The 144,179-nt window shown below is 43.9% G+C and overlaps 1 protein-coding gene across 1 annotated transcript; it reads left to right on the top strand.

Annotated features, from left to right (window-relative positions):
* Positions 1–33,207: 33,207 nt before the first annotated feature.
* Positions 33,208–116,163, top strand: MBOAT1 (membrane bound O-acyltransferase domain containing 1). The gene is made up of 13 exons (XM_030552522.1): positions 33,208–33,389; positions 70,476–70,621; positions 71,345–71,422; positions 76,873–76,968; positions 86,167–86,222; positions 89,169–89,223; positions 90,447–90,630; positions 92,314–92,506; positions 100,984–101,087; positions 108,051–108,115; positions 109,812–109,944; positions 111,400–111,551; positions 114,004–116,163. The coding sequence occupies exons 1-13, from the start codon at positions 33,300–33,302 to the stop codon at positions 114,137–114,139; spliced, it is 1,488 nt and encodes a 495-aa protein (XP_030408382.1). The 5' UTR covers positions 33,208–33,299; the 3' UTR covers positions 114,140–116,163.
* The last annotated feature ends 28,016 nt before the right edge of the window (positions 116,164–144,179 follow it).

The raw sequence follows: 144,179 nt of genomic DNA, 5'->3' as shown, positions 1-144,179 counted from the left end.
TCTGGTGTTGCAAGCTTCCACAGGGCTATTGCCACTCATTTTTCAACGGTTAGAGCAGGTCTCATTTTGGTATTTCTGCACTTCAGGGCTGGAGAAAGAAGTTCACAAAGGTCCATGAAAGTGGCCTTACGCATTTGAAAGTTCTGCAGCCACTGCTCCTCATCCCAAACCTGTATCACAATGTGGTCCCACCAGTCTGTGCTTGTTTCCCGGGCCCAGAAGTGGTGTTCCACCATGTCAACAAGCCTGACTGCTGCTGCCAGCATGTGCAAATTGCTCCATTCCATGGCTTCCAGCACAGCTATTTGCATGGCATCACATTCTTCCGCACGGCAGCTCCTCGCTAGGCTCTGCAAATACCGCAGGACAATGCGTGAGGTGTTTGTGATGCTCACAAGTGTACAGCTGAGTGGGGTCCATGCTTGCCATGCTATGGCATCTGCATGGGTAACCCAGGCTTGGGGTGTGTGTGTGTGGGGAAATCACAAAAATAATTGTTTGCTGTTGCTTTCAGGGATGGAGGGAGGAGGCAAATGCATCATGGGAGGCTGATATATACCCAAAATAACCCGCAAAAATGTTTTTGTCTCATCAGGCATTGGGAGCCTAATCCAGAATTCCAACCGACAGCATGAACTGTGGATAGCTGCCCACAATGCATCGCTCCGTGAGTTGATGCTACCCATGGTAGTGAGGATGTGCTCTGCCAACAGACTGTGCATAGTGGGGACATGCAGCATCGACTTTGTAAAACTGGAGGCTAAATGTCAATTTAAACAAATTTGACCTAATTTCGTAGTGTAGACATGCCTTCAGCTACAGACCTGTAGTAGCATAACTATGTTGCTCCAGGGTGTGAAAAATCCACACTCCCTGAGCGACAGTTATATTGACCTAGCCTCCTGTATAGACAGCGCTATGTTGGCGGAAGAGCTTACCCCACTGACATAGCTACTGCCTCTTGGAAGGTGGATTAACTACGCTGATGAGAGAGCACTCTCCCATAGGCTTAGAGCATCTTTATTTAAGCATTACAGTGGTGCAACTGCACTGATGCAGCATTTTAAATATAGACTTGCCCACAGAGGTCTCATACCAAAGTAAGCACTAGTGTGTAAAACTTAAGTTGCTTGGGGTGTGAAAAAGCCACCCCCCAAGTGACATAAGTTACGCCTACCTAAGCGCCAGTGTGGACAGCTCTCCCGTCAGCATACAGTGTCTGCACTAGCAGCACTACAGTGGTGCAGCTACATCAGTACAGCTGGCTGTTGCGCTGTAGCGATTCTAGCGTTGACTAGTCCAGAGAGACGAGCTAAATTGACAGAAGCAGAGTCTATACCAGGGCTTAGGTAGGCTTAATTACATCACACAAGGTGTGAAAAGTTCCACAGCCTTGAGTGATGTAGTTAAATTGACCTAATTTTGTAGTGGAAACCAACCCTTAGCTTTAAATAAAGGAAATGGTAGGAATAAGCCTGATGGTAGTAAGCAGTGAAGAGGCTGTATAATAGGTAACAAACTCTTGATTTGGATTTTCTGAGGCGTGCTGTTTCCTTGTCTTCTGCTTATATAAGAACCATTTTACATACCTTTGAAGTATATTGGAACCATCATCAACAGACAGGGAATTTCAAGAGGCTCAGGAACTTTGGTGTACAAATGGAAAACTGGGGCTTGGAGGGAACTGGGGATAGAAGCAATTTTGTCTGGAGAGAGATGAATGTCTCTGGTTAGAGGCAATACTAGGAAGGGTGGGATGGGGAGCAGGATCTGTGGGTGGGATAATCATATGTGCTGCACTCATCCATTTACACCTGTGTAATCTTCTTTGATTCTCATGTATTTAATAGGGCCACTGGGGAAGGCATCCTCATACTCTTTATTTTAATCTGTTTGATGTTACTGTACTCCATTTCTTTTGGAATTGAATTCCAAAAATGGATCAGCTCATGCCACGTCCCCCTTTCCCCCCCAAAAAAGTCTTTCAAGGGTGAATGTCTCCCAAAGCTATTTTTACTCTGTTCATGTGATAAAGTTTATACAGCAAAACTTATCCTTAAGTGATTATACAAGGGGCCAGTGCTTAGTCATACAAGTGGAGCTGAATTGTACACCATAGGCCAGATCCTCAACTTTGGTAAATTGGCATAGCTCCACTAATGTTGATTTACAGTAGCTGAGGTTCTGGCCCCTTTATGGTTGAAGCAGTTTCTTAACACAGGAAGTTTCTTAATAAAAGTGGCTTTCTGAACAGGTTTCACTGTAAATTAAACTGGGCTTTAAGAGGGGGCAGTGTGAACAGCCTGCTTTTGCTTTGCCTTACCTGTCCATTATCTGATATCTTTTTTTAAATGATGCCCCTGTCTCATACCCATAAACAATGTGATATAAAATAAAAGTGCTTTAGACCATATATCAGTAGGTAAATGACTAGCTGGAAAGGCACTACAATCTGCAGAAATAAAACTCTGCATTCATTCACTCTGATATATGGAATCATAACATGTAATAGACTCAGGCTGATCACACTATATATAGAGGCTGATTTATACTGAGTTTATAGAGGCTTAATACATAATCAACAGTCATTGGTTATTATAGAATCCAAGTTGCTTACAATTTGTTCTGTTAATCATCTATAATACCTTCTACTGATGAGCTCATAACCATTTATTACTTATGCTACTTGTATGTAACAAAGTTACATCTATTAATCATTTATTTACCTTTTATGAGGGAGTCTCATGTATGAAGATGCAGAGAAAACATACGTGAAGTCAGACCAATGTGAAAATCACAAACATGGTGAGATATGGGACAGATAAGATTGTTTATGACCATTGCAGGCTTGTTTTGCACTGTTCATGTTTTTCATATAAGGTATTAATGTGCCTTGCTTCCAGTTGGTTAACCGCAACAAATCCAAATCTATCGTGGACTGTACAGTCGTGGACTGTAGCTTCCCAGTTGCTAGGGTCAACCTGACAGGCTTTGAAGTTTGATTTCAGTGCATCTTTATACTGTTTTCATGGTGGCCAGTACCTCACATCTGACAATAATTAAAGATTTTGATATTGGGAATCTTGTCCCACTATTCGACCCTGCAAACAGACCAAAGCTAGCACATATAGAACTGATCAAGTTTCCTAATGTGGCAGCAATACGTTGTCCATGTCTCACAATCACACAGAAGAGTTACAAGGATTACTGACCAACAGATATGTAGCTTAGCGCTGGTTTTGATGCTGCTATCATTCCATCAGCAGTGTGACAGCATTCCAAATGCAGAGTTGGCCTTGGCTATGTGAGGGGTGATCTTCTAATCCAGTGTGGCATTTTGTGACAGCATAATCTCTAACTAGAAAAACTTCTCCACAACCTTGAAGAGTATTGTTGATTTTAATAATTGGGCAGACTTGTCCAGTTTGGTATAGAACTTCAGTTTTCTTTAAGCTGATTGTTAAACCAAAATGATTACGTTGCTCATGCAGTCAATCAGTTGTACTGAATGTCAGTAATAGAGTGAGCAACCAGTGTGCAGTCCTCAGCAAATAAAAGCTTGAGTAAATATGTCTATGATCACAGAACCAATGCAGATTGAACAACTTCCCATCAGTGCAGAACTGGATAAATATCCCTGTCAATGTCATGAAATGTTGTGAGTACAGCTGGAGAAAGGGCAGAAAAGAGCATGGGAGCCAGCACACAACTGTGGGCTGGTCTACACTGGGGGGGGGGGGAGGGGAAATCGATCAAAGATACGCAACTTCAGCTACGTGAATAGCGTAGCTGAAGTCGAAGTATCTTAGATCGAGTTACCTACCATCCTCACGGCGCAGGATCGACGTCCACGGCTCCCCCTGTCGACTCTGCTAGCGCCATTAGCGTTGGTGGAGTTCCAGAGTCGACAGGAGCTCGTTTGGGGATCGATATATTGCGTCTAGATGAGACGCGATATATCGATCCCCTAGAAATCGATTGCTACCCGCCGATACGGGTAACTGAAAAGTGAGTGTGATACCTTGCTATTTTCCACCACTTGGGCCATCATCGATGACCCAAATGACAAAAATACACTTTTCAGGGCACCCAAAGCCTAACAAGTTTCAGAATCCCTTACTATTTACAGAGTCAAAAGCTTCAGCTGAGTTCAACACCACATAAAGACCATGGTTTTGCTGCTCCTGAAGCTCATAGACTATAAGGATCATGTCTGTAGTGCCCTGTCCAGATGAAAATCCACACTGATCCTCTGAGATGTTGGCTTCCACAAGACAGATGTCAAGTCCATTCAATATGATCATTACAAGCATTTGCCCAGCAACAGAAAGTAGGGAAATGCTCCAGTGTCTATCACAGTTTGCCCTGTGACCCTTATATTGATGGAGGTGGACAATATTAGCATACTTAAAATTCTGTGACATCAACTCTTGTTCCCAGATAATGCAGAAGAGCCACGTGAGGTGCCTTGCAATGTGGTAGCCAGCCTGCTTATTGATCTCTGCTGGAATGCAGTCCAGTCCAGGTACCTTCTCTGGTGACATCTGCTTGATTGCTGTTATGGTCTCTCATAAGATGGTGGCTAGTGTAAATTCTTCTTTTGAAGGGCGGGGTGAAAATAACTTAAAGGATTTACTGGTATGCCTGAGTCCTGAGCAGGGGTGTGGCCTCAACCAGAAGAGGCGTGGCCTTTCAAGATTTAAAAGCCCCAGGGCACTGGCTAAGAGCCCCACGGCCTTTAAATCATCCTAGAGCTACCAGCTGTAGAGGCAGTTGGGAGCCCAGTGGCTCAGGGGCAAAGTAATGGGCCTGGGGCTCTGGCTGCCAGGGGGACCCCTGCCACCGCTACCCTGGGGCTCCAGCAGCGGGCTCCGGCAGCACTTTAAAGGGCCTGGGGCTCCCCACAGTGGCATCACCTCACCATAAGATTTGGATTAAGAGGTTGCAGAGTCAGTGTTATGTTGCTGAAGCACCTGCACTGTGCTGGTTCATAGTGGGAAAGGTGTGTGCAATCCAGTCCACTCTCTCATCCGCACAAGCCATGTACCATGCTGTTGTAGAACCTGCACGGGCAACAAACACGGATGCAGGCTCAGGTTCAGAGTCCCTTCTTCTAGTAGATGCCATTGACCATTCATAGTTCCTCTTTCTTTACGGAGTTACTTCTGGAAGGGCAATTGCATGCCCCTATACTCTGCAGGCTTATTTGATGGCAGCCTACCCTGGGGTTCTGGGTCACCTTCCCAGGAGCAGCACCATGTGCCTTTGAGCGCATCCCCAGGTTGCGAATAGTAGAATGCTTTCTATATCTGGACGGCAGCTGTGCTATAAACAGGGAAACCTGTGAAGTAAGCAGTCACAGACAATCTCATGGTAGCTCTTCATAGTAATTACATCCCTCTCCTGTGTGGCAAGTCATACAGAGGCTCACAATACAACCACTCAACTATTACATTACAGTATGGAACACAGCTATTATAAGTAAGATTAATACATGCAACAACTCAGAAGCATTCAATTAAGTCTAAACATTAAACACTTTCTTATAAGTCAAATGCCTTTTATCAATATTAACCTGAAAGTGAGCCAGACTGATTGCAGCTACATATCCGTCAGTGTCCAGACATGGGGACTTTTGCACGCCTGCCAGTGTTAGAGGCACTGTGCTGAAGATGCAGATTTAAATGTTATGCACAAGTCAAAATAAGGGAGTAAATAATTCTGCGAGATCCCATTCTTTTTTCTTAACTTGTTTGGCATCTGTATGTCTTTGGATAAACAGTCTTTGTGTTGTTCTGCATGTGACAGAGCCTGTGTGAGAGCATGACCTTTTATGTGGGTGAAGGAGTTTTTTCTGTAGAGCCAGGATCTACTGAGCACACTAATTATGTCATTGTCAAGAAAGGGATTGCAGCTGAACATTCTCAGCAATGTAAGCGTGGCAGAGAGACCTCATCCAAGCTATAGAACACTGCACTGTGTAAAACAAGTTAAACAAATTGTGAGCTCAGCATTTGTCAACCCCTGATGTTTAAAAAGCATGAGTCAGCCCCCCCCCCACCCCCCCCCAAAATCATGAGATAAAAAAATGGTGGCTTTTGGCCTGTCTTTTCTGCTTTTAACTCTCCATGCCCATTCTTGTGTGTGAGAGAGAGACAATTAGTGCTGCTTGTGCTCCCAAATATATTGGGTAAGGTGATTTTGGCCCCTGCTGCAGGAGCTCTTACCTCCCATCTCCTGTCCTGTCCACCAATTAATTCTGTCCCCCAGCCTCCTAATCAATCCTATCTCCCCAGGCTCCCATCAGTTCAGCTGGCTAAACTCACCTCTGTTCCTCCTGGGGCCCTTCACCCTCCTTTCCCAGGCCTGGGGTGAGAGGCCACAGAGGGGTTCTGTTCTCCTCCCTTTTTGGCTGAGGGGGAGCTCCAGGGGATCTTCACCCCCTTCCCACCTGCCCCTTTCACAGGCTGGGTGCTGCAGGAAGAAGCAGAGGAGCTATTCCAGTCCTCATATTGGGAGGAGAGGGAATGGAGATGCCTTGAGTTGCTGGGCTCTTTCTGGTCCCTCCTCCCCATACACTTCTTGTGAGAATGGCTTCCAATTGCTGGAAAAAGTGGACAAGACCATTGACAGGGGAAGAGCCAGGGCTGCTAAGTAGGAAAACTCAGAGTTAGTGTACCTTGCGCAGCACTAATTTTTCACTGCACGCTTTGTTACAGCCCTCCTAGGAGTCAGAGTACGCAAGGGGGCAGTAAAGCAATGGCAACACGGTCATAGATCCTGTTGTGCAGTGGCTAGGGAGAGGACTGTGGACTGCATGTTGCATAGTTGCCTGGAGTTTCTGTGATTAGGGTCTGGAATCCATGGCCATTGTTTTTCACGTCATGCCCCCACCTGTTCCCTATTCTCCCAATCCTCTGCAGACTGGGTGGGAGAGAAGAATGTACTGAGTCAGTAGCTAGATTGGCACTGTAGAGTTTGCACCTGTGACACATGGCCAGAAAGGGTTAAACATCCTGCAAAATAAATGACTCAAGTTCAACCCTTAAAGACATGTGGGAAGATAAGGTTTGTGTTTTTGTGTATTTACACATGTATGTGCAGTTGTCAACAAGGTAATCAACAGTCCCTGTCTATGCTGTATTCTGATAATTCAAAGATCAAAAGGACATGCGAACATTTAAATGAATTGCAAGCTTGGAATATCTCTGTATTCATCTCTCTTTGAAATGTACAGAAAATCATCAGTGAATGGTAGAGGAACAGACTATTGTCATATGTTAATTTGTAAAGCTAAGTACCAGTGATAGACTGCCTTATGTTAATCTGTGTGAATAATTAACAATGATGTTTAGGAAATAAGGGCCTATTGTTCCCTGAGGGACTTCAACTTTTTGAAGAAGACCTGAAATTGTGTAAAAAATCCTTGGGTCCTGATCCTTTTTATCTCAGATCTGCTTAAGCTTTAACAGCGGAAGTTTGAGTTGCAAGATGAGATCCCAGTTAAACTGAGACACCCTGGATATGATATTGGACATTGGACTGTAACCTATGAACTAAATTCTAAAGGAACTCTGCAACTACAAAGCACACCATCTCTGTTATGTATCTGAACCTCAAGAATTGAACTAATGTCTGCATGTATTTTTAACCATACTCTCTCCCTTTTCTTTTTTTAATAAATGTTAGTTTAGTTAATAAGAATTGACTGTGGTGTGTATTTGGGTAAGATCTGGAATATTTATTAGCTTGGGAGGTAATATCTCTGATCCTTTTCTTCTATATGATGAAATAAGATTGTCAGAAATCTTCATCATATTTGACTTGGGTACCTGGATGGAGGCCTGAGGCTGGGTTACTTTAAGGGACTGTGTTGTTAGTTTCTGGACAACCAGTTAGTTAATAAAGAAGCTGTTCTATCCTGGTTTGGTAAATCTAAGTATTGAAAATATCCACCAGTTTTGGGGATTATCTGCAGCTCATGCTAATCGAGTGACCTCAGCTGGCCCACACTGTGACCCTGGTCACAGCACCCCTCTACATGTTTCCACACAAGAGGCAGAACATGTCTGACCTTGTCGATGTGGAAAAGTTGCACTGTTATAACCTAATGTGTCCATTTATATTGATATAGTTAAACTGGGGTAAACCCTTTGGGAACTGTTTAGCTTAACACAACTGGGAACAGGGTATTTAGCATGTTCTGAAAACCTTTGTGGTGCCTCAGAGTGGACATCCAAAATCACTAGTCAGTTTGAAAATATACATAGCCAGGGGGAATTTTGCCCACAGTAGCACCCACAACAGTGAGCCAGAGTTGTGGTCTTAAGGCATGGCCACAGTCTAAACTATGAGCCACATTGTAAATTAAAGCAAAACCCTCTCTGCTCTCCCAAAAGATTGTCTCATAATAATCAGCTGGCAAGTGTACTGTGCAATGTTCATCTGTTACGGTGAAATGGGATCATCTACTTCAGAAGAAGCAGTTTTGCCTCTGGAGTGATAAAAGCAATGATCTTATATGAAGACAGCCTATTTCTGACAAGAGATTTTTTAAGAGTGAAATTTATTTTTGTTACCATTACATTAACTAAAATTGACAGAATTATGTCAGCCATTTGGGCAGCTTTATCATGGACAGATTTTGATCATGGAGCAGATATTATGATGAAGGAAAGCTCTGGGACACTAGTTCTCAAGTTCTTTCATGTCATGGACCACATCTTACTAGGAAGTCAGTCTCATGGGCCACCTCCCTTCTATTCACAACTGTTCGGACTACTTCTCCTTATATGTAGCTGCATACTATTCCTGTGCCAACTCCAGCAATTGCTTACATGGAAAAGTTATATTGGGATAGCATTTGTGTATTTTTTGACAGCTTTACGGTGGTAAGGATCCTGTCCTTTGTGAAAAAAGTTAAACACAGAGGGTCTGATTCTCTTCTCACATTTTACATAGATAAAACTCAATTGGCATCAGTAGAACAGCTCCTCATTTACACCTACATGGGAGGAGAATCAAGCTACCTGTTGTCTACTTCTGGTGTTAATTTCCTCTTCAAACTGTTCTGACTGTCTCAGCTGGAAACAAAAAGGGCCATCATTGTGTAAACAGAATGTGCTCCTCAGAACTTCTTGGGAACTTCTGCTGTAGAAAGCTCTCACTAAGATGTCCTTTGTGACTTGGCCATCTTTGCAAAAATAAAATGGTTGGGGGCTTTTTTTGGGTGCTGAAACTCCACAGCTTGTCTGTGATAGATGTAAAATTATAATGTCTGTGCATATATGTATGCAGGGTTTTTTTTTCCAAATAATGTGTACGGTAGACTGAAAAGCTTTGTAAAACTTCTTCGTCTTCTGCAACGGTAGCATCATCTAGCTCAGCTGAAGATCATGCACTGAAAAGGAACATTCATTCTCAGAATCTACCTTAATTACAAAGGTGGTTTAGTGAAAAATGCTAACACAGGAAGACAGAGTGGTGGAATGATTCTAGAACAAAGGTTTTTTTGCTATAACTGTATTACAGCTTTGCCAGTATTTTAACAGTTCCATCCCCTTTTCTCATGCACTGGATTTCTCTAATCCCCAAAGTATGTGATAGCATCATGGCTTTAATAACCACGATTTGAAGACTTCAGTAACTCAGACATAGGTTAGGGGTTTGTTACAGGAGTGGGTGGGTGAGATTCTGTGGCCTGCATTGTGCAGGAGATCAGACTAGATGACCGTAATGGTCCCTTCTGACCTTAAGTCTATGAATCTATAAGACAATAGTTGCTGAAACGTGTTAAGTTGGAGTTAATCAGAAGGCTGCATCACTGCTCAACAACCCTTTCTCCAGTGGTCCTATAAAATAAAGAGCAGAGACAAGCTCACCACATTCCTATTGGCTTGGGCAGAGGGATTGTCCCTTTTGGCTAAGGTTGAACGAACTAGTTTTTGATAAAATAAGAGCTAGTTGTGAGTGGACAGACTGCTATTCAGATGTCATTCCTATGTTAGGGTCATATTACTCAGATGATAGTGAGCCTGGTAATACAAATACAATCCAATTCCCACAATCAACCTGTCCCTATTCCCAGGAGCCCTTGGACCTCCTCTGTGATTCCTGCTCCCTGGTGCTGTTTCTAGGGAAGTCTCAGTAACATTAATGCCTCCTTCCTGGTGTTTTCAAGGGGTAGTCAGCTGGCTCCCTAACAACTTCAAGGAACAGCTGACTAGCCCACTTCCCCACACTCCATTCTGTTTTTTGTGAGGACCAGCAGGATAGACTAGTCACTCCTCAAATCTGATGGGGCTCCCTGATACCCTCTTAGTCAAATAATTGTTAAATAGAATATCAGGGTTGGAAGGGATCTCAGGAGGTCATCTAGTCCAACCTCCTGCTCAAAGGAGGACCAATACCCAGAAAGATTTTTTGCCCCAGATTCCTAAATGGCCCCCTCAAGGATTGAATTCACAATCCTGGGTTTAGCAGGCCAATGCTCAAGGCACTGAGCTATCCCTCCTCCCCAGTGCAATTAGGATATGTTTTGCACAAAGTATGCCTTGTGAGGTATCATTCTAAAAGTCTTGATCTGCTAGACATTAATATCTCTTTGGATTGTATGTGCTATCATTGTATGTGAAGTTATGAACTTTGGCCATGTATGTGTTACTGAAACATGTTGTGAGGTAGAAAACACCCACAAGCAGCCTTTCAGATACAACAGTAAAAAGGCCAAACAATGTTAATGGCTTATTGAGGAAATGCACACAAGCACAAGGATTACCCCAGGAACTGTGTATAGAAAACTCTCAGAGCTAGCACTACACAATGGGAACTGTTTGACCCAGGTCCAGCAAGTCAGAAGATATAAAAGGGGGAAAATGACATCATGGGGGAACTTCACTCTCCCTACAAAAGCACATCTGGAAATACCTGAGGAATAAAGACTGAACAGGGGGGAAATGATGGTCCCAGGCTAAAGGGATTTCTAGCCTGTTTATGAAAACCCAAGCTGCAAAGCCAATGCACTTTGTCCCTTAAGAATCTGCCAGCCTGTTATCACTCAGGTAGGATATGAGTTAGCAAATTCTCAACCTATCTAGTATGTTAAGCTCAGTTTGTGTTTTTGTTTATTTGCTAGGTAATCTGTTTTGATCTGTTTGCTATCACTTAAAATCTGTACTTTTTTAGTTAATAAATTTATTTTATGTTTTAGTCCAAACCAGTGTGCGTTTGACTAAGGTGTCTGGGGAAAATCTCAGCTTGGCTACACAAGTGTGCATGGTCCTCTTCACATTGCGGGAGAGGTGGACCGGGTATTAAACCCATATACTAGCCAGATTTGACCAGGGCAGGACGGTACTGCTCTGGGGTCCTAGGCTGGGAGGCTGGTGGTTAGAGAGCCTGCATGTGACTGCAGCTGGATGTGTGAGTGCTAGAGAAAGTGAAAGGTTGGAGGACTTTACAACTTGTCACAGCAGCACAGTGTGAGAGGGAGCCCAGGCCAGTGGGTCATTGGGCTCAGTGGTATCCCATTTCCAGGTGGCACCCCAGGGGGAACTTGTCACACCCCCAAACAGGAATTCTAGCCAAACTCTGCTCTAGAGGCAGGAAGAGATGTTGGCTTTGAGCTACATTTTCACTTGCCCATAATCTGAGACTTACTGGCCCCACAGTATAAGTTAGGGCAGTGGCTTTCAAACTTTTGTACTGGTGACCCCTTTCACACAGCAAACCTTTGAGTGCAACACCCCCATATAAGTCAAACACTTTTTATATATTTAACACCATTATAAATGCTGGAGGAAAAATGGGCTTTGAGGTGGAGGCTGACAGCTTGCAACGCCCCCCCCAAATAATACCCCTGTGACCCCCTGAGGGGTCCCAAACCCCAGTTTGAGAATCCCTGAGTTTGGGCAATTTGGTGATTTCCCATGACCCCAAGGGCCCTTGCAGCAGCCAAGAATAACCAGCATGTAGTGGTAGTCTGACCACACCCATTCCCATGGACAGGGTCCCTTTGAAAAATATTGCAGGGCAGGGCGAAGTTGTCTTACACTGGCTCTACCCATGTAAGGAGAATTCCCTGGTGGGGAATTTACAGCTAGCTCTTAGCTGTTTTTATAGCTATCACATAAATACATGGCTTGCCTCTTCTTTTTCTAGCAATATTTTTTTTTACCATCTGAAGTATCTTGGATGAGATCATAGATGACTGAAAAAATGAGATTATTCCTGCTACTGTACCACATCTCAAACTGTGATGCTTTCCTCTTAGATCAGTGAATTACTCTGCAATGTGTTCCAAGAGATAGATGTAAATAGTTAATAGGTAAGGGGCTGGTAGATGGCATGCGAGTATGTGTAGAGTAGTTCCTGGGTTTTGCAGGACCAATAAAACTTCTTGTGCACGGTAAATGGTTTCTTTTGTGCAGCTCTTTGCATCAGCTCTTAACACTTTGGTTTAAAGCATTTGCTGTTATCTGAATAACAGGCTGGTATAATGCAGGTTTAATGAATGGTGTAGCAGCTTCTAGGCTTGGAACAAAGAGGCTCAGTCCCCAGAAAAATTAAACCAAAGAATGACATGTCTTCTCTGCTAGAAGAGAGGACACAGGCAGCTCACCTAGTGCTGCAGGTAGTGCTGATAACTTTTGCATTTTTTCTCAGAGCAGCAGTAGAACATACACAATGTCTCACTGTGATGGGCTTTACAGACTCTACACTAAACTAAAGCAAGGCATGGAGCCATACTGGGCTGGAGAGGCCCTGCCCACCCCAGCTGCAGGGCATGCTCCAGGTGCAGGGACAGTTTAAAAAGGACACTGGTAGTCCAGTGGGAGGGGAAAAGAGTTACAGGCTGCACCAGGAAGTGAGGTTGATGCCTGGAGCTGTGGGCAAAACACCTGTAGTCGTGGTGCGATTGCTCCAAGAGCAGTAATCTGTGTTCTCCCCATCCTCCTTTGGAGCCAAGAACCCATGAGAGGCCCCAAAGAATGGTACATTGTTCCCTGGCAGACAAAGCAGATACTACTAAGGCTGTGACCATGCCCAAAATGGAGCAGTCACAGCCTGGTAGGAAGTGACCTAGCAAGGGAATGTAACTTTCTTGGCATGGACCAACAAGTGATCCAGAGAGATTGCAACACGCCTTTAGGTCCCTGGTAGGGTAACTAAGTGTCTCGATTTTATTGGGACAGTCCTGATATATGGGGCTTTTTCTTACATAGGCACCTATTACTCCCCACCTCCATCCTGATTTTGCTATCTGGTCACCCTAGGTCCTGGGTTGGAAGCTGGTAGAATGGGAGGGCCTTCATGTCCCTCCCCGCTCCCTGTCCTCTCTGTCATGATAGAATCCTGAATGGGAGAATGATGGGGGACACAGGAGAGACTAAGACCCACTATATACAACCTGGCAGGGCCCCCTCCAGGAAAGGCAGCCTGAAAAGAACTGTAAAGCTACTTCTTGACTACTAGGCCAGCTGGCTATCAGACTGACTTGCTACGCTGATTTTCTTTCAAACTTACTTTCTGAGCCAGGTGCCCACTTGTTTGAAAATTTAACAAGCAGGTGATGGAGGCTGGAAATCAATATCTTAATAGTGAATGAGACATCGGGATAGGCCATGAAACGCCTTCAAAGAGAAGAGAAGTTAACTTATGTGTGATGTGATTTTTAAAAAGGGGGAGCCAGTGGAGGGATGCAAAGAGAGAGATGACATTGCCCAAGCGACAAGCTAGGAAAATGATCTTTGCATCAGCATTCTGAATGGATATGAGTGGGGCAAGGCTGCATTTATCAAGGCCGGAGAAAAGAATGCTACAGTAATCGAGATGAGATACGATGAGAGCCTGAAGAAGAGTTTTGGTTGTGTAGATAGATAGTAAAGGCTATATTCCAGAGAGGAGATGCAGAAAGAATCTGCAAAATGTATCCATAACTTGAATGTGACTACCTATACAAGAGAAGTCTGAGCTGAAGATGCCAGGTTAAGGGTCTGAGTGAGGGACAGGATGGTGATATTGTCTACAGTGATCAAGAAAGAAGGTACCAGTGAGGGCTTTTGGGGAAAAATAAGACTCATAGACTTTAAAGTCAGAAGAGATCATTGTGATCATCTATATTCTGAATTCCTGCACATTGCAGGCCACAGAATCTCACCCCCCCCCCCACTCCTTTAATAGACCCCTAACCTCTGGCTGAGTTACTTCACGGGTTAAAGACTTCAAGTTACAAAGAATCCACCATTTACACCAGTTTAAACCTAAAAGTGACCCATGCTGCAGAGGAAGGAGAATCTGCCAATTTGACCTGCAGGAAAATTCCCTCCTGACCCCAGATGTGGCGATCGGTTAGACACCGTTCTTATTTGATTTTCCAAAGTTTCAGTTACTTTCTACAGTTATACTATAACTCACATGACCACATATTTTAAAACACCACCAGGATATATTTCTGCTTTATATAAACTCTATAAACTTAGACTCATTTCAATATCCTGTAGCCACTGCTATTGGTTTCGGTGCAAAAGGAATCAATGGAAAATAATATTGCAGAAAAACAAGTAAAAATGCAACCCTACTACTGAATAGCCACTAGAAATACACAAACACACGTACAAACGCTATAAATGCAGTTCTCTCTTTTCATTAATTTTGAGAACAATCTTAATAAACAACATTACAAAGAATGAGAGTTATTTCTCTACCTGACGATGAAAACTTGTCCTGCAAAGCTCAAATTTATTTCCTGCACATTTTACAGTTTCACCTCTAGGTGGTAGAAGACAACAAACTCTACGGTGCCTGTTTGTGAAGGATAGCATAGTGGCTGGAGGAAAAATAACTTCACCTATGAAAATACAATTCAGAGAGGTTGAAAGTTCTGTTACGTCAATGGGGATGCAGTAAGAATACATTCCACCTTTCACAGAATTCATTTTTTCAGGGTAAAGGTACCAGCATCAGTTTAGTGCACAAGAGAGTAAATTAGAAATAAAAAATAACAATCAAAGTTTCTCTGCATTTTGCTGTCCCTCAAAGCGTTTCCCTGACCAGTTCTGAATAGCCTGGTCTGAGCAGCCTTTACCTGCCCTTGAGCCGCTTGTGGACATCCTCTCATACTTTCACTGTTACTGATATGTAACCTGACCATCCCCGATGATGACTTTGTTGGCTCTATTGCTCCTGTATCCTTTCCTTCTGAGGAACATTCAGTTAATAGGATATGTTGCTAAAACCCTGGCTCCTTCTCCAAAAAGTCTGTTTTACGAGCTTCAGCTCCTCATCGCTGTAGTTTGGCTTTAATCTTCAAATCACTTCCCCTTGTGCTGCTTTCTTCACTACCACCATCACCTCAGGCTATCTTGTCAGATTTTTTTTATCTGCTCCACTTGACATACACAGTAGTGTCTATGGGTAAAAACACATAGGAAGAGACTGTCCCTGCCCTGAAGAGATCACAATCTAAGCAGACAAGACAGACAAAAAAAGAAGAAAGGAAGTACTACTATCCCCATTTTGCAGATGTGAAACTGAGGCACACAGAAATTCAGTGACTTGCCAAGGTCACACAGTAAATCTTTGACAAAGTGGGGCATTGGACCCTGAATCTCAGACCATCATTCCTTTCTTGCAAGTTTGGGAACAATTTGCATATGTAAATAATCATTAGCATAGGATAATGATATCTAGGGGCGTGATCATATAGGGCAATGTGGGCACATGCTGTAAAAATGACCATGTGCCCTGAGCAGGACAGCTGCAGACCACTGCCACCAGAGAGTGATTCTCACTTGCAGGCAGGCTAGTGAGGATCTGACTACCTAATTAACACTGTACATAGGCTTCTTTAAAGGAAAATGTTCAGATCTGTTGATAAATGCAAAATAGCCACATTAACCAGTGGATCTAATTTCCTGGAAACCTCAAAATAGCATGTGGTTCGAGGAACAGTTGCCCAGGGGATATATATTTTATTTTTAGGGAAAAAGTGGGAGAGTATGATGAGGAGGAGGAAAAGTAATAACTGATGTGTTTGGCTTGTAAGTTTGGCTTATACCCAACAGAGTATACTGCTACCAAGATCATCGGCTACTGCCACAAGAAGTGTTTACACTGTAACTAGCCAATGCAGTACTGTGTTGAAAGAGGAACTTGCTGTTTTTTTTTGTTCTGCTGACACATTTTCAGAACCTCACATACCCCGAAGGTTCCTGGCTGACTCAGGTTCTGTGATGGGCTATCATTTTCTCCACTTGAATAATTACCCAGTTGTGGTAGCTGAAACTGCAGCAATGGCCTAAAAATGGTGGTATGCAAGGTTCAAAATCCTGTTTTATAATGTGAGGCTGCTACCACTGACAAGTCCTGGCAAAGGATTGTGCCCTTTTTTCTTCATTATGATGCATGAAGCAGGCTGTGTTTTTATTTGGTTTCTAAATTTTGCTTCTTTTATAATATTAGAAGTTCTGGCCCTGAAGCCCTATGGATGATTTCAGAACTTGTGATTGTGACATCACAGGAACCTGAAAGTTGAGCAACTGAGAGAAGTGATTGTTAGGTCTTGCTATACCAATGTAAAAAGTGAATTGCACCCTGCAGTTTATCCTGGTTAAAGAATAATCTTTAATGTTCTCAAATAATACAGAGTTGGAATCAGGATTTAATAATACCAAATTAAAGAAATCCAAAATCACTGAGCAGAGCATAGGCTTCCTAGCATGTAACTTACTCTAAAAGCATTAGGCCTTTTGTCTTCTAGGAGACTGAGTTAATTTTGTAGAGTCTTTTCTTTCCCTCCCACTGAGAAAGTCATCTCCTGATCTGTAATGAAATTATGATAGTCACAAACAATACACATACAAACTATGGAAGGATTCCTTCCATGCTTACAGAATTAATTGAAATTAAGATGGTGCATGTAGTAAACATCAATTTATGAGCTTTAATACTCTTGAAATGTATCATAGTCTGTATTACATATGTTACGCTTCTGCCAGGCCGAATTGATAGCAGCAGGGTCAGGTTCAATACATAGGGGTAATGCAAAACCAGCTCGAGACCCTACCCAGTGACCTGGGAAAATCTTAAATACACCCCTGGGCGCCTCAAAGAGGCAATACTTCCCCTCTCTGTCAAAGTCAGACTCAGGACTCACAGTTTGTCAGACCACTCTGTTTTATTAGCACAGCGCTCTGCTAATAACATCCAGATAATGTGAGCTCCATGCAAGACACAAACTATCTTATTTATACAGATAAAAGAGCGGGAATTAGACAAAGGGACAAAGAAAGCAAAACAGTAAAATTCACCTGGGGCACAGCATGCATATCCTACTTCCTTACTAACTCTTATCGATCTAAGGCTAATACTTTACTTCACCAGTTGCCCTTAAACGGTGCAATTGTTCTGTGTTAATGTCTGTATTCCTGACACCCGGATTGCAGCATTCCAACAATTTTGCTTTAATCCTTTCTATTTTCACAATATAATTCATTCTACTTTCACAATCCCTCCTTTTGGTCAAGGCACGCCATGACCAACAATTACTGGGTTCCACAAATTAACCGTTCCTTATCTTTTTGTTCATCAGCGATATTCAAAATCATCATATTAGCACTCTGTTTTGGGGCAGTCAACTGAGTGACACAATTCTGGATACAACAGGAGCTTAACTGAAAGCATACAAAAATCACTAAGATTCCAAACAGGATAGTTAGGGCTCCCTGAAAAAAACAGTTTCCTATGCCAGAGAAATTGAACAGGTTACTTAGCCACTTCCATAAAGAACTCAGCTCTACTTGGGGAAGATATGTGATTTGTTCTAAGTGGCTAGTGCAATCTATTACCTCATTGGTATCGTCAGGTATAAACAGACAACATTGTTTTCCAATGAGAGCACAGGTCCCTCCTTTGGCCGCCAGCACTATGTCCAATGCCTGATCACCCCTGTTTCTTTGGCCAGGGCTCTTAAATTTTCTCCGGTTTTATTTGCCATTATTTTAACTACTGCTTGTAACCTCAGGAGCCTTTTTGCCTGGTGTATTACTCCCCAAAGTGGGATAAAGGAACTGCTAATAGCCTCTTCCCAAATGTCATTACTGTTCCATATTGTGTTAAATGGACAAGGTCCTCCAGTGAGATCTGGGGAATTGAGTGGGATAGCCAGGACAGGAACATCAGTTTGAGAGTGGGCTGGGATGTGGCTGCAGACCCAGCATTTAGAAATAATAAGGGTCTGAGCTATCCACACTTGCTGCTGGATAAAAGAATTGTCATTGTGGACTCCGCAGACCTGAAGACACCAGCAGTCGAGGAACAGGCACCACCAGAGGCGCATGTTGGAGGCAGGGCCCTTCTGGTTCTGACAACCTCAACTGAGGAAACCGCAGTCACAGTTTTATGTTCACCAGGCAGCAGGCGCTAGGTTCACTACTGCTTCTTCTTGGGCCTTGCTTTAGGTTGTCATCTGCTTCTGGCAACCCTTATGAGAATGTAGATTGTAAGGTATTGCAGGCTGTTCCTCTACATCTTCTTCTGGAGTCACAATTGACTCTGCGTGGTCCTGAGGTGATGATTGGTTCACTGGGGGTGGTGCATTTTTACACGGCAAAGCATGTATCCATTCTGAGATGCCAGACAGTTTAACAGCCGTCGGGGTAGTAAGCAGTGCCTGGTGATTCTTTGATGTTCTTTAAGTCTCTTTACTACTTCTTCCTTGACTCTGGCTATAACAATGGCCTTCACACCTTTATCTTTTCCTGATGCATACATTTCTCATTCACACAAATAGATTGAGAATACAAACAGTAGTATTTTATATCGAGCAAAAAAGCATTGCAAATTAAACCTTGCTAAGTTTTACAATTAATAACCAAGACAATTTACATTGAGACCCAGGCCTTCAATGTTTCTCTAATTTACTTAACATAGACACAATAGAGAATCCTGTCTCTTACTACCTAAATCTTAAAACAAAGAGTTAGAGAGGGCCCAATTTGTAATGCATATGGGAAAACAGAATCTTATAGTCCCGGGGGGCATTTCTTTCTGCTAATTAAAAAAGGTGGCTAGCAGGATGAAATCAAATTATACTTTAATTCTTATCGGACATTATAAAATCCTGCTCCTACATATCCCCCTTTTGACACTAAGATTATTAATAGTCAGTGTCACTTCTTATTTAGTCCACGTAATAGAAAATACTGGGAGGTGATTTGGGCCTGTGGCTTTAGCTTTGCATACATTTGTTTTATCCACCAGCACATTTTAAACATTTCAATTAAACACATACAATTTCAAACCAAAAACAATTAGGGGTAGTAACATTAGTATGCCAGTAGTTGTGGGAGACCATCCAGAAAATATGTTATACCAATGGTAAGCTGTTATGTTTTTCTTCAGTGGCAATTCTTAACATGTCCCCATTTGCGTGTATAATATGAATGGTCCACTTTTCACATTTTTTTTTCTAGGAACTATGTTACCTTTTTACCTTTTAACAGATGGTTGGTAACTGTTTGCCATTCAATGCCAAGATTGATAGAGAACTCAACTAAATCAGTGCTTACAGTAAGCTGAGACTCTTTTGTTGTTGTTGTTGTTGTGGCAAATAGTAAATGTGATTATTGGTAAACACGGTACTTACAGTACATTTACATTTGTCTTCTGGTAAGTTGCTAACACTTTTTAAACACTTTTCCCCAAGAATTAACACATACACATAGCCCATTATACAGTACTTTGGATTATCTGAAAGACAAAAATAACATTTTTCTACCCCTTTTGGGGTGGCATTGATTATTACTTAAAAGATTCCTTTCTTTTACAAATACCCTTGCTGATTGCAGGCAAAACAGAGGAATTACCCCCATATTTTCTTGTGTTTTTTGTTCTATAGGCAGGCCAGGTTTTAATGGGTTCTACTTTTTAAGGGTTATGTGGAAATTATTCCACTGTTCAGTTATTAAATTCATGAGGTGGTGTACCTCAAGTTTTTCCTCTTATATAGCAGACCAAGTTCGTAATGTTTTTCCTGCTGTGTTAAGCTTTAAGTTTATTCACAGGTAATAGCTGGGAAGCATCATTACCATATTACTTTAAAGGGTTTTTCCAAAAATCATACACCCTACAAGGGGTACTTACTAATATTAAAGTTATTTTAATGTTTAATATTAACAGTAACATTAGCATCAAATCTATTAAAGGTATCTTGTTATACCATGCCTTTTATGTAGGCAATTTGTTTGCTGACCAGGTATGTTCTTTATTTGCAGCTTCTTTTGTGCTGGCAGTTCTCACCTTTCTAATAGGCCATGGCTACACTTACAGTTCTGCAGCGCTGGTAGTTACAGCTGTGTTCGTACAGCTGTGTAGGGCCAGCGCTGCAATGTGGCCACACTGACAGCTACCAGCGCTGCAGTGTGGCCACATTTGCAGCATTTGCAGCGCTGTTGGGAGTGGTGCATTGTGGGCAGCTATCCCAGCATTCAAGTGGCTGCAACGTGCTTTTCAAAAGAGGGGGGTGGGGTGGAATGTGACAGGGAGCGTGGGGGAGACAGAGAGAGTGGATTTTTGGAGCTGACACTGTTCTCAGCTCCCTGCCTTGCAAGTTGTAAGGACTGGAAGATACACAGTGCCTATCTTCAATCGTTTTAAAAGTTTTGACCTTTCCCCCACCTCTCTCTTATTCACTAAATGCTAATTATGCACTCCTAAATAGCCGTCAGACCACATAAACAGTTGCTCAACATTACCCCTCCCCCCTCTCTCCTCAAGCAAACAGCTTTGAACATTCCAAAGCAATTCTCCTGCTTTCGCTGGCTCGCTCGCTGGAGCACAGAGCAGCTGTGTTTGTTTTTTAGCAAGTAGCTACGGGGAGATCGGAGTTCAGCCATTCTTCCGGTTTGTTGTGGACAGGAATTCTGGGATACCTCCTTATACCCCGGAGGCCAATAAAAGCGCTGGTGGTGTCCACGCTTGCTGACCAGCGCTGCATCACCAGCGCTGGAATCGCTACACCCGAGGCAGACCAGGTGTACAGCCAGCGCTGCAACCAGGGAGTTGCAGCGCTGGCTGTGCTTTGCAAGTGTGGCCACATCCTGAGTTGCAGCGCTGTAACCCCCTCACCAGCGCTACAACTCTCCAGTGTAGCCAAGTTAGGTAATTTGCATCAACACAGGCTTGGCTTTTGGATTCAAAGCCATCAGCAGAGCTCAGAGACTCTGTCTTAACACACAGGGATCTGAAAAAGAAAACACAGCCTATTGCGGCTCTTTTTGGAGCCCTAATAGGATTTTAATTCAGCAGCACGTTTCATTTGCATTTCTTTTACCCCTTTCTACAATATACACGGCACATGTCCTAGGGAAAATGTACATTCCTTCTATACTTTAACTTTTTAAAAACATTAGCCATATCAATTTTTACATAAAGTGTAACTGTTTCTTTTGTTCTTACAGAGTTTTCATGTACCTTTATCAAAGTGACAGTCTGATTACACAGAGCCATTTTAAGGCTCAGTGTTTTTAACATTGCTTCTTTTTGTTTTGTGCACCTCACCTCTGCTGTTGCTTCTGAGGGTCACTGTTAATTTCTTATTCTTTCATTACAGCTCTTATCTGCTATTGTTACAAAAAAAAACCCCAAACAAACACAAAGACTCCAGAATCTCTACCTATTCTCCTGATTTTGACTGCCCTATTGCAGCCATGACTTGGTCTTTATTTAAAAACATTTTAATTTTGTAAAGAATCAAGTTACCCCTTAAGGGTTAAATGCTAAATCCCAAAGCCAAACAACACTAATTACCTGTGTCTTGCAAAAAGGTCTGTCAGTTTTGCAACTTTGAATTAAAGAGTCAAATGAATTTGTAGTGGCATTAAAAACAAAAACAAAGTCAATTTATCTTACACCTACAAAACAGGAGTTTTACAAACCAGATGTGCTGGTTTAGATTCTTAGAACTTTACATATTTTCACAGACAAATAGATACATACACATTTTCTTTTCCTTAACATTCCTTTACACTGCTTTGTTTTTACATAGCTGTATATATATTTGGATTATTTACAGGCATTCTTCTGGAAAAGGGCCCATTTTCCCTTCAGAACGGCTGCAAAGAAACCAAGAATTCTCTCTCTTTAACATGGTCCTTTTTTAACATTGTCACAAAGTTTAACTGCTTAATTCTCTCCAGCCTCTGTAGAGTTAACTTTTCACTCTCTTTCCTTAAATCACTTGTTTATGTCCCAAAATGACACCTTTATCACCTCAGATTTCACCATTTTAAGTATTGTTCCAGGGGTTCATGCCTGCACTTACTGCTTTTCTTAGGGTATGGCTACACTTACATTTGTGCAGTGCTGGGAGTACAGCTGTGTTCGTACAGCTGTGTAGGGACAGCGCTGCAGTGTGGCCACACTGACAGCTACCAGCCATGCAGTGTGGCCACATCTGCAGCATTTGCAGCGCCGTTGGGAATGGTGCATTGTGGGCAGCTATCCCACAGAGTACCTCGTCCCATTTTGGCGCCGTGGGTTGTGGGAAGGGGACGGAAGGGTGCGGGTCCTTTCGCTTCCTGTCCCAATGCCCCGTGGTACATTGCTACACATCCCAGCAGTTTGGCACCATTGTGAGTCTGCAGCGCGATTTCTGTTAGAAATGGAGCCTGAGCTGCTGAGGACCTTGCTGATGAATGTTGCCAGCACATCAAGTTTGGCAGTTGAGCTATTCCTTCAGCTCCAAAGTGACAGTGAGGAGTCAGACGATGATATTGATTCGCCTGACGCGCAAGACACTAAATTGCTTGTGGCAGTAATGGACGTGCTCAGCACCGTGGAACACCGCCTTTGGGCTCGGGAAACAAGCACTGAGTGGTGGGATCACATCGTTCTGCAAGTCTGGGATGACGAGCAGTGGCTGCAGAACTTTCGGATGAGAAAAGCCACTTTCATGGGACTGTGTGAGGAGCTCACCCCCACCCTGCGGCGCAAGGACACGAGATTGAGAGCTGCCCTGCCAGTGGAGAAGCGGGTGGCTATTGCAGTCTGGAAGCTGGCAACTCCAGACAGCTACTGATCGGTCGCGAACCAGTTTGGATTGGGAAAGTTGACCATTGGAATAGTGTTGATGCAAGTTTGCAGGGCTGTTAATCGCACCCTGGTAAGAAGAACCGTGACTCTGGGGAACGTGCAGGACATTGTGGATGGCTTTGCACAAATGGGTTTCCCTAACTGTGGAGGGGCGATAGATGGGACGCATATTCCTATTCTGGCACCACCCCACCTGGCATCCGAGTACATTAATCGCAAGGGGTATTTCTCTGTGGTTCTCCAAGCGCTTGTGGATCACCGTGGGAGTTTCACTGACATTTACTCAGGATGGCCTGGAAAGGTGCATGATGCATGCATCTTTCGGAACAGTGCCCTGTTCAGGAAGCTGCAGGCCAGGACTTTTTTCCCAGACTGCAAGATCACAGTAGGGGACGTCGAAATGCCCATTGTGATCCTTGGAGACCCCGCTTACCCCTTAATGCCATGGCTCATGAAACCCTATACAGGGAAGCTTGACAGGAGCAAGGACTGGTTCAACTACAGGCTGAGCTGGTGCAGAATGACTGTGGAGTGTGCTTTCGGCCGTTTAAAGGGACGCTGGAGGTGTCTTTATGGGAAGCTAGACTTGGGGGAAAGCAGCATCCCTGCTGTTATATCCGCGTGCTGTACCCTCCATAATATTTGTGAAGGGAAGGGTGAAACATTCAGTGAGGAATGGACCTCCGAGGTTCGATGCCTAGAGGCTGAATTTGCACAGCCAGAGAGCAGGGCTACGAGAGAGGACCAGCACAGGGCTTCAGGGATTAGGGATGCCTTAAGGGAGCAATTTGAGGCTGAAAGCCAACAGTAATGTTTGGTGCCTTGCACGGGTGTGAAGTGCAGTGGTTACAATGATTTGCTGTGCCTGTTTTTCCCTTGGGGTACAGTATTTCTCACTTTCTGCAATAATAAAAAATGTTTTAAAAGCCAATAAATCATTTATTCAAAATACAGTACATAAAAGGGCAGGGGGTAGGGTGCTGGACTGTACATTCAGAGGTTTGAATGTGTCCTGCCTGGATTGCTGTGCAATGCCTGCTGCACTTCAGGATTACTATGCTGCATGGTGATGGGGGTTGAGTGCATAGGGTAAGGGTCGTAGTTCTCAGGGCTGGTAGGTGAACGTACAGGTGTTGGGGGCAGCTGATGGTGGTAAGAACCAGGCTGCTGGAGAAAGCTGTTTTGAGTAAACACTGGGGCACAAGGGAGAGAGCTTTGGGGCGGGGGGTTAGCACAGTACTGATCTGCCTGCATGGCTACGAGAGACTGCATACAGTCCGTTTGGCGTGCCAGGAGGCTTATCAGCTGCTTTGTGCTTTTCTTGGTAGCCAATTCCTTTCTCCTGCTTTGTGTTTCCCTCCACTCATGCATTTTCTCTCTCCAGTCCTGCAGCCTCTTACTCTCTCTGGCATACTGATTCATAACTGCTTTCACCAAATCTTCTTTGCTTTTCCTTGGTTTACGCCTCAAGTTCTGTAATTTTTCAGCAGGATGTGATAGGGCCGGAGGATTCAAGGACACTTAAAAAAACAGAAATAGAAACATTTAATACAGAGGCTGCATTGTTTATTATCACAGTGAAGAAGTTTGTAGACTATTTGTAGCATCATTTACACATAGCAAACATAGCACAGAGAGGCCACAGCAGCGAAGACATGGTGAGTAATGGGGTGAGTGTTTCTGCTGCGACTCACCTGGGAAGGGGAGCTGCTTGAGTCAGGGCTCACTGGGGTTTCTGTGCATTGGGGAAAGCAGAGAGCAGCTGGGGGGAAAGTGCACTGAACACCACCCCCACAATTGCCACAGCAGTTACTCCTCTGGGAAGGGGAGCTGCTTGAGTCAGGGCTCAGTGGGGTTTCTGTGCATTGGGGAAAGCAAAGAGCAGCTGTGGGGAACCTGCACTGAACAGTATCCTTACATTTTCAACAGGATTTTCTACTGCCAGATATATCACTTCTGCATGTTATCTGGGAAGAGCGGGAGGGTCTTCTACAGCAATGTGGATTCTGCCCTGGTCCCTATGCAGCTTGCTTGTGTGCAGGCATGGTCTCCCCACCCCTCGCGGCACAGTGGCGCGGATGAGTTAGCCTGACTGGGACAAGGACCACGGTGGCTCTCCCTATAAACTTGCGCAAGCGCATTGCCCACGCTCTGGCTGAAACTTTTGAAGAGATTACTGAGGCCGTTTACCGAGACGTGATAGACAAAATCAATGGGCTATTCCACATCTAGCCATGCATGCATGCAGTCATAAACGCCCCCCCCCAACATTTCCATCCTTAAAATAAAAGCTGTTTACCAGGAACCCGCTCCTCTGCTTCCTCTTCACCAACAAGTTCCAGCTGCTGCGACTGGCTAGCTTCCTCCTGGCTTAAGAAGAGCTCCTGGCTGCATGTGTACTGGGACTCCGGGGTGAGTCCCTCCACCCCAGTAGCCTCACTCTCGGCTTCCTCTACACCCTCCCCCACTTCTCCCTGCTCTGAACTCTCCATCGTGGTAGTCGGATTGGCAGTGGGGTCACATCCAAGTATGGCATCCAGCTCCTTGTAAAAACGGCATGTCGTGGGAGCAGCTCCTGAGCGGCAGTTTCCCTCACAGGCTTTGCAACAGGCACTCCGCAGCTCCTTTACTTTAACCCTGCACTGCAACGCGTCCCGTTCATGGCCCCTTTGCAGCAAGGATTTTGATATCTGCCCATAGGTATCATAATTTCTACGGCTGGAGCGCAGCTGTGATTGCACAGCTTCCTCTCCCCAAACACTGATGAGGTCCTGCAGCTCGGAAGTGTTCCATGCTGGGCTTGTTTGGGGTGTAGAGGCACGGTCAGTGATTGATTGATTGATTGATTGCACTCCACACCTGGCTGAGCAAACAGGAAGGGGATTTTAAAAATTCCCGGGGCATTTAAAGGGAGGGTCACCTGAGCCCAGGGCAGTGGAGTGCGAAACGATGAGCAGAGTGGCTGAAAAGGTATGCTGGGATACCTCCTAATACCCTGGAGGCCAATAAAAGCGCTTTTGGTGGCCACACTTGATGACCAGCGCTGCATCACCAGCGCTGGAATCGCTACACCCCAAGCAGACCAGGTGTACAGCCAGTGCTGCAGCCAGGGAGTTGCAGCGCTGGCTGTGCTTTGCAAGTGTGGACACAGAGTGAGTTGCAGCGCTGTAACTCCATCACCAGCACTGCAACTCTCCAGTGTAGCCAAGCCCTTACTCCTGACACTATTCCCTTAGGGCTTTCAACCTGTTTCTTTATCTGTTGCTTGCCTGCTTGTCTGGGCCCAATCCTGCTTTTTCCAATGAACCGTTTGTGAGTGATATTGTGGTAATTTCACAATTTTGAAAGAAATGTTCAAGGAAAGGGACCAGGAAGGGTGGGGGCTAGTTGAGGAGCCCATCCTCCTTGCTGAATTGGTAGTGGAACACTAAAGAATCAGTTTTTGAGGCAGACAACAAAGGGGAACAGAACAAGGGGCTTTTTGTCCTTTTTACAATGAGATGGAAGTATGAAGGGGATTGGATCGATCCGGGGTTTGGAAAACAGGGTAAAGGGGAGCGCTCGGTCTGGTGGTGGGAGAGGAGGCTTTTAATAAAGCTTTTAACTTATTATTTGAATAATTGAGAGAGGCAAGTTTTGATTTTGTCCACCTACAATTTGCCTCTTCCCACCACTGCATGAAACAGTTAACCTCTCCTTTAGCCAATTTAGTTTTAGATTGGCTGAGTTTGTCTTTTAAGACGTCGACTCAATCTTTGTTCCAAGATTTTAACAGTGGCCACTGAGTTTTGGGATCACCCTGAGTTAGCCCAGACCATTTTCCCAGAAATTTACAGGAGTCTGGACCCTTTTTACAGGAGTCCGGACCCATCCTAAATACATAAAATGAGCCGGCGTTCATTTAGGGAACTGTCCTGACTTAGACGTCTGGTTACCAATACAGGAGGACTTCACACACCAATCACACAAGAAGGAAATTCAGGTTCGTCAGAGTGATGCCCGCTGCAATACACAAAAGGAGTCCACAGGCCACTGCCTCAATTGCCCTTGCTTTCACACCAGGGGTTTTACCCAAGGTGCGATATGGCTGCGATTGTGCAGATTCCACTCACTCAGACCGCGGGGACAGGAACCCCTTGGTCGGCTGATCCCCAGAAAGAGACGGCACCCAGACTCAAACACTCCACAAGAGGACGGATAGACACAGAGACAGGACAGTCCTCACAAAACACAGAAATAATTACCTGACCAGATTCCTGATGTCAGATCCCGGGATCCCTACCAGAACAGAGTGGGAACCGACAGGTTCGATGGCATAGACTTCACTGTGGTCGTGCGCCTTTCCGCCCTATTGGAGGACCGCTCGGGCCAAATGCCCAGCTGCCGGCTGCCACGGTCATCCTACAAAAACAATCAGGAATCACACGGCCCCAGTGAAGACGGTTGCCATCTCGGTGGGACCTCCAAATTGTCAAAGTTAGACTCAGGACTCACAGTTTGTCAGACCACTCTGTTTTATTAGCACAGCACTCTGCTAATAACATCCAGATAATGTGAGCTCCATGCAAAACACAAACTATCTTATTTATACAGATAAAAGAGCGGGAATTAGACAAAGGGACAAAGAAAGCAAAACAGTAAAATTCACCTGGGGCACAGCATGCATATCCTACTTCCTTACTAACTCTTATTGATCTAAGGCTAATACTTTACTTCACCAATTGCCCTTAAACGGTGCAATTGTTCTATGTTAATGTCTGTATTCCTGACACCTGGATTGCAGCATTCCAACAATTTTGCTTTAATCCTTTCTATTTTCACAATATAATTCATTCTACTTTCAAATCTCGCAAGCACAGAGTCTTGGTGTAGCAGAAAAGGTTTAATTACATGAGATAAACAACAAGCATTAAATTGGGAAAACACCTTAACTAGAGTTCATAGATCAAACCATGAGTAAAGGCCCATGCCAGGAAATTGGGCCATGTCCTTTTCCCTGGGTTCTTGAGTCCAGCAACCCCCAAATCACCCCAAGACTTCAAAGTCCTATACCCCAAATGTCCCTACAGTCCAGCAATCCAAAGATCACCCACAGTCACAAAAGTCCCACAATCCAAAAGTCTGTCCCGGGTCAGTGCAGCCCCAGAGTTCGAGACTCTATCTGCAAAGGTCCACCACCCCCCCAGCCTGGGTAGAAAGGGGCACCTTATGTGGTCCAGGACCCAGGACCAGTGCAAACATTTAGACAACCTAGGCGGTCACCTAGGGCGCTAGGATTTGGGGGGTGCCATTTTCTTCAGCAGCGACTGCAGTGGCTGGATCTTCGGCCGTCCCGGTCGCCGCTGGTATCTAGGCGGAGGGAGCTGGGGCAGGGGAGCGTGGGCAGGGCCGCCTGCAGTAAGTAAGGGGGGGCGGCACGCAGGGGGAACTCCCCGCCCCAGCTCACCCCTGCCCCGCCTCCTCCCCAAGCATGTCATGGCCGCTTCACTTCTCCTGCCTCCCAGGCTTGCGGCCAGGGTGCTCAGGGAGGAGGCAGGGGTGAGCTGGGGGGGGCTTAGGGTGGTGGTGGGGGAGCTGCCGCAAGAGTGGTGCCTCGGGTGGAGTGGGGAGCGCCTCAGGGCAGAAGGGTGGAGCTGTCACGGGCGGGGCACCTCAGGGCAGGGGTGGGGCGCAAGGTGGAAGTTTTGCCTAGGGGGCAAAACATCCTTGCACCGGCCCTGCCAGGGCCAACTGTCCTACCTCTCCGTGGGGTTCTGCTTCTGCCTTCTCCACGAACTGCTCCACTCTACCAGCTACTCCACTCTGCTCCTCCAGCTGTCCTCACAAACTGCTCCGCTCCGCCAGCTGCTCTGCTCCACTAGCCGTCCTGTGATCTGCTCCAGCCGTCCCCGCAAACTGTTTGGCTCCACTTGCTCTGTAGGCTGCTCCACTCGTCCCACAGCTGCTCCACTCTGCCAGCTGCTCTGCTCCACCAGCTGTCCCGTGATCCACTCCAGCCATCCCCACAAACTGCACCATTAGCCCATAGTGAGTTCAGCTCAGTAACCTGTATCTAGATTCTTAAGGGAATCAAAAATCAACTCTGATATTCCACAGTGGGGAGAGGAGTAGGTGGAACTGGTGCTTCTGGCTCATACAAGGCACCTACACCACCAAGTACAGATTACCAACCGACCGACCGACCGACCGACCCACCCATCCATCCATCCATCCATGCCTACCTGCCTGCCTGCCTCTCAATTCACTGGCTTTTGGAACCCATGTCCCTTGTCTAGCAAGTGCTATTTAGTTGATAGTGAAACCCTTTATCATAAAACAGTTTCATAGTTCCTCATTTACTTAATCAGGGTGACAACACTTTATTCCTCCTGCCCCAATAACAAAGAAATTGGGGATCCCAGAGCTGTGAAAGTAACCTATGCTAGGTGGAGTGGGTGTGCCTATATAAACACGATCAGCCTCTGAAATTCTTTTCCACACTGGCCATAATTCACCACCAGATGTCAGGGTAGAGCTCATCCTGACTGTGCTTACACATACACTATGGAATTACATACTTTGATACATTAACAAAATACACAGTAAAGTGAGCAAATGCAAAACTGAATGTTCAGTACAAATGATTAATATTTGATTTTTAAAGTCCATGAAAATGGTTCTTATATTCCAAATACTAAATTCTCGGGTTTATTACAAAATGCTCGTCCCAGTTCAGCCATCGTAGAGGATATCTGAAAATTGTAGAAGATATACTAAAGAGGAAAAGTCAAGCTTGACTTGAAAGAACTTTTTATAACAAAAGACTAGTACAACAGATACATCTTTGTATTCTTAAGGAAGAGAATTTTCAGCACTTTCAGATAAAAAAGGATCATGATTAATATGTGAAAATTACAGAGAGGTAAATTCCTTTAAATATTTCCAGTTTTAACAAGGATAAGTTGTATTCAGCATTGAATCAGTTAATTGTGAGTAAATCGTACTGGGCCCAGTATCTGACTATCTATCTTAACTACTTATGAGGCCCTCAACACTGTAGTATCTGCTTTCCCTTTATTTTTTTCAGTAGTTTACGTTTAACACAATGTACCCTATTTTCTTTTTTTTATGTGTGTCTCTCCAGCTGCCTGATTGTATACTTCCGGTTCCAAATGAGGTGTGTGGTTGACTGGTCAGTTCGTAACTCTGGTGTTCGTAACACTGAGGTTCTACTGTATCCCCATTTTACAGATGGAGAACTGAGGCACAGAGATAGTAAATGACTTGCCCAAGGTCACACAGACTTTTTGAGAAGGGAATTTAACTTAAGCCCTCTATGTGCAATGCTAGCACCCTAATGACTGGATCATCTTGCCTGTCAGTTATGGTCACCTAACTTGAATGTTCCAATTGTGATTAAGTGATTAAATATCTGAATAAAGACAAGCTTTATATTTGAACGAGACAGTCTGGAAGAGTTCATTGGCCAGTCAAAGTCTGGCAAAACTATGCAGCCTTCAATTACTCTCCTCATATGCCTGTAATGTGCCTACCATACTTCTGACAACTATATACATAATCAAATAGTAATAACGTATTATTACAGTTAGTGTGCATTGCTGTTACTTCTTGTTTTAGAGAATCAGATGGAGTAACTGCATATTTAACATGTTAATAGGACTTGCCTCAAATATGTTGTTTGAGAATTCTAAAGTGTGGCTGATACAGATTCATTTGAAATTTAGCAAGCTAACAGAACTGGAGAGTAGGCAATACTTGAGGGGAAGAGCTATGCTGAGAACAGGCACTTAGAAGATATTATATCTATTTATCTAACTATATATAGAGATATGTCTGACCAAGTATACTAAAGCAGTGGTTCTCAAACTTTTTTTCCCGCAGACCATTTGAAAATTGCTGAGGGTCTTGGTAGACCACTTAATGATCTTTCCAAATGTTGTTTGTACCGTTAGCTAATTATTGTAAAGCACTTTGGATAAAAGCACTATATTAAAAAAGAAGCTTAATAATTAACCTTTTTTTATTCTACAAATAAAAGCACACAACTCATATTTTAATATCGGTAGTCTTACCTTTCTAATGTGATGGATGTGCCCTCTCTCCCCTGCCGCAGCAGTCCTTGAACTGGGGTGGGGAAGGAGGGGGATTTTCCCTTCTCCCTCACCGCAGCAACCCCCCCGAGCTGAGGCAGGGAAGGAGGGCCATCTCTCCCTGGCAGCCACAGCCCTGGAGCTGGGGAAAGTTGCCTTTTTGTCTAGCCGCTGCAGCCCTGCACTTCCCAAATTTGCCCCAACCCCTCTTTTCACCCCACTGCCCCCTCCCACATACCTTCTAGTCCCCCCAAGGTCACCACCTCACCTTACATGTGCATCTTCTCCAGGGTCCAGGAACCTAATTAGTGGAGCCATGCCTGCGCAGCTCCACTGTTTAGGTGGGTGGCCCTTCATTCGCTGGTGTGCGGCTGCCCATGCATGCACCTTAAAGGGAACTATCCACAGATCACCTGAATGGAGTTGGTAGACCTTTGGTGGTCCATGGACCACAGTTTGAGAACCTCTGCACTAACGCTTATCTTAAGCTGAACAAGAAACTATATTCCTTAGTAAAAACTTTCTAACTATAAGGATAGTTAAGTACTAGAAAAGTTTACTGAGGGATGCATGTGGAATCCCCATCAGTGGAGCTTTTTAAGAACAGGTTAGAAAAACACGTCAGAGGTGTGTGTGTGTGTGTGTGTGTGTGTGTGTGTGTGTGTGTGTGTTAGACCTTTTGAGGGCCTTTATAGCCCTACATTTCTATAGGTTACATGTGCTGAAAATTTTATTTTATTTATATTCTAGGTTGAATGTGTGGATCACATGATGTTTATCAGTACAAGCTTGGTGTAATTAATAAGGTCAGGGGTAACAAGAAAAATACATAATGTGTCAGCTGTTTCCAAAAAGTAGAAGTGTCATCTGACAGTAGGGATGAATAAACACCAACAATGACTAACTTTTGCAGAAGTGGGAGATAGCTCTTTCTGGTTATTGTCTCCATGCCATTTAAAAAAATTAGAATCCCTTGGCATTTTTTGTACAATTTCCAATCCGGAAAAATTACTCTTCAGCCGTATATACCTAAATTGTGTGACAGTTTCTCCAGGTCCCATATTCTCTAGGGATTTTTGCCAGACACAAATCATGACCCTAGGCAGCTGCAAGGTATGCATTTACTCTTCAAGAGAAGGAAAGATAACTTTATGAACAGCATGGGACAATTTTATATGGCAGGGACACCCTCTCCCCCATGTTTTATTTTGGATAAACTTGTGTCACAACATGTGATCCTTTGCATTAGTCCTAAATTTTTTTTTTATGACTCAGTGTTTCACGCTGGATACTGGGCAGGGGGCTTAACATGCCAGTTTCCTAGTGAAGGGCACCTCTCAGCCCCTGCTCCAGGATCACTTTGCCCAGGTGCAGACAAGCTGCCCAGAGATGCCTGCCAAGAAGCCCCAGTCTCAAAAGGCTTGTGCTGAGGGGGGGAAGAGGGTCTGTGCTTCCTAGGGTGACCAGATGTCCCCATTTTATAGAGACAGTCCCGATTTTTGGGTTTTTTTCTTATATAGGCTCCTGTTACCCCCCCACCCCTGTCCCGATTTTTCACACTTGCTCTCTGCTCGCCCTAGTGCTTCCCCAGAGGCGGGCGCAGCCGCCGCAGCAGTAAGCGGGGCGGTTTGGGTTACCAGCGGGAGGGAATGGGCAGGAGCCCGGCGTAGGTTCAGCGCCCAGGGAAGCCCGGGCTTTCTGCGAGCACCCAGCAGCACCCGCTGCCCTCTGCGCGCTCCCACTTACTCAGGCTCTCGGCGCCCGCCCTGCACCCAGCCCGGAGTGACTGGCGGCTCCGCCTATGGGCACGTCCCTGCCGGCTGTGGCTGTGCGGTCTGGACGGGAGCCAGCTCCCCATGTTCCCGCCCCTGGCTGTTGGCTTGAGGCTCCGCCTGGAGGATGCTGCTTGGGCCGCCGCCGCCCTCCCGAGTTCCCCCCGCCGAGTAGGAAGCGGGGAGCGGGCATCGCAACCAACCCGCAGCCGCCGGAGAGGCAGAGCCTAAGCTCCGCCGCCGCTGCATTGGCCGGGCGCACGTGTGTGTGTGTGCCAGGCTCCCGGCTGGTCCGAGCGCTGCGGTGGCTCGGAGCGGAGGGAGGCCCAGGCGGGAGGGATGCAGGATGGCAGAGACACCCAGCGTCCCCTACCGAACCACGGGCTCCACCTTGCTGCACCCGCTCAGCCAGCTCCTGGGCATCCCGCTGGACCAGGTAACATCGACACAGATGACAGGGATTGGGGGTGCCCCAGCAAGGGGCCAGTTGTACCTGGGGAACGAGAGGGAGAAGATGGGGGGGAGGAACTAATAAGCTGCAGTATGATGTGATTGAAAGTCTGGGCTATACAAGGCTTGTTGGGGGTTCACTTAAACGTTTTGCAAGATTGTATGTATATCAGCACGTGTGTGTCAGACCAAGGCTTACAAGAGTAATTTGCATGAGGTATTTTACATAGGGCACTGTATGTAAGAGAGGAGGTCAGTTTTCAGCAGATCAGTTATTTCGTATGACATTTGCAAAGGTGGGCTGTATCAGAACCTCAAGAAACAGACCTATGCAAGGTCAAAGTGCACAGATCAGCTATCTTGTAATGGACATATATGTTAAAAGACATTATAAGGTCAATTTGCAAGGGCAGCCATAGGGAATCAGAAAGTCAAGAATATTTGTGGTTTTTGTTTTTTTTAAGAAAAAAGGAAAATGAGCGCAACATGTGCACAGATTGCAGAGGAGACACTACTGTATAATAGAAAGTAAAGTGATCAAGCATTGAAGTTTAACAGGTGTTTGGTTAGTTCCACAATTTTTGTTTATACTTTAAAATAAATTCTATCTGCCTTGTTAACATGTATTTGAGCTATTATTTACTTAGGTAGCTGTACATGGCTCTTTCCACTATTCAGTCATAGTATTCTTTAAGGCTAATGCTGCCACAAGTAATGATATTGAACTAAATAAGGGAAAGTTTAAAACTTTTTTGGGGGATGGTGATGGTGGTATTTGCCTCATAGTCACTTAGCAGCTGACTAACCAAAGCAGCTATTTGAGTACATTTTGTGTCAGGGGACAGGAGTTGAGTGTTGTAGCTCACAAAATCCCAATTAATTCAGCTACCAGGGGTAGCCATGTTAGTCTGTATTCACAAAAACAACAAGGAGTCCAGTGGTACCTTAACCGGACTCCTTGTAATTAATTCATCTGTAATTCATTAGATTATACCTACTTGGAAGGGAGATTACGGAAAGAGACTTCTGTAATAACAAGGGACTGTTGTTCCCAAAACTACCTGTGCTGAGATGCGTAGTCAAGTCTCCAAATAAAAAATAGAAGACAGGCATTTTACAGGAATGCAAGGGTGTTCAGAGCACTCATGGCATGATATATGTGGTTGTGCTGTCACACGTTCATTTATAGGCTCATTGTGAAATTGACCCCTAACAAGTAGAGAAAACATTGGTTGGTCTTTTCACTTTATTATTTTTCAAGCATACACACACACCTATTGCCCTTTCTGCATTCTTTCAGCAATGAGAAAGTTCAGCCTGGAAGTTTGCTATATCAGCCTACTGATGTGTGCAGTAGTTGAGATTGTGCTATGAGATAAACCAGGGCAACAAAGATTTACTGTAGGTTTTGAAATCAACAAAAACTAGGATATTCTAGACATATTAAGATTGGCTTGTGCTCTTTTACTCATTCAGTAGTATGCACCATTTTGGCTATTGTTTTTATAGATTAATAATAAGAAAAGACATTTTCAGACCCTGCTCCCCTCCCCCTCAACTTAAAACATGCAACTTTAAATTTGTGCATGCTTACATGTCTTTTTTTTAACTACAAATAATGTTTTTAAAAGGTTGGTATTTCTAGTATTCAGTAACTACAGGAAAAAACAGGATTTATTGTAAATTCTACCTGTAAACCTATCTCTGAACATATCTGCTAGTCCAGTCTGCTTCAAGGCAGGAAAAAGAGTTTCTTTTTCTTCCTTTCTTGTTTTTAAAGTTATTATGGGCTGCAAACATTTTAAAACAGTGTTAAAGGAACCATAGACAGACCCTATATATTGGCCGGGACGACATATATCAATATACAATACAAAGAGTATTAGATAGACTGGCTGACTGAAAAGTAAATAGCTTTCAAAAATGTATGTCTCCCTTCAGTGAAGATGACATAAAGACTATATTCTCTATGGACAAAATTTACCACTTATCCCCCTCATTGCCTGAAGCCTGAATGGTCATTGTGTAGGGAACTTTATAGGGATTGTAGTGGGCATAATGAAACACACATACACACGAGGGAGTGGTGTAGCAGGTAGGGTGACCACATTTGTTGGATGGAAATAAGAGGAAAACACATGAAAAATAAGGGCCAACACTTTATTTCACACTATTTCCCTTAGCATATCATGTACTTGTCTCTCAAGTGTATACTTGAGGGCAACAGAAAATGCCCTCATAAAATGCAATTATCATAAGTTTCTAATGAATGTGTAAAATGGTCAATGTCCCTTTAAATAAGGAATTGGGTGGTCACCCTTTCAGCTGTGATGAGAGGGGCTCAAGGGCTCATGAAAGCCCCGTATTATAATTCCTCCAGAAATTTTCAGAAAGATTGAGGTGATGTGCCTTCCTCTCATGGAATCTGCTTAAATATTTCTGCAAGAAGACTGATCCATGGGACTTACAAGAATACTTCTAAGATCTGATTTCAGAGTGGTAGCTGTGTAAGTCTGTATCAGCAAAAAGAATGAGTACTTGTGGCACCTTAGAAACTTATTTGGGCATTTATTTATTTGGGCATAAGCTTTTGTGGGCTAAAACCCACTTCATCGGATGTATGCAGTGGAAAATATGGTAGGAAGATATATATATATACAAAGATGAAAAAATGGGTGGTGCCATACCAACTATAACGAGACTAATTTATTAGTTTTTTCATGTTCTCTGTGTATATGTATCTTCCTACTGTATTTTCCACTTCATGCATCCAATGAAGTGGGTTTTAGCCCACAAAAGCTTACTCCCAAATAAAGTTGTTAGCCTCTATGTTGCCCCAAGTCCTCCTCATTCTTTTTTCTAAGATCTGTTTGTTTTTTTTTGCCTTTGGAATGCATCAGCTTGTGCCAAGTGTCAAAGATTTTCAGATTTCCCTGAGGTAGGACAAGCCCAGAGCTCTCCACAAGAGCTTTACACACCTAACCTCACTTCAAATGACATAGATTGAGCTCTGTGCAATAGTGTCAATATAGATAGGAACAAAATGCAAACACTTCCAACCTTTGTGCTAAATGTAAGCTTGTTTGCCAGGTGGTGTTGCCTCCTTCCTTTGTTGGGGAAAGAGGGTTTTTGTTTAAATGAAAAAATAAATATGGATTGTTCAGTTTTTAACCCCTTCTTTATGCAGAACTTGCCTCTCTGGCTAAAAGAATATAGTGTTTATTATCAGAAGAGTAGCCGTGTTAGTCTGGATCTTTAAAAAGCAACATAGAGTCCTGTGGGACCTTATAGACTAACAGATGTATTGGAGCATGAGCTTTCGTGGGTGAATACCCACTTCGTCAGATGCACCTGACAAAGTGGGTATTCACCCACGAAAGCTTATGCTCCAATACCTCTATTAGTCTATAAGGTGCCACAGAACTCTTTAGTTTTTATTATGAATCCCACATATGAAGGGAAACATCTTATGGAAATCCTTTATTAAAATATTAATGGTCCTTCCATGGCTTCTAAATCAGGCTCTGGGCTGCTATAGGGGAAATTAACCTTGTGTGTCCTCATGCATCTGTGGCTATGGGTTCAGTGCAGATCTTGAAATCTGTCCACACCCATCAGGCTCTTCTAGTGCCTGTCTGGAGCTCTACATTGGTACTAAAAAGGGCTCTGGGAGTCCCCTGCATGCCTGCTGTGCATCCACCATGAGAGCACAATGGAATTGTGGTACTTTCTTTATACTGGGTCTCTTCCCTGGCCCATCTGCACCTGGGAGAATTTCACCCTGCAATAAATGCCAGCACCACAAGCTGAGCTGGGGATTTGAAAATCAGGCTATATGTTTTTGTTTTCTAACTTTCACATGACTAGTAATAAAGATTCTGCAGTCTGCCCTCAGCTGGCCGTTCTGTTGATGAAACCTGAGTTAGAGTAGAATCTGGCATGTTCTTTCATAGCTGTATTGACTCTGTTGTAACAACAATAGGGAAAAAATATATGTAGGTAAAATAATCAACTTGAACAAGTGAATGGAGCATATATGTAGAGTAAGAGAATGACATTTTTACATAGTTTTTTCCTCTTTTTTAAAAATGAAAATGCTGAATTATGTTTCAAAATAATGCAGAGTTCTAAAGAGCATCTAATTAGTCAACACATCTAGAAATTATACAGTACTAAAACTATTACTGACCAAACACTATATTAATGAGAGATGCCAGCAAGGTTTGCTGGTTTACATACATAATAAAGAGTTGCCATGTCTGCATATAAATGGTACATATTCTTTTTTTACTTATACGTTTTTCCATTAGATAACATATCTTTGTATTTAACAAACCTTTCATTAACTGGAGCATGATTCTGTGGCAGTACTTCTTTAGCTACAAGAGTACCAGATGCAAAAGGGGATAAAAATAATACAGTGTTTAGGATATCATTATATCCCAATAAAGCAAGCCTTGAAGTGTAGCTGATTTCTGTTTTAAAAATATTGGGCCACTACAGTATACACCTCCAGTAACATCAGGCAAAAGAACACTTCCACCTGATATGCTCAAAGTCACCAGTTCTAGCACAGCCCCTCGGCATAAATCTGAGTCAGATACAGCAAATTAAAGAGCAGATTTGGAGAAACAGAAACCTTGTAGACAATATTAAATTATAAAAGTAGATGTGCTTAACTGCACTGTACAGGTATGTTAAATGTATGTCTTCAAGGACTTCATTGTATATTTTTATCCATGTACAATGCCTAACCCATGTACAAATGTTGCAAATATAAACAAAAGATAAATATCTTAATTAGAAAAAACGTTACCACTCAAGGCTCCTTCATGGTATAGCCCGGGGTAGGCAACCTATGGCATGCATGCCGAAGGCGGCACGTGAACTGATTTTCAGTGGCACTCACATTGCCTGGGTCCTGGCCACTGGTCTGGGGAGCTCTGCGTTTTAATTTAATTTTAAATGAAGCTTCTTAAACATTTTAAAAACCTTATTTACTTTACATACAACAATAGTTTAATTATATATTATAGACTTATAGAAAGAGACCTTCTAAAAAAGTTTAAATGTATTACTGGTACACGAAACCTTAAATTAGAATGAATAAATGAAGACTCAGCACACCACTTCTGAAAGGTTGCTGATGCCTGGTATAGCCTATTTGATAACCCACATTCCTTTTTCAGCAGCCCCTTCCACCCCCCGTAAATGCCCATCTCAAAACCTCATCTCTCAAAAATCCTCCCTGATGAGCTTTTTAGTGTGCCCCCAACTTAGTCTGACAGTGTCTAGATTTATTGACTTTTAGCAAAGTGAGTTACAGAGTCAAGACCTCTTCACAGAAAATGCAGTGCTGCAGTTCCCCTCCCTTTTAAACCAGGGGGCTTTTAGTTTGAGTACCTCCATTGACTGCAGTTGCTGTCATATCACTAGGGAAGCAAGATAGGGTGACCAGATGTCCTGATTTTATAGGGACAGTCCCGATTTTTGGGTCTTTTTCTTATATAGGCTCCTATTACCCTCCACCCCCATCCCGATTTTTCACATTTGCTGTCTGGTCACCTAAAACAAGATAATCTTTCAGCCAGGGTTCAAACCATCTAGGATTTGACTGTGTTCCGTTATCTATGGAATTATTGTTGTTTTCTATGTGTGTCATACATTGTTATTCACACACCTATTTTTTACTTGAATTCATTCACTGCAGCTGGACTTAGTTTTTGTGTCTTGGCAGCAGTTTAAATTGAACATTCACACAAATGATTACAGGCCAAGCATATTTCCATCTAAGTCTCTGAACAAAATGTATCGGTGACATCTTCCTGATAGTGATTGGAATGGCTTTTCCACTAAAACTCTGTAGGCATCAGTTGTGAAGAGAATGTGTGTTAGAGATTTTCCATTTGGATAAAGTATAAATCATCCTAAACGTTGGTCTCAAATGTAAAGTGAGCCCCCAAACCAAATCTTTGTGGAAGCTTCAGTTAAATCTCAGAGGGGTAGCCATGTTAGTCTGGATCTGTAAAAGCAGCAAAGAGTCCTGTGGCACCTTATAGACTAACAGACTTTTTGGAGCATGAGCTTTCATGGGTGAATACCCACTTCGTCAGATGCATGTAGTGGAAATTTCCAGGGGCAGGTATATATATGCAGGCAAGCTAGAGATAATTAGGTAGTTCAATCAGGTAGGATGAGGCCCTGTTCTAGCAGTTGAGGTGTGAAAACCAAGGGAGGAGAAACTGGTTCTGTAATTGACAAGCCATTCACAGTCTTTGTTTAATCCTGAGCTGATGGTGTCAAATTTGCAGATGAACTGAAGCTCAGCAGTTTCTCTTTGAAGTCTGGTCCTGAAGTTTTTTTGCTGCAGGATGGCCACCTTAAGGTCTGCTATAGTGTGGCCAGGGAGGTTGAAGTGTTCTCCTACAGGTTTTTGTATATTGCCATTCCTAATATCTGATTTGTGTCCGTTTATCCTTTTCCATAGAGACTGTCCAGTTTGGCCAATGCACATAGCAGAGGGGCATTGCTGGCATATGATGGCGTATATTACATTGGTGGACATGCAGGTGAATGAACCAGTGATGGTGTGGCTAATCTGGTTAGGTCCTGTGATGGTGTCGCTGGTGTAGATATGTGGGCAGAGTCGGCATCGAGGTTTGTTGCATGGATTGGTTCCTGAGCTAGAGTTACTATGGTGCGGTGTGCAGTTACTGGTGAAAATATGTTTCAGGTTGGCAGGTTGCCTGTGGGCGAGGACTGGCCTGCCACCCAAGACCTGTGAAAGTGTGGGATCATTGTCCAGGATGGGTTGTAGGTCCCTGATGATGCGTTGGAGAGGTTTTAGCTGGGGACTGTATGTGATGGCCAGTGGAGTCCTGTTGGTTTCTTTCTTGGGTTTGTCTTGCAGTAGGAGGCTTCTGGGTACATGTCTGGCTCTGTTGATCTGTTTCCTTATTTCCTCATGTGGGTATTGTAGTTTTGAGAATGCTTGGTGGAGATTTTGTAGGTGTTGGTCTCTGTCTGAGGGGTTAGAGCAGATGCGGTTGTACCTCAGTGCTTGGCTGTAGACAATGGATCGTGTGATGTGCCCGGGATGGAAGCTGGAGGCATGAAGGTAGGCATAGCAGTCGGTAGGTTTTCGGTATAGGGTGGTGGTAATGTGACCATCACTTATTTGCACCGTGGTGTCTAGGGAGTGGACCTCCCATGTAGATTGGTTCAGGCTGAGGTTGATGGTGGGGTGGAAGCTGTTAAATCTGTAGCTATGTGTTTTCAGTTTTGCCTCTATTCTTCCTGGTTCTTGCCAGGACTAGAAGAGAGTGAGCTGAATGATCACCCACAAGCCTGTTTATGTGACTTTTGTAGCCCAGTTTTTGAGGTCTAAGAAACCAGGTAAGAATCTAGCCTTTTGTTGAAATTCAAGCTGAACTGCCCATATTTTGAGGTTCATCTGTCATTAATTTGTTTAGATTTTTTCTTCCAGGCAGTGTAGCGTAGAGCAGGATGAAATGAATCCTGCCTTAATACCATGGAATGGACTAGATGACCAACTAGAGATTCTTTTTGCCTAAATGAATCTAAAATAATCTTAATTGGGATGCTGTGTATCAAAACAAGGAGTAATTGGAGAAAAAATGCAACAATTTATTACTGATAAAATTAACTGATTTTAGGACTCTAGTCTTGTAGGAGGGCTGGTCCCAGGATATTAGATAAAGGTGGGTGAGGGAATATCTTTTATTGATCCAACTTCTGTTGGGGGAAAGAGACTAGCTGAAGAAGAGCTCTGTGTAGCTCGAAAGCTTCTCTCTTTTACCAACAGAAGTTGATCCAATAAAAATGATCTCACCCACCGTGTGTCTTTAGGATTCTAAACAGACAAGGATTTTTGACAGAGAAGTAAGTGAGTTAGTAGAGGACTTTAACCTGAAACATACAACTGCATTTTGTGGCTAGAAATTAAAATTTGTAATGGGTTCAAGTGGGACTGAGATATGACCCCCACACAAATCTTAGTACTTTTTTTTAAATATAGGAACAACTGTTAATGTCTATCCTGAACTGTTACATTTCATTTAATTCTTTAATGCGTTTCTCTCTGAAAATGAAAACTTGATTTGTTATTTTGAATAGCAATAGCACTGTTAGATTTCAGGGTGAATAAAAATTAATGGTTTTAAAAAAATCAGATTTTTTAATTTAAATTGGATTTTTTTGATAAAATGCTTTGAGGAAAAAACTTATCTAAAGATAGTTAATATTAATGATTAACCTGTTGAATTGGAGATAGTTCACCTCCCAATGACTTCATAAATATCTGCTTCAGTTATCTTTGGTAAATTAAATAACAAAACAATCATTCATTTCTGATATACCTGTAAAACTAATCTGAAAAGTTTTCAAAATAAATCACTCTTTAAAAATGTATAGTGTGTACCTTCTAAAAAGTAAAACCACATCTATCTATGAGTTGTGAAGAATATGTGTTAAGGTTATAACAACCAACAAGAATGCACTTTTATGTAGAAAACCATGGTTAAATCGAGTCTTCCTGACTAGTGATTTAAATCAATTTAATTTAAATCAGATTCACTCTGTTAGATTTATTGACTCATTGCAAGACTCACACTCAGCTGGCTATAGAAAAGTTGTCTGATATTCAGTTATTTGAGGAACAGTGTGTGCAAATGTAATCTAAAGATTGTATCCTGCATGTATATTCACAGAGAGCTACTGCTAAGCGTTCATGGGACAACTTTAAGTTTGCTAGCTTTTGAGTGCTCAGCTGTGTAGCACTGATGCTATTTTAATGTTGTTAAAATAGAAGTATTGTTTAATTTTTTATATAATGCTATAGAGGTATATAATATTTTACAGGAAGAATGAGGCTATGTTCCCTGCCAGGGACTGAGGTTATCCCCTGAGCATTATTCCCTATGCAGGCCAACATAATCCTCTGTAATATTATAAAATGTTATACAGAAGACTAGAAGCCTTTGAAAATAAATGCCTATGGAAGATTCTGGGCATTTGTTGGAAAGATTTAATCACCAGCAAAGAGATACAAAAAATCACCAACTAGAAGCTCATTTCCGCCAGAATCAGAAAGAAAAGGTGGACTTATCTGAGCTATGTATTCTGTATACCAACACACATGATATGTCTATGCAATTAAAAACCTGTGGCTGGCCTGTGCCTGCTGATGGGCTTGCAGGGCTGAGACTAAGGGGCTCTTTAATTGCAGTGTAAACATTCAGGCTTGAGCTGGAGCCTGGGCTCTGGGTCCCACTCTCCTCATAGGGTCCCAGAGCCTTGGCTCCAGCCCAAGCCCAGCTGTCTACACTGCAATTAACCTGCCCCTTAGTCTCAGCCTTGTGAGCCCATCAGCTTGCGGAGGCCAGCCGCAGGTGTGTAATTGTAGTGTAGACATATTAACAGACTCCTGCAATGAATCTGTCAAATGGAAATCCAACTGTTGTGAGGAACCAAAGGCATCTAAGAGAAACCTTAAGAAGAGCTCTTGTCAGGGAGGGCTTAGCAGTTAATATCAACACCGTATAGCTGATGAAAACAGCAGCAAATGACAGAGAGGAATGGAAGAGACTAACCTCCACTCTGTGCACCAATATCAGTTTGAGAAGGGTGTCATAATAATAATAAGGTAACAATATTACAAACCTCTCTTAGAAATATGTGCCCCATCTCTACATTATTCTCATTCAGATGGCAATTTCATCCTCAGAGTTCTTAGCCAGCATCTTGATATTATGTAAGTAAATATTTCCATGTCTCCTTATTCATCGAAAACAGTCTTTGTCCTGATAAATTTTCCATTTGGCAGGGGACAAAATTGCAACTGGGAAACAGCCTCTCATGAATTTTCCTACTTCGTGCACTTTCCTTTCCTTCTCATTTGTATTACATAAGATCTGGAAAAATAAATTTTAGGGATTTTGTATAGAATTTCCTGAAGCCCTCTCTCTATGTTAATCATAGTGGGACTGATTCACCCGTGCAAAGTGACCCCAAAGCCACTCTATGGCCTCCCCCAGTGTAGGGGCCTACATGGCAAGCACAGTGCTGCCCTGCTCCCCACTCCACTTCCACAGGAGATGCCAATACTGGGGACTTGTTGGGTCGCAGGAAGAGGCCTGGTTGTGGCTTTCCTGTGCTCCTAATTCCCAGGTTCTGCAAGACCCATATGTTTGGGCAGCTCTCAGGATAGCCAAACTGACTCCTAGCAGTCCCAGGATAAAGGAGAGGCAAGCCTGGTTCCTGCGCCAGGGTCTCTACCAGTGCAGAGATGAATCTAGCCCTCCATCCTTATCTAAAATGACAAAATCATCTGTAAGGTACAAACGATGTCAACAAACTAGATTTCCTTTTGGAACTGAAGGCCTATTCAATGTCTAATGTACCATATGACCTAATTGCTTTTAAAATTACTGGAAACTATTTACATGCCGAAGTTACTAGGTTCCCTCCTCCTTGCCCAGCTAGTCTAACAAGCATACTTAAATTGTAAGAGCATGCTTGACATTCTAGAAGTTCAATTACATTCTAGCATGAAAGCTGCCATTGTCCTTCAGTAACGCCTCTGACATTCATTTAGCTGTTTCTTCAGAATATTTCACTGGCTGATCTGTACTTTACTTCTGTCAACATGGTGGATTTCAGTCTCTCTCTAAGTTATTTCACTTGGTTCACGCATCTTGTGCAATTTACTGTCAATTTGCAGGGTCACTTTGAAAAATAACTATAGGGAAATCTCTTGATCAGATGTTTCCTGCCCTAGAGCAAGAGGGCATCCAGTCATGCTCTTCTCATCTATTGATGATCTTAGTTTGAAGAATTCCTTTTCTGTAATCCTTACTTTTGTGGTTTAGGACATTTTAAAACTGCTCTGCAATCTTACAGGTGAAGTGTGAAGCAAAAATGAAGGCACAATAAATTGAATTTGCCACTTCTGAGCTACAAGGACTTTAACTTTAAAAGGACTTTAACTCAAACTTTAAAAGAAAAGAAAGTTTTACTTTTTTCCCTCACTTGAAATGTGTCGGGCCCTTCCCAGAGTTAGGTGGGAAATGGTTTTCTTATCCTACAAGAATTTTCAAATGTTAAAATATTTTTTCCATCCTGAATTGGGATGAAAATTTGAAATCTCAAACATCTTCATGAAACAAAAATCCAAAACTTTGTTTTGTGTTGGGTCAATAGAAACATTTGTAAATATTTTGATTTTGACCTTTAAACATTGGTTTAAATTTTTTTTATTCTAAACTAACTTAAATTTCAAAATAAAGAATCATTTCAAATAGAAAACACATTGACATTATGAAAATGTCAGTAAAAGGTGTTTTGACAGTTTCAAAACTTTTTTAATAATTTTTTCTAACCAGGAAAGTTACCTTTTCCTTAAATAGTTTCAGTTTTCAATAATTGGCCTTTTCCAATGAAAAAACATTTAGCTCTAGTCCTTAGTTTGCTTGATTTGCTGGAGGAGCCCCAGTTGGTTGATCAGAATGTCTATATATAGCGTGACCATCACCACAGTATTTAGGCATCAAACACAGAAACTTTAAAAAGCATTGTTGCTGTTCAGAATCAGAATCACTCAGTTACATCATAGATCTGTGGATTGTTTTGGAGGATGACATTTTGGGGTGGGTGGAGAGAGAAACTCACTGGCCACATTATTTCTTTGTGCTTGAGGGAGATTGTGCGGTTATCTTTTGTTCGGCTTTGTCTCTTTTCGGGCTCATAGACATATCCTAGCTTCCAGGGGCAGGAAACTCCAGAGCAAGTGACCTCTGCTGAAAATGCACTGCCCCTGGTTCCCAAGTTTTACTAGGGGCTCTGAGACCCATGATGCCCTTGTGTATTATAGTTCTTACATGTGGTGTGAAAAGAGAGAGAGGGACCCTGAACCCGAGTGAGGGCTTTGACTATAGAGTTCCATTTTAAATGTAGCCCTGTCCTCCCTATCTGCATTTTTCACTGTAGCCCTGTCCTCCCTATCTGCATTTTTCACTGAATTCTTGTGTTTAGCCCATTTTTACATCTGGGTTGTCTGAGATCTTAAACAGCTTAAAATAATTCTTAGGGAGAGAATGAAACTTTTACAGTGAAAGCCATACGTGAAGGCTTGTAACGTTGTGACATCATAATGGATTTTTTTTTCTGGTGAGTCTGTTTTGTTCCCGAAAAACACACTCTCTTGTATTCTTTGTAATCCAGACTAGACATCCAGGCCATTCTCCCTTTTTCTGAGGAGGGTTGCTGATTGCCTTTTGGGCCAGTCACACCTGCTTTAATTGCTGGGGAAAGAGGGGTTCTGATGTGTGAAATAAAGTGCTCCTTGTCCCCTGGGAATGGGCCTCAGTAGCATTTCCAGCTCTCGGTGTAACTGAGCACTGTACTGCCTGCCAGTGTGGCAGGCTTCTTAGTGAAGGGGGTGTTTTTATATAAGCAGAAATACAATTGCTGAAATGGAAATTGAGGAATCTGGACTAGTGATTTCACAAAAATGTTTTGGAGTTGTTTCAGTGTTTTGCTTTAAACACAAAACATTAAAAGTAGCTAATTCAGGCCCAGAAAGGAACTTCAACCACTGGTTGTGTACATTTTCCCTCTGCTGCATGTCCGAGGCCCATGATGAAAGCTCTAATCGGACTTAAGCTCTTTTTTTCCATTAATGTTCTCTTGTCCAAGGCTGTGTTTGGCATTGGTGTGTACATAGGATAGGAATGTGGAGATGTAGGGAGATATGAAAGTGGACATTTTTAATAACCATTTTTATATAACTTCCATGAATTGACATTCGTATATACCTTTTCCACAGTACTTTAAAAAACTTTTTGTAGACAGATGTGCTTACTGATTAGTTTAAATCTTCTCAAATAACTGTACTTTTAAAGAGTACCGTAGTATTTTTCTCCTTGTTATCGACACAAGGAGTGTTAAAGAATAGTTCAGTGTTGACTTTATCTCTCACATACATACTATTTCTTATCACTAGCCTGTTGAGGCTGGTAGTAAGCATTCACACCAAGGCTGAGGAGCTGTGATTCATCGATCGGGATTATATATTACCACCACTATTTTCCCTCCCTGCAACTCCCATTGGTACTACAGCATCTTACTTTTATTAAATTATCTTACCTTTACAGAGCATTTTTCATTCTGAAGAGTCTTTCAGAATGCTCTGCAAACTACAATAAATGCAAAAACTGTACACTAACGTAGCACTAGGGATGAGGAAATTAAATGCAGAAAAGTCAGGTGATTTGGAAGTTGAAGTCTCCCAGTGAAGCCTCCATTTTTGATAGCAGAGTTTTTGAACTCAGATTGAATTGCAGGCACTATTTTCAGCCACAACTCATTCATGCTTTTTTCTTGTAATTCTCTGCTGGCTAAATTGGGACCACTGATTTGAAAATCGGACCTAATATTCCTACAACAACATTAACTTGGCCATACTATACTCAATGTTTACTTTGTACATTTAACAGTCTAAGCAATATATTAACATTTAGTCATATTCTCTACCTACACTGTTAAACTTTAATAGGCTTCCAAGACATTAAATAATTTGTGGGGTTTTTATTTAAGTATAACCTTTTTTCCCACTATGGTCCCTACTTCCTGCTTGCAGACCCATGATGTAGGAAAGGAAGTGGGGTTAGCAGTTCAGGAAAAAAAAGACACTTGAAAGGATCACTGATACAACAAGTAAACGCAAATAGCAGACGGACATAAGAAAAAGGGTAAGAAGAAGAGGTTCAACACAGAAGGAAAATGGTTGAGTTGAGGATTAGGCATGTCTCGATGATGATATTTTTCCATCTGTTTAGCCATGCATAGTGTGACAAAGTTCCTCCTCTATCTTGGTGGGTCCTGTGCTTATTGGCAGTTTTGTTCGCCTCAGAGATTCACCATGTGGGTCAGGGACCTTCCCCTCTGGTAGAACCCACAGTCCAGGTCAATTCCTTCTATGTCTGATCAGGAGTTAGGAGGTTTGGGGGGAACCTGGGCCCGCCCTCTACTCCGGGTTCCAGCCCAGGGCCCTGTGGACTGCATCTGTCTAGAGCAGGGGTCAGCAACCTTTCTGAAATGCTGTGCCGAGTCTTCATTTATTCACTCTAATTTAAGGTTTCGTGTGCCAGTAATACATTTTAAAATTTTTAGAAGGTCTCTTTCTATAAGTCTATAATATTTAATTAAAGTATTGTTGTATATAAAGTAAATAAGGTTTTTAAAATATTTAAGAAGCTTCATTTAAAATTAAATTAAAATGCAGAGCCCCTGGACCAGTGGCCAGGACCCAGGCAGTGTGAGTGCCATTGAAAATCAGCTCGCGTGCCGCCTTCGGCACGCATGCCATAGGTTGCCTACCCCTGGTCTAGAGTGCCTCCTGGAACAGCTGTGCGACAGCTACAACTCCCTGGGCTACTTTCCCATGGCCTCCTCCCAACACCTTCTTTATCCTCACCACAGGACCTTTCTCCTGGTGTCTGATAATGCTTGTACTTTTCAATCCTTCCACATGAAGGGCCAGGTAGGCAGGCAGAGCTTCAGTGTCTCAATGCGTGGATGAGACGATGGTGTAGAGAGGAGGGGTTTATGTTCATTAGGAACTGGGGAAACTTTTGGGATGGGAGGAGCCTGTACAGGAGAGATGGGCTCCACCTAAACCAAAGTGGAACCAGGCTGCTGGCACTAAACATTAAAAAGGTTGTAGAGCAGTTTTTAAACTAGGAGATGGGGGAAAACCGACTGCTGCAGAGGAGCATGTGGATCGGACACAGACTTCTCTTAGGGGAGAGTCTGATGATAGAGAATCTCCAGGTTACAGTCAGGAACAAAGGACAGAAGAGGATAATGTAAGGGCTGGATCAGATGATAAACAGTCACATAAAAAAGAATCTGGCACATCAGAAAAGGGCAGACAAATAAACAAGGGCAAGTTTTTAAAGTGTTTGTACTCAAATGCTAGAAGTCTAAATAATAAGATGGGTGAACTAGAGTGCCTTGTGATAAAGGAGGATATTGATATAATAGGCATCACAGAAACCTGGTGGACTGAGAGCAATCAATGGGACACAATCATTCCGGGGTACAAAATATATCGGAAGGACAGAACAGGTCGTGCAGGGGGAGGAGTGGCACTATATGTGAAAGAAAATGTAAATTCAAATGAAGTAAAAATCTTAAGCGAATCCACATGTTCCATAGAATTGCTATGGATAGAAATTTCATGCTCTAATAAAAATATAACATTAGGGATCTATTATCGACCACCTGACCAGGACAGTAATAGTAATAATGAAATGTTAAGGGAAATTAGAGAGGCTATCAAAATTAAGAACCCAATAATAGTGGGGGATTTCAATTATCCCCATATTGACTGGGAACATTTCACTTCAGGACGAAATGCAGAGATGAAATTTCTCGATACTTTAAATGACTGCTTTATGGAGTAGCTGGTATGGGAACCCACAAGGGGAGAGGCAACTCTAGATTTAATCCTGAGTGGAGCGCAGGAGCTAGTCCAAGAGGTATCTATAGCAGGACCGCTTGGAAATAGTGACCATAATACAATAACATTCAACATCCCTGTGGGAAGAACACCTCAACAGCCCAACACTGTGGCATTTAATTTCAAAAGGGGGAAACTATGCAAAAATGAGGGGGTTAGTTAAACAAAAGTTAAAAGGTACAATGACTAAAGTGAAATCCGTGCAAGTTGCATGGGCCCTTTTTAAAGACACCATAATAGAGGCCCAACTTCAGTGTATACCCCAAATTAAGAAACACAGTAAAAGAACTAAAAAAGAGCCACCGTGGCTTAACAACCATGTAAAAGAAGCAGTGAGAGATAAAAAGACTTCCTTTAAAAAGTGGAAGTCAGATCCTATGAGGCAAATAGAAAGGAGCACAAACACTGGCAGCTTAAGTGCAAGAGTGTAATAAGAAAAGCCAAAGAGGAGGTTGAAGAACGGCTAGTCAAAAACTCCAAAGGTAATAACAAAATGTTTTTTAAGTACATCAGAAGCAGGAAGCCTGCTAAACAACCAGTGGGGCCCCTTGACGATCAAAATACAAAAGGTGCGCTAAAAGACGATAAAGTCATTGTGGAGAAACTAAATGGATTCTTTGGTTCAGTGTTCACGGCTGAGGATGTTAGGGAGATTCCCAAAACTGAACTGGCTTTTGTAGGTGACAAATCTGAGGAAGTGTCACAGATTGAAGTGTCACTAGAGGAGGTTTTGGAATTAATTGATAAACTCAACATTAACAAGTCACCGGGACCAGATGGCATTCACCCAAGAGTTCTGAAAGAACTCAAATATGAAGTTGCTGAACTATTAAATACGGTTTGTAACCTGTCCTTTAAATCAGCTTCGGTACCCAATGACTTGAAGTTAGCTAATGTAACACCAATATTTAAAAATGGCTCTAGAGGTGATCCTGGCAATTACAGACCGGTAAGTCTAACGTCGGTACTGGGTAAATTAGTCGAAACAATAGTTAAAAATAAAATTGTCAGACACATAGAAAAACATAAACTGTTGAGCAATAGTCAACATGGTTTCTGTAAAGGGAAATCGTGTCTTACTAATCTATTAGAGTTCTTTGAAGGGGTCAACAAACATGTGGACAAGGGGAATCCAGTGGACATAGTATACTTAGATTTCCAGAAAGCCTTTGACAAGGTTCCTCACCAAAGGCTCTTACGTAAATTAAGCTGTCATGGGATAAAAGGGAAGGTCCTTGTATGGATTGAGAACTGGCTAAAAGACAGGGAACAAAGGGTAGGAATTAATGGTAAATTCTCAGAATGGAGAGGTGTTCCCTAAGGGTCAGTCCTAGGACCAATCCTTTTCAATTTATTCATAAATGATCTGGAGAAAGGAGTAAACATTGAGGTGGCAAAGTTTTCAGATGATACTAAACTACTCAAGATAGTTAAGACCAAAGCAGATTGTGAAGAACTTCAAAAAGATCTCACAAAACTAAGTGATTGGGCGACAAAATGGCAAATGAAATTTAATGTGGATAAATGTAAAGTGATGCACATTGGAAAAAATAACCCCAACTATACATACAATATGATGGGGGCTAATTTAGCCACAGCGAGTCAGGAAAAAGATCTTGGAGTCATTGTAGATAGTTCTCTGAAGATGTCCACGCAGTGTGCAGAGGCGGTCAAAAAAGCAAACAAGATGTTAGGAATCATTAAAAAGGGGATAGAGAATAAGACTGAGAATATATTATTGCCCTTATATAAATCCATGGTACGCCCACATCTCGAATACTGTGTGCAGATGTGGTCTCCTCACGTAAAAAAAGATATTCTAGCACTAGAAAAGGTTCAGAAAAGAGCAACTAAAATGATTAGGGGTTTGGAGAGGGTCCCGTATGAGGAAAGATTAAAGAAGCTAGGCCTCTTCAGCTTGGAAAAGAGGAGACTAAAGGGAGATATGGTAGAGGTATATAAAATCATGAGTGATGTTGAGAAAGTCAATAAGGAAAAGTTATTTACTTATTCTCATAATACAAGAACTAGGGGTCACCAAATGAAATTAATAGGTAGCAGGTTTAAAAGAAATAAAAGGAAGTTCTTCTTCACGCAGCGCACAGTCAACTTGTGAAAATCCTTACCTGAGGAGGTTGTGAAGGCTGGGACTATAACAATGTTTAAAAGGGAACTGGATAAATTCACGGTGGCTAAGTCCATAAATGGCTATTAGCCAGGAAGGGTAAAGAATGGTGTCCCTGGCCTCTATTCATCAGAGGATGGAGATAGATGGCAGGAGAGAGATCACTTGATCATTCCTGTGAGCTTCACTCCCTCTGGGGCACCTGGCATTGGCCACTGTCGGTAGACAGATACTGGGCTAGATGGACCTTTGGTCTGACCCGTACGGCCATTCTTATGTTCTTAATACACTGTTCTACTCTCAGCTCCTAGTGCCTCTTGCTCCTAGCTCCTCGCATGCACACTACAAACTGAAGTGAGCTGCTCTTTAAACCCAGGTGCCCTGATTAGCCAGCCTGTCCTAATTGATTCTAGCAGTTTCGTCTCAGTTGGCTCCAGGAGTCCTAATTAGCCTGCCTGCCTTAATTGGTTCCAGCAAGTTCCTGCTTGTTTTGGAACTGCCCCTGTTATCTTACCCAGGAAAAAGGGATCTACTTAATCTGGGACTAGTATATCTGCCTTCTGGATCCTTTAGCATTGGGTGGGCCTCCGCCCGCCCAGTTCCCAGAAACCCAATAAGTACAGGGAGTGCTCTGTGTCCTCAGACTACGCTGCTGGCTGGAGCACTTCCCCTTCTCTGGCTGCCCTGCTGGCTGGAGCTCCTTCTCCCTTCCTGGGCTGCTGCTGCTGCTGCTGGCTGGAGTGCTCCTTCCCCCCCCAAAACAACAAAAAAACAAAAAACAAACAAACACTCTCCTGTATCCATCTGGCTTGACCCTGTCACAATAGTCACTCATGCATATATAGTATTTGCAAACACATAGAGACTATCCCCAGTTGCTCCATAACAACACCTTTGTTAGCTAATTTCTTATAGGCATCACAAAAGATGTGAGACTTCCAGAACATTTTGGGTGAGGAGAGGGTGGGGGGTTTGCTGATCAGCTCAGGAAAGGCATTCCATTCTGAACCAGCGGCTGAATTCTCTTTCATGTAGTTGGGAGTATTTGGTTGGGCAAATCAAGCTATAATATTCAAACCAAGCAGAGCTGTAACTGGTACACAATGGTTGATTTGCATCCTTGTTGTTTACATTCTGAGAGAGCTTTTTCCAATCAGCTATGGAACCAATATTATTATTCTGAAGGTGATATTTTTGCTAGCTGTCATTGTTTTTTTCAGAAGTGTCAGTTAAAAGATGACAATAATTGACATCCTTGTTTGTTTTTTTTAAATTTCATTTTTATGGCAATCAATATAAACAAAAAGAGGAATAATTACATGGGAAACTTTTTTTTATTTAACCATAGAAAGAAAGATTGAAAAGATTGGGATTGTTACTTAAGAAGGGGGACTAAGCACCCTGGTGGGCCAGGCCGGTTTGTTTACCTCCTATGTCCACAGGTTCGGCCGATTGAGGTTCCCACTGACCAAGGTTCGCCGCTCCAGGCCATTGGGGATGGTGGAAAGAGGTGGCCAGCACATCCCTCGGCCCGCGCCGTTTCCCACAGCCCCCATTGGCCTGGGACGTCCAAACCGTGCCAACGGTTGCTGATCCCTGAGTTACAGAATCAGCTCAGACTGATTTTAGGGATGGTAGGGAAAAACTGAAGTATCATACCACGTTCTGTACTTATGTTAGCCTTTCAGCAATGGCAAACTTTTATCCATGTTATTTTAGGGCTCTTTTAAAAGATTGCTATACTGAATTATTCCATTAAAAGGAATTTTTACCATAACTGGATGGTATTGGTCTAAAGCCTTATTATATAAGGAAATACAGAGAGAATTCAACTTGGCAACCCAAGTATTTAGAAAGGAGATGTCCCAGCTCTTCTAAAGCATATTTTTATGACTGTGGATAAGACTTATTTGAAAGAAACATTAAAATCATTCATTCAACTTAAAGCATAACAAACTCCTCTCACAAATTTTTTTTCTCTCCAATATGTTCAGATTTGATATAGTTTGAGGAAAGACGTGGAAAGGCACAGTTCTGAGTTTGTGATGTTGAATCCTAATACTACCCTAAACATTTTCTCTTCCTAAAATATATTCTCAAACAGCTCTTCTCTTAATACATATGTTGTTGGTGTGTTCATGGCAGGACAGGTTGTTTTTATGTAATGGTTAAGAGGGATCACTTTAAAAGTACTCCTAAAACGTAAGGGTTGTCTTCTACTCTTCAATAGTCATGAAATAGAAAATAAGATTAGTTCATATACAAGCTTCTTCTATATCTGACTAGATAAACGTGGCAAAGATACTGTCCCCTTTGAAAAAGTATATGACTGTGCTAAAGGCAAAGATGCACACGTTTGTTTGTTTTTGATATTTTTTACTGATATGGCATTTTTTTATTGACAAGTACAGTGTCTTGATTGTAATCTTCAAGCTATGCCATATTACAAATAAAAAGTACAGAGTATTGTTTTTAGGAAGGCAGTGTGATCTAGCAGGTAGAGTACTGGACTGGGACTTGGGAACCTGGATTCTATAGCTTGCTTGGCCACTGGCCTGCTGTGTGACCTGGGGCAAGTTGTTTCACCTCCAGGTGCCTCAGTTTCCTTATCTACAAAATGGGGATCATGATACTTAGTGTCTTTGAGTTCTACCGATTAAAAATATTAGACAAGAGCTAGGTATTATTATTTATCATAAATGAGTGCCTTCGTTATATTGTGATACAATGGATAATCAAGGTGCAAACATATTTTTTAATTAGCCAAAGAAATGAAAAGCAGAATAATCCCCTTGCCTTCCTTCAAATTTAGAGTATAAAATGTGGATTTCTAAGTTGTTTTCTTCATGCTGTTGCATTCCGAACTGATTATTACTCATGGTGTCTGTTTTCCTGTTTTTCTTTATGCTTTTGGTTACTAAGTTTGAAACTAGAAAAAAGAGTTGCCTAAATGACAAATCTTTTGTGTAAGCTTCTACAAATCATTTAAAACAAGATTTTTCAAAAGCAACTCGTAATTCTGAGATGGGCAACTTGAGATACATAAAAGAGGCCTGGCTTTCAGAAAGAGCTGAATATCTGCCTGTGAAAGTCAGGTTATTTTTAGGTGTGTCAGGTTGGGCACCCAAAAGTGGAGGTACCCTAGTCACTTCTGAAATACTTTTTTCTGGGTTTTTTTTAAATCCTTTTTTTGGTCCTATTTTTTGGTAGAATGATTGATTGTAAATGTGTTTGTAGTTATTAACTGAATTTAGCTGAGGAATCTTAGATTGGCCAAGATCTAGAGCAAACTGCTGTAAAGTCTGAGTATGCCCAGAAAAGAAATGTATGCTGCTGGCAATGTCAGATCATAAGCAGAAATAGGAAAAAAAAATAACCACAACAGGATATTGCAGATGTTCACATCTTCTGTAGTGGTTTCTTTTTCTGCTATGGTACTAAAGGAGTCAAAAAAAATAGTTAAACTCTGGTACATAAGTAAACTCTGGTGTGTAAGTAAAATATAAACAAAGATACATCGTTTTAAGTGCAGTAGCAAGATAATTTTATTCTTAAGTCAGAGGACAACAGGAAAGGGTAATATTTTAAGACCTTGCATGTTCTATCCAGCACTTTTGTAGGCATTTGCTTGACATTGGCAATTATGACTGACATCTGGTGCTGGCTAATTCTGCACAGTCACCATCACACTGGAAGTATGAAACAAAGCTAAGGCTGCTAGGATATGTAAGAGGCCCTTCAAAAGAGGGTTAAACTGTTGAGAGAGAAGCTGGCACTCAGGACTTGGGAAAATTAACTTGCCAATGGTGAGCAGGCAGCTTCCTTTAGTGAGCGTGAAGGTCTGCACCATCAATTTAGGGATAATTTAAGCTTTTGTTATTAAAAAAAGTTACTAGCCCTTATGTTTTGCAAAAATAACTTTCCAAATGTTAACTGATGTATGGTGTTATCCTTTTGGAGATTGCATGCCAGACAGCTCAGGTGCCTCTGCTCTTAGCTTTGCCATGTGCAGCAGAGGGAAATGAATAAGTCTGATGTTAGTTTTACTGCTGCTTTTTAGCATTTTGAAGGCCTCATTGAAACTGCCAAGATTCACTGGCTTCCCATTGCTACTTTGGGAAAGCTCTAATCAGCAGCAAAGGTATGTACTAGAATTATGAGGGTGGAACAGAATCACAAAACCCTGGCAGAAATACCAGTACCCCTTCCCTTTCTTACACCTGTGGCTGGATGGCAACAGGGCTCCTTACTGGAATGTTATCTCTGGCCCTCACTGGAGGCTCCTCCATACCTTTGTGTCCGTATCTGCTCTTAGTTAGAAACTTTCTCTCTGAGGCTAGAAAGGTGTTTGGTAAAATTTTAATCCCAATTTTCAAGAATGTTATTCTTTGTGGAATATTTCTGAATCATCCTTTAAAATTCAATTATAAACCATTGTTTAAGAGAATTCTCCTCCTCTGCTTCTTCCATAAACTCTGTTGGTTTGTGTCTCTGGGGGAGTAAGACTACTGAAATGATGAAGAGAACAGGAAGGACAGAGGTTTACCAGAGCCTTCTCATTGCAGATGCAGGAAGTTGATCATGTAGACTACACCCACCAGATCAGAACACTGGTACACTAATTGCTTAAAAATAACATTTTAAAACACATGACAAAGATATTTTGGATAAGATTTTCAGAAGAGACTGGTGATTTTGGTTCCTCAATTTTTGGATGCCCTTTTCAATACCTTAAAGGGGCCTGATTTTTAGAGAGCGCAAAGTACTAACCTCTGAAAAATCAGGCCCCTTTAAGGTATCTCAGTTTGAGTACCCCAAAATTGAGACACCCCGAATCACCAGTTACTTCTGAAAATCTTTGCTCTCATACTTTAGTTGCAGCAATATGCTACAGAATATGGCTGCTTCCCTCGCTTCTGTTACTGCTCACATACATGCAGTGTGTTATAACCTTCCTTGAGTGTAGCACTCTTGAGCCCTTTAAAATGTGTTCTAAGAAGCTAACTCTTGCAATGTTCTCCCTGATGTTTTAAGTAATTAAAAGCCATAATTTTTCTGATTGATGTACTGTGGCCAAGGTATGAAAACAACAAGAGCCAAAGTTAGACTCATATTTACTACCCTTACCACATCTCAGAGATTTATTTTTCATCAAATAACTTTCTTCCCAGAATGGTGTGCTTAATTTTACACAGTGACAACAGCTTCATCATTTTAAAAACACACAGTTTAGAGCTGTGGTGGGCAAACTTTTTGGCCCAAGGGCCACATCTGGGTATGGAAATTGTATGGCGGGCCATGAATGCTCACGAAATTGGGGTTTGGGTGTGAGGGGATGAGGGCTCTGGCTGGGCATGTGGGCTCCAGAATGGGGCCACAAATGAGTTCAGGGTGCAGGAGGGGGCCCTGGTCTGGGACATGGGGGGAGGGCTGAGGGCTCTGGCCAGGGGTGTGGGCTTTCAGGTAGGGCTGGGGATGAGGGGTTTGGGGTGTAGGATGGTGCTCCAGGCTGGGACCAAGGGGTTGGAGGGTGGGAGGGGGATTAGGGCTGGGGTAGGGGGATTTGGCACAGGGGGGTGGCTCAGGGGTGCAGCACTTACCTCAAGTGGCTCTCAGAAGCAGCGACACATCTCTCCTATGGCTCCTATGTGGAGGCACAGCCAGGCGGCTCAGCTGCGCACTGCCTTGTCTGCAGGTGCCATCCCGGCTAATGGGAGCTGCAGGGGCGGTGCTTGGGACGGGGGCAGCATGTGGAGCAGAGCCCCCTGGCCACACCTTCGCATAGGAGCTGGAAGGGGGACATGCCATTGCTTCCGGGAGCCATGCGGAGCGGCCCCAACCCTGCTCCCTGGCTGGAGCACTGGAGCAGGGCAAGTCCCAGACCCTGCTCACTAGCAGGAGCTCAAGGGCTGGATTAAAATGGCTGGTGGGCCGGATGTGGCCTGCGGGCTGTAGTTTGCCTACCCTTGATTTAGAGCAACCTCTTGAATATGCTTCTTTCCCTACTGATCTCTCTGCTGTGTGCACACGTTGGGCTGTTGGATAATGAGTGTTGCAGTGTTGGGAGGATAATGAGTGTTGCAGTGTTGGGTATTGATGGTCGTTGGTGGGTTTTTTTTTGTTTTTTTTTTAGAGAGCATTAAAGTATTTGTTATAGAAAGAAGAATTCAAACAGAATTACATTGACTTGGAAAACCAATGCAATACAGGAAAATGGGAGACAAAACTTTATAGACTTATCAACTTTGGCCCCAGCTAAGGAATGTACTTTATGGTTAAACGTTTTAAGCATGTGAATAAGCTCATTGAAATCAATAAGATCACACACATGCTTAAAGTTAGGCACATTTCTGAATTGGGGACTATTATTACTTGAAAGATCGTTACCTGTATCTTCCATTGGGGAATTTAATTTGAGTCATGCAGGACCGGCGCTAGGGGTTTTAGCGCCCTAGGTGCACGGCAATTTTGCTGCCCCCCACGCTGGTCCCGCGGCTCCGGTGGAGCTGCCGCAGTCATGGCTGCGGACAGTCGGCTGCTCCCGTGGCTCTGGTGGAGCTGCCGCAGTCGTGCCTACGGGAGGTCCACCGGAGCCGCGTGAGCAGCCGACCATCCCCAGCCAGGACTGTGGCAGCTCCACTGGAGCCGCCTGCCGCCCCCTCCGGCAAAGCGCCGCCCACCAATAATCCTGGCGCCCTAGGCGATTGCCTAGGCTGCCTAAATGGAAGCACCGGCCCTGGAGTCTTGACTAAAGGAATGGGCCCCAACCCCAACTGGGAGGGGCAAATACATGTTGTTTGTTCATTTCTGAAAGAAAATCAAAGTGTATGCTTATTCTTGTCTGAGTGGCATAGTCAGATATTACAAGGAAATATTTGACCTGCCATACTCCAACTTGCTCCCTGAAATAAACCCTTAATACTGAACAAACATTGCAGATCTCTTTTGCACTACCACTCTAGTGCATTGTTACTTAACTGTTTACAAAAGAATCTTGAGAAAATAAACCCCCCAGAGGTTAATTCTCTGGAGACTGTATTTAGATAAATGTCCTCCCAAGGACTTCTGTGGCTGGCAGGAGTTCTAGGTTCTAGGAGTTAAAGAACCTTCAGTCTGTTTGTCTTGTGTCAAACCCTTACCTGACTAAACCTGTCCAAGATATCTAGCTAGTGCTTGGCTGCCTGTTTCCTTTTCATTATTGAGGGCATATCTACACTACAGCCCTAAGTCAACCTATATTAGGTCGACTTATAGCCACCGCATTAATTACTGCAATGGCTGATGTCCACACTATCCCTTCTTCTGTTGATGGTGCGCGTCCTCACCAGGAGCGCTTCCACCGACTGAAGAGGAGCAGAGTGTGGGCCTGAGAGTCAGGACTCCCCGCCAGGAGCCCAGCTGCCCTGTCCCTCCAGCTCTCACCTCCCTATTTCCAGCTGGGACTATGGGGCATCTGGCCACTGGCTTCTTGTTTCCTTTGGTGGAGAGCCTCCAGGCAGCAGCCCAGCTGGGAGTGGGCAGCCAGGGGGCAGCCTGGCTGTAGCTGCCTGGCTTCCTTGTCAATTTCCAGAATGGAGCCATGAAATTGACAAGACAGCCGACAGCCCATGTAAGTAATGCATTGTCTACACAGACACTGCATTGCCCTGCGTACACTGACATAAGCCTTACGCCTCTCATGGAGTTGGAATTATTATGTTAGTGCAGTATTATGTTAGTGCAGTACGGCACTTAAATCGGTGAGACAAGGCTGTAGTGTGTACACTGACATAATTGGGTCAAAGCTGTCTTATGTGGACCTAACTGTGTAGACCAGGACGGAGTGCTGCCTGGTTGCTATGGTTCCTGTGACAGTGGTGATGGAGAAACAGGGTTAAGTAAACACTTTTGAAGGTTCCTATGAAGATAAAAGCCCTTTGCTTTGTTAGAGACCTTATCAGATGTGAAGAGACCACTCAGCATTGTATTTACCAGCCAGGTATTCACTTATAGGAAATGGCCAGGTAAATCTGTTAAATTTTATAACAAGCCAGGACCTTTGTAATCTAAGGGAATGTCTACATTGGCAAGTTTCTGCACCACAAGTTATACCAATTTTATTAAAATGCTGGAATTAAACTGCTATTGCGTGTCCACACCGTGCTTCTTGTGACGCTGGAGCACATCCACATTAGCAGCTCTTGCAACGGCAAAGACAGCAGTCCATTGTGTTAGCTATCCCACTGTGCAACTGGCCGCAGGGTGCTTTGGGAAGGGTTTGCAATGCTGCATGAGGCAGGCACAGCATCACATGATGCAGGTTTCCCAATCCATTGTTCCATGGGCATCCTACTACATTGACAGCTGCTTTTCAACTGAAGTGGACGGGGGGGGGGGAGAAGGAGTGTGTATGTGTATGGAGGAGGGAAGAGAGACAGGGTGTTTTGGGGGACAGAGTGTATCAGCATGCTGTCTTGTAAGTTCAGACAGTGGCAGGAAGCAAATAGTCCTGAGGCAGGGGGAGGGGGAAACCACGACATCAGCCCCTCCCTCTCTCCCTGGGCTCTCCTCACAGCAATCTCTCTCTTCTCTCACACTCAGACATCTGCCTCTGTGTTCAACAGCACGAGCATTTCACATTAATGGTTTGCTTTGTGTCCCGGAGCAGATCAGCACAGCACACAATGGCTGTCAGAAATGGTGCTTTGAAAGGGGAGGGGCGCATGTCTCTAGGGCAGCTGAGTTCAAAACAATGAGCAGAGCGGTCATTTGAGGCATTATGGGACAGCTCTGGAGGCCAATTACAGTGCAGAAAGCAATCAAGTGTCTACATGGGCAATTGAGTGCTGGAGCCTCTGTGCAAATAGCCTTATGACTCTCGTCTAGGTGTTTTGGTTTTTTTGCAGCGCTGCAACTGAGGAGTTTCTGCACACAAAGTGGCTTGGCAGTGTGTACCCATCTGCAGCTTGAGTGCAAAAGCTGCTTTACTGCACAGAAACTTGCCAGTGTAGACAAGTCCAAAGGGTCAGAGCGTCAGCCGCTGCCTGAGTCTGCCTCTGACCACATGGAAAAGAACAAGGTGGCACTGTTTGTCAGCACAGGGGATTCACTGGGGCTCGGGGGGATTTTGGGGAAGGCTCAGGATGGGGCAAGGCAGGGCTGACTGCTCTTCACATTACTATCTCTTGCAGAACCCTTAGATTTCCACCAGTTAGAAGTTAGAGTTTGGAAAAAATCTCCTCTGCATTGTAAGAAGGGGTCCCAGGCTGTCTTGGTGGCGGGGGAGAGGAGGTGAGAAAGGGGGGCAACAGAGCACCATGCATTGGCTGCTGGCAGTGTAGCTGTCTCTTGCTTCTGAATCCTGAGAAGCCACATAGCTGGGAGGCCCCGTCACACCACCCAAGCTCTGTGCCCTTTTACCTAAAGGGATTATTTACAGGATATATACCACAATGTAAACCTCCCATTTCTTTTGCTTGCTTCCTGGTAGTAGTATTTTAATCTTTGTTAATCAGGAGGCATGGGGCAGGCTCCACTGGGGGGCAAGTACATAGGTAAAAATGCTGACTCTCAGAAGTATGTTGGTTACTATGATATTCTTCTAAATCTTTGGCTCAAATTTGGATTTCTGTAATGCAACATGGACAATTTGGTTAAAACTCAAAATTGATACTTCTAGTTATTTAAGGAAAGGCTATCTCAGCGGGCCCTGTAATTCCATTAATTCAACTCAGATTCATTTCTAGAGATGAAAGGGCTTTCATGACCTAGATAAACTATGTTGTAAAATGAAATGTTGTATAACCAGCATTTTGTTGGTTTTGGTTGCTAGGTGTGGGTGCTTCTGAATTTTAAGTTAGCAAGGTGAGGAAGTGACTACCAAGAGAGTGAAATGAAAGCTTCTCCTTTTCTGGAAAATCTGCCACTAGTGCAGTCTTTGAGCCATTTCTAAGTAGGTACGTTCTCTTGAGTTATCACTTTTCTTTTCCTTTTTGCAGTTCTAAAACCATTTCACTTCAATTTACTCATCATCATTTAAGCAGGATAAGTCTGGTCATCAGTACTTCAAAAGGAGACCCACAGAGAAAAGCCAGTGAAGGTAGCACACTTCCCTCTGATTTAGCATTGAACCAGTGTTCCAGCACCATGGTTAGGGAGGCAGGAGATGCCATCTTTCAGGTGATTTGTGAAATCAAGGTCCCAACCACGTGGGGTCATTATCAATCCTGTAGCACTTTTTGCAAAAGTTAGGGTGTTAGTCCTGTTTTCCTGGCACAGTTCCAGTTTGGATTATTATATTTCACTTATGTTTTTCCTTGAAGTATTCTTCACTTTCTGTCCTGTGTTGTGAATTGGCTTGTAATATTGCTCTTAAACATCTGCCACAAGAGGTGGCAGCATTTCAGAGACATGTGGAATTAATATTATTTTATTGTTACTATTTTATTTTATTTTATTTGTAAAGCACTTTTCAAGATGAACGTTTCTATTATCAGTATAAAACACTGGTATTATCACAGTCTGGGCAACTAATATGCTTCACAGCTAATGTCTTAAGGTGTCTTGATTAGAAAACCCCTGAATTACTGAAGTTTTCTAAGTACTCCTGGCTATCTCAGAATTCCTTTGTATCTATATCATAGTAAGTAACTGGTATTATCCACTGAGAGAACTGGGTTGTGGCAGAACATCATTGCTCATAACTGAGCACTAGTTAAACATCTGTGCAGTATACCAAATAGTTGCAGTTCAGTATAAAAGTTGTTGAGAGCAAAATAGAGCCTTGGATCAATCAGCCGTTAAAGGTAAGCATACTGGCTTGCATGATTTCTAACCTGGAATTAAGTTATAGGTTAGATTTTTCAAGACTACTTTTAATTTAATTATTTTCCTTTCTAAATTTCCAATGACTTCAGATTTAATCTATTCCACAGCTATATCACATGTCCTACTAGTGATTATTCCTTTAATGGCTTCTTAAAGGTAATCCAGAAAGAACATCTGTTTCAACTTTAGAGTCTAAACCACAAAGATTACTGACCCTGTAAGTAGGAAATCAGCAGAATTTACTCATGAAAACAGCATCACAGGCCAATATTCTTGAAATATGTGCATGGAGATAAACTGTACAGCTCCTGTTAGTGCACCCAGCCCCATGTTAAAATTTCCTCTCCCAGTAGCAGGGGTAGATATGGTGATTTCCCTGCTTTGGGTGGATAGAGTTAAATCATCCGTGCCAGAGAGAATTCGTCCTTTGAGCTCATAAAAATGCTTCAGAAAAGAAAAATATTTTGCCTTTGGAATGGCCCAGATTCCAGGAAGTGTCAAGTATGTTTAAGAAATTCCTTTTGGGTATATCCCAACTCTCCACAGACACGTGCACATGCATCCAATTTCAAATATCACAATTTGGATGTTGTTTGATGCTATCAAAATACTCTGTTTAATTTTCAGCATCAAAGTATAAACATTTCCAGCAAAGTGCACTTAATTATATTTGTTTGCCAAGTGGCACCCTTGGTTATGTATATAAGAAGCCTTATGGAGAAAACAAATGATTACACTTCGAAAGCCCTTGCTTTTCCTCTGCAGACATACATATCTATGACTAATGGGGACATTTCTATGAGGGCCCCTTATTAAAATGTTAAGCAAACAATGCCTGGCGTTTCAGTTAAGAATGAACGCCTGCAACCTTTAGTCTTATTCACCTTCACTGATTCTTAATGCTTTCCTGAACACTGAAAACATCTGTTTGGTGGCCTCTGAGAAGTTACTTGCTAGATACAGTGCTGGTATCAACATCATAACTGGGACTAAATAGCTCCCTTGTAGGCAGGGACAACATTAACGTGTCTTGAAGCATGGATTACCTGCTTGTCCCGAGGATCAAGGCATACTAGCAGTTCTGCTGCTGACTGTGCTGTACCTGCTTAGTAAGTAAAACAGATTTGGAGCCTGATGTTCAGGTCTGGCTGAATACTGCTCAGCACAGGACCTTAGGGCAAGAAGTAAAAGTGACTTTCTGCCACCTTTGCATTCCTGTAATCTGGGGCCAGTTCAGAGCAGACTCCAGCCTGAATGTTAATTGCCACTGTTTAGCTGGGACTATTTTGGCAGTCAGAGATCACTGAAGTGCATATTCTATCCAGAGGTGCCTCTGTGTGCTGTCATTTTGAGTTTGGAGAGAATTATAGTCAATCTAGTCCATCCGCCTACATTTTGGCAAGTGTGAGGTCAGTTTTTGAGCAAGTATAAGGGGAAAAATAATAAAGGAAAAGCAAGGTATTTTGTGGTCAGACTTCTGGGCAATTTGCATATGCTAGGATTACTGCAGGATCAATGGAAAGAAACTTTTTTTTGAAGTGAGAGATGATTAACCCAATAGGACCTGGGTGAAGCAGTGGCCAGGAGTGTTTCCAGTGATTTATTATAAGGGTGAAGCTAGGGAATTACCAGTTCTAAATCTTCTGTGTCCTGACTCTAAATGTTCCAAGAACTTCCTAGCAAGGGAAAGTATTTTCCCTCTTCTCCTTTATAGGTTTTTCTGTGGTTTGAACGATCATTTTAAAGAGAGAGAACAACACACTATTTACTTCTCTGTGGAGCTGTCATATCCCTCTGTTGCTTTCCTCCTGTTGTAGGAATGTGATGAATCATTAACTATTCTGGTCATGGGGCCAATTTGTCCACTACTTAGGAAAAAAACGTGCAGGGAACAGGAAACTTTGGATTCTCTCTGGCATTGTTTCAACTTCATAATTCCATTGGATGAGCTGGGTTTGTTTCTTGGTGGGAAAGGCAGCAGGTTCCGTTTACTACATCTTCCAATGTCCCCGAGGTCTGCAGAGATCTTGGGTCACCTGTCTGAGGCCAGAGTCTCTGCACATTGTTGTCTTGGACCTTCATTTTGGCTTCTTGCCCACTGACTGCTGTCCCTAAAATCATCCTGCTGTGGGTGTTGAATGTAAGGGAAACAAATACAGGGTAGTGCAGAAGGGGTCAGCTTTATCTTACGGAGTGTCCTTGGGAATGATAAGAGGAACATGGCCCTCTTGTATCATATGCCCTCTCTGTTCTCAGACATGCCCATGTAGGAGCTCCAAAACCTGGAGTAGGATGCCTGGAAGTGATCACTTCTCTCCCATCTGCCAGACCAGCCACATCTGCCAGATCACTGTCTCCTCTTATTAAAAATAAAGTGTGAATGACTGGGTCCTTTAAAGGTGACCTCTTTTTGGTAATGATCACCTACCTACAGTATTGTATGTACAGGAGAATCGCATAATCAGTAGTAAAATGCTTGGATAATGTCATTCACAGAGTCCAGACAGTGGGCTGTTGGTCGTTCGGTTTGATTTGGTTAGTAAGTTTTTAGATGCAGTTTGGATTTAAGGGCCCTATGACAAACACAATTAATAAGTTATTGTTCATGGGGAAAAATAGAATGAATATAGGAAAAAACATGAAATTTAATTCCTTTCTTCACCATCTGTGCTATACACTGATGATTTTCTTGGTCTGTCAAAGAGAAAGTAGATAAGGAAGTGTTATTTACTCCTTCTCATAGTACAAGAATTAGGGGTCTCCAAATGAAATTAATAGGCAGCAGGTTTAAAACAAACAAAAGAAAGTATTTCTTTATACAATGCACAGTCAACCTGTGGAACTCCTTGCCAGAGGATGTTGAGAAGACCAAGATTATAACTGCGTTCAAAAAAGAACTAGATAAATTCATGGAGGATAGGTCCATCAATGGCTACTAACTTGGATGGGCAGAGATGGTGTCCTAGCCTCTCTTTGCAAGAAGCTGGGAATGGGCAACAGGAGATGGACCACTTGATTACCTGTTCTGTTCATTCCCTCTGGGGCACCTGACATTGGCCACTGCCAGAAGACAGGAGACTGAGCTAGATGGACCTTTAGTCTGACCTAGTATGGCTATTCTTATATCATCTACAGCTTCCCCAAACTTGAGGCTTAGCTTTGCAGCTACTGTTCTCTAGTTGAGGAGCTTTCAATAACAGTCCATCCAGTACCTTCCTTTATTAACTGCCTGGTTGGAGTTGCCCCAACTTCTCTTTCTTCAGTGGCAGGATGCCTTGCTGCTGCATTATATTGCTGCCTTCACCAGCTGACTGATGGATCAAGAGACAAGTTGAATAATAAAAACTGAGGGGGGTGGTGGTATCTTTCCAAGGCTGGCCTTGGCAGCATACTGTGTGCTCTGATGGCTCATTTATTGTATCTTATTCAGTAGAAATTGGCTTTGTAGAAAGCCAATGCATTTCTTTCGTGTTGTCAAGGCTGAAGAAGTTTGAAATGAAAAGAGCCGAAGGCAACATTGAATGGGCATGAGCAGTTAAAAGATGGGTTATGTAATATACAAATAGTTGTAGGTTGGAAAGGGAAGGGATCAGTTTTAAGATAAGTGAATAATTATTTTCCTAAGTCAACATTCAGAATCCCCCAATTCATTATTTCCGCTGTGCTGTTAGCAACACCAACAACAGAAATGGTATGAACCAAAAGGAGGGTGGTTTTATGCTCTTCTGCCAATGTGGCAGTTCCTACAGTCAGGGATTTTTGGGGTCAGGGAGAAAGAATGAACTTTCCTTCTTTGTGGTCCAGCACTGAGTGCACACAAATTGTAGCCTATAAAGTTACTTTACAGCATAGTCATGTTCTCAGTTTTGAAAATTAGGGGGAATGTTTGTTCTTCATAGCAACCTACTTAACTACTTCAAATATATATGGTAAGCAAAGGGTCCCAAAGGAATCTGCATAATAAACTGAAATATGCTTATTGTGTTATAACCCCACTCTCTCTCTTTCTTTATGTGTGTGATACACCCCCCCATATGATATGCATGTGATAATTTATTATGCATTGCTGACTGTTTCTCTTCCTCTTCTCCTGAGATGTAGAATTCTCCCCTTGCTCAGAATTAGTTTCCCTGATGCAGAGAATCGGCAAGATTCAGTTTGGCATGAACACCAATTTTTCTAGACAATAAAAAGCTGCAGCTTTAAACCACACTACATGGTTAGAAATGGGAACGCTATACCATTGGGAAAAGGATTCCTAGCTTTCTAATGGGGCCCAGCATTAGCATCAAGCCCTGGAAGATACTGTGAAAAAAGACTTTAAATCTGTGAAAATTTTAAGTTTAGAAAAGATTGTGGATAAATTTTTGGATTTTTTGAGCCTTGCACAGCTGAACTCATGGGTAGTGATTTGTAGAAGTGTTGAGCACCTGCCATTCCTGCTGGCAGTCAGTGGGAGCTGTGAGCATTCAGGATCTCTAAAAATCAGTCTCATGGTAACTAAGGCCCTGATCCTGCAGTGCGGATAAAACCTTTATACCACACCATGTTGTGCATACCCTTGTATGTACAGGAAAACCTCAGAGTTACGAACGCCAGAGTTATGAACTGACCAGTAAACCACATACCTTATTTGGAACTGGAAGTACACAATCAGGCAGAGGTGGGAGGGAGGCAAATATAGTACAGTACTGTGTTAAAAGTAAACTACTAAAAAAAAGGGGGGAGGAAGCAGCATTTTTCTTCTGCATCGTAAAGTTTCTAAGCTGAATTAAGTCAATGTTCAGTTGTAAACTTTTGAAAGAACCACCATAATGTTTTGTTCAGAGTTAGTTATGAACAACCTCCATTCCAGAGGCATTTGTGATTGTAAGGTTCTACTGTATTAAATATGCATATAGATTGCATGAGTGTTTTCTCTAATAAAATTGCAAACAAACAATGCTTAGTGTTGTGTTTTATCATGGTATAGTTAGAGGGGGTGAAAAACCATGTATATATTTAAGGCATCACATTACATATTGCCTAAGATGCAGAAGAAGAAAATGATACAAGTGTAATTTATGCACAGTGGTTTCTTTGTTGCTAGAAAACCTGTGAGGAACAGATTTTAGATAATCACATTAGCACTAAACAAAATGGAACAAAAATACAGCATATTCTTGCTGGAGTGGCTTTATCAGTTGGATAAGGATATGGAGGAAAGGATTTTGAATGCCTGCTTTTCAGTTTGGGTCATAGCAGGTGAGAAGAAGGAGATGACCAGGGTAGGGGTGAGCATGCCCTCAGTCAGTGAAGAGGCAGTCTCTTAGCATTGTAAAACCACATCCTCTGCTTCTGTGAAACAGTTAGAAAACAAGTGTTTGATCTAGAAAACCATGCCATTTGTACTGCTCTCTCATTCCCTTTAGAGTAGTGCTTAGTTGTTTACTTTCAAAATGACTTTCAGGGGTGCTGCTATTTCAATTTGTTCTTCTTTGATTCCCTCCCTCTAACCTTCCTTTTCAGATACTGTAAATTACTTCTAAATTGTTAGCTCTCTAAATTAGATTTCCTAAGTTAATGGCATGTTGTAACCATGGTGCTGCAGGCAACTGTTAGTTTAATTCAGGGCAAGAGGGTTAAGTGAAAATTACAATTCCAAGACTATCACTCTCCATGTAAATTAGATCTATGGCATTGGAGCTTCTTATAAAGAAATTGTCTTTAAGCATTGAAAGTAGAACGAAAGTTAGGGCTAGAGTTTGCTTTTACTTTTATCCCAGTGTAAGGAGCAGCATGGGGCTGTACTGCCCCAAAAGCAGCACAGGGAGGGAATTGTGACTCTGAAGGTCTAAGGCACAACCAAGATCTTGGATTGAATAGTCAGTGAAATAGTGAATGGGCTTTGCTGGTGAATTTTCCATGACTGATGCTCCCACAAAATGGGGTGTTGTTTTTCTTTTAAACAGATACACGGGTCAAAGTCCATGGCCTCTCCCTCTCTGTCCGTCATGGGTAGGTGGGGTGGGCTTTGAGGAGCCTGCATAGTGGTTCAGCATTCCAGCCTGCCATGCAGCTTAGCTCCATCAAAGCTTACCTATGTACAGCCCCAAAAGAGAGGGGTTGGGACAGGCTTTGAGCCCAAGTACATTACAAGTAGGCAATCCATGTGGTCCCACATACATGGGGCACAACCGGAGCTTTTGGGCTGTAGCAGTGGCTATACTGCCACTTCGCAGACCTGCAGAGCAGATGTCCTCCTCCACTTCCAAATCCCATTGAACCCCCGCACTATGCTAAGCCTGACTATGTGAGATTGGTGTTCCAAGAGTGCTCTAAATGTAAACAGTGTTAAGACATAATGTAACAGCAGCCTGTGCTCAACAATTTGTACAGTAGTTCCTGGGTTTTATAGGACCAGTAAAGTCATCTTGCTGTACACTGCAAATGTCTTTCTCTGAGATGCTCTTTACATCTGCTTTTAATGCTTGATACAGACGGAAGGAGTAATTCCCTTATTCAGACAGGCTTAAAGTATTGTCATGGTGGGAGAAGGCTCCTCTATTTATTTCTGAGTTGTAATCATATGATGCCTTTTATTGTTTAAGTGCTGACTATATTACTAGGTTGTACAAGATACAAGCAGAGACTGGCCCTGCCCCAAAGAGCTTGTAGTCTACAATCCTACATGTTCTGAACTTTAGACCTGCAGCAATATCCGTTTTCTAAATACTGAAATAAATAGTTTTTTTCTTAAAAAGCAGCAAAGAATCCTGTGGCACCTTATAGACTAACAGACAAGTTTTTTCTTACTAATTGAACCAACAAATATTTACAGAAATCATTCATCGTAACAAGACCATGCTGAATATGAATGTGATCTGCCATGCCAAAGACCTTAATGGTATGTCTGTACTGCAGTGTAAACCTAGGCTTCAAACTGAGGTTCAGGCCTAACCTCCCTTCTGTATACACACAAACAGTGCTAGGCCTGGGCTTGGACCAGGGTTCTGGGACCACCAGGGGGTGGAGGGTCTGAGCCTGAGTCAAACCAGGAATTTGCAACATAGATGCAGCCTTATTGGACCCAGTGTCTGGAAATCTGTCAAAAGTATTTCACAACCACACAGGCCAATTTTCTTTGTTCTCTGGACAGTCAAGTTTTCCCACGCTGTACCACAAAGAAAGGGCTAGAGTGCCCACATTTTGGGAGATTCTAGGAAGGCTGGGATATGGGTGGTTGGAGTCGGGCACACATAATGAGATGTAGATATTGGAGCCTGAGATTGGGTCCCAGGGTTCAGCAATTCCTAACCTAAAGTTACAATTGAGTGTAGATGCTCAAGCCCTAAGTTAACAAACCCAGGGTCTGCTAACTTGAGTTCTACTAACCCTGGGCTTATTTTTTCGATGTAGACATACCCTAAGAGATCAGAGCCCTGAACTGTTTATTTAATATGTGACTTTCATGTGAAAAATAAGTCAGACCCAGCAGCGTTTAGGCAGCCTTAGTTCAAAAGTATCAGAGGGCTAGCCGTGTTAGTCTGGATCTGTAAATGCAAAAAAAAATCTTTTGGCACCTTATAGACTAACAGACGTTTTGGAGCATGAGCTTTTGTGGGTGAATACCCACTTCGTCAGAAAATACCCACAAAAGCTCATGCTCCAAAACGTCTGTTAGTCTATAAGGTGCCACAGGTTCTTTGCTGCTTTTAGTTCAAAGGATTTCCCAATGAGAGATGCTGACTTGGTCTAGATTCACAGCTTAGTATGTTGCCAAAGAGCTTGAGGTGACTATTCAAGAAAAGGTCTGCAGCAAAATAAAGTAAATCTAATCTTATCTGTCTAGGTTCCCATATCCTGTCCATTATTGGGGTATCTGAGCACCGTACACATTTATTAGAAAGAACAAAAGAGCTTCATTTGTTTTAACTCTGTGTGTTTTGTGGGGCAATTGAGGGGAAGGGCAGTGGAAGAAGCACGTTTTGTGTTTTGCTTGGAATGCATGGAGGCTTGTGGCTATTCTGAGCTCTTCTGGGAGTAAATTCCGCTTGTGGGCTCTCTCTCCTGCACACACAAGCCTCACTTTTGAGGTTGGCAGTTCCCATTACCATACCTAATTTCTGTTTTATTTAGCAGAACTCCTTATTATGGGCCTCATTGTTTCCAGCCTCTGCTGCTTGGGCATGCTCTGGGAGGAGAGGCCTCAAGGAGGTTGGTGCATTATGGGGTGTGGTGGGCAGAACCAAGATTCTACCCTCTTTCACCCCTACCCATCTGTATGGAAGGATAAAAAACAGCCATGCAGGGGCTGCTGTTACTCCTGGATGGGACTGTTAAATGACCCACACTTTGGCCCATAGGTTTTGATCCTTTTGTCCTTAGTCAAGCAAAGCTCCCATTTCAAAGGGACTTTACTGGAAGCTTTGCCCATGAAACAAGGTCAACAACCCCTTTATTCTTTTTCCTCCTGGATCTACCCTAATTTCTGGTCATACGTGAGAAATTCTATATAGCTTTTTCCAGAATCACAAAAGGAAGCTGTTATGATCTTCAGCAATGAAGTCTATGGCCAGCTAACATTCCAAATTTCTTTTTTGTTGTTGTTTTTGTTTTAGGTCAATTTTGTAGCCTGTCAGCTGTTTGCCTTGTTGGCTGCTTTTTGGTTTCGCATTTATTTGAGTCCCAGCAATGTCAGTTCTGTTGTTCGTCATGCATTTGCCACTCTCTTTGGAATATACTTTGCTGTTTTCTGTTTTGGATGGTGAGTATTTAACTTTCAGATAAACAAATTATGCCAGCAGTTATGTTTTATTTCATGTCAGTTTTCCTAGATTGTTTGTGTTCAGTCCTGAGACAACTTGTGTGTTGCAGTCCTGCAAAACAACGACCACCTAACCGCCACAAAGACCAGAACAAACTGAAATGACTTGTAGATGTTTATTTGCAGTGTTGCAGTGTTGGTCCAACGACATTAGCGAGACAAGGTGGGTGAGGTAATATCTTCTATTGGTCCAACTTCTGTTGATGAGAGAGACAAGCTGAAGAAAAGCTCTATGTAGCTCTAGAGTTTGTCTCTCTCACCAATGGATGTTGGTCCAATACAAAAAAATATTCCCTCCCCTACCTTGTGTCTCTGTAGATGTATGTTGTATTTTTCTATGGCAAGTTTACTGCAGTCATCAAAGAGACACTATCACCCAAGAAGACATAAAAATATATCTCCATTAGAGGAGATGCATCCATTGTTGAGTATTCAGTTTGATTATTTTAAAAAAAGAACATTTTAGACCCAAACTGGTTGACAGGGATTCTTACTTGAAGCACTGTTCTAGTCACTCTGTAAAAACTGCATTGTGGGGTGGTTCCATGTTTCCTGGCTCTATTTCAAATTTAGTTAGCTTACATAGCGGAAAAGGGATTTTTTTCCATCAGCCCTGCAGTCTTACTCTGAGACTATCTAAATGTTTATCTTTTTGTTTTCAAGGTACTCAATCCATATTTTTGTATTGGTGATGATGAGCTATGGCATCATGAACATTGCAAGTATTCCCAACATCCACAGGTAAGTTTACATGGGGGCAAGAATTCAATTACCCTGTTACATCCAGAGGCTGGCAGCAACAGAGAAGTTCATTATGGTATCTTATCTTTCTGTTCTCACCACCTCCACTCAGTTGCAGCAGTTTTATGGATTTAATTACAGTATCCACTGTATCACATCTGCCTACCAAAGAGAGGGAAGGCGGTTTGTACTTAGCTTAGCCTCCTGCAGCTTCAGCAATTTACATGGAGACCTCTTGTCTTTAAGTTGTATTTGGAGATTATGTCAAGCCACACACTCTTCAGTGTTGTGTCGTGGAGAATGGGTTTTAAAAAACCCTATTTTTAATTTTTCCCTCTTGCTGTTTGGCCTTTATGCATTTCCCATTTACCCTTGAGTTAGATAGTCAGAATAAGATCACAGGCAGTTCAAAATCTGTGGTTTGTGAAACAAGTCAGTATTTTGATACAGTAACTCCTCACTTAAAGTCATCCTGGTTAACGCTGTTTCGTTGTTATGTTGCTGATCAGTTAGGGAACATGCTCGTTTAAAGTTGTGCAATGCTCCCTTCTAACGTCGTTTGGCAGCCACCTGCTTTGTCCACTGCTTGCAGGAAGAGTAGTCTGTTGCAGCTAGCTGGTGGGGACTTGGAGCCAGGGTGGACCAGCAGCTCCCCATCAGCTCCCCCTATCAGCTCCCCGCTCCCCTAAGTTCCCTGTGCAGCACCTGACCAGCAGGCTATCAATTGCTGGCAGTTCAGCTGTCCCTCCCATCACTGCCATGTATTGCTCCTGCCCTCTGCTTAGGAGCTACTCCCCGAACTCCTGCTTGCTGTGCGGGGGGTAGAGGAGGAAGAAGGGGGCTGTGAGGGTGTCCCCCCCTGCTCCCCACTTACCCCATCTTCCTTAGAGCAGCGGGGACACACAACAGGGCTCAGGACAGAGGGAGCTTGCTGGCAGCAGTTGCAGTCTCAGCAGGCTGATCTAATTAACAGGGCAGTGTACTTAAGAGTAGGGTCAGCGTACTTAAAGGGGAAATGTGCCTCTCTCTCTCTCTCTCTCACACACACGCATAGTTTGTGTGTCTGTGTGCGATGCTTCTCCCCTCCCTCCATTCCTGCTGCCTTTTAGAGTGTGAAAGTTAACCCTTGAGGGCTCAGTCATTTGCTAGTTCATCATTTAGCAGTAAGGCGTTCCCTGGGAAATATCCCACCCTCTGACTCCTCCACCTCAGCCAAGCTTCATAATCATCATCACTGTGTATCAGTATTAAATTGTTTATTTAAAACTTATACAGTATGTGTGTGTGTATATATTTAATATAGTCTTTTGTCTGGAACCTAACCCCCTCATTTACATTAATTCTTATGGGGAAGTTGGATTTGCTTAACATTGTTTTGCATAAAGTCGCATTTTTCAGGAACATAACTACAACGTTAAGTGAGGAGTTACTGTACTGAACACAGAGCTTCACAGAACTCCAAATACAGGAAATACCATTGACTTGGTGACAAGAGAGCATTAACCCGTCACCAGCCCAAAAGTAAAAGTTATAGACTGTCAGATTTTAGTTAGTCCTTATGCTAAGGTCAAAAAGAAAGGTACTGAAACTACCATAGCCAGGTGTATGTTTAGTGTCTCACTGAACCTTATTGGGCAGATGGTACCTTGATCAGAATTGGCAAACTCTGTTGAAACCATAGCTGATTCTTGTACAAAGATAGGAAGCATCAATAGAAGAGATTTACAGGGCAGTAGAGTAGTTCTCTTTGCAATATTTTGCAAAACATAATCACAGATAATGTATTGTCTCAGAGTTCTTCAAGCAATAGTTCTTTGTTAGTGTTCAGCATGCAGAGCATTTCTTTCTCTGCATGTGGAATTGCTTTTCACTTGCTGTTATTTTGAGCTCTTAGTTGAAGATATGGAGTAGTAATGTTACCTGAAAGATTGGTTTCTGTAAGTAATCTAGAGGAACATGCCAGCTGGCAGCCTGAGAGTTATTCCACTTTTTTGTTTTGGGTTGACTTGAGCATTGCGTAGACCATTGAATTAATGCTCCCATTAGGTCTAGTTTTGGTTTGTAACATATATCCTCTTGCCCTACTCTCTTTGTGCAAGTTTTTTAACTCATCTTTATTGGCTTAAACATACGCTCGTGTTCACTGCAGTTGTACCTGAAGACAGAATCCCTATGTTTGCTTATTGTTTTCTAGGGGCTCTCTGAGGGTATACGATAGTTATGTGTGCATCAATCATGTCCCCTTCTGTCTTGTCAGTTCTTCAGACAATCTCTGTCCAATGAGTCTAATGTCCAGTCTCGTACATTTTTAAAAGTAGGATTTATTTATAAATCTCTTACAGTGGCAGGCAATACAATTAAATAAGTGATGTCCAAAGTACGAATTGTTGCTAGAGTAGATGACTTGCAACTGTATGCAGTGGCTCTTCTGTGAAGTATCCTGCATGTAACATGCAATACCAGGCAGAATGGGAAAACATGCAAAGGAGAAGGCATCCAGCCTAGGATCCAGGATTGTTCCAAACAGACGGGGGCAGGCAGCAGAGAGCACTGGTAGCACTGAAGCAAGATTTTCATGGAGAGGGTATGAGGGAGTGGCATAATTAGAGGCCACTTTTGACAATTTGATCCTAAATGAGTTTCCCAAGGTGGCCACATAGCACAGTCAGACTTAGAACCCCGAAATCCTGATGTAGTTGATAACTAGCACTATGCTGCCTGTGTGAGAAGACACCAGAGAGAAAAGGTGCTAAAATATGCTTTGTTGTTGCCTGTGTCTTGGGGGAAGAAGGGAGCAATCTATTGTTCTGGATCAGTGGACCAAGTTGTAGAAACCATATCTACAGCTAGAAATCCAGTATTTATTCATGCCTGCATAGGAGAATGAGAAGAAATGGGCATACATTCAAGTTAAGGGATTTTCCTCTCACTCTTACTGTTTAGCCAATTATTCATGACGGAAAAAATAACATATGTTGCAGCAAGATGAAGCCAGTTTACATAATGTTATTGGCTATTAGAGTGCAATAGTGAGTCATACTTTGAACTGCATTGATTTGAAATTGTGATGGAACATGCTGAAAATCTTAGCAGGGCTGGGAAAGTTGGAACAGGGCCATTCCTCACTCTTAGCAATAGCTTTGTGGCTCAAACATAACATGTTCTAATTAATTGAGGCAACATGAGAAGTAACTTAAATGATAAATGTTATGGACTAAAACGGGGCTTGAAACCTGTAGCCAGCAGCTGCTGGCTTAAAGACTGAGCCTATTCATCGTGTTTAATACACTATGTCCCAAAGCCATGCCCTGTTCCTTCAGCAGCGTACGAGAATATTCATAATAAGAATATAAAAAAGTGTATTTTCTCAGGGGAGAGATTTCTCATGCAGTGAGGTAAAAAGGAGAGTAAGGAAAATAAAAAAAGTATGAATGCATGAATGAATCTAATCTGCACCCTTCCTATTCGCCATTAGTCCAGTCTCTGCATAAGCTGTTCTGTCTTTCTCTACTGGTTTGAGCCAGGAGGGCTGTAGTAGGTCAAACCCATGGGTTTGTTTTTTAAAATCACTATTCAAAACAGATAAATAAGGTCCTGCTGCCCGGCTCCTCCTAAAGCCTCTTCCACATAAGGTTTCTTTCCCTGTTCATACAACAGATGTGTCCAGCTAAGTGTTACACCTACGTGGTGTGGAGAATCGCCTTCCAGGACCTTCATCCTAACACTGGGTCTCCTACAGGAGCCTTCCTGCTACCTGCAGGTCCCTCTCCCTAACCAAGCTACTTGCTGACCTTTTATCTGAGAACCAGATCACCCTGCAGGCTGTCACCTGATCCCTCACCTGAAACCCATCACCTGGGTTGTAAGTAATTAGTCACTGGTGGGCCTAAACACACCTCCCTTAAAGGGACAAGGGCCTGGCTCTGCCCCCTCCTGGCTGGCCAATTCTTTTGCCATTTCATCTTCTGTTCTGTTCCTCATTCTGGTTTGTCCTGACTTGGGCCTAGTGGCCACAGCCTCACACTCGCCAGTCTGCCTGCCTGGTCTTCTGCTGGCCAATTTGTGCCACTTCTGTTTGGGTGTGAAGACCTTGATTTCCCAATCATTAGGTTCCTGCCTGCCCCCTACTGCTAGGGCTCTATGGTCCTGGACTCCAGTTGGCTGCTTTTGTTGATATGATGTTGGACCCTGATGACCTCAGTTCTAGATGGGCTCGTAGGATCACCTGCTGTTCTCTTCTCAGTTTGGTGTTTCAGCCTTCTGGTGCACTGCTGCTCCCTTCTGGTCTGTGAATCTTGGTTCTGTCGGTCTCCTTCCTGCTCTTCTCTGTCTCCAGGCTCTCATTGGCAACCTACATCAGCCGGCATCCTCTTTCCTGTTCTGTTATGGATGGGGATGATGAGGAGAGGGAGAGGAAGTAACAGGGTTTGAGGATCACCCCTTCTTGTGCTGCACAGAGGATCTGCAGCACTGCAGTCCTTAACCAGCGATACTCAGACTATGGCACATGAGCAACATTCCTATGTGGCCCATGAGCTGCACATGAGCTCTTTAATGTGTCTCCTGCATGTCTTTGCAGCACATGATATCATAACAATGTGATTTAATTATTAACCAATCAGGATGCTTTTACTATGTTATTAACCAATTATGTTATGAACTTGCACTAATTTATTAACTTATTTGCTGTGAGAATTATATATATGGCAGACCTCTGTGATTCGGGAGCCAAATTAGTGATCAACAGTACCCAAAAGAGCCACAATAGTGTGAAATATTTCCCCTCTCATACTGTTTTACTATAGTACTGTTCACATTTAATGAAACAATGAATTCACGCTACTGTGACTCTTTTGGGTATTGCTGATCGCTAATTTGGCTCCTGAATCCCTGAGGTCTGAGTATCACTGCCTTAAACTATTAGAATGTCAGAATACAGGATGCCAATAGCCATCCTGCCTAACCTAATTTTACACTCACACAGGACACAAACCAGAGAGTGGATTTTTCAAACCCTAGTTAAAGAATACTTCCTGTGTGAAAAACTTTGCATAACGGCCGATTTGAGCATGTAAAGCCAAAAGAAATTGTCTTCCAAATGTTACTGAAAACAATGTACAGCAATTGTGTACTCTTAAAGCATAATTATATTCTTTCCCTTCTGTTTTCTACACACTTGCAATATGAGAGTCTCAAGTATTTCTGGTGTGTGTGTATGTACACAGAACAGAAAGGAGAATGGATAATTTCAGCAGTATGTTAAATGTTATCTGGCTTCAGACACTTCAATTCTAGGACATAATTTTCCAAAGTGACTAGTAATTTTGAGTGTCTCAATTTTCATATATACAATTACTCTCATTTTTTGTTTTGCCTTATATGTGGTAAATGTAAAGTCTTGACTCTGCTTTCGTTGGTAACTCTTCTGTTTGTTTGTATGTTCTGTTTAGGTACTCCTTTGTGGTAGCCATGGGATACCTCACATTGTGTCACATTAGCCGAATATACATATTTAATTATGGAATTCTCACTACAGATTTCTCTGGGTGAGTATCCAGCTCGTAATCTATGTCTGTTGATAAATTGTATAGTTAATTGCTTGATCACACTTTGGTTCATTATGAAATATATTCAAGAGGCAAATTAACTAATATCACTCAGGTTTATTGATATGAGTCAATAATAATATAGAACAGGAAAAAAAACATTCAATATGATACCAGTTTCTGGGAAGCCACCTCATGTAGCGTTGTTAAATTCACTTTACACAGAAGGTGTGTCTCCCAAATTTACACTCCTAGAGCCATCTTTTTATCCTCTACCTGTTGACAAGTAAAAGGTACTGTGTACATCATCTGAAACTAGATTTAACCAGTCCGGTTTCTACCTTGTTTTTTCAGTAAAATGATGTAACCCTTATCTCATTGCTCTGAAAGCCTGCACTCCAGGTATCAAGGGGCATGAAGAAACCTCTTAGGTTTATGCCAGGGTAGAACATTCATATGTCTTGTCCTTTTCCTTTGGGACATTTCCGTATTAGCTGTGAGAATAACTCCCTACCTGTTAATATGGAAAAATACTCATATGGCCTGACCCAGACCGTTTTCCTATCTCCTTAAGCCAATGCTTACTTCAGCTAATGCGTGGTCTTATGGGATACCTGACATGGGTGGACAGAACTGTAGGGATAGTATAATACATTCAGTTAACATAACTTCCCAATACTTATATTAACACTAAGCCTACCATATATGTATTGGCAACATTATAATTTATTATTAAATTATTTTAGCACTGTAATTTAGTACAATTAAAAGAATGCCACAAAGGGCGGTCCTGCAATCTTGTTTACTTAATCTTTCAAGAAATACTTGTTCTAAGTAAATACTGCCTGATGTTAGACTGACTCAATATTTCCGTTAGCCAGCGAGGTATACCTGTGTGTGTTCTTGCACAACAGAACTAGGCTGACCAGATAGCAAGTGTGAGAAATCAGGACAGGGGGTGGGGAGTAATAGGAGCCTATATAAGAAAAAGCCCCAAATATTGGGACTGTCCCTATAAAATCGGGACATCTGGTCACCCTAAACAGCACCTTGCCAGAGGTGGGGAGGGTCTGCTTATCTGCTTCTCCACCTTGAGTGGGGATGGGAAAGCAAGTTCCAAAGTTACTCTTTGGTGGTGGAGTGGGTCCTAGGTTATCTTCCTATCTGCCAATCCCTCAGTGTCCAAGGAAGCAGCAAGCCAGATTGGCCCAAGCTGCGTCTTCCTTAAGTTTGTCTGGTTGGGTGGGATAGACTGTTGCTCTCTTTATTCCTTTCTTGATAGTGCAGTATGGTGTTAAATATATTAAAAAGTGTATTTAATTTGTAAGAGGGGGTCGCACTCAGAGGCTTGCTATATGAAAGGGGACACCAGTACAAAAGTTTGAGAGCCACTGTTTTATTATAAGTCCTTTTCTGGATGCTTTGCTTTGGCATTTATAAGCTGTTCTTAGGATTATTTAGGTTTTTTTAACTCTTTTTTACCCCAGTTACATATTTTTTTTCCTTCTTCTTTATGCTAAGAGGATTATGCTGGTGAGTTGATTTTTGGTGTTTTTTTAATACTTTATAAGAATGGCACTACTAATAATAATACATCATCCTCTTTTATAGCATAGGTAGACTGCCAGTGTAGTAATATTATAGTTTTTACCAGAAATGGATTAGTTTAAAAAGAAAAAAATCAAAAGAATATGATCGCTCAGGAGGCTAGTAATGGGCATGGGTCCCAATCCAGTAAACTACTCAAACATGTGCTTAACTTTGTGCTCGTGAACAGTATGAATGAAGTCAGTGTGACTACTCATGCATTACATTATGCACAAGCTTAAATCCTTTTGCTGGACTGGAGTCATGGTGCCTCTCACTTTTTGGTTACAGCTTTAAGTTCAACCAGTTTGTTATGAGCAAAAATATTTGAAGAATATTCATTGAAGGCCTGTGGATGACAGAAATGGCTTATGTGAAATTCTAGGGGCCTACGCATTATCCCTAGTAGAAAAATTCACAGCACAAAAATCACCGTAAAATTGGCACTACTTACCACCCTTATTAACAGTCTTATATGAGAGGCAAATGCTTGAATTGGCTTGGAGACTGACCCATCTTTTCACCCTGAAAGGTGGTGTTTTCATGTGTAAATCGGAGCCTTTTGGCTGACAGATACGCAATCTTGCACTTTTTACTGCATGTGCCATATTTCTGCTGTAGATAAATGGAAGACTTCATTCTCCAGGGCTTTTGGGCTGAAACATTTCATCAGCACTAACTTTACTCCAAAGGAAAAAATGGCAACATTTCTAGCAAACCACCCTAAAAATGAACATAATTAAATGTAAAATCTCTAAACGGGCTTTATAAAGCAATTTTTTAGCAGTGAGCATCACTGATGGCAATGATTTATCTTCTAATGCTTAATGCTTTGCTGGGTTTTCTTTCTTCCTGCAGGTTTTATTTCAGTCCCCAAAGTTAGCAACAATGGTAGAATAGCCAATTTGTAAAAAGAAAATATATTTGACAATGGAAACTGATCTAGATGTATTCTTTTACTGTTACACCATTGCAGAACAAAGTACAGAAGTATTGATCACTCCAAAGAGTTAGATGGAAACATTTTTTTTCCTTGAAAATATTTTAAGGAAATTCTTTTTTGGCATTGTAAGTGATGGGACAGCAGCTCTGGGGACTGAAGTCCTCTGTGTATCCACAGACCACAGTCAACATGGGTAGTAGCAGTGCAAGACATGGCTCTGCCAATAAGCCTCTATTCTGTAGCACTCTCTTCATTCATTCCATGCTCATTCATTGCTTGACTACTCTGTTTAGCATTTGTCCACTTGAAACCGGATACCACAAACTGATTATACATAAGCTGATAAAGAACCGTGGGTGGTAACTACCAACCAGCTTAAATTCAAACCAGTGAATCAGAGTTGAAAAGCTCGATATCTCATTACTATCCCACGCACTTCCCTCAGAAAGAAACATTTTTCTGAATGAAAACTTTCAGCTGTAAAGAATAGTTATCTAATAGATGCCACCAACTGAACATATTGTTTAGAATTGGGAATGGGTGAAGTAAGTTGTTCTGATTTTAAGTTAGGAAGTGACTTGAATTTCTGCCTAAACACGAAACAAACTGAAAATTGATTTGAGGTGTGTAAAATTCAGTTTTATATCTTCTTTGTGCTGTCGCACTTCCTGATTTCTGTTGAAAACAGAAGTAACAAAATATAGCAAGAGATGCTGATATGGAGTTTCTAGTACAATAGTAAAAATCATAGACAAACTGGACAATCTCATGAGAGCTCTTGATCATGTGAGGTCTGGTTTCCAGACCAAGGAAATAAATTCACAAAAAGTATCAAAAATATTAGAAATAAATCATAGCATTGGGAAATTAGGTTTCTGTTTCTCTGGTCTGGTTTTAGCAATAGTGTTGATATGTTTTATTTTCTATGATATTCACAAATTAGGCATTGTGGGATAATATCCTTTAATTTTCAGCTGCAAAGCATGAGGAGCTCTTTTTAGTCATGGTTAAACAGAGTTCAGATGATCTGGGTTTTGGGAATAAATGGCTGTATTTCAAATGTCTTCCTTTAGGTTTCTTCTGTAAATGTAAGTAACATCTGTAGGTTTTATTCTCATAGAATATTGTGATTTTCTTTTAAAGTCTACCTGCTTCTTCACCTCTTTTCAATAAACCGTGTCAACATTTTATCAACATTTTGAACAAAATAATAGCTTCTGATCTTCGCTTTTGGGTATACAGTAGATTTTATTAATGTCTATTTTTGTGCACACCTCTGCAGCCTTCACAAACTGAGTCAAATTTTTATTATTTATGTAAGAAACATTTGACCTTGCATGACATGGGCACCATGTTTGACCTACTAATTTACTCAACATTTTTGTGCCATTTATAATTAGATGTTACCTGAAAGTTAAAAAAAAAAATTAGTAATTTATTCCTTCAGTATTGCCAAGCCTAAGTGTTCAAAAATCCTGAGTCTGACTTAGTAATTATGGGATTTTAAAAATAAGCTTTGGGTTCTTTTTATTTTGGCTCTATTTTTGAGCTTGGAGGATGCATGTTTTCAAACCTTTCTCTACAATCAGTAGGGCTAGGAACTTATTTAAAAAAACAAACAAACAACAAAAGCTGAGGTTCTCCTATAACCACATGATTCAGGGAGCTGGGGTTTTAAAAACATCCTAATATCATCAAATAACATCAAATATCCTAAGACCTGCAATAAAATCCTGAGAGTTGGCAATGCTTTTTTTTAATACATTAAATATCCAAATCAGACTTCTAACCTGGTAACTACTCACATACAGTGGAGGCTGGCAGATATTAATCACAGTGTTCTGGCATTTACCTGCAAAGCTGATCTTCAAGGACACCTTGAAAGAGCTCTGTATATGTCAAGGGGCAGCGATTGCTGATCTCTGCTGTACTGTCTGTTTTATTACTAGGCTTGAAATCTCAGTGTATCAGCATCAACATTTCAGCTTTAAAACAGGAACTATTTTAGGTGGGAGGAAGGTATGAAGAGTCTGTCCAGGTGCTATAGTGGACCCATATAGAACAGTAGTTGCATAATGTGCTGCTGTGTGCCAAGTTAGGCATCTCATTAGGACTTCTCATTCTGTAAACTGAATGGCAATCTATGTAGTACCCATCACCAGGATGTGTGAGCACCATATGGATTCAAAGGTTGGATGCCAGAAGGGTTTAGCATATGATATAGGTGAAGCACTTGGATTTCAGGGCACAAAGTGAAACGGCAAAGTTTTCAGTTACTCTGTCCTGTAAATTTCCTAAGCTGACATCAAGATGAAGTCGGTGGCCTGGTAGAAGGGACAGGGGGACGGCGGACCTGTTCATCCTACTTTTACAGCTGGAGGTGAGATTACAGTACCAGGCACTACAGAAGTATGAACATGTGCTTTCACATGTGTGCATGGGAAAGGCTGATATCCCATAAGAGCCCACAATGACTTATTTGTTTCTTGGCTGTGACACGATATAGGCAGATTTCTGCTTAGGGGATGTTGCAAGACAGTTTTCCACTTTCCTAAGGATAGGGGAATAGAATAGACTAGACAATTTGAGTCTGCTTGAATATTGGAGACTTTAGCTGAGCTGTTATTCTATGCCACTGTTTTCCCTCTCTAGTACCCTTAATTCCCTCTCTTGCTGTCATTGTATATTAAGCATCTTGAACCCAGGAGGAAAATAAAGACTCCTATTCGTTTTTCAAAACAGGCTTTGTATGATTCGTTGTATTTTTCTGCATCAGGGGTGTCATTTCTATCAATCTTTATGTCTTATTTAGAGTTCAAATTTGGGATGGAAGGGAGAGAACGTTGGTTTTTTCAGATTAAATTGTATGCAAGACTTGAGAATTTTACTTGGTTGCTAGATATTACGATGAGTACTCTATAAATACCTACTACAGATAGAAAGAATCTTTCTTTTTTCTCTGTGTTCATGTATCATAGCAGTGTTCTAATACAGGCTGGTTTTGTGCATGACCTTCAGTCCATCTGAATTGTTTGCATTTCAGTGCTCACTGGCTTACAGCAGGGAGCCCAAGTTTCAAATGCAGGTGCCTATATGCAGGCAATTAAAGGGATATCCGTTTGGCTTTGATTCTCTGGTTTAAAGTTACTTACTTAAACGTTAGCATAAAATAAATCATTTTTATCATTAGCAAGAATCATGCCTGACAAAAGTTTGCTTTTAAAAGGAAAAATTGTTGCTGAACCAATGTGACATGGTGGAATAATAGGCATGACTGGAATATTGGTATAGAAGGGTACAGCTTGCTCAGGAGGGACAGGCAGGGAAAAAAGGGAGGATGTGTTGCCTTTTATATTAAAAATGTACACACTTGAACTGAGGTTGAGATGGAAATAGGAGACAGACTTGTTGAAAGTCTCTGGGTAAGGATAAGAGGGGTAAAAAACAAGGATGATGTCATGGTAGGGGTCTACTACAGACCACCTAACCAGGAAGAAGAGGTGGATGAGGATTTTTTTAAACAACTAACAAAATCATCCAAAGCACAGGACTTGGTGGAACTACCCAGGGGATCTGCTGGGAAAATAACTCAGCAGGGCACAGATTATCCAAGAAGTTCTTGGAATGTTTTGGAATGTATGATTAAATACATTCTAGAATACTCAAGGAGCTGACTGAGGAGATATCTGAGCCATTAGCGATTTATCTTTGAAAAGTCATGGAAGACTGGAGAGATTCCAGAAGACTGGAAAAGGGCAAATATAGTGCCAATCTATAAAAAGGGAAATAAGGACAACCCAGGGAATTACAGACCACTCAGTTTAACTTCTGTATCTGGAAAGATAATGGAGCAAATAACTAAGCAATCAGTTTGCAAACATCTAGAAGTTAATAAGGTGATAAGTAACAGTCAGCATGGATTTGTCAAGAACAAATCATGTCAAACCAACCTGATAGCTTTCTTTGACAGGGTAACCAGACTTGTGGATGGGGGAAGTGGTAGATGTGGTATATCTTGACTTTAGTAAGGCTTTTGATACTGTCTTGCATAACCTTCTCATAAACAAACTAGGGAAATGCAACCTAGATGGGGCTATTATAACGTGGGTTCAAAACTGGTTGAAAAACCGTTCCCAGCAGCAGTGCAAGTAGGCCGGTATGCAAGTAGGCTGGGAGTTCTGCTCCTTTCCCCACTGGAAGGGGCAGTAGCGGGGAAAGAAGCAGAATGCTGGTGGCTGTACCACCCCTTCCCCAGCCCTGTCTCTGGCGCAGCAGGAGGAAGACTGAGCCCCCTTCACCCCCCGCCCCACGTAACATGGGATGGATGTACAAAGGGGATGGGGAGAGCATGAGGGCCCTGGGCTGGGGGCAGGGCAGTGAGGAGTCACATGAAGGGTCACATGGGAAGGTCACATGCCTGCCTTAGCTGGTGGGCTCCCCCCTGTATCAATAAGACATGGATTTTACTTGCACCACTGGTTCCCAGAGAGCAATCAATGGTTCACAGTCATGCTGAAAGGGCATAACAAGTGGGGTACCACCGTGATCAGTTCTAGGTCTGGTTCTGTTCAATATATTCATCAAAATGATTTAGATAATGGCATGGAGAGTACACATAAAGTTTGAGGACGATATCAAGCCGGGAGGGGTTGCTAATGCTTTGAAGGATAGGATTAAAATTCAAAATGATCTGGACAAACTGGAGAAATGGTCTGAAGTAAATAGGGTGAAATTCAATAAGGACAAATGCAAAGTACTCCACTTAGGAAGAAACATTTAGTTGCACAGATACAAAATGGGAAATGACTGCGGAAAGGGATCTGGGGGAAGTGGATCACGAGATAAATGAGTCAACAGTGTAATGCTGTTGCAAAAAAAGCGAACATCATTCTGGGATATATAAGCAGGAGTATTGTAAACAAGACACGAGAAGTAATTCTTCTGCTCTACTCTGTGCTGATTAGGCCTCAACTGGAGTATTGTGTCCAGTTCTGGGTGCCACATTTCAGGAAAGATGTGGACAAATTGGAGAAAGTCCAGAGAAGAGTGACAAAAATGATTAAAGGTCTAGAAAGCATGAGGGAAGATTGAAAAAACTGGGTTTGTTTAGTCTGGAAAAGAGAAGATTGAGAGGGGACATGATTACAGTTTGCAAGTACATAAAAGGTTGTTACAAAAGGAGGAGGGAGAAGAATTGTTCTTCTTAACCTCTGAGGCTAGGGCAAGAAGTAATGGATTTAAATTGCAGCAAGAGTGGTTTAGGTTAGACATTAGGAAAATCTTCCTAACTGTCAGATTGGTTAAGCACTGGAATAAATTGCCCAGGGAGGTTGTGGAATCTCCATCGTTGGAGATTTTTAAGAGCAGGTTAGACAAACACCTGCCAGGGATTGTCTAGATAATACTTAGTCCTGCCATGAGTGCAGGGGACTGGACTAGATGACCTCTTGAGGTCCCTTCCAATCCTACGATTCTACGATTTCCTCTAACTGCAGATAACTGTGCCTGCTTGTGGATTCCCTTTGGATGTCGATGTCTGAGGAGGATGAGATAAAACATATTCTTTGTGTATAAAATTATTACAGTGATATTGATATACATTTAGGGTTTAAAATACAATTGAATTCCAGTTTGCTGAATCTACAGTATCTAAACCTCTCAGTCTACTGAACTGCCATCATGATTCCTGGAGTCCCTGCTTATGTGACTCTGTTGAAATCTGGTTATGTGAACATAATCTTGTGAGTGGTTCAGATAATCGGGATTCTACTGTACCTTCGACTTTTTTCAACACGTTGAGTATTTAGAAAAATCACTTAACCTTTTATATCGAGGCTACCAAAAGGCAAATAGTTAATCTTAACCATCAGGTCTGATTTTGAATTGGGAGATTTTTGAATACAATGTTGCCTAGTGGATAGAGCAATGGACTGGGGCTCAGGAGACCTCAGTTCTATTCTCTGCTCTGCCACTGGCCTACTGGGTGACCCTGGGCAAGTCGCAGCCCCTCCATGCCTCGGTTTCCCCATTTGGATAATGGTAATAATTATACTTGCCTGCTTTATAAATCCCTTTGAGAATTACTGATAAAAAGCTCCATATAAGAACTAGGTGGTAGTTTTATTCTGCCTAAAAAGGTTTGCTAGGCACAGTTCCCACTCCAAAGAGATTAAAACCAGATGAGCTGCAACAAGTGTGATGGTATTTCATCCTGAGGTATTATTTATTCCAGAATGACACCCTTAGCATAGTGCACGCTGTACTGATTGAGGTACCATCTTTTGGATGAGACCTACAATAAGGTTCCGACTGCATTTAGTTATTAAAGATTTTACCGCGCTCTACCGTAGGGTTGTTAACTTTGCTGTTTTGACCCAGTGTCTACCATGGATAATTATGTTCTGCCTACTTAACTTCCTCATGCAGTTTTGGTGTTTATATGGCATTTTCCACTTTTTGTTCTAAACTGTTACAACAATACCTTTCATCCCAGAGGTGGTTGCATTTCATTGACTAATTAAGTGAATTCAGATCCTTTGAGATTATAGACATTAGATAAATGTAAGATTATTATCAATTAATCCAATAATTCATATAAAAATAAGATGGAAGGATTTGCACTATATTATGAGAAGGCATTCATCACTTTCTATATCTTTACGTTATAGCCCACTGATGATTATTACACAGAAGATCACAACTCTTGCATTCCAAGTGCATGATGGTAAGCAAACAAACCCCCTGGTATCCTAAAGGCAGCATTTCCATTCCAGTCCATTGTCTTTAGTGAAGTTACCCTAGGGATGAATTTACGTCCTTGTGTTTCTCCAAGCAAGGAAGGGCAGTGATTTGTGAAAAACAGACAGATTTTGCTGCATTTTTCCTGATTCTAAACCTTCTTTTTATAATATAGAAGCTTTTATACCTCAGAGAAGATTACCTCCGGGGTATTGAAAATTACACTGGTTTGAAGTCCATGGGCCTGAGTCTGATCTCCTTTGTTTGACACCTATGTAACTCCACAGACTTCCCTCAAGTTACTCTTGATTCACGCTGATGTGAGATCAGAATCAGGCCCAAGGATTTAATATGTTCAGTATGGACTTGTCTAGACAAACAAACAATTTGTGGCAAGTTGGGGTGTGAATCTACCCTGTGCTAGCCTGCTCCAGACTAACTGTCTGCATAGACTAGAAGTCTGCTCGAGCCTCATTTTTAGGTCTGATCCTGACCTGAACTGGGCCCATGCCTACCTGGCCCAAGTCTCTTTGACACTGCTAGTGTCACAAATGGCATCATTTTCCAGAAAGATTCCTGCCTCCAGGACAATAAAAGGCTCAAACATTGCAATTGTAATTAGTGTTGTTATTATTTATTTCTGTAGTGGCTGCACCTGCGAATAGGGTTGTCAACTTTCTGATTGCAGAAAACCGAATACCCTTGCCCTGCCCCACCCTTCCCTGAGGCCCTGCCCCACTCCTTCTCCAAGGCCCCACCCATTCCATTCCCCCTCGCTCCCTCTCCCTCGCTCATTTTCACTAGGCTGGGGCAAGGGGTTAGGTTTCAGAAGGGGGTGAGGACTCCGGCTGGGGGTGTGGGCTCTGGGGTAGGGCTGAGGATGAGGGGTGTGGTATGCAGGAGGGGGCTCTGTTCTGGGGGTGGGGCGGAGGGGTTCAGAGTGTGGGAGGAGGCCTTGGGCTGGGGTAAGAGGTTGGAGTGTGGTAGGGGGTGAGGGCTCCAGCTGGGGGTGTGGGCGCTGGGCTGGGGCCAGAAATGATGGGTTTGGAGTGTGGTAGGGGGCTCTGTGCTGGGGCAGGAGGTTGGTGTGTCTGTGGGGTAAGGGCTACAGCTGGGGGTGTGGGCTCTGGGGTGGGGCCAGGGATGAGGGGTTTGGGGTGCAGGAGGGGGCTTCAGGTTGGGGCAGGGGGTTGGGGTGTGGGAGGGGGCTGGGGCAGGGGATTGGGGTGCAGGAGGGGGTGAGGGGTGTGGGCACCAGGCAACGCTTATCTTAGGCGGCTCCCGGAAGCGGCCAGCATGTTCCTGCGATCCCTAGGCAGAGGCACAGCCAAGTGGCTCTGCATGCTGCTCACGCCCGCAGGCCCTGCCGCTGCAGCTCCCATTGGCTGCAGTTCGGGGTGGGGACAGCACATGGAGCCTCCCTAGCTGGCTCTACGCGTAGAGGCTTCAGGGACATGCTGGCTGCTTTTGGGAGCCACAAGGAGCCAGGACAGGCAGGGAACTTGCCTTAGCTTTGCTGCGCTGCTGGCCGGACTTTTAATGGTCCGGTCAGCGGTGCTGACTGGTGCTGCCAGGGTCCCTTTTCGAGCGGGTGTTACGGTTGAAAACCTGACGCTTGGCAACCCTACCTGGGGACTCCATGCAGGGATCTGAGCCCCATTGCGCTAAGCACTGTACAAACAAATAACACAGAGACAGTCTCTGCTTCAGAGAGAGTAGTAATCTAGGGTTTAGGTAATATCCAACAGGGGTAAATAAACAGACACATGAGGGGGAATGACATGGTAACAGCAGAGGCAGATGCATTTGAAATTAATCTTTTTAAAAGTCCTACAGATTAATTGTAGTGGTAAGTGCTTATTACCTTACAAACTTTCATACTAGTGGAGTGAATAAAATTGATGCAGTTTCCATTTTCAAGCAGTTGTGACTTTATCTGTAGAAAATACATATAACTCCCTTCCAAAGGAGACCAACCCTGCCCCCAATCTCTCCAAAAATATAAGATAAAAAAGAGGTTAAATATGCCAGTGCAACGGTGATGAGTGTGCACTTAAATATATCAGTGTTTGGTTGTTAAATTCATGCTATGAAATATACAAGCTGTACAGTGTTACATAGTTAATGTTAATATGATAACCTGAACTTTTGCATTTGAGTGTTCAAAATAACATAATTAATATTCCGTTAATCATATGGGTTTTTACATAAGAAAGAGTGTTTAAGTGCACTAGTCAAGTGGCAAGTGTCTATTTTACAGTGGTGGGTATAGTCTGAGCCTGGGAGTTCAGTGGTTGGAGTCAGTCCCTGGGCAGAAGGAAACTCAGTTGGAACTCTTGACTATAGTCGAGTCCTGACCAACCCCTTCTTTCCCATGCCAGCAGCCAGTTCCCCTCCCTTGGCCAGTCTTCTTGCTGTGAATTGCCCCTTTCCTCACATGGGAATAAGGAGGAGGCTTGTGGCTAAGAGGACCGGCATCTTCTGGGAACTGAGATTTCCTGGTACAGAGCTATAATAATAGCCACAGGGCATGAATGCTAGTGAATGCCTACTTGGGAAGCTGTTTCAATAGGTACAGAGATGGTGAGGTTGTGGAGAGCTCATGTTGAAGAGGAGAGAATGAGGAAGGGAGATGGATCCAAAGGAGAAGGAGAGCCTTGTAGGGAGAGGGGGGAGGAATCGACCCTAAAGTATCCACTCTCAGTACTTCATGCAGTCTTCTGAGGATGAGCATGTTTGACTTAAAGGATGGAAAATTAAATCAAATTATTACTGTTGGTAACAATGAAATGCAGGAAGGCCTGTGAATTTAAAATCTCCAATAACTGCCTACAGCATATAACCTTTTCATCTTGGAATAGTTTTCTGCAGTTATTTTTGGAAGAGTCTAATTTGATTTTATTGTGTCACACCTATTATTTATTCTTGCTAGGAATAGGCCGACAAGCTGAGGACCTCACTGCTGAGCAAAATCGGCTTGCTGTAAAGTAAGAATTTACTTCTCTCACTCAGCGTGTCTTTAACCTCATCTAAGTGATAGTGGTCTGTGAGGTTTTTAATTCCTCCCTGACTCGTTACCAGGAGTCAGATTTTCAAAATCATTGTTAATGTAGGTACTGCCTGCAATCCACCCAGTGCCAGAGGTGGATGCTTTAATACTCATTAAGGTAATTCTTTTTGTGATGTTCATGTCCCAACCACCCACACATGAGTTCTTCATTTCCTCCCGACTAACTGTATACCAAGAAAGCCCTCGTTTCTCCAAGACCTGGTTTAGACCCTGATTCAGCAAAGTACTTAAGCACGTGCTTAAGTCCCATTAACTTTAATGGGTGCCTAAAGTGTAGCACCTGCTTATGTGCTTGGTTGAACCAGGCCCTTTAATAAAGTTGTGCTGCTTGGATTTTCAGGCTTTCGTCTACCCCTTCATTGTGGTCTGCTATCTTTCACATTAGAGTACGTGTACCCCGCCCCCATCAATAGCTACATCAAAGCACTGACCCATGTTAAAACAGCAAGGATGAAGTTTGCTTCTGACACTTCAGATGCTGCTGGGTTATTATTTTTTAACCTACTACCAGCAGTTTCTGGACACTGATGCATGTTTCTCCTCCATCTCTTCATCTTCCAAGTACAAACTTTGATACTACAGATTTCACTGTTTACCAAAAGAAAGTGGATGCTGCTTATCTATTACAAACATTTTCCCCCACCCCAATCTTATTTTAATTCCACTCTAATTGTGGAATGAAAGCGAAATCTTTTTTGAATAGGCCGAAAGTTACAGCAGTAACTAACTTTGATCCTTGTGCTTAATACATTTGAAACTTTGCTTGGGGCAAAATAATTAGTTCCTCAGTTTTTAAGGTTTAACTGTGAGCCATTGAAAAATTTACCTAATTATTAGATAATGGAACTATGATTGTCATCTCTTGAAAAATGAAAGTTTGTAGGGAGGTTTATATAACATTTCTGCTGTGACCCATTGCTTTATGTTTCCATTTATCGTTTAGTATAGAGCTGGCTTTAAAAATGTAGAGTACTCATAATTGAGGTTCTGTTGTATGTAAAGTTTTAAATATACTCTGAATAATAATTCATGGAATTGGCAAAATAGTACACAGTGTAATTCAAAAGCTTATCAAAAGTACCCATGGAACTCTTTGCTGTATTTTACCTTGTTCTGTTTTGTGTGTGGATGTTTTGACAGAATAAGACCGTCCTTACTGGAATATTTGAGCTATCTCCTCAATTTTATGAGTGTCATAGCTGGACCTTGCAGCAATTACAAGGACTATATAGCCTTCATTGAAGGGAGGCATGTGCATATGAAACTTTTAGAAGTGAACTGGAAGCAAAAGGGTTATGACAGACTTCCTGATCCTTCTCCAACTGTAAGTTTTGAAAAGCCAAGTATTTATTGCAAAGGGCTAGAGAATAATGCTTTGCATGTCTGACTCCTATAACTGCACCTCATTTAAAACCAAACAAGGAAAACTGCTTGGGGTATTGTGCCAGAAAATATAACTGTTTTCTGCTGTTTGTGTTGATAACAAAGCTAAGGTGATGAGGGTTGGCGGCATCCCTTTGTTCAGAAGAGCACATAGCAGCTCATTGGTTGGTGAAAATCATAAGTCTCTCTGTTCACAGTGGGAACATACTGTAGATTCTGATTATTACGAATTGTAATTCAGACTTAGACAAAAGAGAGAGAACATTTTACAAAAGAGAAAAGCTGAAAAAACTATTGTACTGTAAAGGACATGTTGGAAGCAGGAATCATAATTGATTAATTACTGTAAATTGCCCATATGCATTTCAAGGAGACCTGGTGACTGTCTTAAAGTATCTTTGAAGCCATCTTTTAAGTCTGAAAAAGGTAAATCCATTGCAAGAACTTTATCATTTTTGTTTTATATTATTAAATATTAACTGGATAATCCCACAAGTGGCATTCATGTATTGCAGAAAAATGCATGGGCTAGATTCCAATGTTACATTGGAGTGACTGGATTTATACCTTTGTAACTGACTGAGAGCAGAATTTGGTTCTGCATATTCTCTCTGTAATGTGGAATATGTATATATACAGGGTCTCATCCTGATCTCTCACTGATGAAATCTGCCGACAGTGTAAGTGAAGTCAGAATCAGGCCCACATTGTGTCACTTGCATAAATTATATATATGTAGTATAAAAAATTTAGTATTTTTCTTTAAAAAGTTAAGCTTTAAAAGGACATTATGCATTAAAGTTTTACTACATAGGGAATGCATGTTAAAAAAAAGTATTTAGGAGCTAAAACTGAGTTAGTTACATCAGTGTTTAAATAATAATGGTATATTAGTTTGTATTCTCCTGATATTAGGCGTTTACTCTTACGGATTCACCTATTTGCAATATGAATGTATGAGTGAATCTGTTTATTCATGATGGAAATGTGAAAGCCAGTTACAAAGCATACACCCATAGCTTACACCTATAATTCTGATTTCTGGAGTGCTAGGGCACTAACTACACATTCTTAAAATATATATTTGCCAGGTTAGGTGCAGGACAGTATCTGTCTAAGTCATTTTGAGAGGCACTTTCAGACACCTTAATGGGAGTGATGGGAAGAACCTAGATATATAACAATCTAATTGTACTGGAAATCAGAATATTTTGTGCTTCCAGCAGGAATCCAGTAATCAGTTCCTGTGCTTAAATGTACAGACAGGGAAACTCTCTGTTTCCCATCTTAGTTCTCTATCCTCAGGGCACTTCCAGCAGATCATGTACAGCGCTTAGATGAAAGAACATGACCCATTTTAGATCTGAATAATTCTTTTATTTCTATTTGTAAGATTAATTAGTAAAATATGTTAAAGCCAACTTTGCATGGCTTTCACTGATTCATTATACCAGCTGGTCCTTGTTACAAATTAATTATGAGGAAAAGGAAGCTGTTATTAGCTGTTACCAGTCTCGTTGGGTCTTTAGTCAATTTATTTTTGTAAGTGGGAAGCGTTATTTTGCTTTTAGTCTATTCTGATAAATTATCACATCAATGTTTTATTATTCATTGTGCTTTTCAGGGGGCTGTGATATACAAACTGTGTATCACATTTGTATCTCTCCTTTTGTTCTTGACACTTACCAAGACCTATCCTGTTTCATACATTGTTGATAGCCAGTTTATCAATAACACATCCTTCTTGTCAAGACTTGGCTACCTGTATATCGTTATGCAAGCATCGAAGCCAAAATATTACTTTGCATGGACATTAGGTAAGGATGACTAAATGGCTTATTTTGTGTCCAAATAAATTTAATACATAAACAATGGGGTGTATGAAATTGTTCTAACACATTTTTTTGTAAATTTGGGGCCCAATCCTGCAATTCCCACATCACCCCTGCATCTGTGCAGAGGCCCCCTGAAACCAGTGCATGCAACAATCCGTCTGTGCACTGCCAGTTGCAAAAGGGAAGAGATTTGACATACTTTGGGTATATTGACTATAAATCTCAAAAGGACACTGTCAAATAGCGTAGGCCAGAAGTTTGATTTACTTTAAAACTGTTGTCAATTGTCAGCAAATGCCCCCCACCCCCACATACCTGGGGGCAGATCCTCAGCTGATGTCAGTTATTATAGCTCCATCGAACTCACTGAGGAGTATGTGACCTCTGGAATATAGATGTGTAATATAATTGGTGTGAGTATGGGTATGTGTATGTAACATCTTCCCCTTACACCTGGACCTTGTTAATTGTACCTACTATCAGAGGGGTAGCCGTGTTAGTCTGGATCTGGAAAAGCAGCAAAGAGTCCTGTGGCACCTTATAGACTAACAGACATATTGGAGCTTGAGCTTTCATGGGTGAATACCCACTTCGTCGGATGCATGGTATTCACCCTCGAAAGCTCATGTTCCAATACGTCTGTTAGTCTATAAGATGCCACAGGACTCTTTGCTAATTGTACCTAAATTACTTTTATTGGCATTCTTAATACCTTAAGAAGAAAAGATTGTATCCTTTGTGCCAGGATTGTATTTTCTGGTCCCAATCCTGTACTGCTCTGGTGCAGATGGGGACTCATGGAGCCTGTGGTCACCCTGCTAGTTACAAAGCTATTGTAAATGTGAACCAGCCTATCCAAAGCTTTCTTAGGGACTTGTCTATAACTAGAAAGTTGTCCCGCTTTAATTATTCTAGGGAATAGGCTATGCCAGCATAAGTCATCTTTATACCAGTATAACTGCATCCATATTAGGGGTTGTACTGATATGATTATATTGCTAAAAAATCACACCCCTAACTGCCAATTATACTGGTACAAAATCTGTATGTGGACCTAGCCTCGTTTAGTCCTCATTTCCTGTGGGTGACAATCCTACACCCTTATTTGCAAGGGAGAAAGAAAACAGGGTATGGGCGGAGATAAGGATGGTCAGGAGTGGGCTAATTGACCTCTAACCCTGCCCTCCCCATTCACTTGGGTACAGAGCAGCCATAAGGCAGAAAAAGAGTTCTGTCTGCTATACTGAAGAGATAGCTCACCTGAATAGGATGAGGAATAGTACTGTCAGCTGCTCAGGTGTAAAACTCCCTGGCTAATCAGTCTTGTAAAATTCTTCTAATTCACTCACCTGAAGCAAGCAACTTTTCATGGCCAAATAAAGTTGTTACATTATCAACAGTCATTGCTATGATAATGGATAGCCATTGCCATGATAATGGATAGTCAAGGGCTTTGGTCATAAATGTTAATACAGTTGAACCTCAGATTTACGAACACCTCGGAAATGGAGGTTGTTCATAACTCTGAAATGTTCATAACTCTGAACAAAACATTATGGTTCTTTCAAAAGTTTAAAACTGAACTTTGACTTAATACAGCTTTGAAACTTTACTGTGCATAAGAAAACTGTTGCTTTTAACCATCTTAATTTAAATGAAACAAGCACAGAAACAGTTTCCTTATATTGTCAAATATTTTTTTTTACACTTTCCCTTTTTTTTTGTAGTTTGTTTTTAACCCAGTACTGTACTGTATTATCTTTTTTTGGGGGGGGTGGGGGGGGGGTTCTTCTTCTGCCTGATTGCGTACTTCCAGTTCCAAATGAGGTGTGTGGTTGACTGGTCAGTAGTAATTCTGGTGTTTGTAACTCTGATGTTTTACTTGTAACAGTTTTGCAAGGCTATATTCAATGTATTTCTTCCAATTTTGTCTTTATTAATAGAAAATTCAGCAAAGAGGGAAATATCGGGTAACACTGAGAGAAGGAAATAATAGGGGCAAACAATACCTGTGAAACAGTATCTGAATACTCTTGCAAACCTTGAGTGGCTTTTAGTATGTAGCTACTCTAAACACCTAAAAATACAAGGCTTTTAAGAAACTCTGTGTTACTCGTAACACCGTAAGTTGTTGTATTGGAAAGCATTTAATACAATTTACTTTCCAACAATTAGGGTGAGGAAGATTGATCCTGTCTGTCAGGCATTGGACTTGGACTGTTCCCAGCTCTACTTGAGACTTCTTGTATAAGCTTGAGCAAGTCACTCGTGATTATTCAGAAGGTTGAGACCTATTGTCTGCATGTCTTTGTGCACATCAGTTTACTATAAATTGAGCATTTGCTTGCGCTAGTGCATATTTAGACCAATTTGTGCAGCCAGAGAATTTGTACAGACCTTGGTCTTCAACCTTTAAAAATCACTCTCGTATTACTGTGGCTAAATTTCCTTATATGTAAAAGGCAGAGAGGTCATATTCTTGTCCACCTCACACCAGTGTTTGGAAGATAAATGAATTAGCTGAAGTGAAGGTCACTGAGATGCTCAGATGGAAAGAACTTTATAAGTGTAAAGCATCCTTACTATTTCACTGCTAAATTGTCCCCCACCCCCACTTTACTCTTGGATAACGATAATAGACCATTTGTTTTTGCTTGTTCTTTTACAACCTTATTTCATGCTACCCTATTGAAATGCAAACACAGCTAGGGCATGTTTGAAACCAGAACATGTTTCCAATGATATTTTAAAAGGAAATAAAAAACAGTTATATTAAATTTTATGTAAACTGCCCACAGAAGACCCTCCCCTTCCAATTCACGCACCTAAAATTGTTTCCTTTAACAAAACCTAAATTTTGATTGTAAACCACATACTACTTCCTTTTATTAAATGACATTAGCCTTCAAGACTATTGGGCAGATCCCAGGCAGAGTAAAAGCAAAGGGTTTTCTGACTGTTCACCCAAGAATTTATTGATAGTTAAACCTGTTAAATTGAGGTGAGAACTTGAAATAAGGGTTCTTATTTTCCCCCTGAAAAATGGATACCATCTTTCTCCGTGTTTTGGATATAAACAACCTCCTTTTTAGCAGCATTGACTAGAACAACAGCTCCCAAGTGGGACTGATGTCAGTGGGTTTCATTCTCAGCTTCTAGTGGGCCACAGGAAGCACACAGACAAGATCTTTCAGTGTTGCTACTACGTATATATGTGGAAATGAGGCAGGACACACACAAAGGAAACATGGGATGGTTGAAAGGATGTATAATGGTGTGTTGAGTGGGAGGGATGAAATCTTAGGAGGAGATAGGAGGATATAAAACACTTCTGTAAGGAAAGGGAGAATCAAACATTCCCAGAAGGGAGCAGGCCAGAAAGGCCTATAAAAAAGAAAGTAGTAAATGGCTTGGATTTTAGGGCAGGGAATGTGTTTCTTTGGCTATCAATTTATGTAATATTGAGAATTAATTTGATTGGTGTCCAAAAATAACTTAAAACTAACACTCCATTTCACCCATCCCCATATGTACTTTTCTTTACTGAAAGGGAAAGGTGAGAAAGACTGCGTTTGCTGAATAGAAAAGATCACCAAAATCTGCTGCACAAAGGCATAAATATCTGGAACTGGGAGAGGAGCATCATGGAAGGGGATAGAAAAGGGACTCTGAGCATTCAGATTAAGGCTGTGATAAAGTGCAGGAAAGTAATAAGTGGAAGCAAATGGTTGGGATTGGTATATGTGTAATAGAAATGGCTTTGGGATAATAAATCATTCAGAGAAATAATTTATTTTAGTTGGATATAGGTTTAGGTTATTAGAAAGCTGGAAAAATGTGAGTATAAAGTAGAAACATTATTAGAGAGAGATTGCCTTTGGACTTATGATTTGACATAATCTTGGAGACTGTGGAAAGATCTTGTGAGTTTTGGGAAAGCATGCTTTGTCTAGTGGTGGGCGAGGCTTCTTTTATCTATGTTGCAGATCCAAGCAACAAAATGGCATGATTCCTCCCCACCCTTTTCAGTTAAGCTGTCTGTTGTGTGGAATAGGGCATTATATAATCATTTAATAAAACTGCTGATAAGCAGTTGCTGTTTCCAGAAAAGGACAGTCATGCTATTGTGTGAGGCACACTGCAGAATTCCTCCAGATTCATGAAAAAATAGAAAATTCAAGCACTCTGGTGGTAGCATTAAACACTGGAACTTAACTGTAAACTTGACTAAGGCTTAAAATACTTAGTAGTAAAAAACATTTAGACCTGAATTGCACAGTCTGATAGCAACTAACCAAATAGGGTTAAATTCTGGCCCCATTAAAGTTAATGGCAATCCTCCCATTAGATTTCAGTAGGTCCAGGATTTTACCAGTAATTTGAGAACTGAAAGGTGGCAATTCTTCTGCACTCCAGAGTACTTTATGCTGCATCCAAACCACTTTTGCACTGGGGCTAACAGACCTGTTATAATATCAGACATTGGAATGTCCACCTTTGCCTTTAATTAGGCGGTGCAGCCTGTGGAGACTAAAAGTCTCAGCATTTTATTGGGATCAAGAAGTAGTGGTGCAGTTTGACGTGTATATGTAGGAGTTGATTCCCTTCTGCATGGAGCACAGTTCTTCAAGGGGTTCCCTTGCTGCAGCATAAAGGGCAGGATAGGGCCGGAAGATTTATGCCTGTACAGATCCCCCAGTTCTTGGCTCTGTGAATACATTGGCAGCAAAGACACTACTTCAGCCATTGTCTACAGCCATGTCCACTCCTCAGCCTGGGGAGGGACATATTTGGCCTTCCTGCAAACATACTTAACACACAGCCAGCAACAAATGTTTGGTTGGCACACTAATTGTCCCGATGTTTTGCACTCCAGCGCACAGGCAGAGGGGGCTCATGCCTCCAACTCAGCCCCGGCTCCACCCCCTCCCTGCCCCATTGGATCCCTCGCCAAATCCCCGCCCTGGCCCCGCCTCTTCCCCAAGAACTCCACATTCCTCCTCCTCCTCCCTCCCTCCCAGGCTTGTGCAAATCAGCTGTATGTGGGAGGTGAAGGTGAACTGGTGCGGTGAGAGGCAGGGAGGGGAGCTGCCGGTGGGTGCTCAGCCCCCACTAATTTTTCCTGTGCTCTGGAGGCTTTTTTTTTTTGCTCTGCCGGCCAGTGCCGGCTCCAGGCATCAGCTTAGCAAGCAGGTGCTTGGGGCGGCCACTCCAGAGAGGGGTGGCAGGTCCAACTATTTGGCGGAGGGTCCCTCACTCCCAGTCGGAGCGAAGGACCTCCCGCTGAATTGCCGCAGATCGCGATCGCGGCTTCTTTTTTTTTTTTTTGGCTGCTTGGCACAGCAAAACCCCTGGAGCTGGCCCTGCTGCCTGCAATCCCCCCCCCCCCCCGCCGTGTCCTGATATTTCATCTCTCTCATCTGGTCACCCTAGTTGCATCTCATGATTTGGGCCTATGGTATTGTAGCATGCAGAAAGCCTGAACAGTAGTAGACATTAAGGATAGAAGGGACTAAATATAAATTTTCTTATTTAGTTCTAGCAATCTGGCACCAGCAGTGAGCACTTGTTATAGATCTAGTAGCAGACACTTTCTTGTTCGATAAAAAGAAGTATAACAACAAGCAGGGTTGTGTTTAGATTGTTAGGATCAGAAATCAAGACTTAGAAACTTCTGTTTCCAGAAGCTTGTCAGTGAAGAGGAAGACTAAGGGAAAGGTCCATATTTTTCTGGCTAGAATACTGCTTTTAGATTAGACTGCATCCCTGAGTTGTACTTCAGGGTTATCCCTGAATTTGTACCTAATCTCATAACACTTTGTAAGAGAGACCAAGACCAATTTTGAATCCAGAGAAAGAAATGCTGACTTCATTTAAAAAAAATTTAAAGCTCAGCTTTATCTTCAGTTTTCTTGATCAGGTTTGTCATTTATAATGGAATTAGGCGGAAAAATCTAGCAGTGTTTATACTTTCTTTTTTTCCTTCCAATATTTATAGGCTTGCCTGTATTTAAAGACCTAGAAGTAATGAGTCCCTCCTGTCGTCTCAGTATGCACAGAGAAAGGGCTTTTGACAGAGGCAGATTAAAAGCAGGATCCTTGAAATCCAGACCCAATTATCAGGGGGGTTCCAGAGCAAGACAGAACCCTGACTGGCTCCGTGGGAAAGAACGCAGCAAGAGCTGCAGCCCATGGAATTCCACTGGGCTTCCTGAATAAGGAAGAACAATGAGTCTTCTAGGAAGAGCATAGGGTGTGAAAATGGGCTGGGTGAGTGGCCAACCTGACATGAACCAGGCCTCCATTTTTGCTTTTGGAATTATTTGCCCCTGCAACATAAGTTATTTGTACATCTCAGTATTTGATGTGCAGAGACAGTCTGGTATTAAGTGAGTTGTGAGATCAGCATGGAACTTTGTACATGGGATGTTCAAAAGTCATCGCTAAAATTTAACTTTGACTAAATCTTAATAAAAAACAGAAACTTGAATTTAAGACACGTCAATATTTCCCCCCACAAGTACAAGGAACTAGCACAATATCACAGATACAACCATGTGGCAAATATTGATACATTTTAATTAGGGCTGTTGATTAATCGCAGTTAACTCAAGTGATTAACTCAAAAAAAGTAATCGCGATTAAAAAAATTAATCACAATTTAAATCACACTGTTAAACAATAGAATACCAATTGAAAATTATGAAATATTTTAGATATTTTTATACATTTTCAAATATATTGATTTCAGTTAGAACACAGAATTCAAAGTGTATAGCGCTCACTTTATATTATGTTTACAACAAATATTGGCACTGTAAAAATGATAAAAGAAATAGTATTTTTCAGTTCACCTCATACAAGTACTGTAGTGCAGTCTCTGTCATGAAAATGCAACTTACAAATGTAGATTTTTTTTGGTTATACAATTGAACTCAAAAACAAAACAAGGTCAAACTTTAGAGCCTACAAGTCTACTCAGTCCTACTTCTTGTTCAGCCAATCGCTCAGACAAACAAGTTTGTTTACATGTGTAGGAGATAATGCTGCCTGATTCTTGTTTACCCGAAAGTGCGAACAGGCATTTGCATGGCACTTTTGTAGCCAGCATCACAAGGTATTTACATGCCAGATATGCTAAACATTCGTATGCCCCTTCATGCTTTGGTCATCATTCTGGAGGACATGCTTCCATGCTGATACACTGATTAAAAAATATGTTAATTAAATTTGTGACCGAACTACTTGGGGGAGAATAGTATGTCTCCTGCTCTGTGTTTTACCTGCATTCTTCCATATATTTCATGTTATAGCAGTCTCCGATGATGACCCAGCACATGTTTGTTTTAAGAACACTGTCACTGCAGATCTGACAAAACACAAGGAAGGTAACAATGTAAGATTTCTAAAGATAGCTACAGCACTTGACCCCAGGTTTAAGAATCCGAAGTGCCTTCCAAAATCTGAGAGGGACGAGATGTGGAGCATGCTTTCACAAGTCTTAAAAAAGCAACACTCTGATGCAGAAACTACAGAACCCGAACCACCAAAATAGAAAATCAACCTTCTTCTGGTGGCATCTGACTCAGATGATGACAGTGAACATACCTCGGTCCACACCGCTTTAGATCGTTATTGAGCAGAACCCATGAGCAGCATGGATGCATGTCCTCTGGAATGGTGGTTGAAGCATGAAGGGAAATATGAATCTTTAGTGCATCTGGCGCATAAATATCATACACCACCAGCTACAACAGTGCGATGCAAACACCTGTTCTCACTTTTGGGTGACATTGTAAACAAGAATCGGGCAGCATTATCTCCTGCACATATAAACAAACTTGTCTGAGCAATTGGCTGATCAAGAAATAGGACTGAATGAACTGGTAGGCGCTATAGTTTGACATTGTTTTATTTTTGAATGCAGTTATTTTTTGTGCATAATTCTACATTCTTCAATTATTATTATTATTATTATTAAGTTCTACTTTCACGATAAAGAGATTGCACTACAGTACTTGTATTAAGTTAATTGAAAAATACTATTTCTTTTATTTTTACAGTGCAAATATTTATAATAAAAATAAATATAAAATGAGCACTGTATACTTTGTATTCTGTGTTGAAATTGAAATCAATATACATGAAAATGTGGGGAACACCCAAAATATTTAAATAAATGGTATTCTATTATTGTTTAACAGTGCAATTAATCATGGTTAATTTTTTTAATCACTTGCCAGCCCTAGTTTTATTACAACCATGTTACATGTACGTTTTAGTTTCATAATGATTAGAAAAACCCTTTCTGTTCATTGTCCTTTACTAGATTTTTTTCACCCTAAGAATTTTCTTATTATTGTTTATTGAGCATTATCATTGTGTTCAGTGTCCTACAGACATGTTAAAAAATGACGCCTGCCACAGTCTAATTTGAATAGTTTGCATTGATGTTACAGCTGATGCAGTCAACAATGCAGCTGGCTATGGATTCAGTGGTGTTGATGATCAAGGCAATTTCCATTGGGACCTGCTATCCAACTTAAATATATGGAACATTGAGGTGAGTTAAAAGAAACAAAATTTTGGTATAATTATAGAGTGACAATTATGATGTGGGTCATTAGTCACAGGGATACATTTTTCTCTTCCAAAGGTGTGTCTAGAATTAGAGTGAATTTTATCTTTTCGGCAGATAAATTGTATTGGTCACACTTCATAGGAAGGTTACATTTGTAAATAGTTTCTAAAGAGCTAATAAACAATGTTTTAATAAACTATTAATTATTGTAGAGTTCAGCAGGTCAATAAATTGCTTACAACTATGATTCATAACCATGATAGCATCTTCTATTTATGTGCTTATAACAATCTGTTATTACTATTTTTAGTATTTGTATGGCAATAGCAGGTAGAGGACCCACTTGAGATTAGGGCTCATCTGTGCTAGGTGATGTACAAATACACAGTAGGAGACAGTCCAGGCCCCAAAGAGCATATGTTCTAAATGGCAAAGACAGACAAAGGGCAGAAGAGGAAACAGATACAGAACAGTGAGGTGACCTGACCTGGGGTCGGGAAGGAATTTTCCTCCAGGGAAGATTGGCAGAGGCCCTGGAGGTTTTTCGCCTTCCTCTGCAGTGTGGGGTATGGGTCACTTGCTGGAAGATTCTCTGCACCTTGAGGTCTTCAAATCACGATTTGAGGACTTCAGTAACTCAGACATAGGTTAGGGGGGTTTTATAGGACTGGGTGGGTGAGATTCTGTGGCCTGCGTTGTGCAGGAGGTCAGACTAGATGATTATAATAGTCCCTTAAAGTCTATGAGACCTGCCCAAAGTCACAGAATATCACAGTCAGTGACAGAGCCAGAAATAGTCCAGTTACCTGGTTCAGTTCCCTATCCATTAGACCACACTGTTTCTTAGAACACCTGTAACATCTTTCTCATGCCAGTGGCATGCTTTTAGCATCCATTAGTCCCTTACAAGATATTGATAAAGGTACCCTTCCTATAAAGTGTGACCAACATATTTCCTGTTAGTTTGTCGCCTAGGATAAATATATTCTGAGTGTCAATGGCATGAGAAAACGTCTAGGAGACTGGAATAGGCCATTCCCAATTTCCCCTTCTACAGATTTATTTTCATACAACAACAGGTGCTCTCCATCTACAATCCATTATTTATTATTTTAGAACGAAAAGCAGAAGAAACCAGTGAGTTAACTGTATTGTAGCTTCTTGGTCTATCAAAAGACAGATTCTGGTAATTCAGCTCTACATTTTAGGGGCCCCTATAATTCTCAGTGGAAAAGTTGAGACCATCACTATACCCTCTGTCATAAACAGATAGTTAAGGGTTAATGTCTCTTTTACCTGTAAAGGGTTAACAAACAGTGAACCTGCAACACCTGACCAGAGGACCAATCAGGAGACAAGATACTTTCAAATCTCGGTGGAGGGAAGCCTTTGTTTGTGTTTTTTGGGTTTTGCTTAGTTCTCTCTGGGTCCTGAAAGGGACTAGACGTGCAACCAGGTTTCTTGCCAATCTCCCTGCTACAGTCTCTTATATATTCAGAATAGTGAGTATTAAGTAGAAAAGGCGGTTATAGTCTTTTGATTGTTTTCTGTATTTGCAAATGTGTATTTTGCTGAAAGTATTTTAAATTGTATTTTTGCTGGGGGGAGGCTAGCGTCTATAAGCTGAAAGACCCTGTAACTTTTACCATCTAAATTACAGAGACAAATTTTACTTTTTTTCTTTCTTTTTATTAAAAGTTTTGCTTTTTAAGACCTGTTTGATTTTTTTCCCTTGTTGAGGCTCAAGGGAATTTAATCTGTACTTACCAGGGAATTGGTGGGAGACAGGGAGAGAGAAGGGAGGGGGGAAAGGTGGAATCCCTTTGTTTTAGATTCACGGAGCTTGAATCTGTCTATCTCTCCAGGATAGCCCAGGGAGGGAAAGCCTGGGAGGGGGAGAGAAAGGGGAGAAAAAAACCTGATTTCTCTGTGTTGTGATTCAAGGAGTTTGAATCACTGTGATCTCCTAGTGTACCTAGGGCGGGAAAGATCTGGGAGGAAGAAAGGAGAGGGAAGGGAAATGGTTTATTCCCCTTTGTGTGAGACTCAAGGAATTTGGGTCTTGGGGTCCCCAGGGAAGGAGTGCCCCAAAACACTATATTTTTGGGTGGTGGCATCTTATCAGATCTAAGCTGGTAATTAAGCTTAGAGGAGTTCATGCTGGTACCCCATCTTTTGGACTCTAAGTTTCAGATTGGGGAATTATACCGTGACACCCTCTCCCTTTCATCTTCCCTTTTTTGTGCTTGTCTTAACCCTTGCCCGAGCTTGCATCCGTCACTCTTAGAGTGTTTTTCCTTGCTCCTTTTTTGCAGCATCAACAATGGGTGCACAGCTCAAGTGTAGAAGTACTTGCAGCCAACTGCAGATGGAAATGCACACAGCTTCCCTCTTTGCCCCCAGGACCTGAGAGGGGAATCTAAAATAGACTGAAAACAGGAATGGGAGTGCTCACTGTACCAGTCATAGAGGAGGGGGAGCTGGGGAGGAATGTTGTTAAGCCGAGAGAAGCAGTGAGTTCCCCAGTACTTTAACCCATTCTCCTATCGTGTAGACCTCATGCACTCTTCCCCTCTCTGGGACATATTGGCTGTGGGGGACGGGTTGGGGAGGGCACTTCCTTGGCAGCGTAGGAGCAATGAAGCCATATCAGCTCCAGGACCCTTGTGATGACACAGCCTCATTTCCATTTTGAACTTCCCTTGAACTGGTGCTGTCTGATCTGGCTTGCCTTATGGAGAATACTCCTCTAACAGCGCAACCTGTAGGAAGAGTTCCACGGAGAGGCCCTGGTGGATGGAGAGAGGTATGAAATGATGGGAGGCCATAAGTCTCAGGCTCATTTTTTTCCCCCCCGAGTTGGGCAGGCAGGGTTAAATATTAAACAGGCCCATGGGATTGTGGTTTATTAGGAAAGTTTAAAAAGCTAATTTTTTTTTTAAGCTGGTGACTTGAGGCGGGGGAGAGAGGAAGAGATAAATGATTCAGGAGGCACCTAATTGTGCTTGATGTTAGTCTAAATAAGTGTCCTCTCATTACTAGTCCTTCCTTTCCCTTCTTGCCTTTGGTTTGTAATGCTCACTTGTTGCACCTTGCCTTTAATGGGACTATGAGCTCTCTAGGGCCAGGACAGCATCTTCCTGAATATTTGTATGTCACCTATCACGGTGGAAACCCTCTCCTGAGAGATTCTTTTAGGCACTACTATACAGTACATGTCAAATAGTAAGAGCCACTTACGTGCGTAAAGCACTTCTGCATTTGAGCCGATTGCTAAATATGGCTGTGGTTGCACCATTTGGTTATGGCCAGGTGAAAATACACTCAGTGCAGGTAGCAGACTGTCAATTAGGAAGTGCTGTGAAGTCTTTTAGGCACAGTGAAAGATTAAGTATGTGTGGATGGCATCAGAGATTTGAGGTAACTTCATCATTGATCCCCTCTATGGTCTGCCCAAAGAATGCCCTCTCAGGGCTCAGGTTGTAGCCAGAACCTCTCTCTCGGCAGGAGCCCACATCCATCTCCCTTATGACCAGGGATTTAGGCTAGCAGACCCCTTGCAGTCACTGTGATTCTCTCCAGCAGGTCTGACCAAAAGCCCAGCCCCTACACTTGCTTTCTTTCCAAGGGCTATGGCCAGGGATTATATGTTGCAGATGGATCCTTCACAGCAGAGTACATTTATTTATTTATTTAAGAATGAAAACATAAAAAGGTCTAGTGCATACTAAGTGTACCCAGGAGGAGTCTGGCAGGTCAGAATCCTTCCAACCCTTCAGTAGAGCAGGGTCCCCTTTGGATAAAAGACTCATGTCTGTTTGTTGAATCAAAAACAAGGTTCTTCTGTCAGGATAAACTCAGCCTTTTACATCAAAGGCCCTTTCTGTGTCTCCTTGCCTCTGGCACCTGTCTGAACCAGTATATGCAAACCACCCCAGGGGGCGGTATTTCTCTGGAGCTATTTATAGTCCCAGGAACTGCAGTAATTATGCCCCAGTGTTTTTTGTTTCTGGAGGAGCTTTTGTAACCTTCCTGCATGGAGTGGAATACACTCCCTAGCTCACAATGATCCATATAACCTTCACGAAGTTAATACAGTAGTCCCCAAAAGATACTACGTGTGGCTGCAATATCTGTAACAGAAGGTTTGAGGAGAACCCTGTCAGAGAACATTCCATGTTGACAGCCAGCTTGACTGGCTGCTCTCTCGGAAACACAGAGGGAAAAAAAATCAGTGCTTGCCAACTGAAAAAGGACAACATTAATAAAAACAAGGAAATACAGTTCCTTTCTCTAACTGGAACTATAATGCAATTAAGTTGTGTTTGTCAATTAGGGTTATTTTAATTTAACCCTTAAAATACTGATGAAGGTTGCTCTAACCTCCAGTATTTTGGACTGAGGTGCAAAAGCACTCAAGTACTCCTTTTCGTCCCCTCTCCTGCCTTACTCCAGTTCACACTTCCCTTGACTCGCTTAGAAGACCTTGTGAGCTTTGAAAGAGCCCTTTGACCTTGTACTGGCATTGGTACAACTGCTGCTGGAATACTGTGTCCATTTCTTGTACCCACAGTTCAAGAAGGGTGTTGATAAATTGGAGAGGGTTCAGAGAAGAGCCACAAGAATGATTAAAGGTTTAGAAAACTTACTTTCCAGTGATAGACTCAAAGAGCTCAATCTATTTAGCATAACAAAGCGAAGGTTAAGAGGTGACTTCATTACAGTCTATAAGTATCTACATGGGGAACAAATATTTAACAATGGGCTCTTCAGTCTAGCAGAGAAAGATGTAATGCTCCATGGCTGGAAATTGAAGCTAGACAAATTGAGGCTGAAAATAAGGCATACATTTTTTACGGTGAGAGTACTTTACCATTGGAACAATTTACCAGGGGCATGGTAGATTCTCCATCACTGATAATTTTTAAATCAAGACTGGATGTTTTTCTAAAAGATCTGCTCTTTGAATTATTTTGGGGAAATTCTATGGCTTGTGTTCTACAGGATGTCAGATTTAATGATTGCATTGGTCCCTTTTGGCCTTGGGATCTATGAAGCTCTTGTGCAGAAAGCCACCTCCTCATAAGATTTATGTTTGCAACTAGAAAGCAACAGTTCCCTTGGAGAGCCCATGTTGAGAACCACCTCACAGCATTTTCATTGGTGCTGTCAGATTACTTCTAAGGGAGACTGTCACACCTTTAGATTGGGCTGCACTTTACTGCTTATTGCTTGAATGCACCTCTAAAGAGACTTCTTTGGTGCTTTTTATTAACAAAGAAAACCTTCAAGGTTTGTTCAGGGTGTTAGGTTATCAACTTATTACAAAAGAAAAACTGGACTGAGAATATAGCACACCTTAAAATGAGCCAAAATTCACTTGGAGAGTTGTTTCTGGAGTGAGTTTCCCTTAAGGGTACACTTCTCATTACAGTAAGCCACAAGGAAACTACAGTAAATAAATAAGCTCTAAGTTGTGACATGAACCTAAATGACAAAGCAAAGCTGAAACGCCATGCTTAACTCAGCCAGTTTTGTTAAAGTATGGCAGCCTGTCTGGTATATTAGATCACCCATTGTTTGGAAAGCTCTGTGACATGTAATTGCAAGAAGGTGAGTTACAGTTGGACTTTTTCAGTCTTAACTCTGAATATCCTGGCTTTCCCTAACTTGTCTCTTTACCTTAAACCCATTCTAATATGGTTTCTGGCTGTTTAATTTCCACTATAGGTTGTTTTGCTGTTCTATGGTCTCATGGCAATGTTGACTTAGGTGCTCTCTTTAAAGTGTGTATTGGTGACCTGATAGATTGTAGAAGGCTACTTGGGATACATTGTGATTTAATGGATCACAGTACATTTGGAGAATCTCTTAATTATTCCATTCTTCCTTCACATTGAGAATCTCTGGAGACCTGTCAACATGTCTGGAAATTCTGCAGCCAACTGTCGATGTGTAATTTAGGAAATGTTTGATTATTGATACGATAAAGTGCAATAGGGCAGAGGTGCTAAACATGTCACAATGTGCGCAATAATGGACAAATCTGGCGCAGACCCAGACAATGCAGCAAATGGACCCCAGGCAACAGAACTGATGTGAATCCAATGCATCACTGGGGAGTTGCACTGCTGTTACTCATCCACTGTGTAGTATAGAGTCCAGCTGTGTCAGATAGCAAGCAGAGGACAAGTGGGGCCAGGGCATGGGCAGAGGTGGAACTGAGCAGGGCTAGAGGATCTGCTGTTGGAGGGAACCCTGTGGTCCTCCAACCATGAGAGTGGCACACAAGGCTTACTGAGTCAACAGCTTGAAGTAGTCACTGCAGAGTGGTTATGTAACTGCTCTATGGACTTGCCTCCCCTTTCCCCATTGGTATCTCCCTACGGCCCAGCTTAGTTTCTCAAGCTGCACTCTGGGCTGAAGATTTGGCCCTAAGTTCATGTTCTAAAAACACTTTCCATTGTTTCTTGAGAACAAGTTCATTTACGTGTCCCCCTGCTCCCAATAATGTATTTCTTTTAGAGACCTTTTGTTTTCATAGGTCTCTAGGGATTTCCAGCCCACCTAATGGACTGCAAGGTTTAAAGATTAAAAAGCAGTTGTTTGTAAGTTGAAGAGTTGGGAGTGGCATGAATATCTGAAATTAGAAAACCTTTGTTGGCTTTCTCCATAATTAGAAAGATAGCCAAACACTTTTATAATAAAAAGTGAGATTTTAAAAGTGAGTGGCAAGTGTCAGCCATGGGTAAGTTCTTATGGCTGAGTTATAAACCCCAAAACATGTTTATAATGGAAATGTTGACACAGCCTTGACTGTAGCTAGCTACTACTACTAGCATACAGCATGTAAACCTCTTCAGTTTAAAATCCAGGTAGAGATTGGCATTGTCCTGTACATTTCAAAGCCAGTGTAAGATGTTAACTGTCTTCTCTCTCTCTTAGACTGCAACAAGTTTCAAAATGTACATTGAAAACTGGAACATTCAGACAGCTGCCTGGCTAAAGCGGTAAGAACAGTAAAACAGTCAGTTGCTGATGAGATGCAGTTACTTTTAGGTAGTAATGTTGGCTAGTAATTCTAACTGGTGAATCTGATAAATATACAACAGCCTCTCGGTCTCTTTTATTTCTCCCTATGTCTGTAAGAACTTGTGTGCTATTATGTTTTTGGTGCTCTGAAGTTTTTATTGCTACATGTTTGGAATGACCACATTTGCTCATAAGCAGCGAAGCCATGAGTGAGCTATACAGGTCTTCCTACATAACATATTTATAGCACCTCTCACTGTCCATATTTTGTCTTTGTTACCCATTTGTATTATTTTGCTAAGAGTTTATCATATTTTCCCTCTCTCTCCCTTGCACTTTAAATCAATTAATTACTATTGGAGATGGGCCTGAATTGGGTATAAACTCCTCCAATTGGAACTTTGGGAAACCTTGGTCCTGATTCAAACTTCATAGCCTCAATATAATCTGTTGCAGAGGCACCAGTCGCCCCATACTTGAGGTGCCAATTTAGATCTGTCTTTATAGTATGCCAACTTGAGATAGTATCAGAGAGGTAGCCGTGTTACTCTGGATCTGTAAAAGCAGCAAAGAACCCTGTGGCACCTTATAGACTAACATACGTTTTGGAACATGCATCTGACGAAGTGGGTATTCATGCATGAAAGCTCATGCTCCAAAACATCTGTTAGTCTATAAGGTGCCACAGGATTCTTTGCTGCTTCAACTTGAGATACAGAAAGTAAATTTTGTCCAACACTAGGAAATTTGATTTCAGACTGTTATCACTGTGACTCACTGTAAATAATAATATGAATCTGAATTTTGTAGCTCAGTCCTTTCTCTGGATACTGTGAAAACAGTGCCTTTGGTATGTGAAAAGTCCAGTTCAAGTCAATTGATGTGACCCCCAAAATACAACAGTTTATATAATGTTTGTCCTAACTGTATTTGGTGTAAAAATACAGATCTGAAAAACCTGTTTCTATTTTTCTTTGTGAGTGAAGTAAACATAATGTTTTTGAGTAAATAAACTACCATGATAATTTCTTAGGACCACTGCATGTTGAGTTAAAACTCAAATGTTGCAAGATTCTTAGGGTCCTGTTGCTGTGTTTCTGAACTATGCACATGGAACCGTTCACCTATGGCTTGCTTAGCTGCTAGTGTAAATCAGCATAGGTTCTTTGATTTACACTAGCTAAGGGACTGGCTCTCTGTGATGTAGGGTACGGGCAGTGGCTGTATAGTATTCTGCCTAAGGAATATTGAAATAGAAAAGGAAGTGTGGGTATGTCGCTTTCATCCTCTCACCCACTCTTGAATATCCATCAAGTTTCTCAGGATACCTACAGAATTCCAGATGGGAAAATGCTGGCCTGGTAAATGAGAACCTGCCTTATGCCATATTATATAGAAAGAGGGCATAAATAATATGGCATAAGGTGATTTCTCATTTACCATGGCTATATATATTGGTTTAAATTCCATGATGATTAATTAAGTCATGAGAGAATGCTTTACTCGTGCAAGTAATTCAGTTGACCCTCATGTAAATGAAGGTTTGCAGGACTGGGCCTCAGATATATGAAGGAGATCAGAATGGAATCTTTAAGATTCAAGGAGATCTGCAGTGCAATGAATATTTGTTACTTGTTCAATCTGCTGTTTTCTGTTTGTTTCATTTCTTCCCAGTGTTTGCTATGACAGGGCTCCATGGTACCCCACAGCCTTAACATTTATCCTGTCAGCGCTGTGGCATGGTGTCTATCCTGGATATTACTTTACATTCGTTACCGGAATCCTTATGACATTAGCATCCAGAGCAGTATGTAGCCTTTATTGTTCTCTTCAGAGACTTGTATGAGATTACTGTAAAGCTTTCACTGCTAGGTGTTTATGTACCCTTAGACATTCTGAACCATTTTCATCCCTGGCATAATGCCATTGACTGTACAGGAGGGGTGAATCCACTTAATACCTTTTTCCTTTGAGGTGATCCTCACTGAAATGTTGATCTGCACTGCAATATTTATAGGTGCTTCCTTTAATTACAGCCAGCCATTGCTCTTATTGATTCAGCATAGCAGGTATTGTGATGCTGGACTTGGCTACAGTCACGGAGAGAGGTGAAGGGCCGTGCAAAATGCTAGTGGTCCGTCATACACTTTGCACATAGGTTCATTTGTCTCATAATTGATCTGGTCAGATAGAAAGAGCCTCCATCTCATCTGTGTATTGTGATAATTCTGTGTAAAGTACAGACCTCATAGATTGGATTGAGCCAACAGTTGGTTTCAGGCTGTATAGGCGCGTCCTTGTAGACCACATTAGTTTCTACAGAATATGTACTTTCATTTTTAACAAAAGAAAAGCTTCTGCCCTTTATGGTTGCAAAAAAAAGAATTGTGAATGAGTCCCCAGTGCATCTAAATCTGCAGATAGATCACACAAAATAGGATGACTGAGAACTTTGAACTGGCTTCATTCTTTGCAGCAAAGTGTTAACTTTGAAGCCTAATGAAAATAATTTAAATTTTCCAGCATTAGTAACTATATCTGTGCTGGTCATTCTAGTGGAAACATCCACTGTGAAAAGATTGGAGAGCACCATCACTTTTACTCATAGTCTGACCTTGGGTATATATCCATATCAGTTTGACAAGTGAACAAAGCTGGCAATCAGTAATAGTTACCATAATACTGTACCACAATAATACTTTGCACTTTATTTGCCCCTTTCGTATGAGGAGGCATTCCACAGATTAAAACAAATAATCCACCCCCCAAAACGTCAAAAAAAAAGAAACCCCGCCCTCCAAATAAACCAACATCTGTAGAAATCCAAAATGCTTGCAGACATAATCAGCTGCTAGAGAGTGTAACTCCTCTCTCTGTTGTACATTTTATAAGCAGTGGTCCGATTCATCCGAAAAGAACAAAATTGCCCATAGATGCCCATACAAGAGACAGCCTGGTCCTCTGGTTATTGAACACAGGAGATCTGGGATCTATTCCCAGTTCTATCACTGACCTGCTATGGGACCTTGGGCATGTCATTTAGGCATTTGCATGCCTCCATTTCCTCTCCCACTTTTATTCTGGCCTGTCTATCCAAACCGTAACCTCTTTGGAGCATAAGTATGTGGTATGTTGGGGCCTCTAGGTATCACTGTAATACAAATAATAATGGATGAGGAGTTTAATAGATGTGAAGTGAGTCCGCATGTCTTTACTAAGAAATTTTGGGGTTTTTGTTAATCCCCTTCTCCTTGATTTGTAGGTAAGGAACAATTACAGACATTACTTCCTCTCTTCAAAGCCACTCAAGGTGATCTATGACATTGTCACGTGGTTTGTCACTCAACTGGCTGTCTGCTATACTGTTGCACCTTTTGTTATGCTGGCTGTTGAGCCCACAATTAAGTTATACAAGTAAGTTTCCTCCTTTTAACTCTTAAACTTGTATACCATAGATCTGTAACCATTGGGCTTTGTTTAATAAGCCAGCCTGTGATGAAAGCTGATTAGAATTTTGCCATCATTAAGAGGGAATCCAAGCAGGTTATTTAATAACATGAGGAGCGATTTCATCTGTAGAACTTGATGAATTCATTTAATCATGCTAGAATAATTTTCCTTTTCTTTCTCAGTTTAGTTTAGTTCTTTTTTTAAATTCTTATTTGACTGGACTTTCCATGCTAATTATTACCAAGACCAGAGGATGGAGTGGGTAGGAATGAAATTAACCTTATATTGGGAAATATCTAGGTGAGAAAGCAACTAACATCCAGTTGTAAAATACTCATGAGAAGGGATTCTGAATTGATCAGCAGGAGATAAAGAAGATACATGGCTGATTCATTGTGTATTAAAATCATTTTGTTGCTTTGCACTCTTATTTTATGTGCAGTTACTTCTGTATTTTAAAAATGAGAAAGGGGTGGTTCTGAAGATTACATATAGTGAAGCATAAAATGAGTTGAAAAGAAAGACTTGACTAAATTACTTTACTTTTCTTCCCTTTTTTGGTAGACCTTTGTTAAACATAGAATAACAATTTCTGGCTGAAAAAAAGAGATATTCCATTACTTTGTCATAAAAGACTGAAAACTGTTGTTCAAAAGAGCAGCTGTGAGTGAGTCTGTTTGAGGGATTTTGAATACTGTCTTTTTTAAAAAAAAAAGAAAATATTTAGCTAAGTTTTCTCCTTACTTAAACACAACTATTAAAATGCTAACACCAATCTGAAGCTTGTATGAGTGTTGGCAAGATTCATTCCCAGCTGCCATTTTAATGTCTCATTGTTCTGTCTTTAGCAACGGCAACAAATAAAAAAAGATAAGGGCTATCTCAGTGTAAAAATATTGAATGTGACAAACTCATGGACACTTAAGAATTTGCTCAAAGGGCAAAATTTTGCCCTTTTTGCCAGCAAAGGCCATTTGAGGTGACAAAATACCAACATCTTAACCTAAGTTCTGTTAATAAATATTTGTGAAGAGATTGCTGTTACCATGCCAATACCTGCGAAGGAAAAACTGTCAGTTTAAGTTTAGCACAGCTGTGACCATAGATGGTACCTACACATTTTGGTGTGTTTCACTAACTCAGCACAGGAAGGTAGTGTATGAATTCATGGGATTTTCAAACAAGGCGATTGAGCTAAGTGCAAGGTGAGTGTGTGCCTTTGGAGTAGGACATTGTGGACACATCTGTGGGGTCAGGCACCTTACAGGGATTTTAGAACTATGAGGGAAGGAGCATAGCAGGGGCACTGCCTAAGTGGTCAGGTGCTGGACCCATGCACAGCTCCCTGGCCTTCCTCAACCCATACTCTATGGGCCCACCAAAACAGGTGTCCCTTTTTCCAGCTGCTCACCCTGAACACCATCGGTTATAGAAGTAAATATATGGAAGATGTTTTTATTTTATATTGTGCCATTCTCTCTCTAATTATGATGTATTTTATTATGATTATTATATTGTATTAATGATGAGCAAACCTAAAAAATGTTCAGAGTTTTAATTAATTTTAGATAAGCAACCAAAAGTTTGGCTGGAAGCTCTTCTGTCCTTCAGTTGCTGGTGCCATTTTTTCAGGCACAAGTTGTGCTTGCTCAAAAGGGAAGCTTTCTGAAAATGTGTCCCTGTACATTCTTTAACAGTGAGAGATAGGCTGAGAAGGCCACATTTGAGTTTCTCAAACCATAATCATGGGTAGTTTGCCTCTGAGTCCATTTCACCTGAATTGTCAAAGTTTGGGACTAGGGATTTGGAAAAGGGTTCTGGGGTTGGCCCCTTGTCTAGTAACAATATATGGGAAAATACTGGCCCTGTTGATATCAATGCCAAACTTCCGTTGACTTGAGTGGGTTTGGATGTCTCCATAGTATAGTGCAGGGGTCGGCAACCTTTCTGAAATGCTGTGCCGAGTCTTAATTTATTCACTCTAATTTAAGGTTTCGCGTGCCAGTAATACATTAACATTTTTAGAAGGTCTCTTTCTATAAGTCTATAATATATAACTAAACTATTGTCGTACGTAAAGTAAATAAGGTTTTTAAAATATTTAAGAAGCTTCATTTAAAATTAAATTAAAATGCAGAGCCCCCCGGACCGGTGGCCAGGGCCCAGGCAGTGTGAGTGCCATTGAAAATCAGCTCGCATGCCGCTTTTGGCACGCATGCCATAGGTTGCCTACCCCTGGTATAGTGTGACATACTGCTGTAAAATCCAAAGGCATAAAAGCCTGTCATATATAAGTCTATCAGGTGCTCTGTTTTATATCTAAACCTCTTCAATCTGATGGAGCTGGTTGTAGTGCTGAACTAATACAATTTGCAGCATTCGTATGTATGTTATCTCTTTCTCTTTTCGTTTCTAGGTCAATGTACTTTCACGTGCACATTCTAAGCCTCCTGCTGCTGCTGGTCCTACCAATCAAATCTCGAGACCACACCATGAGGCAGCTTCAGAATCAAGTCACATGCAATTCTGTTAAAAACAAGAAAGAAAAATGATACCTCAAAGAAAAACCACTGATATTGGAAAGTGAAGTGTCATACCAAAAACAAAAGGGAGAAAATAAAAAGACAATGACATTGTTATTGCTTAATTTAAAACGCTTTGGAAAGGACAGACTGGAGCTTGGCTGACTGTATTCCAGATGACTCAGTAACAAAGATTTAGAGGCTTGAGGAGTAGTGCTTATGATTTTATAAATACAGGGACTATTTTTATGGCGTGCTTTTTTATATATTTAATTTTTTCACATGTGCAGATGTTTTTGATCTTTTACAGAAATGTATATTTGATAGATAAAAATTTTGAGATTAAGAAAATAATCATTAAAAAAACCTAGCAAGAATCAGATCAGCAGCTTAGCAGACTGGTGCTCTAGGCTGCTGAGTCGTTGGCTTCCTATCCTGGCTACTATGGCCAGAGTTGGCTCTGGGATGTAGAACCACAAAACCTTGACTCCTGAGACTGTTGGCATTTACTCCAACAGGAGGAGGAGGGCCACAGCGCAGGGTGAAAGTGCTTCCCATGTGGTTCTGAAGAAGGGACCTGCTGCCTGAGTTCAGCAGCTTGGAGACTCCTAATTGCTCTGAGTGACACCTGCTGGTGTGAGGGCAAATTAGTCACTTGGAAATCATTCAAGTAGATTTCTGTGAACATCAGCCACTGGATTGGCCAAACTAAAAAATATATATAAAAGGAAAAATCAGAATATCCTACAACACGCAGATTAAACTTCGCTAGCCGAGGCTACGTCTACACTACAAGTGCTCCAGTGGCACAGCTACAGCACTGCAACTGACCCTCTGTGCTGTAGTGTAGGTACTTCCTACAGCGACGGAAGGGGTTTTTCCATTGCTGTGGTGAATACCGCCCCTTGAGAGGCAGTAGCTAGGTTGACAGAAGAATTCTGCTGTCAACATAGTGGTGTCTACACCAGGGCTTAAGTCATTTTAACTACGTCTCTCAAGGATGTGGATTTTTCACACCTTTGAGTGACATAGATTGACCTAAGTTTTAGGTTTAGACCAGGCCTGAGAGACAGAGATAATTGGGATGTGACTGATGTTCAGCACTACCCTGCAGCTTTGGAGTGATATGTTTGGACACGATACTTTTATGATCAATATAACATAGTAGTAGGGAAACCTCGCAGATTTAGTGCTTTCAAACTGTCAGTCACAGATCAAAAGCTGGAGGAAGGGTTGGGAATAGATCAGCTTGTTCCTCATAATATTATGTATTGGCAAGTAGGAATTTTGTTCACACAAGGATAACAGTCCATTACAAATAAAAATAAAAGAGTACTATACAAGAGAAGGATTGTGATATGATCAAGGGACTGAGAATCAGCAGCTCTGCTTCTGACTCACTGCGTGATCTTGGGCAAGTCACTCAACCTTTCTATGTTTTAGTTTCCCCATCTGTAAAATGGGGATAATAATACTTACCTACCTCACAGGAGTGTTGTGAGGTTCTGTTAACTTTTACACAGCGCTTTGAGAGAGCAGGATGAAAAGTGCTATGTAAGTTTAAAAACTAAATATAGTCAGAGAGGACCTCTTAAAGGAACACATGAAAACATGCACCAAATAATTCTGTTATATATCTTTAAATGTTTTCTAAGTTGGTTTTCTCAGAATCATTTAGAAATGAAGCAGTTCCCTTACATACCATTGATTTTTCTCATCTGTCTGAAGTGTAAGTGAACAAAGAGTCTACCACATTTATTTTATTTTAATTTTTGTATCAGAACAAATTCAAATTCTGCAGAATCCTTACTATGGGGAGAAAAATGTAAGAAACCAAAACTGAAGAATGTAAACAGTTTCACTTTATTTTTCTTGACGGACTGATTTTGCTTTTCTCCCCTCCACCAGCCTCCTTTTCTCCCTCCCCAACCCCCCGAATTCCCAACAGCCTTTTAATATAATGTCTATTTCATGGGAAAGTGTTTTTGGTGATTTCTTTTGGAGAAGAGATGGATTACTAAGATTGGTCTGAATAAACAAACTGTTTTTTGTCAGTGTGTGGCCTTATTAATGGGAGGGAATATGAAAATCTGGGGAGAATGAGCCTGTGTCCCATGAAGCAAAGTGAAAGATCATTACACGTATGGCGGGAACTAATCACATCTCTCAGTCTCACATTTTACAAACACAGTGTGGTTCAGATGCTGCTGCTATTGAAATCCATGCTAAAAACTCCCATTTATTTCAATGGGAGCAGGATTCATCCCTAAATTGGTTTATTTTTTTGTCATTTTTTTTTGTTCTGTTGTTTAGTATTACATCTTTTTATTTAAGAACTTGTTGTGACATTTCTGTGGTGTGGTGAATCTATTCCTACATAGCTAGATCAAACTCTACTCAGCCCATACAGGAACTAGGACGTTCTCCTTGCAAAATTTCCTTGGCATTCTTCTATCAGAGAGGGGGTGACATTTGTGGAAATAAGAAAGGTCTTAGCTCAAAAACCAGCCAATAAGCAGGAAGACAAGGTGAATCCTTACAGAGGCCTTGTGTCCCTGCGTGGTTTCTGGATACCCATCAGATCCTCTCCTTCTGCTTCTTGGCAGTAAGACTCCAAATTTGCTGCACTGGCAGGGCTGCTGCAGCTGGCCCGACCAGTGTTCCTTCTAATTTTTTCCACCCATGTGTGGAATTAATTTTGTTATGTGTCACACATCACCTCCACATTGGTACACATAACAATATTCATGTGGCAGGGGTGGGGCTGAGGGGTTCAGAGTGTCGGAGGGGACTCGGCTAGAGCCGAGGGTTAGAGTGCAGGCTCTGGGTGGGGCCAGGGATGAGGGGCTCAGGGTTGGGTGTTGGGGGTGAAGGCTCCAGCTGGGGGGGTGGGCTCTGGGGTGGGGCTGGGTATGAGGAGTTTGGGGTGCAGTGGGGCTCCCCGGGGCTACGGTGGGGAGAGAGAGGACTCCTTCCCCCCCCCAGTTCTCTCTTCCCACAGCACCTGGGCTGGGGGGGGAGAGACACTTATCTCCCAGCCACAGCAGGTCCGGGCTGGGCTGCGTCTGTGCTGGAAGAGGGGCACCTGTTCCCTGGCCGCAGCAGGTCTGGGGTTGAACTGAGTTGGGGGCGCCTGTCCCCCAGCCATGGCAGGTCCAGGCCGGGCTGAGTTGAGGTCTGGGGAGGGGTGCCTGTCCCTCAGCTGCAGCAGGTTTGGGGACAGGGAAGGGCACCACAGCAAGTCCGGGGCTTGCGGGGAGGCATCTCTCCCCACTGCAGCCCTTAGCGCCTGCGTGGTGCTAGAAAGGGAGGATGTAAATACATAGGGTTGATCCAGGCCTCCGGAGAGACATATGTATGTCTACCAGCATGGGTAGACATACATATGCTCTCTTGGCTTGATCTAGCATGCTAAGAGGCTGCAGCACAGGCAATGGCCTGGGTTTACCATCCTGCCTGACCTTCCTGGGTACATACTTAGGATGAGAATCTACCTTTTTTAAGCTTTGTGTTTATATGTAATGGGAATATAGAAAAAGTATTTTAGTAAATTCTGTGTCACTTGCACTTAAGTCCCAGAAATGCATCAATGTAAATGCTTGCAGAACCGGTAAAGTTTTTGGAAGCACTGGGCTTAGTGGATCAGAGTAAACATTTTTGAACAGGTTAGTTTACATCCCAAGTCCATCAAAAATAAATAAGTTCAACAGCTGGCCTACTGCCTGGTTGGCATTTGATGCTCCTTCTAATGGGTTCTCTATTCAGGGCCCTGCATCTCTGTTCCACACTCCTTATCTCAGTCAGCATTTGATGCATGCTATATATCACATTGGGTTTTTTCAGCACTTCATGGAGCAAAAGCTGCTTAACTCTAATGCTTATTCTCTACTACTTTCTTACTGTATTCTTGCTAGTGTATAAACCATCATTCTCCTGTCATAGTCCATCCTTAAAGAGTCATCATCATGATTAAAACTTGAACCCTGGTGTTTCACTTCTACTGAAAAATGTTCATGTGGATTTGAGATGACCTCAGATAAGTTTCCTGAATTAAAATTGTATTGCTCTCTTCAAAATGTTGAGTTACAAGCAAGCAACCCTGTTACATTAATTTTGTCCAAGAGCTGCAAAGCAAAAAGAGTGGGCAGATGTCTTGGAAATCATTTAAACAACTTTTTCTCTGCTGTGTTATTCTCTCCAGACTAGCCAGCTCACTTAGTTCAGCATACCAATGTGATATGGCTAACCCAGTTGTGGATTTATGGTTCTGTAAGATCTGCCTTTTTAATACACGCTGAAAGGAACTTTTATTGGCCCTGGAAATAGCCTTATAAATACAGTGTGTTCGGTCTCCCTAATTCCTTTGCAGATTAAGGATCCGATTCTCCATTGCCTTGCAAGTTTGTTGTCATTTACATCTGTGCCAAATCAATGTAAAAGGCTACCACTGGTATAAATAAGTGGAGAATTCTCATTTAATTAGCAATTCATGCCCCATTTGCACAAGTGTAAATACTGCATGATATGCAAGGCAGTAGAGAATCAGATCATTAATGCACAATACTGGAAAATCTGTTGAACCTAGTTATTGCCTTTGCATTGCTGGGCTCTAATTAGAAGGATGTGAATTGAGCATGGTCTTAAATGTGCTAAATAGGTTTATGATCTAAGTCATATTCTAGTAGCCTGTAATCACTCTTTGGGCTCAGTTTGATGCTGGAAGCAGAAAGAGATGGATATTGTAAAGAGTTCCTCAAAACAGAGACAGAAGATGCTTGTAGGTGAGAGAGAAATATGGAGCCCTGAAATGGAGACACAGAAACTAGATCCTAGAGGATGAGCAAGTGTTCTTGTTCATGAATAACTTAGATGGAGCCCAAATTCCAACTGCTATTCATCAGCACATGTTCTTCTACATCAAACCTAACAAAGAACTGGGATATGCTTAGGAGGGGGAGGGAGAAAAAAGGCTGAAACTGATATTTCAGTTCAGTAAACTGAGCATTTAAAAAAAATAGCCTCACAAATAACAATCTTGTTGGATTGGCATTTCTGGAAGGACTTAACTCTTCTGAAACAATTTCCTCGCTATATTAGAGGCACAAATGTACTTCATTTACCATTCAATATGCATGTTTCTTTTTTCCTCTCCCCATTTGTGTTTGCCCTCTTGTAGCAGGCCAGGGCAGGGAGGCAGAATGATATGGGAGAAAAGTGAGGCATATTTCTCTCCTGTTATGAGTGCTCCTTTTTGCACGTGTGTGCTGCACATAGCTCAGATTTTAGAACCCTTTAAAGTAAAAGGAGGCTGTAGGTTAAATTTCACCCTTTGGTAAATGCTTGTGAAACACAGCAACTATCTGGGTGCTGTAGCTGCAAAATGGATCTATCTTCTTTCTTAGAAATATTGAGTGAAATCCTGGTACCAGTTAGTCAATGGAAAAATTCCCATTAACTTCCTGGGGCCGGGCTTTCACTGGTCTAAGGCACTTACCACCTCCCTGTCTATGCATCTTGTATTTGTGAGCACAATTCAACATTGGCTGGTTTTGCTGGTAATTTTTTGACTAACATTGAAGAGAATATTAAAGGGAATGCATTTGCTTGAATAGTGTGATACAGCCTGTATTTAAAGCTTCCCAAATGCATCTTGAAACAGTGCACTTCACACTTACACAGGATGTTGTGAGAGCCATTCCACCCTAACCCAAAGCTGTTCCTGTCTGATTTTCTCAACAGCCACAGTTAAAGCTTTTGGTTTTCAGTTTTAACCATTAAACACAGGTAAAGCATCCCAATTTTAAAACAAAACAACAAGAACAAAAACCAAATAAATCAGTGTTTATCTAATACACCCCAGAAAAACACCAGAAATTGTTACGTGTCTCTGAGGGCTTGTTTACCTGGAATAGTAATTCGCTCTACAACGGTGTGATTTCTAAAGCAGACTGATGTCTTCCCATTATTTGGTTCAGGTAGATCCTGCTGGCGCACACAAAAGGTTTCCCAGTGCACTTTAACATAGTGCTCTTTGAAACAGTATTAAGTTAAAGCGCTTTAGGGAACATTACAACAAGATGACTCATTACTGTATACACTGCTGTAATGAGTAATGTATATTGTCTTTACAATATATAAAAGAGAGCCCTGAAAGCCACCAATTTTTTTTACCTCTACATAAAACTCAAAAATTGCTAAAAATAACACCCCCTAGTCATAGTCCAATAAAAATCCAGTATGTGTTTCAAATGAATTCTCTGATACAGTCATCAGACAACCGCTCTCTTCCCTCCCAGAGAGAGCAATGATAATATAGAGTATTCAAATTTGTTCTTGGCAAAAACTGCCTACCCATCTAATCTCGTGCTGAAATTACATAAAGTGGAAATATGCCTGTAAGTGACCTCTGTGAATAGGGCCCTTTGTGTATAAGTGGGTCAGGATAACATGAAAGTGAAAACTCAAATACCCTGGCTGGTTGTTAGTAGGCAACCCTAGCAAATCAGGCAGGAATGATTTTGCAGCTATCCAACCCAGCTAATAGTGCGGTCAGGGTGGTTTTCACGTATGTTTTCTATGTGAAGGATTTTTGTAATGTTTTGCTATGGGAGACAGTTAGATGTGAAAGCTATGACAGTAATCACAAAAGAGAATATGTTCACAGTCTTATCCATTAATCTAAAGGGAAGCGTGTGTTTGTCTAATTCAGCGGGTCTCAACCTGGGTCCCGCAGCCCATCAGCCGCATGCGGCCCAGTTAGCACACAGCTGCAGCCCAGCTGTGTGCTAAAGGCCATGGTGCTGGGTTACTGGCTGCCTGGCTGCCCAGCACAGTGGGGTCTGGGTTGCCCGGCAGGGCAGGGTGCAGCACAGTGGGGTTAGGGGGTAGAAGTCACTGGCTTGCCCCATGTGGTGGTGTGCAGTGGGGTCCAGGGCTGCTGCATATGCAGCCCACAATGATAAATTGGTTGAAAACCACTGATCTAGTTTGTACTGGAAACTTGTGATGTTGGTTATTGTTCGGGGGTTTATTCCTTCACCTTCTCACTTCCCTGGTCCTTCTTGCATGAACAGAGAGCAACAATACCCGAAGTCCAAAGGTGCAAACAATTTAGTGTTTATTGGGATGAACTTCCAGCAAGCATTATTCCAGTGTCCTTCCTTAGTGTCCCCCTTCCCAGCAGTTGTCACAGAGTCCCCGGGCGATGCTCTGGAACTACTCCCCACAAAGCCAGTAAGGACTTTGGGGAGCCTCCTCTCCCTTGGAGCAGCCTGTCCTCATGGCAAGAAGCTCACACGGCTTCACCTCCTCGGTCTCTCCTTGGAGCATTCAGCATATGCCCCTCCTTGCGCTTCCCACAGCGAGTCTGCCCAGGAGGGGTCCTGGGGAAGCCAGAGGGTCCTGCACCCCCACTTCGCAGTCAGACATGACTCTTAGCCGCCAGTAAAACAGAAGTTTATTTAGATGACAGGAACACAGTCCAAAACAGTCTTGCTGGTACAGACAACAGAACCCCCTTTAGTTAGGTCCGTCTGGGGCTCCCGGGGAGGCCACAGCCCTGTTGGGAAGCCCAAGCCCCCTGGGGGCGCCCTCTCCATTTCCCAGCCAGCTTCAAACTGAAATAAACCTCCAGCCTCTCACTAAGGGCTTGTCTACATCAGAAAGTTGCAGCGCTGGTGAGGGAGTTACAGCGCTGCAACTTAGGAGGTGTACACATCTGCAGGGCACCACCAGCGCTGCAACTCCCTGTTTGCAGCGCTGGCCGTACTCCCGTTTTGTCTCGGGTGTAGAGGATCCAGTGCTGGTGATCCAGCGCTGGTAATCAAGTATAGACACTTACCAGCGCTTTTCTTGACCTCCGTGGAATAAGCAGGTATCCCAGCATACCTGAGGAAGCCTCTGGTAATCAAGCTGGTCTCCTTCCCCGGCTTGCTCTCACGTTCCCCGAACCCCGAGCAAGCAGGTCTCCTTCCCTGAGGTTTGCTGGGTGGTTCCGGGAACGCGAGAGCAAACCGCGGCGAAGCTGGTCTCCTTTCCCGGTTTGCTCTCTCGTTCCCCGAACCCCCGAGCAAGCAGGTCTCCTTCCCTGCGGTTTGCAGGGTGGTTCGGGGAACGCGAGAGCAAACCGCAGCGAAGCTGGTCTCCTTTCCCGGTTTGCTCTCTCGTTCCCCGAACCCCCGAGCAAGCAGGTCTCCTTCCCTGCGGTTTGCAGGGTGGTTCGGGGAACGCGAGAGCAAACCGCAGCGAAGCTGGTCTCCTTTCCCGGTTTGCTCTCGCGTTCCCCGAACCCCCCTTGAAGCCGCCCAACAGCGCTGCAGTGTGGCCACATCTAACACCACTTGCAGCGCTGGTTGCTGTAAGTGTGGCCACTCTGCAGCGCTGGCCCTATACAGCTGTACTAATACAGCTGTAACAACCAGCGCTGCAAAATTTTAGATGTAGACATGGCCTCAGTCTCCCCCTGGCTCCTCCTCCAGCCTTTGTCCAGTTTCCCAGGACAGAGGTGTTACCTGGCCTCCAACCCCCCTCCTGGGTTCTCATGTTACATACCCCCCCCGGTATGCTCCCTTTCCCAAGGAAGGCCATCCCAGCACAACTCCCCTGCAACTTTCCCAAGTCAATACTCCCCACTCAACATTCACAGAACACATCAAGAACATTCCCACTTTGTCACATCTCTCCCCCCTTTGAGACCGAACTGAGCAGGGTCACTTCAGCCAGTGACCTGGGGAAGTTCGAACCTACCTACATTTCCATGGATGCCCCAGAATCCCCCTTCTTCCTGGGGGAGAATTACACCAGGCCCTTCCAGTTCCTCTTTAGGTCGGGTGTGCTCGAGGGTACTTGTAGTCTGCAGGTGGGAAGGCTTATGCGGCCCGTGTACTTTCCCCCCACAATACTCTTGAGGTTCAAAGTGGGATGGCTCTTTTCCCAGCATTCCAGTCTGGAGGGCTATGATTTGGGCTCTCTTGGTTAAGATCCCCCCTTTTGACCTTGGCCACCATCTGGAAAGGCTCCTCTGAGCTGGGCAAGGGTCCTAAAGCCATTATTCCTTCACCCTCTCACTTCCCTCGTCCCTGACACCACAGAGCCTTGCCTGTGTCCCTGTTTCTGTTCCCATCTCCTGTTCCCATTCCCCCCCTTAGCAAAACATGATCCCAATTCCCCCACCCCCAGTCCCTGTTCCCAATCCCCCTCACCACTTCCTGACTGACTGCAGACTATATGGCAAAACTTGAGTTCTGCTTAGCTATACCTTAACCAATCATTTTACTGAAATTTAACTAACCAATCCTAACATACTGTAACACGGTTATTTAACCAACTATATCACACCACCATAATTGGTTTACACCCAACAAAAATTAATTATATAGCCAGGAGCTGCTCCAGGCCCCAGCATACCAAGTGCATGCTTGGGGCAGCAAGCTGTGGGGGGCGCTCTGCCGGTGCCGTCAGGGCGGCAGGCAGGCTGCCCTTGGCGGCTTGCCTGTGGAAGATCCGCTGGTTCCGCGGCTTTGGAGGACCTCCCGGAGGCATGCCTGCAGGAGGTCCGCCAAAGCCGCGGGACCAGCGGACCCTCCACAGGCAAACCGGCGGAGGCAGCCTGCCTGCCGTGCTTGGGGCGGCAAAATCCTTAGAGCTGCCCCTGTAGACAGCAAACAGAAACAATCACAGAACCAGACAGAGATTATACAGACAAACAATAGGGAAGTGGAGACTGCAGTGATGGAACAATACAGAAATGAGGATTTCACATCCCAGCTATTGATAAGTGAGTTCTTGCCAGATAGGATGCTATTAAACTAAGTTTCCTTTTACATCTTCTAGGCTCGTCCCTTTCTCTGGAGGTAATAGGAATATCAGGACAGGACTGTATTCCTAACAGCCCAATAGCACCTTATTTCAATGTGACTAGTTTGGAATGTGAGGATATGACCATGCACTTCCCAGTTTATGGCTGCCTCTGCTGCTTAGCTAAAGAATCAGGCCACAGACTGTCACAGTAAAAGAAGGCCATTACACAGACAGTGATTTTTGTTTCTTTCTTTTATACCTCTATAACTGGCTAAGTGATAAGAATACACCTAAATTCTTAAAGAATAGGTCTTTGTAGACAGGCCTGAATATCTATATCCTAACAGTTATTTTCTGCTTCACTCGACTACCATTGTGGTAATGGAGCCAGTGTGTTCCGAGGCACCGGATCCAGAGCTGTGAGTGTTTTTGAACTTGAACCAGCCATTACTGAGGCTTGACGGAGAAAGAGAGACACTCAGCCTGGGCCATCTAAAATGGCCCAGATTGTGAGGGAAAGATCTTCCATGAGCTAATGTACAATGTCTTGCAGATTTTGCACTGCATTCTATCTTGATCAGATAAACTAATCAGTTCTGAAGAAAGGAGATGGAACTAATCTATTTCTCTCTACAGCTTGAATTTGCAAGGTTCATGAGGATCACTGAATTCTAAATAAAAAATGCTAGTCACCTGGTAGCTCAGAGATGATCCCAATCTTGCAGCCCTTATCCAGGCAAAACTCCCACTGATATGCGAAAGGTATTCTGAAGGTACTATAAGCAGTGAGGTTTGCTTGATTCCATATTGTAGAATTTTAGCTTTGTTTCTTCAGTTTTTTCTTTTTTCTACAGGAAAACAACAACCATCTGTGCAACCGTCTGTTGTCTGATTAACAAACGATGGGACTGGATACGAATTAACGATAAAAAATGGCGTAAAGTGTGTGTGTCAGGTCAACAGAGGAACCTATTCACTGTTGTGCAGTATGTTATGAGATGGGTAAAACATGTTTTGGGGTTAGGTTAAACTTCGTTAAACTGATGGGCATGACCACATTCATTTAAGACAGCTGTAAGCAGGGCTGGCTCTAGCCATTTTGCCGCCCCAAGCACGGCGGCACGCCGCAGGGGGCGCTCTGGTGCTCGCCGGTCCCGCGGCTCCAGTGGACCTCCAGCAGGCGTGCCTGCGGATGTTCCACCGAAGCCGCAGGACCAGTGGACCCTCCCAGGCACGCCTGTGGGAGATACACCGGAGCCGCTTACACCCTCCCGGCAACCAGCAGAGCGCCCCCCCGCGGCATGCCGCCCCAAGCATGCGCTTGGTGCGCTGGGGCCTGGAGCTGGCCCTGGCTGTAAGAGAGACAGTGAAGGGGAAACAAACTAAAACAAGGCAAAATGCTCAAAAAATGGCACTAGGTGAGCAGAGAGTTCCATTGGGTATTGTTTTGAGAGAGAGAGAGAGAGAGAGAGAGGGAGAGAGGGAGTGTGTGTGTGTGAGAGAGAAGGACAAGTGGGAGTGCAGACCAGATTGAGACAGGCAGAGGAACAGCCTGACCAAGCATGATGTGTGACCCTGGAAGAAGCTAGAGAAAGGTCTTCTGGTGTGGTGCTGGCTAAAGAGACTTCGGACTGTAAGCAAAGAAGTTCTTCCCTGTTTTTGGTTTCTCCTGCATTGGAGAAGCAGGACTTTGAGTGTTCCTTTGTAATAAACAAGACTGCATCAAAGAAAATACCAGATTCCCTCATCATTTTCTATTCCCAACTGTACCAACCTACAAGGTTCAGAACTTTGACTAGCTGCTTGGTTCAAAAAAGGATAACAATAATAACGGATTTTCCTTCTTACTAAAGCTCTGCTCACCCCCCCTCCCTTTGAACTTTCTTGGGGATTCATGTGTTTTGTTGCCATGTCATTTGAAGTGACATCTTCCACTGCTGGAGGTGGCATATATATTCAAGAAGATTTCTAAAATAAATCACAAAACTGCAAAGTAACCTTCTCTTGTAGATGTATGTTTTTGATTTTCTCATGTAGTGCACTGAAGAAAACAGGAATAAAGTTGCAAAGGTCTATCTTCAGTAAACTAACATTTGTGCATCTGAGGAAGTGGGTATTCACCCACGAAAGCTCATGCTCCAAAACGTCTGTTAGTCTATAAGGTGCCACAGGATTCTTTGCTGCTTTTACAGATCCAGACTAACACGGCTACCCTCTGATACTTAACATTTGTGTGTGTTTCTTCATTCACATGAGGTGAACTTCTTATGCTCTTAGCACAAGGAACAGCTGTGACAGTTGACCAATTTTCTTTAATGGGGAGTCTAAGTAAGTGCATTGTTTCTTACTATGATGGTGCTGTTTAGCTTCTTAAAGGCAAAGGCAGTTGGCAGCTCACTTCCAGTGTACGTGATGGTGTGCAGGATGGTTTTCATCATTCATTTTTCATTGCCTCACGTGCCATCCTAGCATGGTTAATTTTAGAAAGCTGCACATAACAGATAGTTGAAAGGTCTAAACTAGAAACTGACATTGTATATCCATTGTCTGAAAGCTGAGAATACACTCCCAACACAATATGGGTGTGTGATTTCATTCTGCCTGTCTGTGATCACTCATCTTCCCTGAACTCATCTATTAATGAACATACTGAGTAAAACAGCAGCAGAAGGTACGTCAATAAACATGGTGGACTGAAAAAAACAGCAGCATGACTCCAATTTTCACCAAATGCATTTTGGGAGGTGGCTTGGAGGGGAACTGATCTTGTCTTGCAAAACCAAAGTAATTGCTTTAAGCCAACTATTTTGTAAAGCAACTTTTAAGTTAGTTGTATGTGGTAATACTGTGAGTGAAGCAATGTAAAATGGACGAAAGGTTTAGTGAATTTATTAGGCAGTATAAAGTGGTATGACTTGTTTTTGCTGAATCAGTTTCAAGACAATTTCTGCCATGTAACCATACCCTTCTGAGTCCTAGTTCACTCAATCTCAGTCAGCCAATCAGATTTAATGGGTGAGATGAATGATGCTGGATGAAGAGGGGAAAATTACATTAACAATATTTAGCATATACTTATATAGCACTTCACATCTTCAATGCATGTTGCAAATATTAACTAATTAATACCACCAATGTCAATAATGGTGATGGTAATATTTGCAGATGAAAAACTGTATTTTTATATTATCCTAAATACTCAGATGTCCCCATAGCACTGTGCAACGTGCTTCATGCTGCATCACATATACCGCTCTTCTGATTCAGCTTCCAGAATATGCCACCTAACTGCACAGCTCTGTTTTCAGGGAGTATATCTCTACTTTTTCCAACTATCGCATCTGGAGTGCAAATGGTTCCTTAGAGCTACCTTAACAGTGAAAAATCTCATAAAGGCATCCTGAAAAGCAATATCAATGTTCCAGCTAGAGTAACGGGTCAATTCTATACTGAAAATAGCTAGATTAAAAAGTCTTCCTCTTGCACTGTGTCCAACAAATGAAACAAGTATACATTGCCATATCTGACCACCTTCCTACATTACACTTGTTGAGTAGATCCTAGTGTGAGGTTATGACTTGGGAGTCTTTTAAACTCGATCTTACAATTTGGTATTGGCCTTACTGATTACATTTCATGCGTGCACCTTCGATGTGGTTCTTCATCTGGTTTTGGTTACCAGTGCCCTACGTATCTGTAGCAAGGCGGACTGGCTCCCAGCCGTGCCTGACAGGGCCGAGCCAGAACGGACGCCAACATGGGAAGAGCCACTGCCACCTGTTCCCATCCCCCGGAAGTCAAGGGGCGGGACAGGAAGTATAAAGGCCCGACCCCAACGCTCAATTGACCTCTGGCTGCCAGAGAGGACAGACGCTGACGCCCTAGCTCCTGCTGGACCGAGCTTGCTCCGTGCTCGCTACCCTGAGGAGCACTGGCCAAGCCGGCCCCAGGCTCGCTACCCGGAGGAGGACTGGCCGAGCTGGCCCCGGGCTCGCTACCCAGAGGAGGACTGGCCAGGTCTTCCCCTCGCCTGGTACCTTGAGGAGACACCTGAACCACCCTGCGTCCAGTATCCTGAGGACCAGCCCCACTTACCCAACGCTCAGTATCCTGAGGAGCCCATAGTGTGGGACATCACGGAAGACACAGGTGATCCGCAAGTACCAACAGGGGGGGAGTTTGGAAGTGGATCGGGGGTAGCCAACCCTAGTCTGGCTCCAGGAGACCCCGAACCAATGTCAGTGTATTGCGGCCAGGATCCCCACTGACACAGCAGCAGACTGCCAGCCGCTGTTAGGGCCCCGGGCTGGGATGCAGTGGAGTGGGAGGGCCTGCGTCCCCCCTGCCATCCTTCCAGGGGCGGCAGACTCCCCCTCTCGCTGGCCTGAGGAGGCCTTTCTTCTAGACTTTGAACTGTTTGTTTGCTCAGCCCCTGCCTAAGGGCCTGACCCCTGAACTGCCTGTCGCCCCGCCCTGCCCCCGCCTGAGGGCCTGAGCGCCTGACTGTTTTCCTGCCTCACCCGGCTGGGTCAACAGCTCCCCCAAACTTGAGTAGCGAGGCAGACTGGCTCCCAGCCGTGCCTGAGAGGGCCGAGCCCCCACACTGGACCATTGCACGTGGTGCCTTCACTGAGGAGTTCCGCGGGGTGGGCCCCGGACCAATGGGCTTCCATCCTGTCCCGTATTTGACAGGGACTGCTCAAACAGTTTATCCAGGCCTGTCGGCGGAGGCAGCCCAGGACAACAGCCAGGTAAAGGCCGCAATTCTGGATGCCCTGGAGGTGAGTCCAGAGACTTTCCGACAGCAGTTTAGAAGGGACTGGCCTGGGTTCCCTGCAACCCTATGCCGCCACACCGAGGGCAGCCCCTGGGTCATGCCAGCCTTGGAAGGGGAAGCCCCCGAGACCGAGGAAGATGAGGGGGAGGCCTCCGACCCTACCAACCCGACGGGAGAGCTCCAGGGACGTTGGATGATCCGTCCACCCCCATGAACTTTTGCCAGGATCAAAGGGCCGATCCCATACTCAAGTGGGCGCACGAACAGCTGGCCGCTGTTGATAGGACCGGCCTAGATCCACGTCGAGTGGCACAGTGGCCGCACTTTGAGCTGTGGCAGGAACGCCTGTATCGGGTTGAGAGGGATCCCCACACGGGGGAGACCCAGACCCAACTCCTTGTAACCTAGTGTCATCGGCGGGTGGTTATGAAGCTGGCCCATGACTTCCTGGCAGCCGGACACCTGGGTCACGAGAAGACTCTATCCCGGATACTGAGGCGCTTCTTCTGGCCGAGGACACACCAGGAGGTAAAGAACTACTGCAACTCCTGCCCAGACTGCCAGTTGGCCACCCAGGCACGAACTCTCAAGGCGCCGCTGGTCCCCATGCCATTAATCGAGACCCCCTTTGAGCGCGTGGCCATGAATCTGGTGGGGCCCCTCCCCAAGAGCACTGTGGGGTTTCAGTACATCCTAGTTATGCTGGACTATGCTACCCGGTTCCCTGAGGCAATCCCCCTCTGGAACATCACAGCCCACACCATCGCAGGTGAGCTGGTGAAAGTCTTTGCCCTCGTCGGCCTGCCCCGGGAGATCCTCATGGATCAGGGGACCAGCTTTACCTCACGGCTACTACGGCAGGTGTGCGAACTCCTGGGAATCAAGCAACTGCGGACGTCGGTCTATCATCCCCAGACCGATGGGTTGGTCGAAAGTTTCAACCGGACCCTGAAAGACATGCTGCGGAGGTTCCCCCAGGAAGACCTCCGCCGCTGGGACCAGCTGCTTCCACCCTTGCTCCTGGCGGTATGGGAGGTCCCCCAGTCGTCAACCAGGTTCTCGCCGTTTGAACTGCTGTACGGCCACTGGCCCTGGGGCCTATTGGACCTTGTAAGCGAGACTTGCCGGGGCTCGACCCTCCCAGATGAGGAGGGGAGCCACACTGGCCTCGACTTGTCGTCTGCAGGTCTCTGTTCTCGGGACTGTCGCCCACCGCGCGGGTAGTCGGTCCCTGTGGATAGGACCAGGCAGTGGCACAGTCAACGGGGCCCCGGCCCTTGGTTCAGGTGGGCACCAACACACAGTTAATTAGGAGCTCAGGCCGCCTGCTGCAAAGCTGAGCAACAATATACAGTCAGTTCGGGGCTCAGACCCTCTGCTGCAGGGCTGAGTAACAATACACAGTTATCCCAGCTCCGGCCCTTTGTTTCAGGGCGGGCTGGCAGGAGTGCGGGTTTCTCGGGCCCTTTGGGACAGGGCCGAGCAGTGGCACAGGCAAAGGGGGCCCAAGTCCTTGGTTCGGGCGGGGCACCAGTTACACAGTTATAGCAGCTCTGGCCCTTTGGAGCAGGGCAGAGCAGTGGCAAAGTCAGAGGGGGCCCAGCCCTTGGTTCGGGCGGGGCACCAGTTACACAGTTATAGCAGCTCTGGCCCTTTGGAGCAGGGCAGAGCGGTGGCAAAGTCAGAGGGGGCCCAGCCCTTGGTTCAGGCGGGGCACCAAACACAGTTATAATAGCTCTAGCCTCTTCGGCTGGGAAGAGGGGGAATCTGTCACCCGGTTACAGGTGGCAGGGGGAACGCAGGCCCACCCACTCTTCTGCGTTCCAGCCCGGGGCCCTGGTAGCAGCCGTCACCGCTACCGGTGGTCAGTGGGGATCCTGACCGAAAAACACTGACATCGGCAAGGTTAGCTCTACAGCCTGACTAGCATCAGGCTCCCCCGGGCTACTTCCTGTATCCCCCTCCGAGCCTACCTGGTTCGTGGGATCAGCTTCAGGGACGTCCCACCACATCGGCTCCTCACGGCCAGGGCTGGTCGGCAGGTCCGGCAGCTCTTCTGGGAAGTCCGGCCAGGCCTGTTCTGGGGGGTCCTCGGAACCGCAACGGGGCGGGGCGGCTCCGGCAACTCCTCGTCGTAGCGGGCGTGGGGCAGCTCTGGCAGCTCCTTGTCGTAGCGGGTGCGGGGCAGCTCTGGCAGCTCCTCATTGTAGCAGGGAGGTTCTGGCCAGTCCGGACACCGGCCTGCGGCCTCAGCAGCTTCCCAGTCAGGAGCTCCCGCGGACAGGTCTGCTCCTGACGGTGGCTGGGCTCCAACTGAGGGCTGAGGGCCGGCTTTTATTCTTCCGGGTCGCCGCTTGACCCTCTGGGGGGCGGGACTTCTGCTTAGAGGCCCCGCCCCTAGGGATGATTGACGGGGCTTGACCCTCCCGGATGAGGAGGGAGCACACCGCCTTGTTACAGACCTGATGAGGCAAACCTGGGAGCAAACCCCATCACCCGCCCAGGGCCTCTTAAAATATGTGCTCCAGCTCCAGGAGCGTCTTAAACAGGCTGAGGCCTTGGCGCGAGAGAACTTGAAAACCGCCCAAGAAACGCAGGCCCAGACTTACAACCGAGATGCACAGACTCGCAACTTTCAACCCGGAGATCGGGTCTTACTCCTCCTTCCCTCCAGCAAATCTAAAATCCTGGCTCGGTGGCAAGGGCCTTATGAGGTGGTTCGCAAGGTCAACCTGGTTACATATGAGATCAATCAGCCTGACCAGCAAAAGAAGGTACAGCGGTACCACGTCAACCTTCTCAAACCCTTGCGGGAACGAGAGGGGCTTTTGATCAACCCCTACCCACTGGAACCCAAGCTCGGACCCCAGGTAAACCCTACCGAGGACCCTGGGGGACCCCAGCTTGGGGAGACGCTGACGGAGGAACAACTCAAACAGACCCAGTGCCTCCTTCAAGCGTTCTCCCGCACTTTTACGGCGCAACCGGGATACACCTCCCTGCTACATCATAGGATTCAGATTGAGCCTGGGGTGGTGATTCGGGGCGCGATAAGGCCCTTGCCGTATCACAGGAGACGGGTCGTTGATGAGGAGGTATGGGCTATGCTAGACTTGGGGGTGGTTGAACCCTCGCAAAGCGAGTGGCGTAGCCCAGTAGTCTTGGTACTGAAGCCCGATGGCTCACAACGGTTTTGCATCGACTTCAGACGCGTTAATGCCGTCTCCAAGTTCGATGCGTATCCCATGCCCTGAATAGATGAGCTGTTGGCGCTATTAGGAGAGGCCCGGTATATTACCACCCTGGACCTAAGCAAGGGGTACTGGCAGATCCCCCTCAAACCAGCCTCCAGGAAGTAGACCGCGTTCGCCACTCCTACAGGCCTATACCAGTTTATTCGAATGCCTTTTGGCCTCCACGGGCCCCCCGCCACGTTTCAGTGCCTAATGGACTGCCTCCTCCAACCCCATCGGGATTATACTGCGGCCTATCTGGATGACATGGTCATTTACAGCTGCCAGTGGGAAAACCACCTAGAAAGGGTCGCCGCCGTCCTGAGGTCCTTGCGGGTGGCCGGGTTAATGGCCAACCCTAAGAAGTGCTGTATCGGCTGGCAGGAAACCACCTACCTGGGATACACTATCGGAAATGGGCAAGTAAAACCCCTCGTGGGCAAGGTTCAGGCCATCGCAACCTGCCCACCGCCCACCACAAAACGCCAGGTACTCCAGTTTCTGGGGCTGGCGGGGTATTATTGACGGTTCTTTCCCTAGTTCGCGGCGATTGCCGCCCCCTTGACTGGGCTCCTGACTAAGGACAGCCCGCGGCAGGTGAAATGGACCCAAGAATGTGACGAGGCCTTCCAAACGCTCAAAGCAAGCCTCTGCCGTGAGCCAGTCTTGTATAGCCTCTATTTCAACCAGACGTTTATCCTGCAAACGGACGCCTCGGAGGTGGGGCTCAGGGCTGTCCTCTCCCAAGAGGTAGACGGGGAAGAGCATCCGGTCCTCTACATCAGCCGGAAGCTGTTCCCCCAAGAGAAAAACTATGCAGTAGTTGAAAAGGAAGCCCTCGCAGCGAAGTGGGCCTGCGACACCCTGCGGTACTACCTCCTTGGGGCCCCGTTCACCTTGGTCACCGACCACGCCACCCTCCAGTTGTTGGCCCGCATGAAGGACCATAATATGCGGCTGCAGCAGTGGTACTTGGCACTACAGCCCTATGCCTTCACTGTTCGCCACAGGGCCGGGAAGGACCACGCAATGGCGGACTTCCTTTCCCAACTGGGGGGTATGGAAGGGTCTGGCCCCACTGCACGGGAGCCAACCTTGAGGGCGAGGACTTGTAGCGAGGCGGATTGGCTCCCAGCCGCGCCTGAGAGGGCCGAGCCAGAATGGACACCGATGTGGGCGGAGCCACCGCTGCCTGTTCCTGACCCCTGGAAGTCAAGGGGTGGGACAGGAAGTATAAAGGCCCGACCCCAGCGCTCAGTTGACCGCTGGCCACCGGAGAGGACAGATGCTGGTGCCCTAGCTCCCGCCAGTCCGAGCCTGCCCCGTGCTCACTACCCGGAGGAGGACTGGCCGAGCCGGCCCCGGGCTCGATACCCGGAGGAGCACTGGCCGAGTCGGCCCCGGGCTCACTACCCAGAGGAGGACTGGCTGAGCCGGCCCCGGGCTCGCTACCCAGAGGAGGACTGGCCGAGCCGTCCCCGTCCCCACTACCTTGACGAGGACTGGTCGGGCCTTCCCCTCACCCGGTACCCTGAGGAGACACCTGAACCACCCTACGTCCAGTATCCCGAGGACCAGCTCCCCTTACCCAACGCTCAGTATCCTGAGGAGCCCATGGTGTGGGACATCACGGAAGACGCAGGTGATCCGCAAGTACCAACGGGGGGGAGATTGGAAGTGGCCTGGGGGTAGCTGACCCTAGTCTGGCTCCAGGAGACCCCGAACCAATGTCAGTGTGTTGCGGCCAGGATCCCCACTGACACAGCAGCAGACTGCCTGCTGCTGCTGTTAGGGCCCTGGGCTGGGATGCAGTGGAGTGGGAGGGCCTGCGTCCCTCCCGCCACCCTTCCAGGGGTGGCAGACTCCCCCTGGCCTGAGGAAGCCTTTCTTCTAGACTTTGAACTGTTTGTTTGCTCAGCCCCTGCCTAAGGGCCTGAGCCTTGAACTGCTCGTTGCCCCGCCCTGCCCAAGGGCCTGGGCTCATGTACTGTTTGTTTGCTCAGCCCCTGCCTGAGGGCCTGAGCACCTGACTGTTTTCCTGCCTCACCTGGCTAGGTCGACAGCTCCCCCAAACTTGAGTAGCGAGGCAGACTGGCTCCCAGCCGTGCCTGAGAGGGCCGAGCCCCCACACTGGACCGTTACAGTATCACTCTTTACCTTTTCTTTCTGATTTCTTGCTTTCCATTTTCTATTGTACACACAAACTGCATTCCGTTATAGCATTAAAGCAGTGTCCCAGGTAGAACGTATTATCAGCCTCACTGGCTGTATTAAGTGGAAAAAGTCTGTTGGTGTTGGCTATGTTTGGCTTCCTAGTGCTTTTGGTTAGCAGCATGCTGTCTGACACGTATGTGTGTGTGTGTGTGTTTGTGTGTGTGTAAAAGCAGATCTGTGGTTAGCAATCTTCTGCATGCTAGTTCAGCGTTCTGTTTATGTTTGCTCGAATTTTTTCTCACTCCTGGCTGATGGTGCTCGAGAATTTTTCATACAGGAGAAATTCAAGGCGATTGGTGGGCAAACTTCCCATGCCTGCCTCTCTAGCTTACTAGCCCTCTCCAGTGATTTGCTGATCAGTCACTAGGTGATGAATATCTCCTAGATGTTTTTTTTAACCAAAGCCTGGAAAAATTCTCCCCTCTTCCAGTCTGGAATCTCCTGCAATCTCCCAATGCTACTGCTGCCTGAAATAGTATTAAGTTCATAATCCCCCAACCAGGCCCATAAAACTTTTCTTAAAATGTTTTAAATCGATGAAATATGAAATACCTACCCTAGTCTCTGAGGACTGATAATCTTGAATGCAGCTGCTTCTAACCAGGCAAATGGGTTGAGATAAAATAGGGGCAGCCAAGTATGTAAACACATTAACTTGTGGCCTTGCTGTGATACAGAATGTAAAAGGAGTGATTTTTATTTCTTTCCAGAGTCATACCTATAAATGATTCTTTTATTATCTTGGCAGGAACTTCTACCTATGCTGGGGTGACTCAGCCTCCAAGGTCTATTGGGGAGAAAATACTGAACCAAGGAAAAGAAACAAGATCACGGACAACCTGCTGCAAGAAATGCGTAATGACTTTGGATGCAGAACAGCCAAGCACCTTAAGTTCCACACACAACAGCTGGAGCAGGTGAGGGAGACAAAAGTGGTGGTGGACTACCTCGAGCATAGCCGAGGATGAGGGCGCATGACCGACAGCAATAGAAGTATCTAGCATCAGTTGATTTTCTTCTACACTATCGTGTCTTGCAGCCATGATAGGCATGGGACAGTTCTGGGGCAGGGTGGGCTACGAGTAAGTCAATGCTCTCCTGCAGTGGAAGTGTGCCTGGGCAGATGTACCCTGTTCAGCTGACTTCTGGGCCACTGTTGGATAAGGAGACAAGGCGCGCTGAGAATGTACAATTCCATTACCAGTGAGATTTCACTGATTGGTATTAGCACTTTTCAGTTTTGTTGCCATTTATACACTTCACCTCCTGGCAGCTGGGCTGCCTGTATTGGTTCTTAATACAGTATTTTTTATTACTTTGATAATTTACTTTTAACAAAAGTTGTGATTGTACACTGCACGGATGTGTGAGTGCTTAAGAAAAAAGGAAAAGGTTTGACATTTTATCCAAAGCTTTTAATAGGTCACACACACAACCACGTAAAAGCAATAACAAATAGATAAACTGATGTGTACTAAAACACTACACAACGTGATATTTCCCCATCACAGCATGACATTTCCCCATGCGTCTCCCCCTGTAATCCCAGGCTTCTCTTGCTGTCCTAGACCCAGCCCCGGCTATCAGAGGTGCACTTTCTGATTGTCTGAACAAGATCTGCAAACCAAGTGTCTTGAGCCCATTCCTGATGAAATAGGAGAACACCAGATCTCCTGAACATTCTGGCAACACGCACACTGCCAGTGCATCCCATATTTGAGGCCCATGAACCAACCTTTTTGGTCAACCAAGGCCTGCAGAACGATTAAGCAGTATCCTTTAGGACCGACATAGTAATGAGCTCCTTGTAGCGGGCAAGCAATGGGCATGTGAATGCCATCAATGGCCCCAGCATAGTTCAGGAACACCATTCTGTCAAAACCAGCTATTATTTTGAGAACATTAGCAATGTCCATCGCCCCTGGGTAAACCACAGTGATAGTCGCCTCACAAACCTCCACAGCACTAACAGTTGATGTGTCAATGCCAAATTGGTTAGCCTCTGAACTACAGCAGCTTCCAGATTCCAATCACAGCCTGCTTCTGGGTTGGCATGGCCTCCTTCCTCTATGTGTCCTGATGCTGAAGTTGTCTTCAGACAGCTGCATGAAGGTGGCCTTCCTCACGCAAAAATTCTGGTGCCTCCTCTGGCCAGCCCAGCTCTGCATGACAATGGAGTCCACGCTGGTGGTTCTGATGCAGGACCACAAGGAGAGTCCCCATTGAGGGAATCCATAGTTATCACAACTAATACCTGTCTCCACTCTGCCACAGCAGCATCTAGCCTGCATAATCTCCTTTCCAAGATCTGCCACTGCCACCTTCTGAAGGCCACTAGCTGCCACCAAAATGCCCTCCATCATGTCTCCTACTCTGCTGCGTTAACATTGCACTTCATGATCATAGGCCTTTTTTAAAAATAAATCAGAGGTGGCCAAACTGAGCCTGAGAAGGAGCCATAATTTACCAATATACATTGCCAAAGAGCCACAGTAATATGTCAGCAGGCCCCCATCAGCTTCCCCACACGCTCCCAGCACCTCCCAGCCACTGGCAGCCCCTGCCAATCAGGACCTCCCCCTCCCTTCCCACACATCCTGATTAGCTGTTTTGTGGTGTGCAGGGGACTCTGGGTGGGGTGGGGGAGGAGCAATGGCACGGCTGGCTCAGGGGAGGGGGTGATAAGGGCTGGAGTGGGGGCAGGGCCTGTGGTAGAGCCAGGGGTTGAGCAGTGAGCACCCCCTGGCACATTGGAAAGTTGGCGCCTGTAGCTCCAGCCCTGGAGTTGGTGCCTATAGAAGGAACCGCATATTAACTTCTGAAGAGCCACATGTGGCTCTGGAGTGACAGGTTGGCCACACCTGTAGTAAATAATCACATACTCAATTTATAATAAAATCATGCATTCCAGCCCCACTTATATCTTGGCTGTCACATCACTATAAGATTCCCCTTTTCCTTATGTTCCCTCTTTATCTTCTCTCACATCTGCTCCCTTTGTCTTCTCTTAGCTTTGTACTTTCCTTCAGCATCCCATATCCTGTGTCAAGAGCCTCCTTCTCCTGATTAACCACCACTTCTTTCAATCCAACAGTGAACTCTCCCCTGACAGTGGCCAGACACTGTGCTTTTTACTTTTGTTCTATGTGTATTGTGATTTAGATTGTCTGGCAGTAGACATGTCATTGACATGGGAGATAATTTTTTATACCTCTAAACACGTGGCACACTCACTAGAACTCTTGATACCTGAACTGCTTTAATGTTGTGCGAATCAGATTTATTATCCCAGTGAGTCTTTGTTCTGCAAATGTATGGAGCAGCGACATCTAGGGGTGAATACGTAGAAATTCAAGATGGAAAAGGGAACTTTGTTAGATTGACATCTAAGCCATTTCAGCAGTCCGTGAAGGATTGGTTTCTACCATATGGTTTGTTGTATTGTGTACAGTATAGTTTTAAGTTATGAGGTCCCATTATTTCCTTTGGAAAAGTACTTCATGGTTGGGTATAGGTGCTTCAAAATGCTTGTAAAATGCAGTGCACATTTAGAGCTCCACATATACGTTTTAATCATAATAAATAATTACAGTACCTCATACCATTTTGAAATTTCCTAGATACTTAGCCCAAAATTTTCCTTTCCTTAATATCCCATTTAGAGCTGAGCAAACAGGTGATGTTTTTTGGTTTGGTGGCTGCAAAATAAATCAGTTTGTTTAGAACTTAAACTGATTTTTATTTTTTTTTTTCCTTGCCAGGATGATCCCCCTCCACTTGGATTTGTTTGGTTCAAAATGCAACATCTTGAAAAGATCAAATCAACTTGACTTTTCAGTCAGGAAATGTTAATTTGAAATTAAAGGTTGGAACAGTTCACTTCAACCTTTTCAAAATGAACCGTCCTGGCATTTCTTTCTTTCTTTCTTTTTTCTTTCTTTCTTTCCTTCCCTGAAACTCTTTGCGAAATCCATGAATAGTTTTTCTGCTTCCTAAATGCTATGTCTGCTCCAGGACTGTGCCCTGCTCAGAGTACGCATGGGTACCCCCCAGCCCCTGCTGCACAGTGATCTCTAGTGGCCTAAAGGAAAAACTGAAAGTAGCATGAGAGAAATTCCTGAGCTGCTTATGTCTTATCTCAGGAGCACAATAGCCCTCCCCAGACTCCCCCAAATCACGACACTCATGATATTGAGTATTGGCAGCATTATTTGACTTCGCCTTATGAACCAAGTTATACACTCTGCATTTAGTTTTTCTAATCTTTCCTTCTCTCCCAGCCACTCCATCTGCTTCCTTGGGGAAATCAGGAGGAAATATTCTTTATTGGCATCCTAGAGAAATGTACCTGGTACTTTCATCTCCAATGGTTCTTTATAGCTGGAACTAGGAAGTTGGTGGGCATCAAAATGTGTGTGTGTGTGTGTGTGTGTATTTCCTACTCTCCATATTGTTGCTCATTCTCTGTCTCTCTCTCTCTCTCCTGAGGCATTTTGTAGTGTACTCCTAATTTCCAGCTCTTTTGACATTTTTTAGAAATAAGTATTGAGAATGAATCTCTCTGTGTTGCTAACTCTTGTGATTTTTATCACATCTTGCAATATTTTGTTTTTTCTTAAAGCCTTAGACCCCAAAGTCATATGAATCCAATAGAATGTCAGCTTTCATTAAAATAAATACTAAGGTTCTAACCTTCATGACTGTGGAGAAAAGCTTGAAAATGTGACCCATTAAGGTTCAAAGGCCAGAAACAAATAAACAGAACTCCTACCTAGTATTTTTAAAATCTCATGGTTTTTAAAACAATCTTGCGATTTATTGGGGGGGCCTCACTCATGAATTTTGAGTGATTGTGGCTTGGTAATATTGTTCACTCTCTCTTTCTCTCTCTGGCAGATTTCCATGTCAGTTTCCATGTTTGAGTGTACAGTGGTTTCAGAAAATTGTGGGCCAGAGTCTCAGCTTGTGTAATTCAGTGTCTCCACTGATTTCATGGTGCTGATTTACATTAGCTAAAGATTTGGCCCCATGTGTTTTTGAAAACTGGCCATTATTTGTGTTTGTTGACTCCCAGAGGCCTTACTGAGATGAGGCAACCATTGTGCTAGGCACTGTACATGCTCAGAGTTAGACACAATTCCTGTCGTCCACAAGTTTAAAGCTTAAGACAGAATTGCCCAAGGTCATGCACAAAATCTGCAGCAGAAATCCTGCAAGCTGCATGGGCGCTTTTTAAAGACACCAAAATAGAGACCTGTAGCGAGGGGGCCCCACTCCCCCGTGCTCCTGAGGGACATAGGCCAGAGAAGATGCGGCCATGGGCAGAGGCCCCGCCGCCTGTCCCCGCCCCCTGGAAGTCAAGGGGCAGGACAGGAAGTACAAAAGCCCGGCCCCAGCGCTCAGTTAGGAGGAGGCTGCCAGAGAAGGCAGATGCTAGGGCCTGAGCTCCTGCTGGGCCCGGCCTACCCCGTGCCCGGTACCTGGAGGGGTACTGGCCTGACCTCCCCTAGGGCCAGTACTTAGAGGAGCCGACTGAGCGGTCCGACGCTCGGCCTGTGGAGGAGCTGTCTGGACCTCCCAGCGCCCGGTACCCCGAGGAGTGGACTGGACCTCCTGGTGCCCGGTACCCCGAGGAGTGGACTGGACCTCCTGGTGCCCGGTACCCCGAGGAGTGGACTGGACCTCCTGGTGCCCGGTACCCCGAGGAGTGGACCAGACCTCTCGACACCCAATACTCCGACGAGTGGACTGGACCTCCCGACGCCGGATGTCCTGAGGAACCCATGATCTGGGACCTCCCGGACTACGCTGGCAGAGGGCAGGTACCCAGTGAGGGGGAGGTTGGAAGTGGCCCGGGGGCAGCCAACCCCAATCAGGTTGCAGGCTCACCTGAGCCGATGGCAGTGAGTTTTGGTCAGGATCCCCCACCAACCGCTAGCGGTGTTGACTGCTACTAGGGCCCCGGGCTGGAATGCAGTGGAGTGGGAGGGCCTGCGTTCCCCCTGTCACCCCTTCAAGGGTGGCAGACTCCCCCTCCCCTGACCGGTGGAAGCTATATACTGTTCCCCTGTGCTCAGCCCCGCTGACGAGGCCTGAGCCTAGACTGTGTGTGTTGCCCCGCCCTGCCCAAGGGCCTGGGCGTACTTATATACTGTTCCCCTGCGCTCAGCCCCGCTGACGAGGCCTGAGCCTAGACTGTGTGTGTTGGCCCGCCCTGCCTAAGGGCCTGGGCCACTTGCTAACTGTTATGGGTTCACTCCGCCCCGCAGCAAGGGACGGACCCCGAGTCGACGGAGTGCAGTGGGCCGGTGTGGCTCCCCTCCGCCTGCAAGGAGGGTTGAGCCCCGGCGCCGCTCTACTACATGTGGTGTCAGAAGTGGGGACTCCCTGCCTAGGATGTGGGCACGAGCCCTTGACCCCTGTGAGAAGGGGACCGGGGGAGACTGCTCTCCCTCTGGCGACATGGACTTTACCAAGTTCCTCACAGCTCTGATGGAGACCCAGGAACGACAGCAGGCGGCCCAGCTGCAGCATGAGCAACCACAGGAGGCAGCCTGACTACAGCAGCAACAACAACTGATCGAACAACTGGGGGTCCAGCAGCACCAGCTGATGCAAGACCTGACAACTCGGACTCAGGAGTTTCAGCGACAGTGCCTGCAACAGCTCAGAGGCGCGCTCCCCCGCGGCCCCGACCCCCAGGCGGGAGGGCTGGATGAGACCCCACGACTCCCTCTGCCGGTCTGGCTGACCAAGATGGGCCCCCATGATGACCCAGAGGCGTTCTTGGTAACCTTCGAGCGGGTGGCCCAGGTTGCCGGGTGGGCCCCGGATCAGTGGGCCACCCTGCTTGCCCTGGATCTAACGCATACCGAGGCCTCTCCACTGAGGATGCCAAGGACTACCCCGGAGTCAAGGTGGCGATCCTGGACTCACTAGACATCACCCCCGAGACCTTCCGGCAGCGGTTTAGGGGCCTGACCTACGGCATGGGCGCCCAACCCCGGCTGATAGCTCAGGAACTGAGGGACCTGTGTAAGCGGTGGCTCCAGCCCGACTGATGAAGTCCTGAGGAACTGCTCGAGCAGATCATCTTGGAGCAGTTCCTCCACATCCTCCGCCCCGGGGAAGAGCCTGGGTCCTCCGGCATCAGCCCCTGACAGTGGGGGACGCCGCCACCCTGATGGAAAACTTCCTAGTGGCCGAAACCTCGGGCGGGTCGACACCACGAAATCATCTGGCTGGGTCCGGACACCCACACTCGGAAAAAGGGGGGAAAGCCGCGACGAAGTTCGAACCGCGCCCCGGGACCAGGAACCCCACCTGCGGCGGCCGGCGGGCCCGACCCACCGAAGCCTTGTAGGTCCCGAGGCCCGACCAGAACACCCACCCCGAAGTCCCCCCGGGAGCTTGCGGAGGGGTTCGGCCTGCTCTGGGTAGCCCGAGATTGGCCCTTGCTTTTCCTGCGGCAAGCGTGGACACCTCCAACGAGACTGCCCAGCGATGGAGTGTGACTTCGGACAGGTCTGCGCCGGCATAAGTCGGGCCCGGTCCCCGCAACCGCCCAAGGTCACCGTGCCCGTAATTATTGACAGCTGCCAGACGTGGGCCCTGGTTGATTAAGGCTGCGGACAGACCTTAGTCCGTCAAAGCCTTGGCGTCGCTAAAGACCTGCGGCTCGGGACGATCCACCTGCAGTGCATCCATGGCGACATACGGCCGTATGCCAGCGCCCGGGTCTCCCTTTCAGTGGCTGGGGTCACATGAACTCTCGTGGTCGGCCTGGCCCCGCGGCTCACCTACCCAGATCTTGGGGCGGGACTGGCCTGAATTCGTGGATGTTCTGCGGTCCCATCCGCTGGAAGAACCAGAGAGTATCCCTGCCTGCGAGGGAGACCGCGTCCCGGAGCGCACCACAGATGGGCCTGACGGGACGGAGCCTGACCGCCCCGCCGAGGCCGTGGAGGAACCCTGACCGTGGGTAATGGAAAGGCCCGAGGCTACCATGGATTTCTGCCGTGACCAGAGGGAGGACCCCACCTTAAACCAGATGTACGACCAGCTTGCTGCAGTCGACGGTGTCCCAGTCGACCCAGGCTGGGCGCAAAGCTGGCCCCGCTTGGAGTTACAGCGAGACCGTCTCCACTGCGTGGACCGGGATTCCCGTACGGGGGAGGTCCGGACGCAGCTGGTAGTCCCACACTGCCATCGACAGGCCGTTATGAGTCTGGCACACGATGTTCCCGCGGCGGGACATTTAGGCCAGGAGAAGACCCTGGCCCGAATTTTGTCTCGCTTTTTCTGGCCCGGGGTGCACGCTGAGGTGCGGAGATACTGTGCCTCCTGCCCCGAGTGCCAGCGGGCTGCCCCCGCACGAACGGCCCCGGCCCCCCTGATTCCCATGCCCCTCGTGGAAACTCTGTTTGAACGGGTGGCCATGGACTTAGTGGGACCCCTCCCAAGAAGCCAGGCCGGGTTCCGTTATATTCTGGTCATTATGGGCTATGGCACCTGCTTCCCCAAGGCCATTCCGCTCCGGAGCATTACTGCCCGAAGGATCGCGGACGAACTGATCAAGGTCTTTGCCCGGATCGGCCTGCCCCAGGAGCTACACACTGACCAGGGGACTAACTTCACCTCCTGACTATTGCAGCAGGTCTGCACGCTCCTCGGGGTCAAGCAGTTGCGTACCTCGGTTTACGACCCGCAAACCGACGGTCTTGTGGAGCAGTTCAACCGGACTCTAAAGGACATGTTGCGCAAATTCGCCCCCGAGGACCGGTGCCGGTGGGACCAGTTAATTCTGCCCCTGCTCTTGGCTATCCGTGAAGTGCCCCAGGCCTCCACCAAGTTCTCCCCCTTCAAGTTGTTATATAGTCGCTGCCCAAGGGGGCTCCTGAACCTCGTGCGGGAGACCTGGGAACAGACCCCTTCTCCCACGCAGGGACTTTTGCAGTACGTCTCCCAGCTTCAGGAGCAGCTCAACCAAGCCGGGACGCTCGCTCGCACGAACTTGAAAGTAGCCCAGGAGGCCCAAGCCCAAACATATAACTGGGGAGCGCAGGTCCGCGAGTTTCAACCTGGAAACCGGGTGCTGTTGCTCTTGCCCTCTATGGAGTCCAAGCTACTGGCCCGCTGGAGGGGCCCTATAAGGTGATTCTGAAAGTCAGCCAGATCACCTACGAGGTCCACCAGCCTGACCGCCGGAAAGGGACCCAGAGGTACCATGTAAACCTCCTGAAGCCTTGGCAGGAACGAGAGGGGCTCTTGATCAACCCCTACCCCCCCGAACCAGAACTGGGGCCCCGGGCTAGTCCGCCCGACGACCCCACAACACCTCAACTCGGGGAATCCCTCACTGAGGAGCAGCGAAAGCAGACAGGCTGTCTCCTACAGGCATTTCGGAAAACCTTCACGGCCCAGCTGGGCTACACAACCCTCGAATGGCATACCATCCAGACAGAGCCGGGGGTGGTAATCCGGGAGGTGACCAGGCCTCTCCCCCATCGGACGCGACATGTCATAGAGGAGGAAGTACGGGTGATGCTAGAACTGGGTGTCATCGAACGGTCACAGAGTGAGTGGCGAAGCCCCGTGGTCTTGGTCCCCAAACCCGATGGTACCCAGCGCTTTTGCATCGACTTTTGGTGTGTCAACTCCGTGTCGAAGTTCGATGTGTACCCAATGCCGCGGGTGGATGAGCTGCTGGACCGCTTGGGCGAGGCCCACTTCCTCACCACTTTCGACCTTAGCAAGGGGTATTGGCAGTTCCCGCTTGACCCTGCCTCTTGGGAGAAAACCGTGTTCGCTGCACCCTCCGGGCTCTATCGCTTCACCTGGATGCCCTTCGGCCTCCATGGGGCCCCGGCAAAGTTCCAGTGACTCATGGACCATCTCCTCCACCCACACCAGGAACATGCCGCTGCGTACCTGGATGATGTAGTTATTTACAGCACATCCTGGGACGACCACCTAGAATGGGTGGTTGTGGTCCTGCGGGCCCTGGGAGATGCTGGACTAACCGCCAACCCGAAGAAGTGCCGGATTG

This window comes from Gopherus evgoodei, chromosome 2 (assembly GCF_007399415.2).
Source record: "Gopherus evgoodei ecotype Sinaloan lineage chromosome 2, rGopEvg1_v1.p, whole genome shotgun sequence".
NCBI lineage: Eukaryota > Metazoa > Chordata > Testudines > Testudinidae > Gopherus > Gopherus evgoodei.
Note: the sequence above shows the minus strand (reverse complement) of the source record. Positions and strands in the feature narration are given on the sequence as shown.

Coding starts and splice junctions, on each gene's coding strand:
- MBOAT1 (XM_030552522.1), top strand. CDS start 33,300: ATGGCAGAGACACCCAGCGTCCCCTACCGAACCACGGGCTCCACCTTG. Junction 71,423..76,872: donor AGTATTCCCAACATCCACAG/GTAAGTTTACAT, acceptor TGTTCTGTTTAG/GTACTCCTTTGTGGTAGCCA. Junction 108,116..109,811: donor ACAGCTGCCTGGCTAAAGCG/GTAAGAACAGTA, acceptor ATTTCTTCCCAG/TGTTTGCTATGACAGGGCTC.